Source organism: Anoplophora glabripennis, unplaced genomic scaffold (genome assembly GCF_000390285.2).
Source record: "Anoplophora glabripennis isolate ALB-LARVAE unplaced genomic scaffold, Agla_2.0 scaffold569, whole genome shotgun sequence".
In the NCBI taxonomy this organism is placed as follows: Eukaryota; Metazoa; Arthropoda; class Insecta; order Coleoptera; family Cerambycidae; genus Anoplophora; species Anoplophora glabripennis.
The window spans coordinates 108335-249903 of NW_019416666.1; the positions used below are offsets into that span (position 1 = coordinate 108335).

The following is a 141569-nucleotide window of genomic DNA, read 5'->3' on the forward strand; positions in this document are numbered from 1 at the left end:
ATCATATGAAACTACATGGATATTCGTTGATTCTTTAAAACCATTTTTATTAATACCTACATTATACATTTAAGTAAAGACAGTAACGCAAAAATCAGATATTGATAAAGAAGTGTACAAAAGAAATCCGTAAGTACGCCTGGCAACATTACCAAAGTTTTGTTTATATGTTGCTAGGATACGCGTAGGAATGCGGACCGCTGCATTTGATTCTTCCTAAAATTCTGCTGGTAGTGTATTCTCTCGACAGTTTGGAAATTTAAAACTGCTGGCTTATTCCAGTAGCGGTCTGGGGCGATAGCTATTTTGTCTGTGGTACAAGCTTTATTGGGAATCGTAATTCCGCAACAGAGACCCACGCAAATTTATATAAATACTCTAACCTGCTCCATTTCGTAATATGTATTAAAGCATTGTTACGTTAACTTTGGCGATGTAGTAACAATAAAGATATGTCCGACCAATCTCAGTGGAGTCGGGGGTGGGTTATAAAGATATAAAAACAACAATTTATATATAGTGATAAGGACGCCAAGTGATTTTCATAACCATACCTTCAAACATAATAAAATCACTAAACTGTATAGCCACAGATTTTAACAGGAAAAGAAATATATAGGTGTATCAGACTAAATTAATAAAATTCTTAGTGTATTTGAACTATTGAGGTATATTAAAAAAAATGTATATATGTATATGAAGATGTATAGGGGACGGCAGTTAAAACAGACAAAGTATATAACAAGATCAAACAGAGAAATTTGTATACTATCTAAGAACATTAATCGAGAGCTCTCAAACAAACGAGCAATGGATTTATCAAAAATATCAAACTAATGCAGGCCTTTATCTCTTTGCTATTATTAAATTTCTTACACTAACATGCTAAATTTTAATTACACTAAAACAAATATATGGAACCTCTGTTCAATAATTACAACCGAAAATTCCGAATTACCGATCGCATGACTAAATTATTAATTTACTATCTAATGACAACTATCAACATGACAAAAAAAAACCATGAGTAAGTAAGGGGTAGATGATCCCAAAACAATTCTAATACATATGGTCATATATTCATACTAAATATATTCATACTAACGTCGTTAACAACGGTGTAAAAAAATTTCCCACTATGTGGGTTGAGGTGATGTAACTCGTAGGTCTTCACCTTCTCTACGTAAATGTTTGGCTCTTTAGTATCTCGGGAGGCCAACCAATATAAAATCCGATCGGGAATATTTTGGATCTCCTCGTATATATGGCCCCGGGCACAATTTGGAATTTGTTGGAATTTTAAATATATTTCGGATCACCGAAACCCCTACTAAAATGCCTAAAAGCGTATACAAAAAGATAATTTAGAAATAGGAGTTACCAGCAGATAATAAAACCAATTGTTAATTATTTAGAACTCCCCTCTTGTGATCGACGCCCCTAATCACCAAGAGACATTGTTCTCTCAATAATACTTATAAAATATAGCCAATATGTTTCTCAGACGATATTCCAATACCTATATCAACCCCATTAATATCGTCTTAATCAAGGTACTAGCGAAACAGCCGTTATAAACGTAGAATATGCAAATTTTATTGTTCACTAGACCTCAGTCAAATACAAAGTTTTCTATCTCCCTGCGAGAGCTCGCGTACTCGCTATCTCAACCGACCGCTTTTTCCCTAGCTATAAATTCTTTTTATTTGTTGTCGTGCCTTAATTAATAATAATGATAATGTTTAATTATTAACCCCGAAATGATGTTATAGACCGGTAATTGGAAATTTAGATTGGAAAAATGTAATAGCATTAATTAATTTTTTATAATTTCCTTTTGACACCGTTCAATATCTTCTCCATCAAGTCATATAAATTTTAAATCTTTTTCTGTTTACTTTATCTCTCATAGTCCCCTTTCGAAAGAATTACATGGAAATCAAATTAGGACTTCTTACGTACCGCAAAATTATTCTTTCATAGAAAAAAAAGTATTTAAAATAGCGCCCGTTTGTAACACAATTAGATAATTATAAAATTCTTTTTACAGTATAGAATTTATTTTAAAGAAATATTTAGATCTGTTTAGTAAAGTTAAAAACGGAAAGCATAAATGTGCACTGGTTCCATGGCAGTCTTGACTTTATCCACTTTTAGGGGAAAGATGTGATCAATTGAGAAAAACGTGTCAGTAGTTTTGGTTAGTTTTATGACCGGTATATAAAAAGACAAGACGAGAGGGGTATAGATTATTTTTTATGTCGTGGACATGCTTTTGCCTTATAACAAATTTTCTGCGGACGCCCGTCTATTTTTTTACGGTTAACCAAACATTTATTTATGCACACATTTCAAAAAACTAATTTCTCCATAGTAAAATGAAAAATTGTAGTAAAAATATTTTTTTCGGAAAATTTTCCTCAATGTTTAATAAATTACTCTTTACATTCCTCATAATTTGATTAAGTAACTTTTAAGCCAGATGAGAACCGGGCACCATAAACATTGCTTATTGCTAAATAGGTTGATACTAATTATAGTTTATCTTGTTCGTTGGAGTTAGAATTACCGATATTAATTTCAATTAGAATTCTTAATACCTATAAATAAAATTTATTTTATTACCGACTAGTGGAAATTTATACACAACTCCATTTTTCGAAGTCTTAGAACGGTCCCTATTTTGAATTTAAACGTAATTATGGCTTTGAGAACGTACTATAGGCCAGGAAATATAGATTTGGACGCGACTTTTTGTTTCGGCAAGCTGAATTTATCACAATAGACGCTAAATATTATGTAAAATAACATATTAGTTTCCACAGTCATAAAAATGGGGGAGGATTGTTTACAGGGTGGTTAATTGTATAATTTTTACGTAAATTCACGTTTTTCGCTTTTCCACGACAAAACAGTAAAGTACTTTTTTTCGGCTTCAAAACACCTACAAAATTAGCCTTCAAGTGTCAAAAAATATTGACTAGATCAAAAGTTATAACAGAACAAGTTTATTTATGATTTTTGAATTAAACATTTATAAACTGCGTTATTATTACCAGAACGTTTTGACATCGCAACCTCTCATTCCTTATCACTGTCTAATAACTCACACGAAATCTGGAATCGGTAAGTTGATCAGTTTACATGTTATGGCCTTATAAACAAATTAACAAATTATTAGTCTGGACGATCCCTGACGATCTTCCACAATCGCACTGATTTTAATAATAATACATTGAAATCTATAATTTTTTTTTTAATTTCAAATTTGCAACCTGGATTTTTTTTTATTTTTTAGCCCCAGTTACAAAATGAAATACGACACACGAGCGTGATATAGTTATATACAGGATGTTTCTTAATAACGTGCTAATATTTAAGGTTATTCTTGGGTCCATTTTAAGAAAAAAACTTCATATGAACATATGTCCTAAAAGTCTTAACTTTTGAACTACAGAAAGCTAAAGTTTCATGAAAAAGCATTTTGTTTTATTATAACTTTGGCATTACCTACCCTAGATATTTTTTCAAATTTGGTACACGCCTTCTATTCATTGAGATGCATTTTCTGATGTACAAACAATTTTATTATTTTTGCCAGTGGCGTCTGTACAGGTTTTGTATTGAATATTTTTGAAGAAAAATATGTTATGCCACTACTTTTTCTTTAAGTAAAAATCATTTTTGAAATCCTCATGGCTTTCTAAAATGAAGTTACAGTAATCTACATACATTTTGGAATGGTAAAAGAAAATTGCCCTGCCGTAGCATATTTTTCTTCAAAAATATTCAATACAAAATCCGTACAGACGCCACTGGCAAAAATAATAAAATTGTTTGTACATCAGAAAATGCATCTCGATGAATAGAAGGCGTGTACCAAATTTGAAAAAATATCTACATGGGGTAATACCAAAGTTATCATAAAAAAATTTTTTTCATAATACTTTAGCACCCTGTAGTTTAAAAGCTAAGACTTTTAGGATATGAAGTTTTTTTTCTTAAAATGGACCCAAGAAAAACCTCCTTAAATATTAGCACGTTATTAAGAAACACCCTGTATTATTACATATTCGGAAAGCTTATGAAATGAGCTTTAAGTTAAAAAAATGATTGTCAAGACTCGTTGAAAAACAACGGAGTTACAGACTGTCAAATATATTATTTTCAAGCGAATTTCGCTTATTTAACGGCAGGACTATGAATATTATCGTCATTTTCTTCGGACTCGCTGTCGTTCGCTTCCCCCACCCTTCCGCCGCGCCACAGCTCGCCGAAAATCAAGCGACCCACTGACTTTTGACAATATTTCTTATGCACTTAACATACTTCCACAAATAAAATATTTTTACCTGGTTGTAGTACTCGGGTTGCCGGTTATGACAGTACATATTTATATATTTTTTGCCGCTACCAACCTAATTTGTTTAACAATAGGCCGTTAACTTTGACAGTCTGTAACTCCGTTGTTTTTCAATGAATCTTGACGATTTTTTTTTAACTTACCTAAAGCTCTTTTCATAAGCTTTCCGAATATGTAATAATATATTACTATATCACGCTCGTGCGTCGTATATTTCATTCTGCAACTAAGGCTAAAAAATAAAAAAAAATCCAGGTTGCAAATTTGAAATTAAAAAAAATGATATATTTCAATGTATTATTATGAAATTACCATGAAAAAAATCAATGCTATTGCGGAAGATCCTCGGGATCGTCCAGACTAATAATTAGTTAATTTGTTTATAAAGCCATAACTATTCAACTTACCGATTCCAGATTTCGTGTGAGTTATTAGACAGTGATAAGGAACGAAAGGATGCGATGCCAAAACGTTCTAGTAATAATAACGCAGTTTATAAAATAAATGTTTAATTCAAAAGTCAACTTTTTCTGTTTATAACTTTTGATCTAACCAATATTTTTTGAAGCTCGAGGGCTAGTTTTGCAGGTATTTTGAAGACGAAATAAAAAGTACTTAACTGTTTTCTCGTGAAAATGAACGGAAAAAAGTTATAAGCGAAAAACGTGAATTTACGTAAAAATTATACAATTAACCAGCCTGTAAACAATCTTCCCCCCATTTTTATGACTGTGGAAACTAATATGTTATTGTACATAATATTTAGCATCTATAGTGATAAATTCAGCTTTCCGAAACAAAAAGTCGCGAAATGGTCATTTCCCAACTTATTTTCCTGGCCTACTAATGTAAAGGAGAAAAGAAAAACAAATTACTTAACTTTCGAAATCTACCATAGAAATATGAACCACAGTTTTTGTTTACTGAAATCAATGTTTACATGTGTATAAAAGTTTAAAATAAACCTGTTGTTAAAATAAGTGCGTACTCCTTTTTTTCTCTCAAAATTTTTGTTATTACATAAAAAATTTCTCTAAATTCTGCTAATTAATATTTCATCAACTTTGATTAGTATATAGAGAATAACTGACCTGTATATTATTAAACTTTATTATTAATTTTATACATTATTGGTCCTTGTCTGATTCAAAGTACTCCCCTCCCCTATTTACACATTTTTCCCAGCGATGTCTCCATTTCGCAAAGTAGTCCTGGATAGCTACATTTGAAATAGTCTTTAAAGTACGTGACGAATTTTCGTTGATGTCATCACTAATTTGAAAACATCGTCCTTTCAGCACTGATTTTAATTTATAAACCCCAGAAATAAGAAAAAATCGCTAGGAGCCAGGTCTGGCGAGTAAAGAGGATGAGGGACGAAAATGATTTTTGATGCATGTTCAATTTTTCAGATCAAAATTTCATAGCATGGCCAAATGGGATACTAACCTCTTCTGCAATTTCTCTGACAGTCAATCGGCGATTTGCACGCGCCAGATCTTTGACTTTCTGAATGTGGGAGTCATCAGTTAATGTCGAAAGCTTTCCTGGTCAAGGATCATTTTCAATTGACTAACGACCACTTTGACATTGTGAAAACTGTTCGTAACATTGCATACGACAAAGAGGATCATCTCCGTAAACTTTAAAAAGTAAAACGTTTCCTTGAACAGATCTCGTATGCTATCGTTTCCAAAAAAAATGAATAAAAACAAAGTGCTGCTGATTTCTTTTAGGAAATATTCTACCGCGTTATGTTCCCATTACACTTTTATCAATGTGGTTTTTCTTAAATTTCAATTTATTATTGAAGAAATAAATATAATCCTAGCTGCACCTCAAACCAAAGTAATTTAAGTAATTTACAGCTGTTTCCACTTATTGTACCTTGAATTGGGTTACGGGGGTAAATTTACTTATGGGCGCCAGACATTGACTAATCGATTTGTTCCTGTTTCAATTTATCTATTTCCATTTCTTGAACATGTGTCATCAAGTTGAGTGAGTGACAAGGACTCCATTATTTGCAACCCACTGACTTCGGACTGCTTTCTATAAAATTGGAAACGTATTTGCCTAATGACGTTAGCATGTAATATCCTAAGTATTCGGTTTGTTTGTAGGGGAACTATTTGGGACGAGTTTACTAAAAACTTGTATGCATTAGGAGTGTTCTTATTTTTATAGTTAGTATAATTATAGTATAGTCTTTTTATTCTTTATTCTTTTTTGTATTTTAACCAGTTCTTTGCCGGGGTATAGACCAACAATAATGAAAATTTGACTAATTTTGATGGGGGAAAAGTGATATAGTTTTCACATTTTTTGAAGAAAATAATAATTAATTAATTAATATTTTTTATTTAAAACTTCTACATATTACTTATATTACTCGGTATTGTCGTATTCCAAGCCCAAAGTTGATTTCAAATTTTCGCCGATTGTTGACAACAACAAGCCAATCATATTTGCTTTCATTGGAGTATAATAAAATTTCGAATTTTCACTCTTCTAAATTAATTTGCTTTTATCTCGAAAACTGTGTTGTGTTTTTTGAATTTCAACCAGTATGCCATTTTTTGTTAACTTCGACATTTTGTACTCGAATATTGAGAAGAAGTACTTAACATTTGATTCAATCGCTTTGCTTTTTAATTATAGGAATCTCTCATTAAGATGAATCCCATTCTTAATAGAATATAGTTTAGTCTATACGGGCGTTTCTGAAATAAATGAGTGAAAATAAACAATTTTCTTTAAGCAACATGTGGTCTATATGCAGTGGCGTAACCAGAATGTAAAGTTTGGGGAGGGGGCTAAAAATTTCTTAAAATTTGCAGCAAAACGGTTTTAAAATGAAAATATTAGTTTATTAGTTATAATAGTTGTTTATATTTATAATATATTGTTTTCCTTATAGTATATAAATGGTTGTACATTTGGTACCTTAAAATAAAAGTGTAGATATAAAAAAAACTTTGTATCACATAAAAAAAGGAACTAAACATTTTCAGACTCTATCACAAAAAATATCTCAAAAATGTATCCATCATTCAAGTCTTCTCTCTCCAGTATTTGAAAATATATTTATTACTTCTTCAACATTAATGTTCACGTCGATGTGAACATTCATTAACGCCAAACCATTTAGTCGGGATTCGGAAGTTGACAACCTTAGCCAGGTTTTAAGCCGTCTTAAAGTCGAAAAACTTCTTTTTTAAAGTTGCTTTTGCAGGTAGCAACACTGCAAATTGTCCCGCAGTTATTTAAAATATCTATATTTAAGAAAATATTCCAGAATGATTTATTGATTCTACTAACCTCCCGAACCTCGAAATTTTAGAAATGGGTATGCTTAACAACTTTAATAGCTACTTAATATAAGAAAACAAATAAATAATATAACATACAACAGAAAATAGCCAAAATCAAAATGCATAACCACAAAACATGTAAAGCACAGACTACCATGTACAGATTCTCAGCTCAACACAAATTATGACAGACGATGCATTTATCATGCATTTTTTAAGTACGCGATGCGATCGCCATACCCACTGACGTAGAAAGTCAGGCAACCTGTCCCTTTAGGAATCTTGACTGATGCCGAGGTCCGTCCGTGCGCCATGCGGCCCAGCGGCTACAGCTATGATAAAAATCGCACGATAGATCTTGGGGGGGGGGGCTAAAGCCCCCAAAGCCCCACCCTGGTTACGCCACCGTCTATATGTCATACTCTCAAGGTAAAAAATTGTCAAATCAAAGAAACAGAAAATTTAGAAACCGGCCCTGTTGTATAGAAGCAACGTTTTTTGTCAGTCGAAATGTTTACTTTAAAAGACTTTTTGGAAAATTTCGAAACAAAGAGCTGAAAAATAATTAGAGTTCAGAAATGTTAGGGCGGCTATAATGTTGTACAGGGTTGGTTGTAGGTCGGGTTCTCTTTTATGTAATTTTATGCAAACAAAAATGACACAACCGTTGCTTTCTTAACTGAACTCTTGCAAGTATTTGTATAACAGTGTGAAACAAAAAGGGGCAGGGGCATTTTTCTACACTAAACGCTTCACATGAAATTTACCATAAAATATATAGGTATAGTACGTGACAATAAGTACCAGCAAAAGTTAAGAAAATAATCATTTATTTCTCATAAGGACAGTGATTGTAGAAAATAAAAAATAACAGACGTCACATAAAGGAAAAATTGTTTGTTTTTGCGACATGACCCTACCTATCTTTAGAAAAATTTTGCGCTGAATCCGAAACAGATAAAAAGAAAATTTTCTGACGTATGGATTTTCCTCACATACTCTCAATTCTCATCAAAAATTAAAAAAATCCAAACTGGCTATCCAACCTACCTATCCTTAGTAAAATTTTTCGCTGAATCCGAAATTGATAAAAATAAAAATAAATACAAATCAAACGTGGCAACCGTTATAACTAAAGTCTCCCTTTGCTCGTACACTTAACCTCACCCCCAGCTAGCATTTTCAAATTACGGTTAGCATCCTAGCATTGATGACATTTTTCATTGAAAGCTTACTGTTTTCCAAAATGTTTCAAGCTCTTAAGTAACTTTAAGCTAGGTAGGTATTTTCTAAATCCAGGTTATAACTTACTCTGGGTTGGTAGACGCCTTGACGTGGCCCCAGGGCTTGAACTCGCATTTTAATTGAATGCGAAATTAAAATGCTAAAACGTTTTAGAAAATATCTTCCGCATGCTACTAGCTTAATGTTACTTAAGAGCTTTTGAAAAATAGTAAGCTTTCACTGAAAAATTTCATCAGTGCTAGGATGCTAACCGTAATTTGTAAATGCTATCTAGAGGGCGAGGTTAAGTGTACGAGCAAAGGAAACTTAGTTCATCAATATTATATAGTTTTGGTTTTACTGACAGATTTTATAAAAGTTATAACGGTTGCCACGTCTGATTTGTATTTATTTTTATTTTTGAATAGAAACAAGTGAGATATACGGATGAGCAGGAGGGATCCCTCACGTCCAAACAATTTTTTGCAATTTTCGGATTTAGCAAATTTTACTAAAGGTAAGTTGGATGGGCAGTTTAAATTTTTGAGGGGAATTGAGTGTGTGTGGGGGAAAGTCCATAAATTTTTCTTTCTATCATTTTCGGATTCAGTGGAAAATTTTACTAAAGAGGTTGGATGACTAGCTTTTTTTTTTAATTTTTGGGGAAATTAAGGGTATGTGGTCGGGAACCCATACGTCAGAATTGTTTCATGAGTTTTCGGATTCAGCGGAAAATATTACTAAAGAAGGGTAGGTTCACGTCTCAAAAATACAGGATTTTTTTTGTCAGCCTGTGTAGTCAGACCGTTATTCTGGCCTGGCTTTCAAAATAGTAACCAAACGTCAACTCGCCTCTGATTTTTGGTCCAGTCACAGCTCTAATAGCGTTCACTGCTTGTGCATTAGATTTTTCGTTTATTAATAAATTTTTAAGCCACCACCAATGGCGAGTGTTAAAGTGTGTGTTTTCAATTGCAGTTACAATGACAAAAAAAATGACAGATATAGAGTACAGCAGCGATGATGGTATGGTACTCAGAACGAATCATCAGATTGCGATTCAGAGTAAAGCGCATTGTGTGTATTTCGGTAGAAAAACCAATTTAAAACCACTGAACACAAACATTACCAATTAAAAAAAATTATAGCAATTTATTCGATTGCACTTACACTTACGTAGCTCTGGCATAGCTTAACCTCTGAGTAAACTTCTGTTGTTTCGTTATAACAAACATATATAATATAAAGATTGGCTACGTAAAATGCTAGAACTATACTTAATCATTTATTAACAATAAAAGATAAAAAATGCCGGGCGTAACAACCACGGCAAAATTTGCACGCGCGGTGATAAATAATGTTTTTTTGAATATTTGCATTATAAACTAACAATAAACAAAATGTCAGAACTATATAGTGTGATTTATTTTTCAATTCACAATTTACTACTTCATCGATTCTGAGAGCGCTTAAGCCACCACCTAGCCTTCTGACAATATTTTTTCTATGTTTATCCATTTAAAATCTATAAGTGTACCAATTTTCATGACTATATTCGATTATTTTTTTATTGACAAAACTTCTTGCATTTAACCGCCCGACCACGCTCTCCGCCTCTAGAGCGACTTCTGACTGATGGGCTCTGGCTTTGTCAATGTGATAAGAAACATTTAACAAAAAATCACGACTATAGTCGATCTGTGCAGTCCACACGTAGCTAGCTCTTGGACTATCCATTTTCAATCGAAAGTATTTGGGATTTTACAGAAACGACTAATGATGTCATCAATTATATTTTTTTAGAAACATACCCAAATTTTTTTCCTGTTAAAGAGCTCTCTTTTTTCTAATAAACTTTTATTATAGAAACTTTTCTGTATTACTTTCCGTTTAAAAGTTATAAGCAATATCGTTCTAAAGAGTCTAAAAAAAATCACATTAATGGTGGAAGGATCAAATAGTTGTTAGAAAGTAATTGAATGTTCGTTGTTCAAAGGGCATAACTGTCAGTAAGAATAAATAAAAGGACTAAACTCTATAATTCTTTAATACAGTTAAAACAAAAGGTGATGATAACAATAACTAAACATAAAAAATGAGGCAAACGCTTTCATACTACATACATATTATAATCTATTCTCTATAAGACCTTCTTTCATTTCAAGACACATATCCACCCTTCGCCTGACTTCTTTGTGGGCTGCGTTTATTAACATTTCGCCGTTTAACTCGTTACAAACGTTTGTGATTTTTTCTTTCAAATGATTAATATCTCGCGAAGGTGTTTTGTAAACCTTATTTTTTAAAACCTCCCATAAAAAAAATTTAGGGGTGTCAGACCTGGTGACTTTCCGGGCCACTGAATAGGTCCCTTAAGCCCAATTGATTTTTCTGGGAAAGTGTTATCTAAATATTGCTGCACAAGCCTGGCCTTGTCAGGTGGAGTCCGTCGTGCTGAAACTCTAGGTTTCTCTTTAGCTGCAAAGGCACATTCTCCAGAAGTGCAGGAACATATGACTAAATAAATAAGACCCATGAAAAGGATAGGAAGAGCAGAATCATGAATGTACGAGCGCCACCTCACAATGGGCTTGGAAAACACGCTATCGTTAGCACTATTTATGTATCGAAAACTGTAATCCTAACTTGAACAGAAAAGTAATATTGTTATTAGAACCTATAGAGTTCGCTGAAAAAATTAAAAATTTGGTGATATTACATGTATTCTTTCGTGCGGAAGCTGAACAAACAGGTTGCAATCGGTAACTAGTCAATCATAATACAGCATTTTTAAAATTCTTAATCATGATTGGTTCTTTACTGTTGATTTCAATCACTTTGTTCAATACGAAAGAATACGTGTATTGAAAATTAGGTCACAAAGGGGATGTGTTCTGTGGATTAGGTTTGAGGTTATTTCTTCTCTATGTTGTATTATTCACAGATTAGAAAGTGGTTGTATTATGACTAATTAACTCGTAAGTTACCGTACTTTTGATAATAATTGTTTTCTATTTTAGACTAAAATTTAATTTAACGCAAGAAGATAATTATAATTGTTGAATCGTTCATCTGATTTGTCTTACTGCTTTTGCTTGTTTTACTTTTTAATAGAAAATGTCTGGAATGATCTCACATTACTGTTGTGCACCAAACTGCAAGAATACATATTATTTATATACCACAGATACTTCTTACAGAAATAAAAGCTTTTTCAGAGTTACTGCAGAGTGCAGACAGGAAAATGATTTGGATAGAATGTAAACCAGATTTTAACTTCATCAACGAAAAATGTTATTTTTGCGAAGACCACTTTGAATTAAAAATGTTTTAGAAATAGTAGGAAGAATAACCTCAACAAAAATGCAGTGCCAACAATATTTACTGAATCAAATAGTATATCATCACATTTAGATTCTCTTAATAGTAACGTTTACTTGAAAACTACTCTAGAGTCAGTTAAACAGTTTGTTAGTGAAACATTAGAAAATGCCGAAATTAATAAATGCCAAAAATCAATGTTAGATGATTTTCCAGAACCACCATTTAAAAAACCAAAATAGACTTATTCCAAATTGCCATCTCTAAATACCACTGCAAGTACTAGTACTGTTATTGTTATTATCTAGGTGCCGGATGAAGTAGATTCAAATACTGGTTGTGTAAGTACTTCACATAATACTTCATTTTGTCAAAACTTCACTTGTATGTCGAATAGTAGACAACAAAAAACGGATTTTTGGATTTTTTAATGAATATTAAGTTTCTTTTTAAGTAATGGTAGATACATATGTCTACGTTTCTACTGATCAGTATTTAAATTTTCGCAGAAAATAATAATCAGTAGTACATGCATCGTACTGATGAGAAGCAATATAGTTTGAAACAAACGTATCTAACAATATTTTTCATAAAGAGGGGAAAGGTAAGTATATGTCTATTTTGTATCACAGTAATCACTATTAATTACTAGGAATTATCTTCTTTTCCTATTTATAACAGAATAAATTGAAGTACATGCATTTAAAAAACAACTGCTTATGCATTTTTTAGTCATTGTTGAAAAAGTGAAAACAATAATAACCTCTTAATGGATATACCTACTAAAAAAGTCAATCTGTTATACCATTATTGTGTGTAGCTTACATGAAATTCATAAGTCATTGACTACATAATTTTGTAAAAAAATCTGGTCAATTTTTACATTAGAACTGATATTTTGTAGTCAATGAATATGAATTTTATTCCATATATAAGTTGCACTCTGAATATTATGGTATATTTAAATTTGCCGCCAAGTGCAGCGTAATAAAGCGACATCTATTGCATAGTTTTTGAACTACATTCTCAAACCAAAGACGGCTAGCACGGACACTGCAGTTTCTGTTTTGTGTTCCAGCTGCTATTTGTTCACAGGCCGGATGTAAGATGGCGCCAGTTGCGTCTGGAGCAAGTGATGCTTCCAATGAAAGAAGGAAATAAACACTTATTTAGTTACTCATATGTGCAGGAAGTTCTTTTTGTAGGAAATTTACGTAAATCAATGTATGTTCATAAAAATAAGGCCCAATTAAATGCCTACCGATGTTGAAGCACCATACATTTACTCCAAAATGGTCTTGGTTTTGGACTGGATTTACAATGTGGGGATTTTCAATGGACCAGTGGTGTTCGTTGCGCTTGTTTGGCAAACCATTACTGACAAACTGACTCGTCCGTCCAAAGAACGTACCGAAAAAGGTTCTGATCAACACTATCTACATTTACTACAATTTGAGTTATAAAATTAAATCTGTTTTCAAAGTGATGCTCAGGCAATTACTCCAAATTGTGAATTTTGTAGTCATGATACCCATAGGTCTTTAAAACTTCTCGTTGAACGGCTGATTTATCCAAATTCAATTCCTGGGTAGCCTGCCGCATAGAATTTCATGGATATTGTTCGAAATACTGTAACAATCTAGCTGTATTAACATTTTTTCTTACCCATCTGTCAATTATTTGATTTTTCCGAACATGCATCTTCATTTCGTCGCAAGGTCGCCTCCAATCTTGTAAAGGAATGAGGCGTCTGGATTCCTTTCTCGATATTCTAAGCTCTTCTTGAATTTTTTTGTAAATTAGCAACATGTCATCTTTTTCTAAATGAGAAAACATTTTGTAAGCAATAAAATTATACCTACGTTTGACTATCGTATTAAGTAATGACAAGTATTTTGTAGCATTTATGCACTTTAAACAAACGTTCAATTATTTTCCAACGACTACTTGATCCTTCCACCGCTAATGTGATTTTTAGGTGGTATTTCTTTTGAGACTATTTAGGACGATATTGCTTATAACTTTTAAATGGGAAGTAATACAGAAAAATTTCTCTAATAAAAGTTTATTAGAAAAAAGGGAGCTTTTTAACAGGAAAAAATTTGGGTATGTTTCTGGAAGAAATATAATTGATGACGTCATTAGTCGTTTCTGTCAAATCCCAAAGATAATACTTTCGATTGTGAATTTAACACCACGTGTCCCAAATTTTATTTAAATTTTTTGTAACCTTGCTGTAAGCATACTATCGAGTTTGAGACACCCTCTACAATTTTATGACAGTAAAAATATTTAAGTATGTATATATTGGGAAAAAGAATTGTCCATGACACCACAATCGCTACCCAATTTAGTTCCATTTGAAATACCCTATACATTTTTCTTCATTTTTTAAGGAATCTTTCTAGTGACATTATATTAAAGATGAAGTTACAAAGAACTGAGAAATTAAAATCCATGTAAGTGTTATGCCTTGATAGTCTTGTAATATTCTTCAAAAATAACCACAAAGGAGTCTAGGGTTTCTTCACATGTTGGTATGATCAATTCCGGTGGAAGTTGAAAACCATACACTCCCGTGTCACGAAGTTCATATGTGAGCACTATTGGAGTTTTAAAAACACCTTTAACCCAATCAGCACTAACTCCAGTGGCTTTATCTGCAAAAAGTGGTTAACCTTTATTTCTGAAACTGTTTATTTGTTACAATTATGCACCTCTACTATTATGTTGCTGACAGTGGCGGCTCGTGAAGGAGGACTCTGGGACTCCGCCCCCCCCCCAGATATTTTCAAACTGTAAACTTAAAATAATGTATTTATTAAATCAATAAAAAATCTAAATAGTATGCATTCAATATGTCATATATGTTAGGTTGGTTGCATAAAGTGGATGTACTCCGTGAACGTACCAAAGAGTTATGTCTGACCGCGCGCGCAATCCCCAGTCCATCGCGGACGGTGAAATCGTAGTCCACCGTGAAAGCATATTTTTACATATGATTGGACAAATTGGCACGTGGAGGGGTAGGCGGCGATAGGCTCGTGCGCTTTATTTTGGGACTCAATGTGGCAGTATCCCGTATCACTGCAGTGTAGTTATACGTGTTTTGTTTTTGGTTTGGCGCTTTTTAAGACATTATATTTTATAAGTTTAAGTTTAAAATGAGGGTTCGTGAAATAAAAAAACTTGTTATTAGTAATTTAAGTTTAGAGGAAAAAGTCGAATTGAAAAATAACGGACGTCCAACGCCAGTGTTGAATTTAGTTCAGGTACAGAAAGAGTGCAAAAGTAGGCCAGTTTTTAAGGAAATTACTCAAGCTTTACAAATATTAGTGACGATACCAGTGACAACAGCAGAACCAGAACGGTGTTTTTCAAAACTAAATCTGATTAAAACTTTTTTGAGAAATACTATGTGTGAAGATCGTCTAAGTGCGTTAGGAATGTTGTCCATTGAGAACTGTATGGTTAAAAATATTCCAGACTTTAACGAAAAGGTGACACAGAAGTTCAGTGCGGACAAAAGCAGGAGAATGGATTTTAATTTTAAAAAATAGGTGTGTGCATTAAACAATATAAATTGATGTTATTAAAATAGTAAATAATAAATAATTGAGGCAGTGCCTCCTCTGTAAAAATTCTCAAGAATTTTTTTATAAATATTTCTCATCTCTAAATCTACATATATACCAGCTGGGGTGGTTGATCCACTTCAGCCCCACACGTTGGAATTTTACTTCTTGTATTGTATCCAACTACTGTACCTACACACTGACAGTATTCATTTTGGTGTACCTATGTACTTGAAAAACACAATGACCTTGAAATTCCTCAAAATTTTCCGACTGCGGCGCTAAGAGGAGGGCTACCGCCCCCCTCACCCCCCGCACCTCCTCTTATATACGTTCTTTCTTCAAAACGCGCCCCCCTGTGGTTAAACCCACGGGCCGCCACTGGTTGCTGATGTCTTTTATTATTCCGTTATATAAACGGCTATTTTCTCGAAGGGGGTATACATACAGGGTGTCTCACGGTGACGGCCCATTAGAATTATTTCAGAGACTACTTCAATTTGAATGTTGAAAATTTGTGATACCGGGTTTTCGGGGATGCCCTTCTCAACTAAAATAATGGCGTCCACGTACCACTTCCGGTTATACCAGAAGTCGCCATCAACTTGTTTATTTTAAATGGAAATGGTAAATAAATAACTGGTGACAGTTTAGTTGTTTGTTTTGAAGTTTTTCTAAAAATTCCACAGCTATCCTCGCAAGAAATTACAAGATTTTAGGTGATTACACAAAAGATAGTAGATAACTTAAAAACTAGAAGAGATAGGTATAGGGAACCGTTCAAAAGAGAATAAAATTTTGTATCAGTATATAGAATTAAATATTGAAAAAAAAATGAATAAAACAATAAAAAATTTTAGTTTTATTAACAATATTTTCATTATCTGTGACAAAGAGCCTATATTTTTAAAATGACAACCTCTTTCAAACAAAAAATACTTTTTTAATATAGAATGGGATAAAAATTCAAAATATGAGAAGTAAAATTGTAAAAAATAATTTTCTATTGAAAAAAGAAACATATTTTGGAAATTAAAGTTCAATGTAAAGAATTTTAATATGTACTCCACTGGACTCATTTTCTGCCTTTAGGGAATTTTGTGTTAATCACTGACTCCCTTGTAAGTTTGGTTGCCTAGCAGTCGCAGTCACGTGGGAATAGGACGTTTATGAAGGCACTGTATAAAAATCTTAAAAACGGCGATTCAAATTAAAATATTTAGCAAAACTCAACTTTCAAAATCAATCTCTTTTGGTGCAATGGGTTATTTACTAATGTTCTTTTTGGTGTGGCAGAAATTAAATAAAAACATTAATGCAAAAATAACTTACACATAACATCATTAATCAAGCCCACCTTGTACAATGTTCCGTAACGCTCAAATAATGCATCAGCCGCTTTCAGCCCAATGTAATACTAAAACGTAAGAAATATAAAACTTAATTGAATTAATTCCTGCTTATTTCTTAATAAGCAGTACGGCACACACAAAAAAACTCGAGTGCGATGTAGTAGTAGTAACAGTAGTGCTACTCATTTTGATGCCAAATTTATAAAACACACTCTTACAATTAGTCAAAATTTGGCTCCCAATATACATGGTGGTCCGAATTTTATGCAGGAAACTTCGAGAGCAGCTAAATCTCTTTAAAATAATATGTGTTTGCCTTATAAACATTGGTGTGGAACAGCACCGTTTTAGAGATACAGGGTGTTGAAGTTGTTAAAAAAATGACTTTTTGTTTGTATCTCCGGAATCTAATAACCGATCTCAATAAAATTTGGTACAGATAATGTATGATAGTAGGTCTTACATTCCCTAAAATATGAGCTTTAAAGGTCCAACCAGTGGTGTACAACTGGACATGGGTCACCCCTTTTTTACAAAAGAGATATAAATAAAAAATCAATTTTAACAACTTCAACACCCTATATTTCTAAAACGGGGTTGTTCCAGACCAATGTTTGTAGAGCAAACAGACATTATTTTAAAGAGCTCTCAAAGTTTCCTGCATAAAATTCGGACAACCCTCTGTATACAGGCTGTTACAATTTCGCTTCTCACTACAGGGATCTCGGAAACGGTACGAAATACGAATTAGCTTAAATGGGGGCAAAGTTGCGTAATCAGGGGACCAATTTTGAAAATCCGTGTTTGTTTCATTTCAGCCTTGTTTGAGAGTTTTAATCTCCACCACCTGGTCATACATAATTCGATAAGTTGTTGCGTCAAAATTAAAACATTCTATTAAGTTCATTCTTAAAAAGGCATATGGACAACTAAAACTCCAGATGAGTATTATACTTTAAAAAATTACACTAAGTAAATGTTCAAAAACGTTTCCGTTTTGGCAAATGTTAAAAATGAAGATAAACCTAGAAAGAAATATGAGCACGGGATTAAAACTCTAATAATGTTTTATTGTAACGTGTGATGGTAATAGTTTAAATAACTAGATGGGCACAAAATGAAATATGAATTTTTTGCGTTACTTCTGGGAGGCACTATATTTTCTCAAGTTTAAAGACATAAAATTTTGATAACCGGATGACTTTTCTTTCATTTAAATTTTTTGTGAGGTCGATTTGATCAATTAGATCAAAAGTTATGACTAATTTAGTGTAGCGCGCTCGGGACCGCGCGCTCTTCGAGAGCTATACTTGGGGGACGCCCGTCTCATTTTTCGTACGTTAGAAAAAAAATTCTGCAGCCTTTAATTCGCATTTTAGAAAAAAACTTTATTAACATTTTTTATGTACAATTTCCTGTCCTTTGGAATGGCTCAGTTAATTTTTTTTAAATTATATTTTTTTATATATATTTTGCAAAAACTGTAATTTTGCAACTAATTTAGCGTACGCTCTACAGTTGGTAACTTTTTATATGTTGTTTCTGACAACTTTACAAAGCGAAAAATAAAAAGTTCTCTCTTCCAGTAATTTTCGCCAAGTCAAAATCTATCTTGACTCGACTAATAAATTCTGACTACGGTATCGTTTTCAGCTGGTAGAATTATGTCGGAAATGATATGTCAGATCTTTGGGTTTGGACTTTTTTGTGTGACTGACATTCTATAAATTAAAATGACGGACTCTAAATATTAGGAGCCAAATTCTGACTAAGTGTGTGTTTTATCGATTTATTGGTAACAAAATGAGTTACACTGCCTAAGTCGACATCTTCGCGATCGAGTTTTTTTTGTGCGCCGTATGTGTTGTTATTATTGGACAGTATAACAGTCATTGTTGATGTTTAGTTTAATATACAATATAATTAATTAATTCCTTATTTTTTAATCTGAAACAGGTATTAGAACTAAATAAAGTTACTGTTTTTTTCCACTCGTATTTCATTTTTATTTCAAATAGCATAATTTATAGGAAACTATAAATTGTACATCAGTTAAGCCATTTGTATTTCAGGAAGTATCAAACGTTGAGTGAAGCAAAATTAAACATTACCACTCTACGATCTTAGTAAGTATATTGCTGCTTTGTTACTATGTTTACATAATAGTGTTAACATGATTTTTTACATATCCCACTTTATTTCAAACAAAATTGTATTGAACTAGAAAACTGATATTACATTTTAATTTAATTATTAAATTGTTACAACATACTAGTACTCTCTGATTTATATATGATATTTTCTGCAAAATAATTTGGCATATCTGAAATACAGAGTGATCTACAAGCTCTATGACAAACTTCACAGATCGTAACTGGGCTAATTCCATTTTTTCTTATGTCCGATTCGTTTTTGTTTAGAAATTACAAGCATTTTAAAATATATAATTTTATATTTCAATCAAAGTAGCCTGATAAATAAAAATGATGGTTGCTATAAAAATAACACAGGACTACAAAAAAAAATCGACGAAAGGTCTCCTCTGCCAAACCAATCGTATTATATGTTTTTTGGGTCGCTGAAACCGAATCTGCGATTCATTTGGTCCCATCACGTCAGAGTTTTTTCTAACCTCAAAAATAGCTGAAAATGGTAGAATTCAGCAAAATCAACCCTGAAACCTGTTAAACCTTATAACCCCACATCCTTATGATCCCGACCGAGCTCGACAAGCCGTAAAATGATAACTCGCAACCGTAAAAATACATAACCTCAAAATTGGATGAGCCCAAAACACAAAAACCCAAAATAAGCAGCGAATAAACTTACACATAGGGCACAAACCTTCATTTTTTGAATAGTAAACCCTTTTAACCTAAAACCCCGAAACCCCATAACCTGAAAACACGACAAGGCCTCAATCTGAAACCTCAAAACCCCGAAGCTGAATAACCCTAAAATCCCATAACTTCAAAACCAGGGCCGGTATTAATAAGGGTGAGGGTGGCGATCACTTCGAGCGTCACACATGAGCAGCGCGACACACACTTCGAACAAAGAAGCCACTGGCCGAAACTCATAAATTTAAGCTCCCAAACCCACATACCCTGGATGAAGCTAAATCTCTAAACCCGAGTTCCCAAACCCACAAAGCCTGAGTGCAGTAAGGTCTCTAAATCTGGGCTCCCAAACCCACATACCTTGGGCACAGCAAACCCTCAAACCCAAGCTCCTAAACCCTCATACCCTAGGAGCAGTAGGATCCACTTTAGTTGCACAACAGACAGACAAATGGAACGAGTATGCTTTTACACTCAAGCTTCCGAATTCTCGTGGCAGCGAGATTTGTTCATCACACAGCAGATAAGCGAGCCAAACCAGCTTTCTTTCACACCCAAGCTCCCAAGCCCACATACTCCGGTTGGAGCGAGATCAATGTTTGTTACAAAGAGGATAAAGAAGCAAATGGAGCTTAGTATCAAACCTAACCTTGCAAACTCTAACACTCTCTTGTTTCACCTTAGGTATGAGGGTGTGGAAGCTTGGTTTCATGAGTCCCGCCAAAGGCCTGTGTGATGGAAGCGTAGATCTTGCTGCGCCCAAGATACGTTGTGCTCAGGGTATGTGGGTCAGGCCATGAAAAAGTGTTCTTCTTTTTTCAATATCACCTCAAACAAGGCGGCTGAAATTAAACAAAAGCGGATTTCCAAAATTTCGGTTTTTTCAAATATTTCGAAAACTAATCATGTTAGCCTTGATTTTTTAGAGGCATAATGTTGGTCCCCTGATTACGCAACTTTGCCCCCATTTAAGCTACTTTGTACCTCTTACCGTTTCCGAGATAAGAAAAAATGTTTGAAAATCCAGCTGTCATCTGTCAAAGTTTGTCATAGAGTTTGTATTACTATTTCTTGAAATCACGTTTACAAATTTTGAATTTTAATAAATATAATTTATTTGAAATATATTCTTCTTCTTCTGATATTGAATACGCCCGGTATGTAGAATAGATGTCCTGGCGAACCGCTGGTGTTCGGCCACCGGTTTTTGTTAAATATTTCTTATTATTTTTTTTGAAAGATATAATTTAGTAAAAGATAAAAAATTATGTTTAAACTGTCTTAGTACTATGCATAAAATTGCAGATTGTAAATCGACGAATGTCTGCAATACCTGCCATTTGCGACATCATTCATTTTTGCACTTTACTGGAACGGTAACTCCGAATCAGGATAACATAGCTTCTAGTAGTCAACCTCTGTCAACTGAACATACAACTGAAAATTTAACAACTCAAAATTTTTGTTCGACAGCAGTTAATAATTTGTCAAAAAATAATTATGCAACATTGCTTTCAACTGCAGTAGTTAATATAATATCCACTTCAGGTGAATATAAATTAGCGCGTTTTCTTATAGATAGTGGTAGTCAGGCGCATTTTATTACTACAAAATGTTGCCAAAGACTTAAATTACCTGTTCAGAAATATCGATCCTCTGTTCATGGTATAGGGGGAGCTCAAAAGATTTTAGATAGTTCAGATTTTGTTTTTCAGTCACGCTTCGATTCAAATATTCAATATGAGGTACACGCTTTAGTAATAGATAAAATTACTGATAAACTTCCGACATCAAACATATCAATTAAGTCACTAGATTATTTAAAACACTTGCAATTGGCAGATGATAAGTTTTTTAAACCGTCGGAAATTGATGGTATTATTGGAGTTGATTTGTTTTTGCATATTTTAGGTTCCAATAAAATAACCGGACCACCTAGTTTACCAATAGCCGTTCAAAGTAGCTTAGGTTATATAGTAATGGGCAATGTTCCCATTTTTGCTTCATCAGATAATCTGCAAACATTTTGTGCAATAACTGAACCCTCTTTAGAACAAATTTTGCATAGATTTTGGGAAGTAGAGGAGATACCGGCACCTGCTATTCTTAACAAAGATGACGCTGAATGCGAAAATATTTTTAGTACTACAACCAAATCGCCATGATTTCAGATATTCGCCAAATGTATCGAAATATTTGGATAAGTCCCGAGCACCGCAAATATCAGAGAATTTTATGGAGATTTTCTCCTGACGAAGATTTAGCTATATATGAATTAACAACTGTCGTATTCGGTATAACATCATCACCATTTGCAGCTTTAAGAACAGTTAAACAACTGGCTAGGGACGAAGCGCATTCTTATCCTTTAGCTGCTAAAGTTATTGATACAGATTTGTATATAGATTTTCCACTTTTATCAAAATTGTACGTACCGCGTTATATAGGAGCTTGTAATAATTCGTCCGCTACATTAATAGGCTTTGCAGATAGTTCGACTGTTGGGTACGGCGCTATGGTTTTTATAAAAATAGTAACAGGAGATGGCGATATTAAAATAAATTTATTATGTGCAAAATCCAAAGTAGCTCCTGTCAAAGCTCATACTATACCCAAACTTGAGCTTTGCGCTGCTGTGCTCTTAGCAAAACTATTAAAAACTATAATCGATACATGTTCGTCTCGTATTAAAATAGAACATATTTATGCGTTTTCAGACTCGACGGTAGTTCTGAGCTGGATTGCTAGCTCTCCGCATAGATGGAAAACTTTTGTCGCGAATAGGGTGTCTAAAATTCAATTATCTCTTCCAAACGCTATTTGGTTTCATGTTGATAGTAAAAACAATATCGCCGATTGTCTTTCTCGTGGATTAACTCCTGCGCAATTACTGGCACACTCTAGTTGGTTTTCCGGGCCTTGTTGGCTTCAACTAGACACGGACCAATGGCCAATTAAACGCATAATAGAAAATGAAACAAACACTCTTAACGAAAAAAATCTCATATGTTTTTCCTGTAATAGTTGCCGAAGATAATCAATTACGTAATCTCATGTTGAGAATGTCTTCTTGGTTAAAACTTTGTCGGATCACAGTTTACGTTCTTAGATTTGTAAGAATTTTAGAAATTAAAAAAATTATTACCGCTTCAGATTTAGAAAAGGCTGAAATAGTATTAATACGCATTGTCCAAAAAATACATTTTCTACTATTGCAAAATGAAAAAACATGTTCAAAGTCACTGCAATACTTGCATCCGTTTATCGAGAACGCTTGTATAAAAGTTGGAGGTAGATTAGAAAATGCACAAATTAGTTATCAGAAAAAACACCCTTTATTACTGCCTAAAAAAGATCATTTAGTTAATATTCTCATAGATCATTTTCATCGTTTATATTTGCATACTGGACCGCATTTGTTGTTATCGCTTATAAGGCAACGATATTGGGTACTATCCGCTAGAAATATTATTCGTAGTCGTATTAGAAAATGTAACTATTGTTTTAAATTTAAACCAAAACCTTCATTTCCGCAAATGGGAAACTTACCTACCCCTAGAGTTACAGAAGCTAAACCATTTTTAAATTGTGGGGTGGATTATGCTGGTCCTTTTTATATTACCATGACGCGGCATAGAGGTATTAAAAGTCAAAAAGCATATATATGTTTGTTCGTTTGTTTGGCAACAAAAGCAATTCACTTAGAATTAGCTTCAGATATGTCGACTGCTACATTTCTTGGATGTTTTAAGCGATTTTTAGCTCGCCGTGGGCCAGTAGTTTGTGTATATTCGGATTGCGGTACAAACTTTCTTGGAGCAAAAGCTGAGCTTGATCAAATATACAATTTATTACAATCTAGTGAATATGTAACTACTATAGGCACAGAATTAAGTTTACATAAAATTGAATGGAAATTTAACCCACCTTCTGCGCCTCATTTCGGCGGAATATGGGAGAGTAATATCAAATCAGTAAAAACGCACTTGTACAAAATTGTTGGAAATCAGATTCTTTCTTATGAAGAGTTTGTAACCGTTTTAACCCAAATAGAGGCTTTATTAAACTCAAGACCGCTATGCTGGTTAAGTAGCGATCCATCCGAGCCGATGGCACTTACACCCGCACATTTTCTGACATTAGCACCGTTGGATTCGTTTCCGGCAAATGATTATTCTGAAATTAATAAAAATTTGCTATCTCGAAAGGAACTTCTCGATCAGTTAGTGCAATCATTCTGGAAAAGATGGCGCATTGAGTATTTGACTAGTTTACAAAATCGCCAAAAATGGAACACACCCACTTGTCCTGTTACAAGAGGGACTCTAGTTTTAATTCAACAAGAAAATGTACCTCCTCTTCAATGGCCTTTAGGTATCATCGAAGAGGTTTTTCCAGGTAAAGATGGAATCATTAGAATTGCTCTTGTACGCACAAAAAATACCACTTATAAAGACCTGTAGTTAAGCTTTGTCCATTGCCTAATCAATAACAGTAGCTTAATATTTCGTTTTAGGTTTAAGTATATATTTTTTTCTCTCTTGATAGTTTCCAGTTTTTTGTTGTCGTTAAAATTAATATTTTTTTAAAACAATTATTCAAGGCCGGGGGGATGAATACACCTGGTATGTAGAATAAATATCCTGGTGAACCGCTGGTGTTCGGCCACCGATTTTTGTTAATTATTTTTTATTATTTTTTTTCCTTAGTTCGATTCAAACGCGCAGAGCGGTTGTTGTATTTTTCGGTTCGTTGGAAATAGTTAATAGTTGTTGTGTACAATTGGTTTTGTGAAGTGAACCCTTTTGAAGTCGAGTGCATTCCCTTCTTCCCTTTCCTTTTGCCATCGACTTAAAGAAACATCTATTGCGTCACATTTTGGTGAGTTTAGTTTAGTTTTTTTTTATATATATATACAGTCCACTTGGAAAGGGCTATTTGGGCCCCACCAGATATAAATCTACCACTTTTAAGAAATATGTGAAGCTGCCCGTTTCTGCAATAAAGTCAATCAATTAAATAGATTAATTTACTTACAATTCGATCATAGTTATCCAAATGCTCAAATGTGTGACCGTAAGGTATCAGTAGAACTTGTGAAAACGAATGAAAACTGATATATGCTACAAGTTCACTTCCAACAGTTTTAATAAATTCAGATAATGTCTTAGTGCAAGGTTCAGAAAAGGGTTTAGGTCCACGATACAGTTCTGAACAGGGACTGTCGCTTGAACCACCGCTCACATTCCAGAAGTTGTCCCAGTTTCTGTTAGGATCGGCACCAGTACAAAGTATATTGTGTGGAACACGAGTTTTTCGCCACATGCGATCCTAAAAACATTATGATGCTACTGTTATACTCGTAGAATTTCATTACAATTTCATTACATACATTAATAAGTGTAAAACTTTAACGAAAATTACCAACTAAATAGTGTTTCGGAAATAATTTCATCTTTTCTGTTATCATTCATCTTGTCCGCGAACTTCAGATACAAAGTGATATTTGCTCATATACAGTGTGTTCCAAAATGATGGAACAAAATTAATATTTTTTTCCAATTCAGATTTAAAAAAAGTCGCTGAAACAGGTCAATTAATAAATAGAAATTGTCACTTTTCTGCAATATTTTCTAATTTTGTTCAGCCATGTTTGGCAGACCTATAATTTTACTGACATTTTCTTTTAATTAGGACGCTCAATATTTTATAATAAAAATAGATAGCCCTTCTAAAGACATAGGACCCCGCACAAACCTTATGGAAAATGGCTTTCGGTCAAAATGGCTGAAATTGAAATATGATATAGCTCTCACCTTCCTGAGCAAAAGTTGTCATGGGCCCAAAGCGATCCTATGTGTAGGTTTAAAGATATAAAGCTTTGAAGCTAACGATTTCATAGCACGGTGCTGAATACGTATAAGTGCAGGATATATGTATGTATATGTCCCTTTCTCCGTATATACAGGGTGAGTCAGTTTTTTGTAGACAAACTTTAACAGGAGATAGAACACATGTTTTTAAAAAGAAAAGTTCCTATATGTCGTAGAAGGCTTCGTTTCCGAGATACGGGGTGTTGAATATAATTTTTTTTCCTCGAATATTCATTATAACTTATAAACGAATGCTTAGATTTTTTTCATGTTTGGGAGATAATGCCTATTAATTAAGGGGATAAAACAAGCGATAAAAATGTTCAAAAACTTGCGCAGTGGCGGAATGGAGGGGTTGCTCAACCTCTTTCTTAAACAGAACTTCTACGCCAATGACTATTTAAAAAAAAACTGTTATTTTCATTATCTACATATAGTTTAACAAAAATAATGTCCATTCTTCTGTCTCGAAATTCCTGTGCGTTTCCGAGTTATTTTGGTTTTTAGTGTTTGTTGCGGTACTAAATTAAGTAATTTATTTATTATTAATTATCGGTTAAATATTTATTCTTAAACCTACCTAAATATGGTTTGTTAAGGATTTTAAAAAGCCGAAATCTCTTATTCTTTATCTCTTTCCAATGTAGTCAAAATAAATATTTGTTATATCAAGCTATACTCAAATACAAGACTTTTATAACTTGAAATCTGATACATTACATACATACAATAATTTATTGTTCAGTTGCCAAAAAGTTTTAAGAAGTTGTTAATTAAATATTGTTATAAATTCAAAAAATTTCTCCATAAACATTTACATCAATGTTCATTCAATGTTTTTTTTTGTAATTTAGTTGCGGTACATTAGTATTTACACAGCACATAATAAATAAGGATTGTTAAAATTAGTGTACTAAATAGATTTCAACTTATAAAAGTCTTGTATTTGAGTATGGCTTGATATAACAAACATTTATTTTGACTACATTGGAAAGAGATAAAGAATAAGAGATTTCGGCTTTTTAGAATCCTTAACAAACCATATTTAGGTAGGTTTAAGAATTAAATATTTAACCGATAACTGATAATAAATAAATTACTTAATTTAGTACCGCAACAAACACTAAAAACCAAAATAACTCGGAAACGCACAGGAATTTCGAGACAGAAGAATGGACATTATTTTTGTTAAAATATATGTAGATAATGAAAATAACAGTTTTTTTAAGAAATAGTCATTGGCGTAGAAGTTCTGTTTAAGAAAGAGGTTAAGCAACCCCTCCACTCCGCCACTGCGCAAATTTTTAAACATTTTTATCGCTTGTTTTATCCCCTTAATTGAACACCCGCCACTCCGCCACTGTGCAAGTTTTTGAACATTTGTATCGCTTGTTTTATGCCCCTTAATTAATAGGCATTATCTCCCAAACAAGAAAAAAATCTAAGCATTCGTTTATAAGTGATAATGAATATTCGAGAAAAAAAAAATATATTCAACACCCCGTATCTCGGAAACGAAGCATTCTACGACATATGTTTATAGGAACTTTTCTTTTTAAAAACATGTGTTCTATCTCTTGTTAAAGTTTGTCTACAAAAAACTGACTCACCATGTATATACGGAGAAAGAGAGATATACATACACCTATCCTGCACTTCTATTCAGCACCCTGCTATGAAATCGTTAGCTTCAAAGCTCTATTATATCTTTAAACCTACACAGAGCATCGCTTTGTGCACATGACAACTTTTGCTCAGGAAGATGAGAGCTATATCATATTTCAATTTCAGCCATTTTGACCGAAAGCCATTTTCCATAAGGTTTGTGCGGGGTCCTTTAGCGATATAAGGTTATATTTACTTTTTTATCACAGTTGTCAAAAAATGGAGGAATTAAATGAAAATAATAATTTATTACTACTTTTTATTTTATTACAGCAAAAATTCAAAGTGGTGTTCAAATTATCAATTATATTTTGAATAACATTTGGTGTTATGTTTCGAACTTCTTCTCTGATACGATTTTTTAGTCCTTCGATAGTGACTGGTCTGTGGGGTTGTCAGTCAGTCAAAAAAAATCTAGTAGGGTTAAGTTAGAGGAGCGTGGTGGCCATTCAAACGACCCTCTTCTGCCTATCCATCGATTTGGGAAAACTTCATTAAGGTAATTTGTAAATTCAAGGAGAAAATGTGGAGGAGCACCATCTTGTTGGAACCAGGCATACCGTGCTCGTTAGAGTTAGGAAAAATTAATTCCAGGGCTGGAATCAGCTGGAAACGCAAAAACTCCAAATAAATGTCAGATTGCCCTCAAAGAAATAAGGTCCCAACATGCGATTTCCTACTATTCCAGCCCAGATATTCACTTTTTCCAGCCGTTTTATATGTTTTACTTGCATCTAATGCGGATTTTCTGGGCTCCAAAACCTAGTATTTTACCTATTCATGGTACTGTTTAAGCAAAAAGTTGCTTCGTCAGTGAAAATTATGCGATTCTTTAAGATGGGCTGTCTTTTAAATAAATTTCTAATTTCCTCACAAAACTGTAATCTTCTGTCTGTGTCATCTGCCCATAGTTCTTGTAAGTCGTTAACTTTATAAGGATTCCACTTTTGAGACTTCGGAGTTCTGTAAACTGAGGACTTCGACAAGTTGAAGTTGGCTAAGTTAGAACTAATGAATGAATGAGAATTTTCAGTAACGGCGAACATCACATTTTAACGGTCATTTTCGCTTGCCGTTCTTCGCATTCCTGATCCAGCTAAATCTTTTATACTTCCGGTTTCTTCAAACTTGTCGGATACCTACTTTACTTATTGTAGCTAGACCAATTCTCTGGTCTGGATACTTATGGTGAAATAAGTCACATACCTTCTGTTGACTACGGATTTATCTCCGCATTCAATCATAGTTAAAATTTAAATTCTCTATTTTTCTCTTAAACGGGCAACCATTTTTCAAAATAATTTAAGAATGAATGAACTGCAACTAAACTTCATTCACGTTATACCTATACCAGGTGAATTTTATGTGTTTGTCGATGTGTTTTTTTTTGAGATAGAAAAGCTTTAAAGTAAGTAGAAAAAGATTAATTAAAGAGTAGGTAGGTTTTTTAAAGTACGACAGAGTCTATGATTGTTTGAAATAGTCGTCAGTAAGACATAAAAGACAATTTTTACATTTTTTTGACAACTATGACAAAAAAAAGTAGGTATAACCTTATATCGCTGAATTCGTCTTTGTACTACAAAATATAGAGCGTCCTATTAAAACAAAATATCAATAATGTTATAAGTCTGTCAAACATGACTCAAAAAAATTGAAAATATAGAAGAATAGTGACAATTTCATTTCTATTTACTAATTGACCTGTTTCACCGATTTTTTAAAATTTCAACTGAAACTAATACGAATTTTGTTCCATCATTTTGGGACATACTGTATTTAAATATGTAATATAAAACCTTCATTGAATAACTAGATTTACAAGACCTAACTAAAATTTTGCATTAAAGTAAATGAGAACGAAAAAATTGTTTTAAGTCATCAAATATACAGGGTGCCCCATTAATATTGCAAGGGGAGTTTCCTTGACCAAAAATAAGAAAGAAAGTTCCTATAAACCTATGTCCGAAAATGCTTCGTTTCGGAGATACAGGGCGCTGAAATTTAGAGAAAACACAAAGTTTTTACTAATATCTGGAGAACCCTAATTCCAATTTTTTTGAAATTTGGTATTATTATATTTATAATTATTAATTTATTTTTTTTGTGTGTGATGTTAAATTATTTATGATGAGAATCTTTATTAATTTTTAGGGTGTGGGTTCTATTGTTATATTGATTATATTTTTTATTGATGTTTTATTGTGATGTTGTTTACGTTTAGTTGAGCGCCTTTAAATTTGAATATGAATTATGTTTATTAAAGGATTTTTGTAAAATAAATAAAAAATTTATCGTTTTCACAAATTTTCATCTATTCATAAATTTTGCAGATTTTCGTTTTACATATGACAGTTACTGTTGTAATTTCTAATGCTAAGTTACACAATGGTAAATCCCCCCTTATCTTAATTTTATTCTACGATAAATGCATGCTTATACCTTTTTTATTTGACATTTTCAAATAGAAAAAAATTTGTTTTTGAAATTTATATAGCGCTTTTGTTTATACGAGTGCAAATTTGCTTTATCTGTGTCGACACTTACATAAAATTATATCCCTCAACTTGAAGTAGTCGCCCTGCATTCCATGGAATGTTGCCGGGGTCCCTCGTTGAATTCGTACTCCTCACAGAAGCTGCCGAAATCCTACTGGCACAACCTTTCCCAGTGAACACACACTGTACTTGTTTTTATTTTCACTTGTTGCACTATCAATCTATCTATCAATTTGTTGTTGATGTTTCGGGTATTTGTTGTATTTAACTTAGATACTTTCGGTCAAATGTAATTTCTATAAATGTCACATTCGGTTTTCTGACAGTTCAATCAACTTTGACGTTTCTTCCACCAGTTGACTACGTAAGTACGTGAACAATTTTTGATTTTGTTGAAATAAACAATTTTCATGTGTTTTTCAGAAGCAAAACTTTCGATGTGACACCGTTAGATGAAAATGGCAAACTGGCCTCCTAAATCCCGAACAGTGGTTAAATTGATAATTGGATGTTTCTATGACAACAAATAAATTGTAATTTTGGAATTTTATTTTTACGTATTCTAGCTTTTAACTAAATTTGGGATACATGAACTGTTCATATTTGGATGTCATGCATTTTCCTGAGTCTTTTGATACTACATTTACAATTTGATGTCTAAATTACTGAAATACATCTCTTATTTACTTTTTGTATGATAGTAACTATACTGCTGTTTACTATTTTTCAATATATCTTATATTTCAAATTTTATTTATGTGATACTTTTCTTAGTATCAGTTTCCATAACTTAACATTCAAATCTCTAATTTATTCATAACATAACAGTATGTTTGTTTATAAAAACGGTAGACGTCTTCTGACGTAATTTGACTTATTTTATCTATTCCAGCAGCGTCTGGGAACTCGCTCCTGTTGATATTAATAAGTAAACATATGAGACGTCACTGCTTTTTCTTAGGTGTCACATGTTTTTCTAATTACGCGAGGACCCAAATGCAATATTAGAAGGCCGTCATCGACACCAGTTTTCACTTAATTTATGGGTCGGAATTGTGGGAGACCACTTAATAGGCCCATTTTTTTACCACCGAGGCTTACTGGAGATGTTTATCGCCGTTTTCTTGAGGATGAATTGCCCGTACTTTTGGAAGACATCCCACTGCCATTAAGGTTGCAAATATATTTGATGCACGATGGTACTCCACCCCATTTCAGTTTAGCTGAACGTAAATGTTTTAACAATATTTACCCAAACCCCTGGATAGGTCGAGGAGGCACTCAACCCTGGTCCCCGAGGTCTCCCGACTTAAATTCGTTGGATTTTTTCCTTTGGGGTCACCTCAAACATTTGGTTTATACGACTCCAGTGCAAACCATAGACGAATTAAGAAACCGCATTGTCGCATCCTGTGAAACAATTAGACACACAGCGGGAATATTTGAACGGGTTCGCCAATCAATGTGTCGTAGGATAGATGCCTGTATTAGAGTTGAAGGTGCACATTTTCAACAACTGTTGTAACGCCTGTGTATGTAAAGTATTTTTCATATCGTTGCTGTTTGTTAAATATTTTTCTGTTAATATTAATTATTTAAAAAAATTTAATTTATTTATATAATTTAGTGAGTTATTATTTCTCAACTTGTTACATTGTTTTTCCTTCAAATGTATTGTTAAAGTTGATTAGTAAATAACTAAAACATTGAATTTCTATTTCTGTTTTCTACTTCCCTTAAGAATATGCATATGAAAGGATATTAATTTTTTGCTCGAAAACGAAGCAAGACATCAAAAAAGTAAAGAAACAAAAAAATTGTATTTTTAATCGCATAATTAGAAAAACATATGACACCTAAGAAAAAGCAGTGACGTCTCATATGTTTACTTATTAATATCAACAGGAGCGAGTTCCCAGACGCCACTGGAATAGATAAAATAAGTCAAATTACGTCAGAAGACGTCTACCGTTTTTATAAACAAACATACCAAATTTCAAAAAAATCGGAATTAGGGTTCTCCAGATATTAGTAAAAACCTTGTATTTTCTCTAAATTTCAACACCCTATAGCTCCGAAACGAAGCATTTTCGGACATAGGTTTATAGGAACTTTCTTTCTTATTTTTGGTCAAGGAAACTCCCTCTGAATTTTTTCGCAATATTAATGGGACACCCTGTATAAAAGCTATAGTATCTTCTATAAATAGTTATTACAACAGTAAAACAACTGTTGCTATAATGATTGGTTCGATCATAAAATTTCGAAACCTTTTGTTCTATTGTCGCATTATTTAAAATCTAACATAACAATTAAGTATTATGTTAATGTTTATGAAACTGTAAAAATTCGATTCATTTGTAAATAATGTTTTAATAAAAACAGAACATTATTACTTTTTAGTTTTCGCAGAAATGTTTCTTTTCAAAATTGCAATTCGTATCGTCTGTTAACCACAAGAATTGAGATGATCCTGAACACATTATATGTACCTATATGCCATTAATACACGAAAATTTGAAAAATGGGCCAAAAAATTTTCAAATTGTGGTAAAAATCTGATGCTACATTTTCCGATTCCGATTCAAGCGCCATTTTGGTTTATTGGCAGTCTTCATAGATATTGAAAATAAAAAAAAATTGCTGTGTTTTTCAACTTGGTTCGTTTTCGTGGTCTCATTGATTTTTTTCAAATTCTGTGCCCACCATCTGAAAGAGAATCCCCAAAAACATACAGTCTAGTAGGTTTAACTTGATTCCTCGCCGGATACAATGATGCCTGTGGTTCAAAGATACCCTTTAATGAAATACTCTAACTCACCGTTGTGTGTGAATACTCGAAGCCATCAGGATTAAACACAGGAAAAAAATACCAGATATGATCTTCTGCTAATTTGCGCAGAGAACTATTAGTACTTGTCAATAACTGATTTAATATGTAAGTTGTTGTTGCAGACGATATCCTGAAAAATATTGTTTAAGTATAGGACTGCATATATTTAGTTATTTTAGAAAATTCAATTTAATATTAATGAGAAAAAGAATTCCTAGTAATATTTCAAGAGCCATTATATTATGACACACATTAAGCAGTTTGTTTTAAATTGTATTGAAACGCGTATACTCTTTTTTTAGAAGAAAAAAGTAAGAAAATTCTCGAGAGAATTAGGTACATAATAATTTCTACCCCACCCAGATCTTGTGCCGTTTAATCTATGTGAATGTGGCAAACAAAGGTGATGCTAAGCCCCCTGATAAATGTTCTTATAAATATGTGCAATAAAATAAGAAGTAGGTACAGGGTGATTCTCTATATTTTGACCCCCCTTCAACTTTTTTGTTTTATGAGTTATAAAAAAATGTGAAATACAAAAGTTGCACGAGTTTTTATAAATTTTTCGAAAATGATAGTAGAAAAACAAATGAAGTCCAGACAAAATGCGGATATTAACTTTGTTAATTTAAATGGAACATCCTGTATATTTTTACATATTTGTATAGAACGTTCCCTCTCGAGCATAGTCAAATAGGGTTTGTTGGGCTCATCTCTAACAATAAGCGAGATACTATTAAAAAACGAAAAGAAGGTTTTCTTATTAAGAAAATAAGACATCTTGTAATTGTTAAACCTTTTTCAGGCATTTCTGCCTTTGTCCAATTACGTAAGGATTTACAGATTTAGTTATAATATATTTTGACAGATCGGACATTGATATGGTCCAAAATGCGTATAGATATTTTAACTAAATCTCATTAATTAAGCCGTGAGAGGCCTAATTACTCATGGACAATGTTATGGTAGGCCATGACAGTGACAGGTAATGTCATGACAACATTGTTATTGTTTGATAGTTTGTATTATCTTCTACTATCATTTTCGAAAAAATCATAAAAAATCATGCAACTTTTCGTTAGTGAATGCGCAACTGGTCAATATTATTTACTTAAGATCATATTGTGAATCCGAGAGAATTTCAAATTTTCACCCAACTTTCCAGTCGAAATCACATCCCGATCAAAGTACCTAGAAACCCATGGCTCGGAAATCGTATGAATTTTCTTGCACGCAAAAAAAATCAAATCAAATAAGCAGATAGTTTTAGATAAAATTATTTGTCGCAAATACATTTCTGTTATCTCGTGTCATGCTATGTTTTTTTAATAATTACGTTTTTAGAAAGTCGTATTAGGGATTTTTTTTATTAGAAATTTGACAACACTGCGCTATTCAGCACCATTTAAAATTCAAATACCCAAAATTTCATTAATTTATGTCGTGCATGTTTTTTTATAGACCCTCAAAGTCCCAAAAACTGAAAATTTTTATTTTAGTTTGAAAATATAGGGGGCTTTTAGAAATGTAGTAAAATACAATTTAAAAAAGCTGAAATATCATTGAACTTTTTAACATGGATTTCATAGGAGGGACCCCATACCAGTGATAAATATTCCAGTTTCGGCAAAACGAATGCGTTGAACAGCAGCGAAGTAGTATAAGTTTCAAAAAACTGTCTTGAGTTTCTTAGAACAAAGCCGAGATTTTTATAAGCCTCACGTTGTATATTGTTAATATGTTCGACAAAACTAAGCTCACGTTGTCAAAGATGTATAAATTTAAATGGATAATTTCGTCTGCTCCTGTATAATCTGGGCATATTGAATATCAGTTTAAACTTGGAAATGAACATTGCCATGAGTTACTTTGATTGCCCAAATTTCATTGCTGTCATAGTAACGACGAAGTTATAATTGGAATTTGTTTTTTAAATTTTTTTCTTTGAAGGCGAATAACGCCACAACGAAGCCCGATATGAAAAAAATTATATGTAGTAGAGGAGAAGGTCCGAATATGGGCCCCTATTTTGTTTTTTATAGATTATTAACAAATTTTTTGACATATACACTTAAAAATTGGGACACACTTAGTCCAAGAACTCGTCTACAATAATGAGCGCGGCAAAGTTCCGGAAAGATAAAAAATACTGAGATATCAGTTAAAATATGAAAATTGAACAATATCTTGTATGAGGGTAGAGTGTATGAAATATGGGCCCCTATCAAAAATGATGCATAAGTTTACGTTTAAGAAAGGAAACTTTATTTTCAAGTAAAAAACTTCATATATGATTATACAAAGGAGTAATGGCAACAACAGAAATTAGAAAGAAAGAAATTATTTGCAAAAGTCACAAATGTAATTTTTTTGTTATTTACGCTATCCATAGCCTTTATCATGTCCTCGGAGTTCCATTGTTTCCTTAAATTCTTTGGTAAAAACTTTGATTTGTTACGTGGCATGGTCAATCTGGAAAAAGAACTGAATTCAAAATCAGGGGAGAATATAGGCCCTGGCCCATATTCGGACCCATAAAAGGCCCATATTACCAGCATTGCATGTCATTCAACAATAGATACCTATTATTTGTAGAGTTCAAGTGAATCAAAATATTTTCTGAACAAAACAAAGTTTGATCTTTATACAAAATATCTAGGTGAATATATACAAACATACCTAGTCACTAAAAATCGTATAAAACATAATAATAACTTACCTTCAGATAATATTCAGAACTCCAGTAACACATTCACCACCACCTGTGCACAATGTCGGTAAAACAGTGCTCAGCTAGGTAGCTGTCTTTTAAAGTATTATTCAGTGATGTCGCTAGATGTTCTAGTAGGAATAGTTATGGGGCCTATATTAAGTGCATGGCCCATATTCGGACCTTCTCTTACTACTTCTATTTTGACCTCTCCCTTCATTTTTGACATGACCTTTCCGGACACCCTGTATACAGAGTGTAAGAAGTTTGACTGCCATTACTTCATGAGATAGAGTAATCATAAATGAACAAAAAAGTTGTATATTACAGGGGAGTAAGATTAACAGTTTTCAAAATACAGCGAATATTAATAATATTGGAGAGTTTTATCACAATGTGACAACAGCGGAGTCATGTCCTACGGAGAAAATGTAAACAAATATTATTGTGAAAAATTTATTAAGCTTCAAGACAATTGTTTTACAGTTTTTAAATAAATAAAATGTATCGATTACGAAGATAGTGTTGTGATTAAATTTCAGCTCGAATTTTAGTAATTATGCATCTCTTAAAACAGAAACTTATAACTTTTAATCAAATTATGAATTTGAAAAATATGTAATTAAAGTATCCAAAGATTCACGTTATCCAAATAATAATACGTATTAAAAATAATTTAGGTACTTTCCAAAGAGCAAAATTCAGTAACTTTTAAACGCACAAAGTACAGAACAAATTTTCGATGCACGCACGACACCATCCAATCCAATTTTCGCGTACTCGCTGGAAAACGCTTCAAGAAAAGGAAATAGTGGTACGCAAAAAACAGTCCGACACGGTCCAATTCCAGATACCAACTGAATAACTGAATTGCGTATTGCTGAACAGCTTAGTATAATACCCCGTGTTACCCGCCGCGCTGTTGTCACATTGCTCGATATGAATTTTATCGAACTTTATTATAACGCTAATTATTTTTTATAATTAAGCGTAAAGAAGTTCAAAAAAGTGATAAACATTGTATTTTATGGTATTCTGTGCATGCAGTTATGTCAATATTCCTTAATTAGTCGAACTTTTGTACATCAAATTGGAGATTTTGATCATTTTTTTATCGGAATTGGTTGAGTTTATGTCCCATGTCATATAAGGTTTTTTGTTTATTTTAATGTATTCGAACGTCTGTTAAAATTAGGGCAGTCAAACTACTAACACTCTGTATAAACGTGCGATACATTAAAATCAAATGTTGCACTCTTGAAGCAAGAAATTGTTTTTTTGAGTGTGAAAAGAAATAATTATCTTTAGTATTGACTACTATTTCTAGTATAAAAGATTCATTGCCTTGTAAACACAGCCTTAATCGTCCCAAGAATATTTCCTATACAAGCTAGGGCTTGTTCGGTATGGATGAAGATTGAAGGTACGTTTCACGTAAAATTCTCCTCACCACGATTTGTTATAGCTCCAACTGACGGGTAATTTCTCGGAATTCAGCAAATCATTCTATTAGTTGTCGAACACTTCGTAGATTGAAAAATAGTATTGTACTACGTTATCTCTTTTCTTTACTCAGTCCACATTCTTCAAACACAAACTATAAATATACTTACCACTCACGAGCATGAATGTTTGACTCCACAAATACAGACTTTTTCCTTTTACTAGTACCGTATGACACTTTTACACCCAGAATTGTACGTCCTTCGTAAGTGCCATTTAACTCAATGAGGCTGACAGCGGAAGGATACAGTTTTGGAAGACTCCTGAGCCAATTATTAATCTGAAACAGTTCTGTAAATGGTAGATGATGTGACAAAATTCATACTAGTTTTAGTTGTTTTCCAATGTTAAGTTCGATTTAATTAATTTATTTATTTAATGCATGGATGGTATAGAGGGTGCTCCATTAACGGTACGGAGCGGCTGTATATATGAAACTAGACGTGCTACGATTATGGGGTAAAAAATCTATTAGACTAGGCGGTATCTGTTTTGGTTTGGGTGAATCGTATATCCACGGAGATTCTTGGCTTTTTGGCTTTCAAATATCACTAGAAATGAAAATTTTTCTATGCGCATAAAAAAACGTGGGCTTAACTTTTAGCGGCACAATATGTTAAAAAATTCGAAAAATGTCATATTTTTCTTCCTATTTAATTAAGTATCTTTTCAATTACGTTGATTTTAGGCGAAAATGGAAGAGGAAAAAAATGTTTGTAATTAAATTTTTTATAAAACATGACTAGTTACAAATCGAATGAGTTATGATTATTATGGCAAAAATCGAAAAAATCGCAAAAATGGGGTTAAAAACAATACTTTTTAGGGAATTTTTTTGGGGTATTTAAATTGGGTATATGACTTTCATACTTGGCTCAAGAAAACTTCATGTTATGTAGAATCAACACACCAAATTTCATCAAAATAGGTTCGATAGATTTTGCATAATAATTTTGCAATCCAGATTTTGAAAAAAAAATTGCAAATTTTCAAAATTTTGCACAGCAAAAACCAAAGCCCTTAGATACTTGAAAATTTAATCACATATAGAAAGTCTCTCAAGCTTTCAAACTTTTTTTGAAAAATTCGAATCCGTCAATTAGGAGAGCTCTAGCGCTTGTTTAAACATTGGTCGAATTTTTGTACTTATAAACAATTAGAATAACTTTGTGAATATTCAATTAAATCACATTTTTTAAAGCATGTTTTAAAAGTTCTTGGAAAGACGCTTCTTTAAAAAAAAACAGATTGATTGATCAATTAGTTACGTAGTTATAGCCAATAAAAGTTAACCATCATTTACACTAAATGTACGTATGTGTAAGAAATTCAAGAAAATCGTACGGGTGGTGGTGGTGGGGGAAGCAGAGAGCGCGGCCGCTTCGGCCTGCTCGAAATTAAATCGGCGAGTTCAAAACCGCGATACGCTTAAAAATTTTTAATGTCTCACCTTCTAGAGGTCCGATTTTGATGATTTTTTTAATTGTAGCGTATTTTCAAATGCCTATCGTTAATAATTATTAGTCTTTCAACAGTCCGATAATTATTTATCTTTAAACTTCCTTTACTTATCAACTTTATTTTTCTATTGTATCAAAGGTAAATGCATAAACTTATATACTGTTTATCAAAGATCAAAAACAAATTTATTTAAATATTCTGAAATTGTTTAAACAACAATTATTTTCAAAATATGACTAAAATTAGTATTATAATGAGTTATTTTCTCATTTGCTTATATTTTAAACAATAAATAATATTTGAATTATACTTTAATCAGAAAAAAAATTAATATTAAAAAAATAATTTTTATTTCATTTCAATATATTATTTCCTATTCGAAAAATACGACCTTGAAAAAAATAGATACACGTATATACCATTAGGAAGAGAATCTCTACAACCTGTATATACAGTGTTATTTTTTCTAAACCTGACAGGCCAACCTTTTTATTTGAAGTAATTGACTAGTACTTCCCAATGCAAAGTTGTAGGAAATAACTTGATTAAGAAAAATTTACAAATAATTTTTTCCGGTGTTGCCATTTAAAAAAATATCGTAGCTACTACAGAAATCTGGCAACACCGGAAAAAATTATTTGTAAATTAACAGTTATTGTAATTGTTTATAAGTACAAAAATTCAACTAATGTTTAAACAAGCGCAAATTGACGGATTCGAATATTGCAAAAAAAAGTTTGAAAGCTTGAGAGCCCTTCTACATATATGTGATTAAAATTCCATGTATCTAAGGGCTTTGGTTTTTGCTGTGCAAAATTTTGAAAATTTGCAAATTTTTTTTCAAAATTATTATGCAAAATCTGTCGAACCGATTTTGATGAAATTTGGTGTGATAATTCTACATAACATGAAGTTTTTTTGAGCAAAGTATGAAGGTTCTATACCCAATTTAAATACCCCAAAAAAATTCCCTAAAAAGTATTGTTTTTTTTTAACCCCATTTTTGCGATTTTTTCGATTTTTTCCATAATAATCATGATTCATTCGATTTGTAACTAGTCATGTTTTGTAAAAAATTTAATTACAAACATTTTTTTCCTCTTCCATTTTCGCCTAAAATCAACTATTGAAAAGATACATAATTAAATAGGAAGAAAAATATGACATTTTTCGAATTTTGCTGCCAAAAGTTAAGCCCACGTTTTTTTATGTGCATAGAAAAATTTTCTAGTGATATTTGGGAGCCAAAAAGCCAAAAATCTCCGTGGATATACGATTCACCCAAATATGGCTTTTTGAAACAGATACCTTCTGGACTATTAACAAATATGGCCAAAAGAAATTAGTTATTGTTAAAATAGTGAAGTTGTGCTAGAACATCCTCCTTTATTTAGTTTTCTAAATAACATTGACATAGTCATAGCCAAACTTAAATTGTAAAACTATACCAAGCTTGTCTTTAAAAAAGTACTTGCTACATTTCAAATTTTTTTTGATAACTGGAATATGTAATTTCTTTATTAATTCCAAATATCTGAGTATTTATAAAGATTATTGTTTCCATAACGACGAGAATGAGATTTTCGTTATAGCTATGCCCTATGAAAATAGTCTACTGAAAAATTTCTTCAAATGAAATGTGACAGCCCTTGCTACGTGCAAAATCAGTGTTATTTGTGTTGAAAAAGAACTTGTAAACAAGGAAAATGGCTTTTACGAATGTGGAAGCGTATGATATGCTGACAGTTTATTTTAAATGTTTGGAAAATGCCGTTATAGCTTCAAGATAATACGCTTTGCGTTACCCTCGTAGAATACGCCACTCGAAAGAAGTATTTCAGCGTTTAGTCAGACGCCACTATATTCTGTAAGAAGACATCGCCGTGCAAGAGCGGAAGATAATATTAATGTGTTGGCATGTAAACCCCCAAATAAGTGTTAGGGAATTAGTAAGAGTCCTGGTAATTTCATACGGAACACAAGTATTTTTTTACACAAATTACACTAATTTTGCACGAAGCAAGAGCTATCACGTATCATTTGACATAATTTTTCATTTGTCTTGTTTTCGTAGGACATAGCCTGCCTTGTTATGGAAACAATAATCTTTATAAATACTCAGATATTTGAAATTAATAAAACAAATTAAACATTGCAGTTATCAAAGAGATTTGAAAATGTAGCAAGTACATTTTTGGTATAGTTTTACAATTTAATTTTGTCTTGGACTATGTCAATGTTATTTAGAGAACTAAATAAAGGAGGATGTTTTAGCGCAACTTCACTATTTTACGAAAAACTTGAAAAAGAAAAAAGATATCGACCTCCGGTTTGTGTATTTGTTTTGGTCTACCAAGCCATGAAAAAAACCTATGTCGTTGCATTTATTTTTTTTAGTAAACGGGGAAAATTACAAAACTTTTCTGATTAGCATCGTCTACCGTTGCGCAGGAAAATAATATTTTTATTCCCACATCATAAAAATAAATTTTATTAATTTAATATGATCCATCGTTTCTTGAAATCAATTAAGGCATTTAGAAGTTATGACAATTGAAAAATTTCAAGATGGCGTCCTTTATACTGGCGTTGCTATAGTAATAAAAAAAAGTTCAAACAAAGCTAATGAAGGGTTTAACAGTGTATCTAAAAAGTGTATTTTCAAATAAGGTTATAAAGCGAAATTTCGAAACACCGACAGTTTCCTGTAACACTATTAGAATTAAAATGGAGTATGGAGAATAACTTCTGTATTCTGTTTTAATTCCTATAATATTTCAATTTTCTGCTTCTGTGTAACCCATTTTAATTTAATAATAATAAGAACTGTCAAACAATAACAATGTTGTCATGACATTACTTGTCACTATCACGGCCTACCATATAATATTGTCCATGACTCATTAGGTCTCTCACCGCAAGTAGTGATTTAAAATGCATAAACGCATTTTGGACCATATCAGTGTCAATATGTCAAAATATATTACAACTAAATCTCTTACGTAATTGGAAAAAAGGCAGAAATGCCTGAAAGACGTTTAACAATTTCAAGATATCTTATTTTCTTAATAAAATACCTTCTTTTCTTTTTTTAATAGTATCTCGCTTATTGTTAGAAATGGACCCATCAAACCCTGTACTTATGATGCTCGACAGGGAACGTTCTATCCAAATAAGTAAAAATATATAGGGTATTCCATTTAAATTAAAAAGTTAACATCCGCGGCCATTTTGTTTGAACTTCATTTGTTTTTCAACTATCATTTTCGAAAAATTCGTAAAAAATCGTGCAACTTTTATATTTCACATTTTTTTATAACTCTTAAAACAAAAAATTAATGGGGGGGGGCAAAATATAGTACATGCACTTTCTCTTTATGTAAGACAGAACCTCCATCTTCAACTACATGGAGCACCTATGCATGATGCGGTAATAGTAAATCATTGGTAAATCAGTGGCCATCAAGAGCTCCAGACTTGACGCCTCTTGGTTTCTTTTTATGGGGAACTTTGAAAAATAAAGTGTTTTAAACAAGACCCAGAAGATTTATGTAACAGAATTAGACAAATAACACCATCAGTTCAGAAGAATTATTAAAAATAAGAGAGACGAATTGAACAGTGGACTAATAGAAAACGGTACCTAATTTTTAAATTTTATTTTGTTGTGAATGTCATTTATGGTATAACAAAAAAATATATATAATTTGGTTGCCTTATTGTGAGCCCCATGTATGAGTGAAATGAATGAAGCTGCATGGAAAAATTAACCAAAATTATGAGAAAATACCTTTAAAATATTTTGCCCTGTTAATACATTACACTGGAATGAGTGAAATTTTTCGAAATTTGCACCTATTTTTGTAACACCCTGTAAAACTATAATAATGAAACTATCTATTTTTTTCTTAAAAAAATGCCTAATATGATTTTTAATTTTTGAGGGTCTTTTCTTAATGATAGTAGGCCGTAGAAAAGATCACATGTCAAAAAATATAATATCAAAAAGTAGGTCTTTTTGAGAAAAAGAATTTTAGAAATCGGCGACTTCCGACTTAAGTGAAACACACTGTATTATATTTATTTTATGTTACGTATATCTGAATATATCTATTAGGAAGTTCGATAATTATTAAAAATAAAAACAATAATACTGATACGTATTTTATTTCCTACACATTTGGCCACTTGTGAAAAAAGTAGAAAAGTTAATTGAATTCTTGATTAGTATCAGTTATTTTTTACGAAGATAGTTTTGTCTAACCAAAAATTTCACACAAGGCAGACAAATACAAAAAACGCATCACTATACAGGGTGTAAATAAATAAGTGTGCAAAAATTCAGGGAGTGATTCCCTGTCGAAAATTTAGGTGGGTCTTTTATATAAAAAAATCTCATTTGAACATCGCCTGTGAAGATACAACCGCTAAAAGAGCGTGCCAAAAAACGGAGTTTTTAATTTTTTTTCTGATCTATCAAATAAGTGACAAATGAAATTATATAGACATTTTCTGCTGCCGAGAAGACACTTAGTAAACAATTTGTGTCGATTTTCCCCAACGGTTGTAAGGGGTAGATGCCACCCCTAAGACTTCTTTCATATGTAACTTTTTTTCTTATTATTACTTTACTATTTAAAAATCCTTTTTAGATAGCCTGATTCATTCTAAACAAAAAAGGTATATTGAATTTTTTTTATAAAATTAACGGTTTCTGAGAAAAAAAAATATTTAAAATCAATTACACGGTAGAAACTTTATCGAACTGTAATTTATGTAATAAGCGACTGTCACATTGACATTTTGTAATGACAACTTAATGGTTATACTTAATTCCTGTTTTAGATTTCAAAGTTACCCTAACTAACTAATTTTAGCACTAATATATTTTCCCAGCGGAATAATTAAATTTTGATTACTGACATTTTCTTTCGTAGGATGCTTTATTTCTCGAGATATTTGAAACTTTCATTTTTAAAAATACACCCTTCATATTGATTTGTATTTGTGGCTCTTTCAGTGTGAGATTTTTGTTTGGCAAAACTATTTTTAGTCTTGGGAACCAAGAAAAAAATAGGGTAAAACCTCCGAATACTTCCGGATAGATCCGATTTTTAAGAAAATTTGGAATTAAGCTTATTTCACCCTGTACATGAAAAGTTACATTTGCTTGATATGCGCTTCTTATTTTTATGGGATGAAAACCACTCCTTATGCAAAAAACTGAATAAATATAAAAATAGGTGTTATACAGGGTGTCCCTGAAAAAGATGGACAACGCTTGACCACAGGTTCCTTGGATGAAAATAAAACTATTTAGCCTAACTTACCTATATACAAAAGTGCACGCCTACTGAGATATAGCCTTCTAAATATAGAATAGATAACCTAGTTTTTGTCAAATAATTTGAAATCTATTTTTCATAGAAACTTCAAATTTGATACACTTATTTTTTTATGTAAGGGCAAGGTAAATATAGAATTTGGTGAGAATACATATACAGGATGTTCTCTTTCTAATGCCACTAGCTATCCCGTAACTTTTTTGTGTGTGCGCCAATGACGACAGAATTTAAATTTAAAAAATAAGCATTAATTTAGAAGATTTTTTTGCTCTTACAAAATTTTGATATCGTTTATGGATTTCGAGTAAAATTGACATTTTTTATACATTAAATATAGGCAAAAATTCCGATTTGTAAAAAATAATTTATAACTGCAGCCTCAAAACAGGAAATAATAGTGAAAAAACGTCACATTAAAAAAATAACTACACATTTTTAGTATTAGTATTATCAATCAATAAAATAAAAATCAACACTAATATTTTAAATAAACAGTATCAACTAATAATGTAAGAAAGTCAACATTAACATTTTAAATAAACCTAAATTGATATTTGTAATCACATTAAAATAATATTACAGTAAATGCTCAGTTACTTCCTTGTTCTTAAACGCAAGCATTAATTCTTCGAAAATGAAAATGAATTTTATCCAATAATTGTGCATTACCTCTCATAACACTAATTTCATGTTGTATTCTTTCCCATTATTCGTTTTCTGTATTTACTGAAATGTTACAAACTGTGGTCCGCAACACTCCCCAAAGGAAATAATTACATGGGTTTAGGTCCGGGGATCGAGGTGGCCATTTTAAAGAGGCATTATTTCCTATACCTATCCACCTGTTGGTATAGTAACCTGTAATAACTGGTCTTTTAATACTCTATTAACGGAACTTTTTGAAAACCAACCTCTGCCGCTAAACGCCTTTTATTTACCCGAGGAATTTCTTCGACCCTTTCCAAAATTTGTTCCTCCAGCTGAATAGTTTCGGCCGTACATTATCCAAGATTTAATGTTACAGTTAAAAGTTGTGATTTGGAATTCTTCGATTAGGAAAACTCAGCATATGTTCGAACAGTAGCACAACAATCTTTTTCACAATAACCCAAAATTAATAACATATCATTTTGTTCAGCAAAAGTATAAATTGCAATAAAAAACAAAGTAAAATTAAAATCACACTAAAATTAAATCACAGCTAGCTTGACACTGAACCTTTTAATTATTGTTATGAATTTGTTTCTTTGTTATATGGCACCTCGTACTAGACTATTCTATTTATCTTAAACTAATTTTATATTATTATTTTATATTATTTAATGTGTAAAAATGCCAATTTTACTCGAAATCCATAAACGATATCCAAATTTTGTAAGAGACAAAAAATCTTCTAAAATAGTGCTTATTTTTAAAAATTCTGTCGCCATTGATGTACACACAAAAAAGTTTATAAGAAAAACAGTTTTCAAATTATTTGAAAAAACTAGGTTATCTGTTCTATATTTAGAAGGCTATATATATATCAGTAGGCGTGCATTTTTGTATATAGGTAAGTTAGGCTAAATAGTCTTATTTTCATCCAAGGAACCTGTGGTCAGGCGTAGTCCATCCTTTTCAGGGACACCCTGTATAGGATAAAATCATATCTTAATATATAGAATTACTTTATATTGTGGTATGTATTATGTGTGTATGTGTGTATTTAAGATATTTTTATAAAGTTGCAACCCTTAAAAACCACCCTTAATGATAAAAATAGAAAATTAATAGTTTCTTTAACCTTAAAATATTTTTATAGCGCATATATACAGCGTGGTAAAAAAGTTCTGCATAAAATTCATATTTTCGTTAAACATTTTTTTTTTTTCGAAAAACGGTGAGACCCATCGATTTTTATTTGATCCAGGGCACCTTGTTATGTGGAAAAAAATTTTTTTCGATAATCCACTTACGGCAGCGATGACATATTTTTTTTTTTTTTAAATGACAACGCAAATTTTTTTCGTTCGAAATTGATGACAGTGATAATTATCTAAACAACGGTGTGAAAATTTCGATGTCTTACATAACAATTTTTTTTAGAAAAATGCACCTTAAGTTCTTATAAGTGATAATTGTCTACTTACACTATTAATGGCTCCGAAAAGGACAAAGTTGACAAAATTACATTTCAAACGAGTAAAATTACACTAATGTTTGTGTAAGTCTAGCGAAATTGTTCGAATTGCCCACCCTGTACCATTTGGCATTGTCCTAAGCGTGTGTAAACGCCGTCTACACTTCGTTCAAGCATTCCCGGGTCGATTTGATTTATTTCAAAACGAATACGGTTTTTAAGTTCTTCCAAATCACCTGGTCTGTTTGTGTACACACGCGATTTCAAATAGCCCCACAAAAAAAAGTCTAGAGGTGTTAAATCAGGCGAACGCGGAGGCCACTCGATTGTTCCGCGTCGCCCGATCCACCGGCCAGTAAACGTGTTATTCAAGTACTCCCGTACTTGCACTCCATAATGGGGCGGTGCACCATCCTGCTGAAACCAAATTCTTTCCTCAGGAATATCAGGATCCTCGTTGTTCGGGAATAACTCTGCTAAGCTTGGGACCAAATCGAACCGCAGGAAATCCAAATAGCGAGCAGCAGTTAAATTTTCCTCGAAAAAATACGGGCCTAAAATACGACGCCCTATTATTCCCGCCCAAACGTTCACCTTTCGGGGGTGCTGATGATCTACTTCTTGCACCCAGTGCGGGTTTTCCTGAGACCAATACCGGCAGTTATGTCGATGCACCGATCCATTAAGATAAAAAGTAGCCTCGTCAGAAAAAATTATGTTCTTGAGGAAGTCGGGGTCTCCGTTACATCGATGCATTAAATCTTCACAAAAGTGGAGACGGCGGTCTGGGTCGTCCTCAGTCAATGCATGTATCAAGTGACCCTTATAGGGGTGAAATTTCTCTTTTTTGAGAAAGTTCACCACAGTTACATGTGAAATATCATTGTTCAATGCAATCGACCTTGTACTAGAATGAGGGTTGTCCTGGAGCTCCACCAGGATATTCAATCTAGTTTCATCATCTACTCTAGGACGACCCGCACGAGGAGCATCTTTCACACTACCAGTTTCCTCAAACCTTGCCAGTACCCTACTAACCGTAGATTGCGTAATTGGTGGTCTGTCAGGGTACGTTGCATTAAATAATTGGCAAGCTTCTTGATGGGTTCGTAACTTATCGCCGAAACCAATCATCCTCAAAATATCAATTCTTTCGCGTTCACTAAGTTTTGCCATTTCGAATTAAACGATTTCACCAAAGAATGTTAAATCGGTACTGATTTTTAGTCTTCAATATTTCAGGTAATCTACTCCTTTCAAGTAAACATTTCTTTGGATCTTTTTTTTTTGGGGAATTTATCGGCAAACTCGAAGACAAAAAGTCGACCTTAATTTGCTACATACTATTTGGATTTTGTGCGGTTGAACTTGGTTCTAAATTTTGCAGTTTAATCAGGATCCTGACAATATCTGATGAATAATTCCGCAAATATTACATAACACCAGTTGCAACTTAAGTTATCTGAAATGCTTTCTGCCGAATCAATTTTTTTCTAAGGCATTTGATCCGTGAACAGCAAATTATTGCATTCAGGAACTTAAGGTGCATTTTTCTAAAGAAAAATTGTTATGTAAGACATCGAAATTTTCACACCGTTGTTTAGATAATTATCACTATCATCAATTTCGAACGAAAAAAGTATGCGTTGTCATTTAAAAAAAAATTATGTCATCGCTGCCGTAAGTGGATTATCAAAAAAAAAATTTACCACATAACAAGGTGCCCTGGATCAAATAAAAATCGACGGGTCTCACTCGTTTTTCGAAAAAAAATTTTAATGAAAATATGAATTTTATGCAGAACTTTTTTACCTCGCTGTATATAGAAATATTTTCAATAGTTTATGGTATTATAAATAATTTATTACAATATTTCAACCACTAACAAACTACCCACAATAACAAAATATTAAAAAAAAATAGTTTTTAACAATTTGAAATGATTTGATAGTACAAACTAGATAAATTAATTATTTTACCTGTTTATAATACAACTTATAATTTATCGCATTGTTTTAAACTCTTAAAAACTACCCCCAATGACAAACTATACAAAAAATTGTTTTTAAATTATTTAAAATGAATTACCTGTAATATCCTCCTATGGTGTTTCTGGGTTTCTTAAAAATTACCCTTCATTATACAAATAAAAACAATTTTATACATTTTAAGTTGATAAGTAGAATTATTAAAAGATTAAAGGGAAAAAGTGAAGGTATTCTATGTACATAGAATGCTCCAAAGTTGTGGATAACCGAAATATTGATATGCTCCGAAAATTGAAGCGGTAAGGTACCGTTGGTTGTTTAACGATAACTTCCTTACTTTTAAAGCTATTAAGACGATCCAAAAACGATTTTACAGAAAATTTCCACAGCTAAAAGCACTGTAAAAATGATTATTTTTTAATGCATTATTTTTTAGATATTTGAGGTTAAAAGGTTTGAAAATCATGACCTTCGCCCTCAACTGCAAACCTCTAGCAGCGACATCTCTGTTAATTTTTATCCTACACAAATAAAGAAGAAAGAAATATTCTGTGCAAAAAAATTTAAACTTTTATACTCTTGAATATTTTCCGTATCTTTTTTATTTTTAAAGTTATTTGCAAAAATATGTAATTCTTTTGGAATTAAATTTATTTTTCAATCAAAACGTAAAATTTTCAAAAATATGCATTCTAAACCGCTGAAACTTGTATAATATATTGTTAGAACATAAAAAATGTAAATTGTAGAAGGATTACATTTAATTTTAAATCTCGTGAAAAATTCAGTAATTTTTATACTGATTTTTTTTTCCAAAAAAGCGAATTAAGTTTTATTTTGATCATATATCTGTTAAATTTTATGTTAATGACTTAAAGTCAGTTCATTTTAAAGATTTTTTTAAAGTACTTTAAAAAATATATTTTTTTAGTTATTTTACGCCAAATGCTTCCAATTTAGTTTCTGGCGGACATGAAATTTCCCCAACCAGCCGTATTTCAGCACCTATTGCAGATGCATAAATGAAAGAAAACTCAATCTTTTTCTTTTTAAGCTTAATTTTCTTCGTGATGTTTTTTTTCATAGAATGTCTATTTTCCGAATTATTCGAGGAAAACTACTGGAAAACGTCTTTTTTAATAAAAAAAAAACATTTTCAATCGCCAATAACTAAAATATTAACTTATCGAAAAGTATTCATAAAATTCTTTTTGTTTAAAATTGATTGCGTTATCGCTTCCTGGGGTTATTTTCAATATTTTATTTTTGACCCCTTAGAAGGGGTGGCTTCCACACCATTCGGAGGGGAAACCCTTTATTCCCTGGACTGTTTCTGAAGAGTAACCCTTGACCAATCCCACAGAGGTTTATTTCACTAATTTTTAAAATATTTTTCACAGATGGCCAAATATCCAACAAATAAAGAAAAAAATGCTGGTTCTTCTTTAAGAAGAAAACTAAGGAAATATTCTAGTTATTTAATTCATGTATTAAAATTACATGCTTACCTCGTCGAGGGTATTATAACGAGTCCATCCAAATCCATTTCGAGTTCGCGGCCTTTCCTCTGCATCGATTCGTTCTTGGACGTTATCAGCCATCACCTTCGAAGGCATTCCCATACTTTCTGCGATATGCTGCAGTTCACTTACCTTGTTTGGGGACACCATAATCTCAACTGGTTTCCCCACAGGTCCCGTGGCACTCCAAAAATTATATTCTGGTGAATCTGCTTGCTCAAACTCTCGCAAAGCCTCAACCGCCTGGGGACTACTTGGAGTGACACGAAATAGTTTGTAATTGTCGTACCGGACTTTATAAGAAAAGCAACTAGGTACAGCCAGATACGAAAGAAATATTAGAAATGATTTTATTTCAATGGAAGCCATTTAAAGAAAGCAGCAAATTGTTTCAAGTAGTTGCGCTGTGTGTGTTACACATAACAACTGATTTAAATATCAGTAATATTAAGAAACGTTTTCAGTGAAAAATATTGCCCAACGTCGTGCAAATATAATCATTGTTCGTTAATAATGAACCATTAACATTCCTCGACCACATGGCTGCAATCAAGATTATGGAATGTAATTTTTAATCAGTTGTTAGTGCTGATTTATAAAATTCCGGTGTAGCAGGTAACTAATATAAACATACATTTTCAGAGAGTCAGGTACTTATTAACGGAGAGCGGACAATTAGTGTCTTTAACCTTGAACATAGATATGCCATTCATAAACATAGATACATTATCCATGACGCAGTGGCGTGTCGAGTACGTATTGGGAATATACGTGATAATTCACGAAAATTCCACGGTACATATATTTTTAGGCTTTATAAAATATTTAGGAAATCAGGAATTGTATAACTACATATTTATTAAATAAAGTTCAGTTAAAAATAGTGTCGTTTTTTTAATTGGAAATTAGGAGTTAATGTAACGAATACCCTCAGGTGACGCACAAGAATAGTCCAACTCACGCTCCATTCATAACAGGGCTGCAATTTGAATTCTGACCAATAGGAATTCGATAAACGCTACCGATGTCAACGGATGGACTAGAGATGGGCTCGAGTGTCATTTCATTTCTTTAGAACTAAATTAACTTAATTATTTTCTCGTTGTTTTACCAGTTCACATGATTTATGGATTTTAAATAAAGGATACAAATCTTCGCGAGGATAATACGATATATTTGCTATACATAATAATTATATTTTGCATAGTTTACACTCAATACATTATTGATCACGTACGCATATCCACCCGAATTTGACCTAATATTCGGGTTAAAGACACACATTGTCCGCTCTCTACTTATTAAAGTACTGGTACACGTATATGAATTAAAATCAATAGATAAACAACAGTGAAACAATTAAAAAATTTTAACAAGCTTTTGAGGGATTTGATGAAGACATTTATTTGATTTTATTATATTTAAAATGATTATCAAAGTTGTTATAAGCAGTAGTAGTAGGTGGGCCCTTTATGCCTACCCCACCGTCCCATCACCTGTCCACTCTCTGCCTCTGACCCTCCTCGAACCTACCCGATGCCCTAATGAACGCCAGGATTTTCACCTCAACCCCTTGCAGCTCTTCAACACCAAAAATTGTATGTCTTAACCTTCCAAAGGCTGCACAGTGCCCCAGAAGGTGGACAGGGGGTGTCCTCTCCTACTCCACATTTCGGGCATAAAGGGTGCTCCTCAATTCCTATTAAGTCCACAATGGCTTGTCAGGACCCCCACCATTTGGTTTAGGGCTTTTTGACTGAGGCTCAGTAGCCATCTCGTCTTATATATTATGTTTGTTAAGTCCATATATAAAACTATGGGCCTGCTTACATCCTCTGTTTCTCCTCCAGTTTTGATCTAAAGTTTGAGTCCATTTATTCAGGGCCCCGTTAATGCTACCTCGTGTGATTCCGAGGATTGGTTCAGGTCCCAGGCCAGGTCCCCTAGATCCAAGACGAGCCAGTTGATCAGCCCTCTCGTTATCAGGAATACTCATATGGCCCGAAACCCAAACCAACCTCTCTTCGTCTGGCCAATGACTCTAGAGCGTCTCCACATTCCTGAACAAGGGCAGGCCTTGTCCTCGGAAAGCTAACCACCCTGAGCGCGGCCTAACTGTCAGAGCAGATAAAAAATCTTCTCCTCTATACAGTTCTTTACCTCCTCCTTGCTTGCCACAATCAAGCTAGCGAAAACCTCAGCTAAATGACTGTGGCATACATACCCAGTGAAAACTTTCCTGGATACCACTGCCTTCCAGATAAATTCCTGTCCCTGAAAACTCGTCTCGAGATCCATTAGTATAGCATACTAGGGATCCCGGGGGGGACATATCACCTTCCTGCTTTCACTACTCTCTCGAGGGGAAGGATATGACATACTTGCTTCCTAACCTAAGTCGGTCCTCTGCTTCCGTGACCCTCATGTGTGGATATTGGGATATCCCTCTCCACCCTGAAGGCACGGAAGCGTGACACTCAGTGCGTCCTTTCCCTCTCCAACTGCCCGAGTCCCTTATCCTTAGGTATGTCGCCACTTCCTCACATTGCCTCTGTATACCTAAGCAGGCAGTCTTTGGATTTTCGATATTTTCCTGGCTATCGTCACCACACTCAGCCACCAGACCAAGGCCCCATGCTGCACTCGGCCTGACCACCGCCGTATACACCCAGTGAAACACCCTTGGATTGAATTCCAAATTTTTGCTACCTTCCTTAACTACCAGAGAGTTGCCACTGATTTCCGGGTAATCCTTTCAACCTGTGTCCCCCAAGACAGTTTACTATTCAGGATTTCCCCCAGGTATTTGACTTCTTCTTGTAAATAAGAGCATCTCAGTCTTCTTTGTATTGACTAAGAGCCCCATCACCTCACACCACCTCTCTATAATCCTACAAGCTCCCTCAATTCTGTCGCACACCACGTCCAAAAACAGGCCAGCCACTAGAATCACTCCATCATCAGCATAAGCCTGAGCGTCTCTATATCCCTAAGTTGTTATAAAGCCCAATTTGTAGTTTATTATTTTTTGTAATATTAACAGGGGGAAATGGAATAACAATATTCTCAGCATGCCTGGTATAGTTTTGATGTACGTTGCAGGGTTTAACAAAATCTCCAACATTTTTATGAATAAGAAGTAAAGATTCATATGTAAATAGACATGGAAGTGGTAAAATCCTAATTTTTTTAAATACATTGCCACTAGAAGTAGTTCTAGGTACACCAGCAATGAGACGAACCGCAGCCTTCTGCAGAATGAAAGCTTTTTCGGAACTATAGAATTACTCCAATGAACTAAGGAGTAATACACCATTCTCAGTACACTGATATCAACTGAACGTCGCCACTGTCTCGACAGGAATATTTGTGTAGAGAGTTTTGAACATAGACTATCAACATGTGCTGTCCAGTTTAGGCTAGAAGTAACACCCAAATACTTAGTATCCGATTTGGTATGGATTTTACTAGAAGTAAAGTTTTTGTGTTGACTTTTGGAAACATTTAGCTTTAATTTTTTTTCTGAAAACCAAGTTTCCACCCCGATTATACTACCCGAACTCATATCTGTACTAGCACGAGACAGCAGTGTTGTGCCAAAAGAGGATAGACGTACTATTAGGAATATTGACCGGTAAGTCGTTGATGTATATCAGGAAAAGCACAGGACGTAGTACTGACCCTTGAAGTACACCGTTACGTATAGGAAGTAAGGTAAATTATGTGCTATTTATACTGACATTTTGCAGCCTGCCTGTTAAATAAGATTGAATGATTATAATTCATTATTACCAATGCGGTAATATTCAAGTTTTGCAAGTAAAATGTCGACATTAACGCTATCAAAGCCTTTCGAAAGATCACAAAAAACCATCAACGACTGTTAGAAGAACTTTGATGGTAGAAAAGCTCTTTCTGAAAGCAAATTTTAAAGGTGACAATATAGATTTAACTTCCAAATAAGCAAATAGTTATTCAACAAGAATTTCAAATATTTTTTAAACAAATTGGAACTACAGGATGTCTCACGATGACGGCCCATCAGAATTATTTTAGAGATTACTTCGATTTGAATTTTGAAAATTTGGGATAGGTACCGGGTTTTCGGACATGCCCTTCCCAACTAAAATAATGGCGTCCACGTACTACTTCCGGTTATACCAGAAGTCGCCATCAACTTGCTTATTTTAGATGGAACACCCTATATCTTATTGCAATTTTGGATTCTACGTGTTATTTTAGGTGGACTTTTATGAAGTTTCCCTATTCCTAAAATTAACCGTTTTCGAGATATTTAATTTTTTTCAAATAAATCGAGATAAACAGTGACTAGCTTCAAACCATGTGTACGAGGGTGGTCTGAAAAGTTTCAGATCTCAACATGAAGATGGCAGCACTCGTAAATAAAAGCTAATGAATTTCGTTGTTCATCTGTTGACAGTTACTCAGCAAAGTTTCAGCCATTTTGGACGCGCAGTTGTTATGTAACTGTCGTTTAAGTGAGTTGGTGTGAGTCTCTATGAAAATGGACAAAATCGAGTATCGAGCAGTCATTAAATCTTTGTTTTTGAAAGGTAATAATAAATCAAAGATGAGTTGGATTCTGTGTATGGGGACTCTGCACATCATTTACCACAGTGAAATTTTGGGCAGCTGAATTTAAACGTAGCCGTAAGAGCTTGGGAGACGATGAACGTTCGGGACGTCCAAAAACTGCAACTACCGACGAAGACATCGCCAAAGTTCACCAAATGGTGCTAGACGACCGCCGAATTAAAGTGAGAGAGATAGCAGAGGTTATGAACATGTCAAAAGAACGTGTTTGTCACATATTAAATCAACATTTAAACATGAGAAAACTGTCCGCGCGTTGGGTGCCGCGTTTGCTCACGTTAGACCAAAAACGTGTTCCAATGAACATTTCCAACGCTCTGTTGGCGCAGTTTAGGCGCAATAAATCCGAGTTTTGGCGCCGATTAATTACTGTAGATGAAACTTGGATACACCATTATAGGCCTGAAACAAAAATACAGTCCAAACAGTGGACTGCAAAGGGGGAACCGGCTCTAAAAAAAGCAAAATCTGTTTTTTTCTGGCTGGGAAAGTGATGGCGACTGTTTTTTGGGATAGTCATGGAGTTATTTTAATCGATTATCTTCAAAAAGAAAAAACCATTACAAGAGCATACTACGCATCATTACTTGACAAGCTGAAGGCAGAACTTGCGGAAAAACGGCCACATTTGCAGAAAAAGAAAATCCTTCTTCACCAAGACAACGCACCGTCTCACACCTCAGCGGTTGCCATGGCGAAAATCCACGAATTACGGTTTGAACTGCTTAACCATCCGCCTTACTCACCAGATCTAGCCCCAAGCTACTTCTTTTTGTTCCCTCATCTAAAAATTGCTCTCGGAGGACAGAGATTTTTGTCAAATGAAGAGGCAATCACCTTCGTGAACAATTATTTTGCAGAGAAAAACGCCGAGTACTATTTGGACGGGTTACAGATACGGGAGTATCGCTGGGAGAAGTGTGTAGAGTTACAAGGAGACCATGTTGAAAAATAAAAAAAAAATCTGAATTAATGTCTTGTTTCTTTGTTAGGTCGGAAACTTTTCAGACCACCCTCGTATTTTATAGTAAGAAAGATAAAGCAACAATATTTATAGGGGGATAGCTAGACCCCTAAGCTTCCCATCCATACTTTCAAAGTGGCTTAATTGCATACGGGGTGTTAGAAATTTAATACCGAGTTTGGTTAACTTCAAACCTTCATAAGTCATTCTTTTAAATGGAACACCCTGTATGTTTTTCTATATAATGATACACAATTTTATTTTCTTTCGAACGGTCTCAGGGTTCCTTGTACCTATCTCTTCTAGTTATCCACTATTTTTTGTGTAATCACCCAAAATCTAATTTCTTGCAAGGATAGCTGTGGAATTTTTAGCAAAACTTCAAAACAAACAACGAAACTGTCAATTTGTTGTAAGTTTCTTGCAGTGACAGTTTAATTTAGTGTTTATAAGAAATGGAAAACAATACATATTCAAATGCTGATATTTTAAATGTATTATTAATTCACGGACGTTGCAATGGGATTATAAGCAGAACATGTAGTTTTTAATGAGACATATCTAAATTTGCCACCAATGAGTAGAAAAAAGTTAAGAAGAATTTTAGCAAATCAACTAGAGTATGGTCAAATTTGTGCAGAAAGAATTTTACCAAAACCAATAACTTCAAATGAAGATAATGTAATAAATGTGCTAGCCTATTTTAATTTTCATCCAGAATCCTCAACTCGTGCCGCAGAGTATGATTTAGGTATTTCACGAGCGTCCATTTACAGGATGCTAAGAACTAATGATATGCATCCATACAAATTTAAGCTACTTTCTGCTCTTCATCCGGGTGACGCCGTGCAACGTGGACAATTTTGTGAAACGATATTAGTGCGATACCAAGAAGATCCACAATTTTTGCAACATATTGTATGGACAGACGAGTCAAAATTTACGAGAGAAGGTATTTTTAATAGACATAATACTCATTTGTGGTCATCTGAAAATGCTCATGTTAACCGGGAAAGAAACTTTCAAAATAAATTTAGCGTAAATGTTTTTTGTCTAATTAAAGATAACCAAATTTCTTGCCGACAGATATCTCAATATTTTGCAAACGGTTGTGGCAGATTTTCTAGATGATATACTTTTAGACCAACTAAGGAAGTGTTGGTATCAATTAGACGGGGCTTCACCTCACTGTCACAATCAAATCATTCAACAGCTGAAATGTTTGAAGATAGATGGATGAGGACCGTGGAATTGGCCAGTGAGGTCTCCCGATCTCACTCCATTAGATTTTTGTGTTTGGGGAGTAATAAAGCAAAAAGTTTATTCTACACCTGTTGCTTTAAAAGAGGATTTGATTGCTCGAATACGAAGAACGTTCCATGAATTGCCTGCAGCTGAAATAGCAAATACGGTGACTGATGGTGTTATCTCTAGAATCCACAAGTGCTTAGCTGTTAATGGGGGTCATATTGAACACTTTTGACTTTTTATAGTAATTTTTTTTATCTTAGTGCATTATTATAATCAACATACATAATTAAAATTGTGTATTACTATGTATGAAGTTGATTTTTTAGAATTCTTAACTTTATTCTGCTCATTGGTGGAAAATTGGGATGTCTCATTAAAAACTGTAAATGTTCTGCTTAGAATCCCATTGCAACGTCTGTGAATAAATAATAATAAATAACTGATGACAGTTTGTTTCGAAGTTCTGCTAAAAATTCCACAGCTATCCTCGCAAGAAATTACATGATTTTAGGTGATTATACAAAATATAGTAGATAACTTAAAAACTAGTAGAGATAGGTATGGGGAACCCTGATACGGTTCGAAAGAAAATAAAATTGTGTATCAATAATATAGAAAAACATACAGGGTGTTCCATAAAAAAAACGACTTATGAAGGTTTGAAGTTAACTAAACTCGACATTAAATTTCTAGCACCCTGTATACAATTAAGCCACTTTGAAAGTATGGATGAGCTATCCCCCCTATAAATATTGTTGCTTTATCTTTCTTACTATAAAATATACATGGTTTGAAGCTAGTCACTGTGTCTCTCCATTATTTTTTTTTTAATTAAATATCTCGAAACGGTTAATTTTAGGAATAGGGAAACTTCATAAAAGTCCACCTAAAATAACATGCAGAATACGTAATTGCAATAATATATAGGGTGTTCCATTTAAAATAAGCAAGTTGATGGCGACTTCCGGTATAACCAGAAGTGGTATGTGGACGCCATTATTTTAAAAAAAAATCAAATAGAAGTAGTGTCTGAAATAATTCTAATGGGCCATCACCTTGTACACAGGAAGATCAGGCCATGTACTTAAATAATTTATTAAATAGCAGTGTCAATGAGTGTCACAAAAAAATCTAGTGATGTTTTTATTATGCAACTACTTAAGCCATAATAATCAAGACAAATTTTGTTTTTCAGATGTAGAATGGTGTGTTTAACATCAGATTCAAAATAAAAATAAAACCAAAGGAGCACTTATGTTTAAGTTTCATTTAGTTTATTAAGCTCAATGTACAAAATACAACAGCATTTTATAAGTACATCTATCTACCTATTTTTTATTTTTAACCCGACATTTCTTGTAACATAAAAATTAAATTTATGATTTGATTGCCTTGTAATATTCTTGAAAAATAGCTACAAATGAGTCAAATGTTTCTTCACAAGTTGGTATGATTTGTTGTGGTGGAAGCAGAAAACCATACCTTCCCTTATCACGAAGTTCATATGTGTACACTAAGGGCGTTTTGAAAATACCTTTAACCCACTCGATACTACCTCCAGCTGCTATGTCTGCAACAAATGGACATTTATTTGTGGAATTAGGTAATTTTACCATTATTGTAATCTACGTTACAGCTTTGTCACAATTGTACAATTCATTGATTTTGTTTCCCTAACAATCATTATCCCTTTATGAAAATAAAAATTTGTTTTTTTTTTATATCGTATATATTAATCATATAATATAAATGCATTATTTATTGATGTATTAAAGTGTTTAGTACTGGTACCAATACTGCTGAAAGGAGTGTCCAATTTCGGCCCTTAACTATAGACCGACCTTTTTACGGCCACAAATTATTATATCCAGAAGAATGAAGATTATACACAAAACACGTCACTGCTTCACTGTTTCATCCTCCTCATTCTACAGTCTAATATGACTTCCTCATTTAACTTAATATGCTAAATTTGTTTATTAATTTAAAATAGAAAAAAGTAACTTACACATAATATCGTAGATTGTGCCCACCCTGTACCGCGTTCCATAACGCTGAGCTAATACTTCAACAGCTTTTAATCCAATGTCGTACTAGAAACAGAAACTAGAAAACTAGAAAAATTGCATTCAAGAACTTTTTTATTTTAATGAGAAACAAAACAAATACAATTAAATAATCATAAAAACTTCTTTAACTTATCCTCAGAATTCAAACTTCCTGGTACTCTTAGCATCTATTTTATTTTTAAAGGAATACTTGAAACACTGTAGAAAAAGTTTATCTTATATGATCATTCAAGCAAAGACCGAGTATAAGTATTAAAAACACAGGCCAACAAGGAAAAAATTCCAGAGATCAGACACTACGTTTCCGAAGGCATTTGGCGCGCTGAATCCGAATCTGGCTTCAGAATTGATCCATCACCCTAGGTTTCCGAGATATTCTAACCTAAAAGTGCAAAAAACACGTATTTTTGCTATTTTCAAGGTTATGTAACTTGGCGAAAAAATTTTTTTTCTCAAAACTGAAAATATCATTGGAAACTACTATCTTTCCCCTTCAAAACGCATTTTTTTATTTGTAAAAAGCTTTATTTTTCGCGGAGATATCGTCGATTAAAGATGATCAGTATAGCTTCCTTATTAAACCATGGCTATAACACAATATCACTAAGCGCTACGAGCCTTAGAGGGCTCGCAGCGCTTAGTGTTATTGGGTAATAGGGCTTGAAGTTAACCTTCCTGACGATTAGGGCTCACAGCGCTTAGTGTTGTGGGGTTATAGGGCTTGGGATTAACCTTCCAGACATATAGGGCTTGGGGTTAACCTTCCTGACGATTAGGGCTCGCAGCGCTTAGTGTTATTGGGTTATAGGGCTTGAAGTTAACCTTCCTGACGATGAGGGCTCGCTCCGCTTAGTGTTGTGGGGTTATAGGGCTTGGGGTTAACGTTCCTAACAATTAGGGCTAGCAGCGCTCAGTGTTATGGGGTTAGCCATGATGTAATAATATAGCCATACTGGTCATCTTAAATTGACGATATCTCCGCGAAAAATAGAGCTTTTTCCAAATAAAAAAATGCGTTTTGAAGGGGAAAGATAGTCGTTTCCAATGATGTTTTCAGTTTTAAGAAAAAAATTTTTTTCGCCAAGTTACATAACCTTGAATATAGCAAAAGTACGTGTTTTTTGCACTTTTAGGTTAGAATATCTCGGAAACCTAGGGTGATGGATCAATTCTGAGGCCAGATTCGGATTCAGCGCGCCAAATGCCTTCGGAAGCGTAGTGACTGATCTCTGGAATTTTTTTTTTGAAATTATAACACTAATTATACAATGAATGAATAAGGTAAAGCGAGGAAAATATTGTATCATTTTTATAAGAGAAAAAATATTTTTCTTTAGGAAGTAACATTGACATTACGATAAATATCCAGGATTCCTTTCGTCAGCATAATAAAATAAATAAAGGTGTAGAGACTTTCCTAAAACTAATTAATTAATTAGTTAATTGCTTTATAATCCTCCGAAGATTAGGTCTTTGAAACATAGTTTTCAATAAATATAATAAAAAAATATTCAGGAAAGAAAGAAAAACATCAACAACTGTCAACAGAAATGGAAAGAATTTGGAATCAAAAACGAATTCATGCCATTCCGATAATAATTGATATAACTACTACAAGTTGTGGAAAAACAAACAGTCATTTTACATGCATATAACACGATCTTTTCCACGAAATTGAAAAGTAGCATTTCAGCAAATTACTATTAATAATGCTGACAATATCGAATATCTGAATTTGAAAAATTTAAAGGTATTGAAGGTTTCTTCTTAATCGTAGAATAAAGTCTAGCACGAGAACAACAAGGGTGGGTCAAAGACTCCTAGCTAAGGCTTAAGAAGTGCAATATAATAGGCCAGGAAATATAGAGTTGGACGCGACTTTTTGTTTGGGCAAGCTGAATTTATCGCTATAGATGCTAAATATTATGTACAATAACATATTAGTTTCCACAGTCATAAAAATGGGAGGAAGATTGTTTACAGGCTGGTTAATTATATAATTTTTACGTAAACTCACGCTTTTCGCTTATAACGTTTTTCCACGAGAAAACAGTAAAGTACTTCAAAGGATCTACAAAACTAGCCCTCGAGTGTTAAAAAAATATTAATTAGATCAAAATTTATAAACAGAAGAATTTTATTTATGACTTTTTATTTAAACATTTATAAACTCCGTTATTATTACCAGAACGTTTTGGTATCGCGTCCTCTCATTCCTTATCACTGTCTAATAACTCACACGAAATCTGGAATCGGTAAGTTGAATAGTTTACAAGTTATGGCCTTATAAACAAATTAACTAATTATTAGTATGGACGATCCCGAGTATCTGCCACAATCGCACTGATTTTTTTCATGGTAGATTTCATAATAATACATTGAAATCTATCATTTATTTTTTAAATTTCAAATTTGCAACCTGGAAATCTTTTTTATTTTTTAGCCTTAATTGCAAAATGAAATATAAGACTCATGCGCGTGATATAGTTATATTATTATTACATATTCGGAAAGCTTATGAAAAGAGCTTTAAGTTAAAAAAAATCGTCAAGATTCGTTGAAAAACAACGGATTTACAGACTGTCAAATATATTATTTTCAAGCCGAATTTCGCTTTTTTATCGGCAGAACTATGAATATTATCGTCATTTTCTTCGGACTTGCTGTCGTTCGCTTCCCCCACCCTTCCGCCGCGCCACGGCTCGCCGAAAAATAAAGAGAGCCTCTGACTTTTGACAATATTTCTTATGCACTTAACATACTTCCACAAATAAAATGTTTATATCTGGGAAAGTACTCGGGTTGCCGGTTATGACAGTATTTTTTTGCCGCTACCAACTTAATTTGTTTAATAATAGGCCGTCAACTTTGACAGTCTGTAACTCCGTTGTTTTTCACCGAATCTTGATGATTTTTCTTATAACTTAAAGCTCTTTTCATAAGCTTTCCGATAATATATAACTATATCACGTTCGTGCGCCGTATATTTAATTTTTCAACTAAGGCTAAAAAATAAAAAAAATTCCAGGTTGCAAATTTGAAATAAAAAAAAATGATAGATTTCAACGTATTATCATGAAATCAATTTAGATTTCGTGTGAGTTATTAGTGATAAGGAATGAGAGGATGCGATGCCAAAACGTTCTGGTAAATAACGCAGTTTATAAATGTTTAATTCAAAAGTCATAAATAAAATTCTTCTGTTTATAACTTTTGATCTAATCAATATTTTTTGACGTTCGAGGGCTAGTTTTGTAGGTCTTTTGAAGACGAAAAAATTACTTTACTGTTTTCTGGTAGAAATGAACGGAAGAAGGTTATAAGCGAAAAACCTGAATTTACGTAAAAATTATAAGTACAATTAACCACCCTGTAAACAATCTTCCCCCCATTTTTATGACTGTGGAAACTAATGTGTTATTGTACATAATATTTAGCATCTCTAGTGATAAATTCAGCTTGCCGAAACAAAAAGTCGCGAAATGGTAATTTCTCAGCTCCTTTTCCTGGCCTAAAATCTGGAACTGCGATCAGGAGCATGAGCCATATTATACAGGGTGATCCATTAACGGTATCGAGCGGCTGTATATAGGAAACTAGCCGTGTTACGATTTTGGAGTAAAAAATCTAGTAACAAATACGGCCAAAAGAAATTGTTATAAAATATTTTCAAATTTGTAACTTCACCGCTAGGGAGCGCAAACTGCTATAGTGTTACGGAAAATTGTCGATTTTTCGAAATTTCAACTATATAACCTAAGTTGAAAATTCTCTTTTTAGATACACTGTTATACCCTTCACATGTTTTGTTTAAACTTCTTTTTGTTAGTACCATAGCAACGCCTATATGAAGGACGTCATCTTGAAATTTTTAAATGGTCATAACTTCTAAATACCTTAATCGATTTCAATAAATGATGGCTCAGTTTAAGGAACTATTAATGAAATTTATATTTATGATTATGGGAATAAAAATATTATTTTCCTGCGCAACGGTAGACGACGCTAATGAGAAAAGTTTTGTAATTGTCTCCGTTTACTAAAAAATTTAAATGCAACGATATAGTTTTTTTCATGGCTTGATAGACCTTTTGTTAAGGAAAACAAATACACAACACACACCGGAGGTCAATATCTTTTTTTGTTTTCAAGTTACTGCTAAAGTAGTGAAGTTGTGCTAGAACATCCTCCTTTATTTAGTTTTCTAAATAACATTGACATAGTCCAAGTTAAAATTAAATTGTTAAACTATACCAAAAAAGTACTTGCTATTTTTTAATTTTTTTTTTTTTGATAACTGCAATGTTTCATTTTTTATTAATTGCAAATATCTGAATATTTATAATTATTGGTACCATAACGATATATCCTATGAAAATAGAACAATTATGTCAAATGATATGTGACAGCTCTAGCTTCGTGCAAAATTAGTGTCATTCATGTGAGAAAAGTACTTGTATTCCATATGAAATTCCCAGGTCTCTAATTCTACACTTATTTGGCGATTTACATGGACACAAGCTAACATATTAATAAAATTATCTTCCGTTCTTGCACGGCGATGTCTTCTTACAGAATGTAGTGGCGTCGGATAAACTCTGAAATACTTTTCTGGAGTAACAAAGCTATAATGGCATTTTCAAAAAACGTTTTCCTTGTTCAGAAGTACACTTCCAACACAAATAACACGTCACATTTCGTTTGGCATAATTTTTCAGTTGTTTATTTTCATAGGGCATAGCCTGCCTCGTTATGGAAACAATAAACGTTATAAATATCTACTCACATATTTGGAATTAATAAAAAAATGAAATATTGTACTTAGATATTAAAAAAAAAATTAAAAATAGTTCTTTTTAAGGACAAGATTGGTATAGTTTTACAATTAATTACAATTTAATTTTGACTTGAACTATGTCAATATTATTTAGAGAATTAAATAAAGGAGGATGTTCTAGCATAACTTCACTATTTTAGCAATAACTTGAAAACGAAAAAAGATATCGATCTCCGGTTTGTGTATTTGTTTTTCTTAGTGAATGGTCCATCAGGCCATGAAACAAACTATATCGTTGCATTTAATTTTTTTAGTAAACGTAGACAATTACAGAACTTTTCTCATTAGCGTCGTCTACCGTTGCGCAGGAAAATAATATTTTTATTCTCATATCATAAATATAAATTTTATTAATAGTTCTGTAAAATGAGCCATCGTTTACCGAAATCGATTAAGGCATTTAGAAGTTATGACAATTTAAAAATTTCAAGATGGCGTCCTTCATACTGAGGCTGCTATGGTAATAACAAAAGAGAAGTTCACACAAAACTTGTGAAGGGTTTAACAGTGTATCTAAAAAGTGTATTTTCAACTTAGTTTATATAAGCGAAATTTCGAAAAACCGACAGTTTTCTGTAACACTATACCCATTGCGCCCTCTAACGGTGAAGTTACAGGCTTAAAAATATTTTATAGCAATTTCTTTTGGCCGTATTTGTTAATAGATTTTTCACCCCATAATCGTAGCATGTCTGGTTCCTATACAGGGTGTTTCAGTTCGAGTGAATCAAACTTTAACCACAAATAGAACTCAGTAAATTTACATAAGTGCATAATTTACTGTAAATTCACAAATTTTTGTAGGTCAGTGGCGTAGAAATGGGTAGTAAATTGTTTTTTTTACTCCAACTTCTACACCAATGATCTAATATAATCATTTGAGATTCATTTTTAGATTTCGTGGACCATTCTACATAAAAAAGGTATACTTGTTGAAAATCGGTATAGTGTGTCGTTTTACCGAAAATCTCAGTTGAATGGGAGACTGTTCTTCTGATAAAATATTTAGTTTCGTAAAGATAGGAAATAAATTAACCTTAGAATTCAAAACAATATTAAATAATGTCTCTACATCGGCAAAACGACTAGTAAATTTTAAGTATAATGCCTTGTGTATTATTTATTGCATATGTAATGTGGTGAATTCCTTCTCTGAGCTCATTTTTTTATTGCGCCGCAATGCGGTGGACAATATGTTCAATGGCATCTACTCTAATATTATAGGTATCCCTGCTCATTCAACGTTCCGTTTGTTTCAAACAGATATTATTCCTTTAAAAAATTACACCTACATATTAATTTTAAATCAGTGTTGTGCGTCCATTACAGTATCCGTACACAATGATTGCCATAAATAAACAACTAAGCAATAATAGACTTATTTGTTATCAGGAACTGTCATTTTATTCATCATTCAACTGAGACTTTCGGTAAAACGATACACTATACCGATTTTCAACAAGTATACCTTTTTTATGTAGAATTATCCACGGAATCTAAAAATGAATGCCAAATTATTATTAGGTCATTGGCGTAGAAGTTGAGGTAAAAAATCTCGCTTTACTACCCATTCCTACGCCACTGACCTACTAATTTTACAGTAAATTATGCACATGTGCAAATGTTAACACCACACCAAATTTGAATCAATTTGTTATAAGCATATCAAATATTTCGTAAATAATGTGGTTTAAAAAACCGACCAATACGGCCCTGTATAGTGAAAACGGTGAGACTTAGACCCTTGCTTTATAAAGCAATTCTGAATTATTTATTAAGTTCTATTTATGGTTAAAGTTTGATTCACTCGAACTGAAACACCCTGTATACAGCCGCTCGATACCGTTAATGGATCACCCTGTATATTTTATATTAACTGTAACTTACCGTAAGGTCATAATTATCTAAATGCTGTGGAGTGTGGCCGTAAGGTATCAACAGAACTTGCGCAAAAGAATGAAAACTGATATATGCTACAAGTTCACTTCCAACAGTTTTAATAAATTCCGATAAGGTCTTAGTGCAAGGTTCAGAAAAGGGTTTAGGTCCACGATACAGTTCTGAACAGGGATTATCGCTTGAAGCACCTCTCACATTCCAAGAGTAGTCCCAGTTTCTATTAGGATCGGCTCCAACGCAAAATCTACTATATCGGACGCGCGTTTTTCGCCACATACGATCCTAAAATCATATTATAAACGTTAATAGTATTGATATGAGTACGGGGTGCTCTACAATCTCTATGACAAACTTTGAGAGATGGTAACCGAGTTAATTTCAAACATTTTTTCTTATACGTACATAGGTCCGATTCGTTTTTGTTTAGAAGTTAGAAGCATTTTAAAAATATAATTTCGCATTTCAATCAAAGTAGCCCGATACATAACAATAATTATTATTTGTGTCTTTTTTTGGTACTTATTGCGTTTGATACTTAGCGTAAGCTACATTTTGATATACACCATTCTATGTTTGATCACAAGAAATGTGTAGTTTTTCAGAAAAAAATTGACATAGAAAGACAAACATTTAAACATGTAAAATAGCAGTTACCTTCATTGGTCAATATGTTTCATTTTAAAGTAGGTCATAAAAATATTCAGTGTTTAAGAAATAAGGTGGAGATGTTGGAAACTTTTTTGGATATGCATGACTTAGATGTCATATGTCTGTCTGAAACATGGTTAAAAGAAGAAGAATTAGATTTACTACATATTGAAAATTTCTTTATTCTCAGTAGTTATTCGAGAATAAAATATAAAATTGGTGGTGTTATGATATTATGTAAGAATAAATATACTACTGGCTTCAAATCAATAGATTGTACTCGCTATAGTACTGAAAAAGTTTTTGAAGTCTGCGGTGTCCAATTGAAGCTAAATTCTTCTACTACAGTTAAAATTGTGTGCATATATCCTAGGTCGGCCGATGATAAAGTGGATCATAAATTATTTATACAAAAACTAACAGATTTTCTTGAAAATTTTATTTCTAGAGAAAAACATGAAAATATTATAATTTGTGACGATTTTAACATAGATTTTTTAAATAATACACGTGAAAACATGAGCTATGTGATATTATGCAATCATACGGCTTTACATTTCAAATTAATGAACCTACTAGACGCACTGATAAATTTGCCTCAGGAGTCGACTATGTATACACGCTGTTTAATGATAATTTTCAAGATAATAGTATTTCTGTATGTTTCGATGGTCTGTCTGATCATTCTTTGTTAAAATTGACACTAATGTAGTATCAAATAAACCAATACATTCCCGTAATTTTTGTAAAGAGAACTATCACAGACTTTATAGCTGGGTAAAATCTGAATCGTGGTCAAATGTATATGAAGCATCTACGGTTGATGAAGCTTTTCAGAATTTTATTGGTATCCTTAAATATTATATAGATATATCTTTTCCATTAAAAAAGAAGGTAAATACACATTTAACGAGAAAAGGCTGGATTACGAGAGGTATTAAAGTTTCTGGAGAAAAACTAAAAGAACTTTATAAAACAATGATACATACTGAAAATATTAGGGATAAAGAATATTACAAAAAATATAAAAAAGTGTATACAAAAGTCATACTAGCAGCTAAAAAAATGTATAACGATAAAAAACTTAAAACATCTAATAACAAAGGCAAAACGGCGTGAAATATTATTAATAACACCTTGGGTAAGAGTGATAAACAAACAGTATCAGAAATTAAATTTAATACTGAAGTAGTTCGTGATGCTTATATTATTGCTAACATATTCAATGAATATTTTGTCAGTATTTCACAAAAATATGTGAACCATGACCAAACAAAAATGAACAGAAATTTTTTTGTAAATAAAAACTATCCTACAATGTTTATACAACCTGTGTCGACAACTTGTGCCTTTAATGCCATTATGTCACTTAAGGGGTCAATGTCGAGTGGTTTTGATGAAATATCCTCAAATATTTTGCGACATATTTCAGAATTTATTATACAACCTCTTACTTATTTAATAAATATGTCATTGGAGATGGCGATATCTCCGGATATTTTTAAGACTGCTCGTGTTGTTCCTTTATATAAGAAAGATGATACACGCTTAACCGAAAATTATAGACCAATTTCATTACTTAGTTCAGTTTCTAAAATTCTTGAGCGATGTATCTTTGTCCAAATATATGGGTACATGTCTGATCACAATATATTAATGGAATCCCAGCATGGGTTCCGAAAAAAGAAGGGTACACATATCGCTTTGCTTATGAATCTTGTTTATAGGAATATAGATAACAATAAAACAACTTGCGCACTTTTTATAAGACAAACTCTCTTTATATGGTCTTCGCGGAAAAGTGGGTGATTGGATAAGCTCATATTTACATGATAGGAAACAATGTGTGGACATTGATGGGAACAGATCGGAAAATTTGAACGTATGTGTTGGAGTTCCACAAGGATCAATTCTTGGTCCTTTATTATTCTTAGTATTTACAAACGATATTGTTGATGTAGTTCACAAAACAGAAAATCTAATTATTTATGCGGATGATAACACCTACCTTTCAGTCGGAGATGATATGGATGAGGCAATGGAGAACATGCAAAGTATAGTAAATAAATTTTCTCGTTGGTTCAAAGATAATAAGCTTCATCTAAATACATCAAAGACTATGTTTATCCATTTCACTTCTAGATATTTAAATAAACGCTATTTATTACGCGATGTTAATAAGTCCATAGCACACAACTAAGTTTCTTGGAGTACATATTGACAATGCATCAAACTGGAAATTTCATATTGATTTTGTGTGTCATAAATTATCATTTTTATGTTTTGCCCTATATCGTCTTCGAGATATAACCAGTAGAGAGATTATTATTACTATTCTCAATTTGAGTCCAGATTGCGTTATGGTATAGTTTTTTGGGGATTGCGGAATAACTTGGATAGGGTTTTCAAACTGCAAAAAAGAGCTGTTCGATGCATTGTTGGCATCTCTAACAGAACATCGTGTCATGATTATTTTAATTTTTTAAAAATATTACCGTTATATATATACTTGAAGTTATTATTTACGTTCGACTAAATATGAATGAATTTCCGGTAAACAATGATTTCCACAATTATAATACCCGAAATGGTTTTTCACTTCACTCATATAATAAACTTCCCGTAAAACTTAAAGAAATCCAAAACTTTTTCAAATTTAAAAACCAGTTAAAACAATTTTTAATGGAAAATTCATTTTATTCTGTATCCGAATATTTAATGCTTAATACTTTTTCTGCATATTGATTGCACAGCTGCATGACGCTGTGATAGTTCTTAATTTTTCTTTATTTATCTTAATTTTTCTTTATTTATCTTTAGTTTGCTTTACTTTGTATTCTTTATATTATATTCTCCATTTTGCAGTCTTCGTCTTCTGGTCATTATCCGTGTTATTTGTATTATGATTTATTTGTATTTTTAATTTTACTATTATAGTTGACTTGTGATATGTGTTTTATGTTCTATCTGATTTTATATTATGTAACGCACCTACACACTTAAATTTTGCAATTTTGACAGTTTCCCATACTATCTTGTATAGTCCGTTGGAATAAAATTATTATTATTATTTTATTATTATTATTATACTATTTTTTTGTTAAAGTGATAAATAAAAAATTCATTTATTTACAACTGAAGAGTATGCAGATCATAGACCTTATAAACTACTGGACTCGCCCAACTGTCATTTTACCTATATAAACGGCAATCGCTCAGACGTGTGCGAGAGAGATGGAGCTAGTAAGGGCATAAGCTTCATTCACAGAATTTCGACTGCAACGCGCTACATTTAATTCAACCAATCATCTAGCTATACTCGATTCGTTACCCTTTTTTTCTGTTGGGCCGTATTCAAAGACTTTATAAAAATAATATAGACTAAAAGACAAAAAATTTTCATTTTTTCCAGTAGTGTAAGTATGTAAAAGGGTTTATTATATTACTGTCCTAATTACAGTACAATATTTGAATTGTTTTAGCTATAATATTCCAAATAGTTTTTATAATGCCTTCTTTATGTATTTCTCCATTTATTTTCCTCATATCGTAAGCTCGATCGGTTAACATTACTGCAAGCTCTTCTGACGTAGTTGTTTCAAATATTTCATATTTTCTTTCTTTGCAGAACTGCATAAATTGAAACTATGTCGATGCTTTCTTCGTTCAACATATTTGAAGAGAATTTTTGCTGGAGCACATTATAAGCCCATTTCAGTTAAAACTTTTTCTTTATATTCGGTTTGATGTTAAAATGACATTTTATTTTGAGGATTGGGGAAATAATTTAATCTAATTTGTTGTCATCAGAGACAACTCTACTTGGTCAGTATTTTCAGAAAGATGCAAAAAATATAAACATGTTGGTACCGTCATAACTTCTTTCCTACCTACGAAACATGTCCACACAGTCTTTGGTGCATCATTTCATAGACTGCGAGAAGAAGGCAATCCCCTCTAGTTCAGTTGGTAGAGGTTCGGCCTGTGTCAAACCTTGATAACCCGGAAATAACTACACGGCCTACTTTAAATAATTTTGCACCGCATAGAACCAGAGCAATACGAAATTTGTGCAAAACCGTACTTATCTTATCAACTTCGACGTCACCTGTTACATGATTGTTGTATAATAATGAAAAAGTAATATTAACGGTCGGTAGAAGAAAGCGCAAAAAAGCAAACGCCTGGGTGGGGCATTCTGGAAGGAAGTCTAAATAGTTGAAGATAGGCAGTTGAAGTGAGAACAGTGTGCATATATGTAGCAAGACGATCGGCGGGCAGTGTGACAAAGTAGTGTAAAATTAAGTGTTTAACCGGTATTAGTTAGCAGGTGATATTCTTTAAGTACTTTGTTGTTAATTGTTCTATGTAATCTTATGATTGTGATGATTATAGATGTTTCATGATAATAATTCTTTGTAAGTTTAGCTTCCATTGCTTTATGCTCACGGGCATATATTTTTCCAAGGTAAAATTGTTATAATTATACTTAAAGATTGCCCATTATTTATTTCAAGTTAAAAATATACAGGGTGGACCACCAGTAACGCCTCGGTAGCTAGTAACCAAACGGCAAATGTTACAGAAACCTGTATAGGTGGGTATGTGTAAGTTGATTACGGCTACATTTTAAAAATATTTTGATATATACAGGGTGTCCAGGAAAAGCGTACCATATCAAAGTTATGTTTTTTTAAATGGAACACCCTGTATTTTACTGCATTTTTGAAAGCACCTTAAAAAAATAGGTGAACTTTATTAAAGGTTCTGCATACCTAGGACTTATAGTTTGTGAGATATTTCAATTTTAGTGAAAATGCAAGCATAGCGTAGAAATTTAATATTTGCAATAAAAAAATTATTTTAAGGAAGCAGCTTTGGAGGGTCTATTTTAGATACTTGAAGTTGTAAATTGTTATATTTGTCGTCTCTTAGTATTATACAGTGTGTTCAAAAAACTGCTGAATACTTCTCTCAAATTTAAACAGCAATAACTTGGTTATTTTAAATGGAACACCCAGTATATTTTTGCTTTGGGAGTTGGGAAATTTAAAACTCTTTCAAACCGTGTATAGGTTTCCTATACCTATCTCTAACGGTATTGGAGATATTTGTGCCGTTTCGTTTTTTATCGATTTTTTTTTGTAAAATGTGTCCACGTGCCTTTATCGAGGTCTTTACTGAACTGGTTTAGGTTCTTTTTGATGACGTCTCTTTAAATATAAGGAGAAAAATGTGAATGCAATTAGATGGCGCACCTGCACATTTTTCATATTCAATGAGAAATTGTATAAATCGATAATTAAGTAATAAATGAGTAGGTAAGAATGGTCCATGTCAGTGGCTACCACAGATGTCCAAACCTCTCGTAATGGACTTCTTTGTTTCGGGCTGTATAAAAATATATCTTGTACACAGTGTTCCACCTACTACTTGCGATGATGTGAAGAAAGGAATTAGATATGTATTTGCCACAATCACCCCAAATATTCTAAGGAATGTGAGAATATCATTTGAAGATAAAAAAAGATTCAAGATAATGGTTATCAATTCGAACATCTATTAAAATATTCTTTGTTTCTTCTAAAAGTAACATTTTCTTTAATACATATTTTTCATGTTCATAAATAATTTACTTACTACAAACATATTTAAACAAAATTAATAACTTTTTATAATTATTCTGCTTATGAAATAATATTTTTTATTAGAAAACTTTTTTGAATATTTTTATGATAACGATAAAAGAAACTTTTACTTTTAGAAAAAACAAAGAAAAATTTTATTTGATGCTCGAATTGATAACCATTCTCCAGAATACAGCATCTTATTCTATCTTCAAATAGTATTCTCACGCAAATGCATCTCTAATCCTTCCCTCCAATATCATCGCAAGTAATAGGTGGAACATTGTATACAAGGTTTTTTTATAGCTCGCAACAAAGACGTCCATTACGGTGAGGTCTGGACACCTACGTGGCCACTGACATGCACCATTCCTACTAATCCTTTTATTACTAAATTTTCGATTTAAATAATTACTCACTGAATATGAAAAATTTGCAGGTGCCCCATCCAATGCATCATTTTACTCAATATATTTAAAGGGACGTCATCAAGAAGAACCCAAACCAATTCAGTAAAGACACTCGATAAAGACACGTGGATACATCTTACAAAAAAATCGATAAAAAAACGAAACGGCACAAATATCTCCAATACCGTTAGAGATAGGTATAGGGAACCTATACACAGTTTGAAAGAGTTTTAAATTTCCCAACTCCCAAAGTAAAAATATACTGGGTGTTCCATTTAAAATAACCAAGTTATTGCTGTTTAAAGTTGAGAGAAGTATTCAGCAGTTTTTTGAACACCCTGTATAATACTAAGTGACGACAAATATAACAATTTATAACTTCAAGGATCTAAAATAGACCCTCCAAAGCTGCTTCCTTAAAATTATTTTTTTATTGCTAATATTAAATTTCTACGCTATGCCTGCATTTTCACTAAAATTGAAATATCTCACAAACTGTAAGTCCTAGGTATGCAGAACCTTTAATAAAGTTCACCTATTTTTATACGGTGCTTTCAAAAATGCAGTAAAATATAGGGTGTTCCATTTAAAAAAACATAACTTTGATATGATACGGTTTTCCTGGACATCCTGTATATATCAAAATATTTTTAAAATGTAGCCGTAATCAACCTACACATACCCACCGAAACAGGTTTCTGTAACATTTGCCGTTTTGTCACTAGTGACCGAGGCGTTACTGGTGGCCCACCCTATATATGTATTGTCCTGATTGCCAGCCATTACAATAACGACTTCTTTGTTTCTCATCTAACTTGTTTTTGTTATGATTACGTTGTTCGAAAAACATAATAATAATTCTGTGTATGTTTAGCCTTCATTGTCTTACGCTCAGGGGCGTATATTTTTCTAAGATAAAATTGTTACAATTATTATTATAGATTGCTCATTATTTATTACATGTTAAAATATGTATATTGTCATGACTGCCCAGATATTGCATTAACGACCTCTTTGTTTCACATTTAACTTGTTTTATCATGATTAGGTTGTTCTTTGATTTCTTGTGCTCACTTTATGTCATACGTCTATACGAGCCTTGTTGAATTTACTAACATTTTCGCCCGTGCGGAACGAATCTGGATTAAGCTCGATTGCCTCCCGTATGGGACTCCAGTGTTATGAAGGATCTTCCGAAATCTCAACTATAGCTGGATTGCCTCCCGTATGGGACTCCAGTACCTTCCGGCTCTGCCGGCTAACTAACACCAAACCTCTTCAGTTTTACTTGGAAGTGTGTATGACTAATATGAGGTAACAGATGACATTTAGTGACACATTAAATGAGACAGGTCTTATTTATCATTAGCAAAGGTTCTTAATTTATGCCTTTGGTTAGCGGTTGTTTTGTATTTATATTTGGGTGGTAAGAGCAACGATCGTGGGTTTCTCTGCCATGCTCTTTCCCCACAGGAGCTCTAGGTGAGCCTGGCACTCTCATTTTATGTTAAATGGTTGTTAATGTTTTTGTTGTTCTTTATATTTGTCACATGTTTAATTTGAAGACTGTTTTAATAAAGTTAGATGTATTTTCTCTGCTTTTGTTTTATATAATTAAATCATACATCCCCTCTACAAAGTTAGTAGCCAGCGCCTTCCGGTCAATTAAAAATAGATACACACAACGTAGGTAGTCCTTATGATGATCACATATTTTTGGCCACAATTACGTTTATTTTTTATCGAACCTAGGGTTGTTATATTACAAATTATTTAATTAATGGGTTTGATTTGCGGATTGGTAATGGAGGAAATATTCAATGGCCTTCAAATAGCCCAGACCTTACCGCCTTGGACAGTTTTCTGTGGGGTTACTTAAAAAACGAGGTTTTTAAGAAAACTAGTGTAAACTTAGATGAATTAAAACATAAAGTTGATCAATGTATACAAAATTTAAGTGAATTTGATTCCCATTTCATACTAAACGCAGTTCTGAAAATTAAAGAGGATTGTACGAAGTGCATCAGTAATAATGGCGGTCACATTGAACATCTGTGACCATTTGTGTTTTAGTTGGTTTTTATTAATTAAGTATTAAAATTCTGTTAAAGTTAAGACTTGTTAAAGTTAAGAATGATTTTTATTATTATCATAAAAAAAACGGATAACTTCAAATTTTTCGTTCTCACTAAATATTACTTCTTTGTTAAAATATGTTGTTACAGGAAATAAATTAATGATTATAAATAAACTTCTGTCAAACTCATTTGTTTGTTCCGTTCCGCGTGCCATAGCCACTACGATCCGTCAGACATAAATTTCCCTCCTGTTTTTTTCAAAAATAGTTTTAAATTGAAATATGTCGAAAAGTCCTGAATCAAACAGTAACATATTATACATTTTTGAAGAGACAAATTTAACGAAGCTAAATTTCTTTAATTTAGTGATTTTTATTATTCAGTTGTTTTTTCTAATACTGTATTATAAAAATAAATATAATAAATAATAAAAAAAGTAAAAATGTTTGTATTAAAAACTTTTTTGTAATTTCATTAATATACTCACAATAAGTTGTCAGATTATAGTGACTAACAAGCGTTACATGCTGCAAATGCAACGATTAGAATTTTGTGGCTGCAACATGCACAAAATGATAAATTCATTTCGCTTGTCATGTGGTCTGATGAAGCGTCTTAGATCAAAACGATTTCAGCAACATTTCAGTGTCAACGTTTAGAGTAGCATTTTCAACAATAATTTACTGCCTATACATGTTTTAAATGATCGTTTAAATGCAGATCTGTATAGAAGTTTCTTGGAAAACAACCTTTCTGATTTCATTGATGACGTAAGGCTTAACATTGTTCAAAATATGTGATATCAGCACAATGGTGCACCACCACATAAAGAGAGACAAGTAACTGCTTGGTTAAATGATAATTTACTAAATAAATGGATTGGTCGGCAAAGTTCAATAGCATGGCTACCGCGTTCCCCAGATCTAAATCCTTTTATTTATGGGGACATATGAAGTCTACCATGTTGAAATCACTACTCGTCAGCAGTTACTTGAAAGAATTCAGGATTCAGTTAACCATATAAGGAATTATCCAAATCTCATCCGTCAAGTAACGGAATCTTTAGTTCGCAGACTATTTTGATTGAAACATGAAATTATATTTTTTTAAATGCTTAAAACTTCTAAACAATCGGACCTTTGTTCGTAAAAGAAGAAATGTTTTAAATTAACCAAGCTACCATATGTCTAAGTTTGTCACAGAGCTTGTAGAGCACCCTGTATTTAGCTGCTTAGCTGAAATATGTAAAGGCATTCTCGGAAAATGTAATCATTGTCTATTTAATTGAATTACCTAAAAATATGAAGTTATACACCACCGTGGTATGTTTATTCTATGTTAAACGCAATGTTAAAAATAATTGCGAAGGTTTCTGAAACGTGCTTAGGCTTGTATCTAAATATCTTTCGTATACCTAGATTTCTGGTATCGAAGAACATTCACCATGTGGTAAGATACAATGTTTCTAAAAAGAAACATTATTTTAATTTGTTTGAATAAGATGAATGCCTTTGACATAGCGTAAAAGAACTTATTTCTTCTCAGAAATTCACGTCAAAGTGGGATTGTCTTGTATATATTTTTCATGTAACTCACCCTTGTCTGTGAGTAAACAAAGCCATCAGGATTAACCACAGGGAAAAAATACCAGATATGTTCTTCTGCTAACTTGCGCACAGAACTATTAGTACTTGTCAATATCTCATTCAATATGTATGTTGTTGTTGCAGACGATATCCTGAAAAATAATATTTCTGGGTATAACCGCTAAAATCTCATTATTGTTACAGAAAACAGAACGAATGGAAACATAGATTCAAAAAATTTTAGTATCTGTTACATACTCATTTAATAATTCTAAGCTATATTTAAATGTTTATTCCAACCACTTCTAAATTTACTCGGGGTTACTGTATATTGTACCACATCAAAACATGGATTGGTAATGTCAACCTAATTTTTGAAGAAGTTGTAGTCCAAAAAGATCAAGGTCATCTTTTTTTTAAATATGCAGCCATATTAAATATTTTTTGTGATTCAGCTAACTTACCTCTATTCAACTGGATATGGTTCCTCAAAACAGCATTTAGAGGTATTGGTATTTTAATGAAACATTTAATAGAGGTAAAATAAATCAGAAAAAAATAATATAACTTCAAATTTAGCAGAAGGTTCATGTTTAATTAGTTTAGATTACCGCCAAATTCAGTCAGGATATTGCAATAAGTAGCCATTTTGCAGTAGGTACCTAAATAAAATGATGTTACATAAAATACCAGTGCTTTCCCAAAATGTCTACCAACGGAAAAAGAATAGCAAAAAAATACCGTTTCTGGTATACTAGCACCCTTTTTACTTTAAGTAAGAAACAAGCCTATGATCTTTGATTAAATTTAATTAAAAACTCGCCTAAGCTAATAGTCCAGGCGATAGAGCAGTAAAAGTAGGCTTTAGCGTTTGTGTTTGAAGTCATCTGTTTTGTTATACAGAAAAATCCCAAATATTATGTAGAATAAATTTGTCTATTCCAAAAAAACCATTGCTAAATTCAGGGGAACAACAAACATACAAAAAAAACGAAGAATTACCAGTTTTTCGACATATTTTTACCTGTAACATTGAAAGTAAGCCCTATATAAAAAAGTCATTCTTTATTTTTTGATTATTTTCTATAAAATTGCAACAACTGTGAACCAAAAAAGTTTAATTTTGCATTAACAGTCGGCGAAAATAGTAGAAAATCATATGTATATTTGGAGCAATTTTTAAAATAAGTAAATATTTATATTTATTTTTTAAACTCAAAATTCCTGCAACAATTATTTATTTTATTGATTTTTGATGACATATTCGTATTCCTCTCATTCTGCTACATCAATTTAAAAAAAATCGTCTTGATAAGTGCTACTGTTCCCGAGAAAAGTATGTACCTGTAGTTAGCTATAAAAACATATATTTTTCTTTTTTCGACTTCACGATTACGTAATCTACACAGTAGAATGCTGTCGTATTTGGCTAAAAAGCAAGGGGTTACGACATAGTTTTTATATGTGCAAGATTTTGTCGATTGCATAGAAAATTCCCTGAGCAATAAATAATTGTTTATACAGGGTGTCCCGGAAATGGTGGGCAATCTCTCGGATGTGGATAGATAATGAGAAAATAATGGCACAAGTTCATATACAATTTTATCCTCCGGGCTCACCCTGTAGAGTTATTAGCTCTTGAAGTTGAGAATTAAAAATGTTTTTTTTTGCTGCAACTTTCGTATTTTTCAATAAATTTTGAAAATTTTTTGGCTGGATGTATAATTTTTGAAGTTGCTTTGGATGATAATATGAAATCCTCGATAATAATTATGGGGGCCCGGGGGCAAAGCACCCCCCACCAAAATTTCTAGAAAAAAAATTTTGTTCCACTATACCCCAAATTTTCCATCATTTTATAAAAATTTATGGTATTTTACGTAAAAAAGGTATACTTGTTGAATATCCATAAAATATAATTTTGTATAATTTTTAACGTGTACTGACAGTTTCTAAAGTGTGATTTTATAACAGTGGTCTTAAAGGTAAATCACATGACTTACTTTTAACACTAGTGCTAAAAATAATTCACTTTTAACACTAGTATCATAAAATGAAATTGACTGACAGCATGCGTTAAAATTATACCTTAATGACGTTTGTAGAAAAACAAGTTTAGAGACAACGGTACTGTTTAATTTGAGACATTTTATTTAACAGAAACACAGGTTTAATCGTAGTTGGCTTTTACATATCAGAATAAAGGACAAATAATTTGCAATAGCAGTGTTCCAAATTATGAGAATTTGGACTTAACTAAACTAACTAAACGAAAAGTGCATGACAATCAAAATTTTGTAACTAATATAATTCATAATAAATTCTCAATATTAGTTCCACCTTCTCTTATACAAATACGAGCTCGTTTAACAGAAGACTGTTGCACTCTCCATAACATTTCAGGATTTTGTCGTATTTCATTTGCACAATAAAAAATCCTTTCTTCTAATTCTTCTCTAGTGGTTACAGGTGTGGAATAAACAAGATTTTTCAAGTGCCCCCAAAAGAAAAAGTCAAGTGGGTTCATATCTGGAGTTCGGGCAGGCCAATGAATAGGTCCACCGCGACCTATCCAGCGATTAGGATATACCTCGTTTAAATGGTCCCTTACTGCAGCACTAAAGTGAGGCGGCGCCCCATCGTGCATGAATATCAGTGCATTTCTGGTTTCAAGATCAACATCTTCTAACAGTTGTGGTAATTGATGCACAAGGAAATCTAGGTAACGTTGACCATTCAGTCTAGGGGGTAACACAAATGGACCCAATAAGTAAGGACCAATAATTCCACTCCAAACATTAACATAAAATTGTCTTTGGTGCCTAGTTTCAATAATAGCGTGTGGGTTCTCATCAGACCAATAATGTAAATTATGGGAGTTAATAACTCCATTCCTCCCAAAACTTGCTTCGTCAGTATACAGAATTAATCTCGTAAACATAGGATTTTGCTCATGTCTCTGAAGAAACCATTGAGAAAACTGTACTCTTGCACGAAAATCATCAGGATTAAGAGCATGCACTTTTTGGATATGGTAAGGGTGAAGAAGCTGTTCTCTAAGGATTCTTGCAACAGTGGTCTTTGGAACATTGGTAAAAGAAGATAATGACCTAATGCTAACTGTTGGATGAGCAGCAACTTCGTCCAGTATATTTTCCTCTACTTCAACTGTACGTGCTGTTCGCGGGGCACCCCTGTTTGCAGTAACAGGAGCAAACTGACCTAAAGACATTAAAATTTATTTAATATCCATTTTGTTTAATAATAGTAATCGTATTTTACCAGTTTCTCTTAATCTTTGATCAATACGTTCGAAAGTTTTGCGATCCGGAATCCTTCTATTAGGATAAGAATGCTGATAAAATCTTCTTGCTGCCGAAGCATTACAAAGAGCCCGCCCGTACATTAAATGCATATCAGCATATTCTTCATTGGAATACTCCATATTTTATAACAAATTATGAGTTATGAGATGAGTCTTAGATTTAAAACTACGTATTTGACAAGTTTGACAATTTAATTGACTTTGGCATACTCTGACATGTCAAAGCCATACCACGATTAAATCTGTATTTCAATTAAATAAAATGTCTCAAATTAAATGGTACCTTCCTCTTTAAACGGGTTTATCTCAAAAAATATCTATTTTATGGATATTCAACAAGTATACCTTTTTTACGTAAAATACCATAAATGTTTATAAAATGATGGAAAATTTGGGGTATAGTGAAACAAACATTTTTTTTCTAGAAATTTTGGTGGGGGGTGCTTTGCCCCCGGGCCCCCATAATTATTATCGAGGATTTCATATTATCATCCAAAGCAGCTTCAAAAATAATAGATCCAGCCAAAAAATTTTCAAAACTTATTAAAAAATACAAAAGTTACTGCAAAAAAAAACATTTTTAATTCTCAACTTCAAGAGCTAATAACTCTACAGGGTGAGCCCGGAGGAAAAAAAATTATATGAACTTGTGACATTATTTTCTCATTATCTATCCATATCCGAGAGATTGCCCACAATTTCCGGGACACCCTGTATAGTAAAATGTTAAAAAATAAAAGTGTAAAAATAGGTAATTTTAGTATTCATCATTGTTTATTATGACAACAAGTATCTCTAAAAAATTGTGTGCCCTTTTTAAATCTTAATTTAACCCACGGTACGCGATAAACTTTCTAAAATTTTCTTAATTAACAATTCTGTCAATCGAAAACCTCGCTGCCGATCGTTCCAAAATTTGAAGAATTGACATGTTTTTCTATTTGTTTACAAAGTTTCATCAATATTTATAAATATTTGCTTACTTGTTTTAAAAATTGCTTCAAATATATATTTATGATTTTCTATTTTTCGTCCATTGTTAATGCAAAATTAATCTTATACTACTCCACCTTCTCTGAATACAAAATAATGCTAATATTATAAAGACATCTTACCATTCGCGAGCGTGAATGTTCGACTCCACGAATACAGATTTTTTATCTTTACTGGAACCATACGAAACTTTTACACCCACAATTGGGCGTCCTTCGTAAGTACCATTCAGTTCAATAAGGCTTACTATAGAAGGATACTGTTCTGGTAGACTCTTGATCCAATTATTGATCTGAAACCATAATACATTTTTTTTTTTGGTTCTGTTATAACGTTGTGGAACAATTAGCTGAGGATACTGAATTTACTAATAATATATTATTTACTAACGAAGCTGGTTTTACGAGAAATGGTATTACAGCATGGCCACTTAATTAATTGCAGAAAGAATTATCAAAAATTTTATTTTTAATAACACTTTATTTGAGATTAATAGCGATTTCCTCCTAAACTGTTACATTCATCGACTTGAATTAAGTATAATATTTTTTCTGATATGATTTTTCTTTTCAGTAATGTTTAAATTTCTGTGATGTCTAGCACGAGAAAAAAGTTATGAACAAAACATACTTTGAGTTCTAGATAAAGTTCCTTTTAGCGGCGCATAATGAAACTTTTCTCAGCCTGGTCTAATAGAGCTTCATTTACTTTGTGGGTGTGCCAAATGAGAGACTAATAGAAATTGAATTAAATAAGTTATTTAAATAGAAATATAAAAAAAAACTTTGACAAGCTGTAACTTGCAAACAATTGACAATTCGAAAAAAATTTTCATTACATACTGTTACTATCTTAATCCGTAGAATTACCTCCCGGAGTTTCCTGACGGACTTTCAGAACACCCTGTATATTATAAATAGGCTTAGTGCGGCACGGAGTTTAACAGGACCTTAGTCAGATTTCGAATGAAAATATTAATATGTTTACACAAAATATGTCGCAACATAGTACTATTACCAAAGAGCAAGGCTAAGTAGAGGATAAAATATCTATATAAATTTAAATTACACCACCCACTTCCCTTGAGACCTTGAGACAAGACTTCCGTGGCATATTGGAAGGAGTTAAAACATATTACATACTACGTGCTTTTCTAAGTGTTCTTTAGTGAAACGGCGACGTTTATCACTTAATATTAACTTGTGCAGGGAAAATGATCGTTCAACGTCTACTGTTGACAACGGACAGTATGAGAAATTGTTGAAGCATAAACTATACAGGGTGTTTCACGGTGACGGCCCGTTAGAATTATTTCAGAAATTACTTCGATTTGAATTTTGAAAATTTGGGATATCGGGTTTTCGGGCATGCCCTTCTCAACTAAACGTACACTTCCGGTTATACAGGAAGTCGCCATCAAAATGCTTATTTTAAATTCAACACCCTATACTTTTATGAAGTTTTCCTATTCCTAAAATTAACCGTTCTCGAGATATTTAATTTTTTTCAAAAAAATCGAGAAAAACAGTGACTAGAGCTTCAAACCGTCTGTATTTTATAGTAAGAAAGATAAAACAATGATATGTATAGCTAGACCCCTAAGCATCCCTTCCATACTTTCAAAGTGGCTTAATTGCATACAGGGTGCTAGAAATTTAATGGCGAGTTTAGTTAACTTCAAACCTTCATAAGTCGGTTTTCTAAATGGAACATCCTGTATGTTTTTCTATATTCTGATACACAATTTTATTCTCTTTCGAACGGTATCAGGGTTCTCTATACCTATCTCTTCTAGTTTTTAAGTTATCTACTATTTTTTGTTTAATCACCTAAAATCATGTAATTTCTTGCGAGGATAGCTGTGGAATTTTTAGCAAAACTTCAAAATAAACAACTAAACTGTCACCAGTTATTTATTATTACTTATTCACAGACGTTGCAACGGAATTCTAAGCAGGACATTTACAGTTTTTAATTAGACATATCCCAATTTTCCACCAATGAGCAGAATAATGTTAAGAAGAATTCTAAAAAAACAACTTCATACATAGTAATACACAATTTTAATTATGTATGTTGATAATAATAATGCACTAAGATAAAATAAATGACTTTAAAAAGTCATAAATATTCAATATGACTCCCATTAACATCTAAGCACTTGTGGATTCTAGAGATAACACCATCAGTCACCGCTTTTGCTATTTCAGCTGCAGGCAATTGATGGAACGCTCTTCGTATTCGAGCAATGAAATTCTCTTTTGAAGCAACGGGTGTAGAATAAAGTTTTTGCTTTATTACTCCCCAAACATAAAAGTCTAATGGAGTGAGGTCGGGAGACCTCACTGTCCAATTCCACGGTCCTAGGCATCTCATCCATCTATCTTCAAACATTTCAGTCAGCTGTTGATCGATTTGATTGTGACAGTGAGGTGGAGCCCCGTCTAATTGATACCAACACTTCCTTAGTTGGCTTAAAGGTATATCATCTAGAAAATCTGCCACAACCGTTTATTACAAAATGTTGAGATATCTGTCGGCATTTAAATTTTTTTCGTAGATGTGGTAACAAATTTGGTTATCTTTAATTAGACAAAAAACATTTACGCTAAATTTATTTTGAAAGTTTCTTTCCCGGATAACATGAGGATTTTCAGATGACCACAAATGAGTATTATATCTATTAAAAATACCTTCTCTCGTAAATTTTGACTCGTCTGTCCATATAATATGTTGCAAAAATTGTGGATCTTCTTGGTATCGCACTAACACCGTTTCACAAAATTGTACGCGTTGCACGGCCTCACCCGGATGAAGAGTAGCTTAAATTTGTATGGTTGCATATAATTAGTTCTTAGCAACCTGTGAATGGACGCTCGTGAAATGCCTAAATCATACTCTGCGGCACGAGTTGAGGATTCTGGATGAACATTAAAATAGGCTAGCATATTTATTATATTATCTTCATTTAAAGTTATTGGTTTTGGTAAAATTCTATCTGCACAAATTCGACCATACTCTGGTTGATTTGCTAAAATTCTTCTTAACTTTTTCTGCTCATTGGTGTCAAATTTGGATATGTCTCATTAAAAACTACATGTTCTGCTTATAATCCCATTGCAACGTCCGTGAATGAATAATACATTTAAATATGTATTGTTTTCCATTTCTTATGAAAACTAAATTAAACTGTCACTGCAAGAGACTAACAACAAATTGACAATTTAGTTGTTTCTTTTGAAGTTTTGCTAAAAATTCCACAGCTATCCTCGCAAGAAATTACATGATTTTAGGCGACTACACAAAAAATAGTAGATAACTTAAAAACTAGAAGAGATAGGTATAGGGAACCCTGATACCGTTCGAAAGAGAATAAAATTGTCTATCAGAATATAGAAAAACATACAGGGTGTTCTATTTAAAAAGGTCATAAAAGTCCATCTATAATAACACGTAGAATCCAAAATTGCAATAATATATAGGGTGTTCCATTTAAAATAAGCAAGTTGATGGCGACTTCCGGTATAACCGGAAGTGGTACGTGGACGCCAATATTTTAGTCGAGAAGGGCATTCCCGAAAACCCGGAATCCCAAATTTTCAAAATTATAATCGAAGTAGTCTCTGAAATATTTCTAATGGGCCGTCACCGTGAGACACCCTGTATATTAATATATTTGCTTGCAACTCCTGATATTTACCAGATAAAACTTTACATATGTTTTCCAAAATGGTGCATCCTGGATTGTTGTAAACCCGACCGACATATCTTAGTCTTACCGTACTTTCATGATAGATTTTTCGGTTCATATATTTTTGTAAAAACGTACGGAACTTGGAGTTCTCTAGTTTGTTTAATGGAATATTGCTTGAAAGAAAGGCGCCTGTAAGTTCATTGAAAAATACAGTCTTCAGCGCTGTACGAGGCATGGCTCTTCAAATGTCTTGTCACTTCAGTTTCGTAACAAGAATTTATAATGCGTTCACACACAGTACAAAACCGGTCATTTCCTTCGTGATCACCGTCAAATCACATTTGAAACAATTCCCATCTATTTCTTTTCTCTTTTAGCATTTTACTTCAATTTTTCCCCCAACTAATAGTTGTTAATATAAATTATGTTACTATTTATAAACAGTTCCGTAAATAACTGAACAGTTCAAAACACGAGTCAGCTGTGAAGGCCACCGACCCCCGCGCAGGCTCTGTTAGACTCTGCACGTGTACTAAGCCTAATTATAACCTGCTAGTATTAGTGCTGCCAATATACAGTGCAATATTCACTAAAAATTAAAGATTCCCAGGATCAAATTAGGACTATTAAGCAATATTCTGAGAATCATTTTTAATAACAGCTAAAAACAAATATGTGAAATGAAAGTTTTTAATTAAAATTATAAATATGCTTACCTCATCAAGCGTATTATAACGAGTCCATCCAAATCCTTTTTGAGTTCGTGGGCTTCTCTCTGCATCGATTAGTTTTTGAACGTTATCTATAATCATCGCTGAACTCATTTCTCTTCTTTTTACTATATCCTGCAACTCATCTGCCCTATCGGGGGAGACCATAATCTCCACTGGTTGTCCTACAGGTCCTGTATGACTCCAAAAATCAAATCCTAGTGAAGCTGATCGCTCAAGTTCTCGCAAAGCCTCAACCGCCTGGAGAGTACTTGGAGTGACATTCAATAGTTTGTAATTGTCATAACGAACTTCAGAAGAAAAAGAACTTCGCACAATAAAACAAGAGAAAAATATTAAATAAAAATTCATTTTTATGAATACCGTGCAGAAGAGTATAGCGCAAAATATAAGTAGCTACACATCGCTACGTTATATTTATTTGATTTGACGCCTCACTGAAAATAAATATCCGTAACATTTGATTGAACACGAACAATCGAAAATTAACATTCGTTGGGGAGACATGCTTTTAATCTAGATTACACGATTTTATTTTTTATCAATAATTGTTACTTGCCTATTCAATCAAATTTCAATTAATCTCAAATCAAAAATTAATAGAGATGATGCCGGCACAAATTTGTAGACGAGCGGTTCACCCCTAAATAAAAGGCATGAACCGACTAAATTTTTAAAACAAAAACCTGCAGCATGAAACCTTTTTTATTTTATAAAGGGCATTTTTCTGATAATTTACACATTTTTTTATATTTTTCAGCGTGGTCAGTCACTAATGATAGATCCGTACATAAATAATACTTCTAGTTCTGCACGAACGGTTATCAACCTCTACCGCGCAGACGTCAGCCGATGTGACATAGCCGGCTGAAAGCTATGCCAATCCTGCTCCAGTCGCCATCTTGAATTGTGGAGCAGAATCGGCACAGCTATTCTACTATTGTTATAAACAAAAAAGTTGTAAAAAAAAATTACTCGCCGAATGGATTTGAAAACAGTCTTTTATTGTAAAATGGACCAAAATAAACACTTTTTGTTCTTCGTTTCCGATATATTTACAATTTAATATGAGAAAAGTGACGAAATCGACAAACTTTCGGAATTTTTTTCTCAAAAACTACTGAACAAATTTTAATTTTAAAAGCATAATAATCGGCAGATTTTCTACTTTGAGATATATATTTTTTAGTATGGGTCAATCATTTTATTGGTCTAAAGCGAGCAAAAAAGTATTTTAAAGAAAATTACACTTCAAATTAAAATTTACTTTTTACAGTATCTTGGAGTAGATTATATTTACAATAAACATTATTATGATTTTTTTTAAATCGATATACCAGGTGTAACAGGATCATGGTACACCCCCCGTATCTCCGTTAGTTTTAAAGGTAATTGATTGAAATTTGGGATATTCCATATACATAATAAGCGGCACTTTTTGATCAACAGATGATATTTTTTCCACTTCCGGTTTCGCCGGAAGTGATACCAACTTTCGATTTTCAAATGGAATACCCTGTATATTATTACATATCTGAAATCTGCATAATTTTTTGAATCCTATGATACCACATAAGTGACATTTCAAACGTCAACATTTTTTATAATTTAATTTTTAGTTTTCCATTTAAGTGTACCATGATGGTTCCGATTTATTCCAATTGACCCGTCTAATGCTGGAAAAATCGAAATCCCGTCAAAAATACTAAATTGCGGTCGGCATAAAGGTTTCTAGCCGCAACGGCATTTTTTCTACATTCCCCATAAATAATTAACATGTCCACTTTCTCATCCCTTGTATAAATGTGCGGCATTTTGAACAAAAATAACAACAAATGTAAAGACTTTTCCAATACACAATAAAAACACCGATAAACCAACAAAATTTATTTGACAGTCTGAAGGAATAATTTCATTGTTTTCAAAGCCACCTTAGTTTCTTAGCATTAAATTAGAACAAAATAATTGTATTTTCTTATTTTCTTTTAGCTGTAATTTTGATTGTATTTATCGCACATTTTATTACCAGGTATGAATTAATTCCTTATTAATAGTACTAATAAATGGTACCACGGTACCAATATGGTTCCATTTGAAAAAATTGAGTTTTACCCCAAAATCGATTACGATGAACTTTATTTGCTCATAAAAAACGCAATTTAGTATTTTTGACGGGATTTCGATTTTTCCAGCATTAGACGGGTCAATTGGAATAAATCGGAACCATCATGGCACACTTAAATGGAAAACTAAAAATTAAATTATAAAAAATTTTGACGTTTGAAATGTCACTTATGTGGTATCATTGGATTCAGAAAATTATGCAGATTTCAGAAATGTAATAATATACAGGGTATTCCATTTGAAAATCGAAAGTTGGTATCACTTCCGGCGAAACCGGAAGTGGAAAAAAAATCATTTGTAGATCAAAAAGTGCCGCTTATTATGTATATGGAATATCCCAAATTTCAATCAATTACCTTTAAAACTAACGGAGATACGGGGGGTGTACCATGATCCTGTTACACCTGNTTTGGTTTTGTAGCCGGAGTAAGGTTTTTGCAAGTAATTAGTAAAATTTAAATATTCGATTTTTGGTTTTATAAATGGCTAAAATTGACTTGAAAGTTATACCAAAACTAAACTAAATAAGCTTTTTAAATCGTAAAATTAACCTAATAATAATAATTGACCTAGCGGTCTCGAAAAATAAAAAAGTTATTGGATAATTTATTGTATAGGATAATTATTTTATTTTTATTTTACAAAAATATTAAGAGCAATAAAAGTATATTAATTTATTTTTTATTTAATTTTTAAATAATAAGTTTTTAGTTATTTTCGACAAGTTCTGAGTTGAAATTATCGTTTCATCATCAATTGCGGATGGAACATTCTGACATTCATCTGAGCACGCGCAGACTGCACAGCATTCCAGGTTCGATGACAGTTACAATTTTCCATTACATGAACAAAAATATTTTTGAAGCATATCTAACGCAGTTTCTCCTTCGAAATAATTAAAACTCAAACAACCATTTTCGATTTTCCATCCATGTGCCAATGGATCAAGAGTTACAATTTAACTATTTGTAGACTGTTTTTTTACTCGCTTTAGGCGATAATAAAATAATTGACCTATACCAAAAAAATATATCTTAAAGTAGAAGATCTGCCAATTATTATGCTTTTTTTAGAATTAAACTCTGTTTAGTAATTTTTGGGAAAAAAATTCCGAAAATTTGTCGATTTCGTCACTTTTTTCACATTGAATTGTAAATATCTCTGAAACTAAGCATTTTTCGAATTTTTGTCAAAGGATAAAATGTGTTTATTTTGGTCCATTTTACAATAAAAAACTTTTCAAAGCCATTCGGAGAAATATTTTTTTTACAACTTTTTTGTTTATAACAATTTACTGACTACGCCGAAAAATATAAAAAATATATGTAAATTATCAGAAAAATACACTTTATAAAATAAAAAAAGTTCTATTGAAATTGACAGTTCACGTTTATATTAAACATTACAATGAAATATTTCCAAGAAGTTATCATTATTTTCATTGTAAATTTCTTATGTTCTTTGGCAGTGACTTAGCTGAATAATTTCTTCAATACGAGTATAAGTGAACTGCAGGCGTTGATCTTTGTCCACACTGATGCTACAGCTTTAGAAGCAAAATTACAGGAAATATTTGTCCTTGAATGTTTACAACATAATTTCAGAATATGCTTTTCGTTAGCTTTACTTCAGATAGATATTAATTACTACAACTTATCTATGGCATTACTTGTTTAGCGATATTTGGTATTAATGGGCATATTTATACAGTTTGTCCTCAGATGAGGTACCGCACTTTCGTAAACTTTTTCTTTGTTGATTTTTCGAGAAAAATTTATTTTTCATAAAAAGTTCTGTTTATCTTGAGAAGCCATGGGCAGTAATCAAATATGTAATAAAACATACAGGGCGTTCAAAAAATTTTCCTTAAGCAAAGCGCCTTTAATTTTTGTTTTCTTTATAAATTGTATTTAACAAAGTTGTTCGAAGACAACACAAGAAATGCTTAAATACGGCGTTTAGTCAAAACAGAAAAATATGTAATCACATACATACAGGATGTCTCACGGTAACTGCCCATTAAAATTATTTCAGAGACTACTTCAATTTGAATTTAGAAAATTTGGGATTCCGGATTTTCGGGCATGCCCTTCTCAGCTAAAATAATGGCGTCCACGTACCACTTCCGGTTATACCGGAAGTCGCTATCAACTTGCTTATTTTAAATGGAACACCCTATTTATTATTGCAATTTTGGATTCTACGAGTTATTTTAGGTGGACTTTTATAAAGTTTCCCTACTCCTAAAATTAACCGTTTTCGAGATATTTAATTTTTTTTTCAAAAAAATGGAGAGAAACAGTTACTAGCTTCAAACCATGTGTATTTTATACTAAGATAAAGCAACAATATTTATAGGGGGGATAGCTAGACCCCTAAGCTTCCCATCCATACTTTCCAAGTGGCTTAATTGCATACAGGGTGCTAGAAATTTAATGCCGAGTTTAGTTAACTTCAAACCTTCATAGGTCGGTTTTTTTAAATGGAACACACTGTTTGCTTTTCTATATTCTGATACACAATTTTTTTCTCTTTCGAACGGTATCAGGGTTCCCTATACCTATCTCTTCTAGTTTTTAAATTATCTACTACTATATATATATATATATATATATATATATATGAACTTGCTAAGTGCCCTGGGAGCAGAGATAGAATTTTTTTTTAAATCTCACGCCTTTAATTATTAACTTTTTGTGGTGCCGTTATCAGCAATGTTTAAAGGGAGAATTGAAGTTTCTTAAAAAAAATCGTGATGGTACTAGCATTAAAACAACATCCCTGAATCCACCGCCAAACGCGAGATGAAATTGCGGCTATGGACCGGAGCTCGCGGCTCGGTGGTGGGGGGATCTTCAAATCCAAACAAAGTGAAATTTTTTCCATTTTCTCCGCAACTACTGCTTAGAATTTCATCATTTTTTTTTAATTTGGGGTAGCTCGTCGAATTATTAACTTTTACCTTCACGATTTAAAGCAAAGNAAATCTCACGCCTTTAATTATTAACTTTTTGTGGTGCCGTTTTCAGCAATGTTTAAAGGGAGAATTGAAGTTTCTTAAAAAAAATCGTGATGTTACTAGCATTAAAACAACATCCCTGAATCCACCGCCAAACGCGAGATGAAATTGCGGCTATGGACCGGAGCTCGCGGCTCGGTCGTGGGGGGAGAGAGATGAGATGCTGCCTTTATTTCACTTGGTTTGGATTTGAAGACGCGCGCCAAGTTTTCAGCAGCTCGAAGGCAGCATTTCATCTCTCTCCCCCCACCACCGAGCCGCGAGCTCCGGTCCATAGCCGCAATTTCATCTCGTATTTGGCGGTGGATCCAGGGATGTTGTTTTAATGCTAGTAACATCACGATTTTTTTTAAGAAACTTCAATTCTCCTTTAAACATTGCTGAAAACGGCACCACAAAAAGTTAATAATTAAAGGCGTGAGATTTAAAAGAAAATCCTATCGCTGCTCCCAGGGCACTTAGCAAGTTCATTTTTCTTTGTAAATTCGTCAAAAAAATCAAGCTTTAAGAAAATATTGACAAACAATAACGATCGCGTTTACAACGGGAGCTATTCCATTTATTAATTAAGCCATTTATAGCAATTAGTTTGGAGCGATATTTAAACAATTTAAATTGAAAAAATGATCAGGTAAACGGGTCTGCATGAAACTAGAACACTTCACGAAAAGAACGAGCCCTTGCTGAATGCTGCGCGACACCCCCAATCGATAGAAATTATTTTAAAAAAAAGTCCCATTTTTAATAACAATTGCTATTACATAAAAAGTTTTCAATATTTTTCTTCCAAATTTGAACCGTAATTTTATCCCTTCGAAACGCTTAGTTTACACAATGGTAGAAATTGATATTTTGCAAATTGTTAAAGCTATTAAATAATTAACAAATGGCTTGTTTTAGTGGTTTTTTTTGCAATAACTCAATAACTAATTATTCGATTTTGACAAGCGACCAATTAAAGGGCTTTTTAGCGCCGATATCTTATAGAAATTACATTGTTTTAAATGCAGAAGTTCTATATTAAAAATTAATAAAACCCGTTTTTTCACCTGGTTTTTGCTTATAAAAAATTAACGCTGACTTTTTTTTTTGCGGCACGAACCAGAATCTGATTCACCAACACGATCCACACCTTTTTATCATGGAATATTCTTACCGTCAGTTTTTGTGGGTGATCCTACTGTAATGCCTGTACTATAATTAAAATTGTGTATTACTATGTATGAAGTTGATTTTTTAGAATTCTTCTTAAATTTATTCTGCTCGTTGGTGGAAAATTGGGATATGTCTCATTAAAAACTGTACATGTTCTGCTTATAATCCCATTACAACGTCCGTGAATGCATAATAAATTTTAAATATCAGCATTTGAATATGTATTGTTTTCCATTTCTTATAAACACTAAATTAAACTGTCACTGCAAGGGAGTAGCAACAAATTGACAGTTTAATTGTTTGTTTTGAAGTTTTGTTAAAAATTCCACAGCTATCCTCGCAAGAAATTACATGATATTAGGTGATTACATAAAAAATAGTAGATAACTTAAAAACTAGATGGGATAGGTATAGGGAACCCTGATACCGTTCGAAAGAGAATAAAATTGTGTATCAAGATATAGAAAAACATACAGGGTGTTCCATTAAAAAAAAACTATTTATGAAGGTTTGAAGTTAACTAAACTCGGCATTAAATTTCTAGCGCCCTGTATGAAATTAAGCCACTTTCATATTATGGATGGGAAGCTTAGAAGTCTAGCTATACCCTCTATAAATATCGTTGCTTTATCTTTCTTACTATAAAATATACTGTTTCTCTCCATTTTTTTTTTGAAAAAAATTAAATATTTCGAAAACGGTTAATTTTAGGAATAGGGAAACTTCATAAAAGTCCACCTAAGATAACACGTAGAATCCAAAATTGCAATAATAGGTATACTTATAGGGTGTTCCATTTAAAATAAGCAAGTTGATGGCGACTTCCGGTATAACCGGAAGTGGTACGTGACGCCATTATTTTAGTTGAGAAGGGCATGCCCGAAAACCCAGTATCCCGAATTTTCAAAATTCAAATCGAGGTAGCCTCTGAAATAATTTTAATGGGCCGTCACCGTGAGACACCCTGTATTATTTGACGAAAATTTAAAAAATTAAAAAGTATATAGTATACATAGGAAGATAGACCATATTTATTTGTTAAAAATAAAATGAAACAAAATTCAATCACATTGACATGTATTTAAGTCAATGCTAGACCCATTATATTATTATCGGTCATTAACTTTAAACTACATTATTTGTCTCATATGCTTCGTATTCCTTAAATATAGTTATGAAAGAATCCAAAGTTTCCTCAGATGTTGGTATGATTTGTTCTGGTGGAAGTAGAAAGCCATGCACGCCTAAATCCCGAAGTTCGTAAGTGTAAACTATTGGCGTTCCATATTTGCCTTTAACCCAATCAGGACTGCTTCCAGCAGCTGGATCTAAAAAAATATTTATACTTAAAACCCTGCTCAACAAAATTCTAGAATATTGTGAATTAGGTAGTCTACACATCTAAAGATAACAACGCATTGTTTTGACGTCACTTGCTTGAATAATAAAATAATTGTTATAAAAATCAAGAAATATGTTTCCTGCAGATATATTACATGCAAAAAAATACGTCAGGTGATCTCTTGATTGCTGTCCATGCATTGCCACCTTTACAGACACATTTATGTGGGACGAATTAACTTACATATAGTTTCGTAAACAGTTCCAACCCTGTATTGAGTACCAAACCGTTGAGCTAGGGCTTCTGCGGATTTTAGGCCAATCTGGTACTAAAACATTAAAATATATGCGTATATTTTTACGTATTCGAATTAGTTATTTATGTACCAAAAGAGATACAAGTCGCCTAAGGGCAAAATTGTCCTAGTATCTCCCGTGGTGCATACAACGTTTTATTTTTTACTTAGACGTCTCATTTTATATTTATTTTCAATTTAATAATTAAATGTTAATGAGAATGAAAACAGTTTTTCAGTATGTTTTATCCAAGATGTATATGACATCCACAAAATTGTTGATTTTGATAGTTTCATGTTTGATTCTGAGGAGAGAAATTCACAGATAAGAGATTTATAGAATTGAAAAGGCAGAATGGATAATATTCCAGCAATAGTTGCTACTAGAGCCAATAAAGTCAATGAAGAATTACTACCTAAGAAATCTAAATTACTTTAAAGAATATAAATAATTTAAGACTTGGACAAGCAGAAATTCAGTGACAACTGTTAGTGAAACTATATTAATGGTATATTTCCAAGAACTGGTGTGTATTACCTATTTATATATCTTTTAGTCAGAATCATTCAGCCCTAACACATTGTAGAAAAAGTACTCAATGTTGAAAACCACATTATAGTGTGCAGAAAAATGAATATAGAAGAATATCGTCGATAAGAGGCTAATTTGAAGCAAATATCGAAAGGATAAGAAATTGACAAGAGAGGATATTTTGAAATTTATTAGAGAAGCATCAAGTCATACATATCTTTTGGAAACGGTAATATAGGAAATAGTTGGCTATATTATTGCAAATGCTTAATAGGTTTTTGTTATTGTAGATTGTTCTAGTAATGGGTGTTTTTGGAGGATTAAGAAGAGATGAGTTGGTGAAGCTCTCGTTAGATGATATAGATGACAAAGGAATCGTTGTTGTAGTAAAAATTAACGATACTAAAACTGGAGTACCAAAATATTTTACTATTGTCGAAGAAAATGAAATGCGCGCTCTCCAATTGTATCAACAGTGTATATCTTCGAGACCAAAAGAAATTAAAGAACGGCAGTTTTTTCTGACATATCGGAATAGTCGATGTAGTGCGCAACCAGTCTTAGGCAAAAATACCTTCGATAGCATACCGTCCAGGATTGCAAAATTTCTCGGCTATGCAGATGCTAAGATGTACAAGGTAATTTTTTTTATCTTTTTCCGTTTTTTATTTTTCAATTCCGCAAAAATAATTTAATTTTGACGAAACTTGGTGAAAGTATACCTTTCTCTGTCTTAAACAACCACAATTTTTTTTAAATAAAAAATTAAGGAGTTTCCGAGATATTCATTTTTCCGGTTCGTAACACTTTTTTTCACACAAAAATTTTGCTTAGAAAAATTATCGTTCGGAATTCTGCCAGTGTTCATTTTTTTCGTTTTGACATATGCTTTTTGGTAAAATAAAAAAAAAATTATAAAAAAATCTGTAATCACAGTTCAAAAATTTAAAAAAAAACCAAAAAATTACTCTTGCAACGATGAATTTCTCAGTAATTGCTGATAATTTGTTTAAATTTAAAAAAAAATGAATTGTACGGAAAAAAATACAAAAGAAACTGTGTTTCATTATTTGACCCGAAACTTTATTTTTGTATAATATTGCTAAGTCGAATAATTTTGTTTACCGAGAAGGATCACACTGCTAATTTGTAATACAATCAAGTAAAATAGTTACATTAAAAAGCCTTTCGAAAATTTTGAGGTTATGTAAATAGTGTCATCTACAGTAGTTGTAGATTTTTGCATGATCTATAACTTTTGTATTGGATATTTTTTTTGACGTCAACTTTCACCGGAAATCGCAATAATACTATTCTTCACATTTTTTCAACCCCGCAAATCAACCCTCCACCACCCCCGCTCACGCATTCATTTCTTTTACGTTTATTATAAGCCCCTTTACCCAAATAAACTTTCCACACAGTTGAATAAATCGAAAATAATTCAGAGTGTTCGTTGTTTGACACTTTCGTACTATTTGAATGTCCTTGATCATTTTCTGTGGGGCCTCCTTAAAAATAGTTTTTATTGATTGAACCTTACAAAAACTAAAAACAAACATAGACAAATGTAATGGGGACCTACATGATGAGAACTACGAGGACTATATCATATTTAATTAAAAAATTCTATGCCAATGATTTTTCCTGATCATTGATGATTGATGAGTTTTTAAAAATATATTCATAAATACTTTTTTAAACGAATAATTTTATACATATTTAAAATTCAGTCAACTGTATCATACGCGTCTTCCTTAGAAATAATTTTAGCAATTAAATGAACTTATTTAATTTCCAAAATACCCAAAGTGTTGTCTAAAGTGATCCAAAGGACAACATCCTGAAGTTATGGCATTCTGTATGGTGTTGCAAATCAAAATAACATTCCACAACTTTTTCTATTCAAGGTGTCCCGCATAAGAACCGACACAGGGCAGGTGCATGTAAATGTGTCCAAAATATTGTAATTTAACCAAACTTACCTATATACAAATTTGCACCCCTGAGGAGTTATTAGCCCCCAAAGTGGGGCCCAAAATTTCGAAAAAAATTAATATCTCTGCAACACTTTACCGCAGAAGAACCAAATTTGGTATATGATTTAGGTTTATGACTGGTCTTTTTTGACTATGATTTAAAGTTAATTGAAGCACTACAAGGTGTTCATTGGGTATGACTCACCCCTAAAATTGTACCGAACTTTTTTTTCATTGACCAAATTGTAAAATAGTAAAATTAGTTCACAGCAGAATTTAATTTAAAATTTTTTTTTACTCTTGTTAAATTTTAAAAAACTTTATGGTTTTCAAGAAAAACCGTATTAACTGACACAAGATTTTAACAGTGTTTATTAGAAAATAATCGAAAAGTCAGTAGTAGGCTTTATCTTTCAAATTTGACAACTTGCCAAATAAATTTTACTTCACTTCTCTCCTCATTCTAGAAAAAGAAAACAAGTACCTAGGAAGTTTTTAAATAAGCGAATATTGTATTAAGTAAAAAATAGAAATAAATAATAAAAATAATAATTGAAAGCATCGGGATAGATACAATTATTTTAAAGAATGTTAAGTACAATACAATGCAGTTTGAAAAAATATGTAATAATAATTAAAACTAAAGGAATTGTTCAAAATGGACACCATTTTCCCTGATACATAAATTTATTCTTCGCCGAATATTGAAGTTTACTCTGTCAAACAAATTATGATCGTTTCTTATAACGTTACATTTATTTGTAATATGATTCCACAAATTTTCTCGGGATTCAACTGGCGAATAATAAACAAAATCCTTCAATGTTCCCCAAAGGAAATAATCACATTTGTTGAGGTCTGGTGATCGTGGTGGCCAATTTTGAGGACAATTATTTCCTCGTCCTATCCATTTATTTGGAAACTTAAGGTTCAAAAAAATCTCTAACAGTAGCACCAAAATAAGGCGGTGCTGCATCATGCATAAACCACAGCTCCAGTCTAAGTTGCAACGGCAAATCTTCCATTAGATCAGGGAGGGTATTTTGTAGAAATTCCAATTAATTTTTATCATTTAGTCGAAATAACTGGTCCAATCAAATAACGATCAATAATACCAGCCTGAATATTTACCTTAAACTTTAAAATATCGAGGAGTTATTGCATAAGTCATAGTCACATCGGCATATTCATGAAAGTTATGAACATTTTTAATTCCTCGGCTAGTAAAACAATCCTCATCAGTAAAAAGAATTTTCTTGTGAAAATTAATATGCTGATGCAAAACAAACTCACAAAACGTCACTCGTCGATCCAAATCTTGAGGCAACAACTCTGGCACTTTTTGGACACGATATGGAAGCAGTAAATTACGTTTAAGAATTCGGTTTACAGAAGTTCTTGATAACCCAGTCTGTCGAGATAAACGTCTAGTACATACTTGAGTTAATCTTCAATTGTTTGCAAAATAATTCCTTGTACCCCTATTAAATTAGGACGTTCTCGGATGTTGCCGAAAAACTTTCCTGTCTCTCGAGCTCTTCTTTCAACATTAGAAAATGTTTCTCTATGAGGAACCACACGATTAGGAAATCTCCTATGATATTCTTCCACACTTCTAGTTTCCTTCGCAGAAACCCAGCACAAGTAGCATATCAACTTGTTCCCTAAGTGTAAATTTTTCAGTCATTTTCAACAACAATCAGAGGCAATTGTTGAAATAAAATAATTTTATTAATAACTGACAAATTGGAAAGATAAATTCATTGCCTACTACTGACTTGTACTGATTATTTTCTAATGAACACTGTTAAAATATTGTGTCAGTTAGTACGGTTTTTCTTGAAAACCATACGTTTTTTAAAATTTAACAAGAGTAAAAAAAATTTAAATTAAATTCTGCTGTGAATTAATATTACTATTTTACAATTCGGTCAATGAAAAAAAAGTTCTGAAATTGTAGTGCTTCAAATAACTTTAAAACATAGTCAAAGAAGACCAGTAACCTAAATCATGTACCAAATTTGGTTCTTCTACGGTAAAGTGTTGCAGTGATATTAATTTTTTTCGAAATTTAGGGCCCCACTTTGGGGGCTAATAACTCCTCAGGGTGTAACTTTGTATATACAGGGATGGCCAGAAGTACGGAATAAAATTCATATCTTTTGAATGAGTCAATTTTTTTTAAAACGCCGAAACACGTTAACTGATTTTGATATTTCGGTTATATAATAATTAATTTTTCTTCAACCCCCTAACCCCCAGCTACCCCTACTTTTTTTTCAAATGGAAACATAAGGCATAAGGGCTCGTTGAAAAGCTTATAGAAAACCGAATCCAGCCATACCAAATAAACAAGTTTTATTTTTCCAATAACAAGTTTTTTTTCATCTAGAAATTGAAACAACTAGATAATTTACAAAAATAAACTCAATGTTGCAAATGCTGAAAATGTCCTCCATTCACTATTTGGCATTCTCCAAGATGATAGTAACAGCTGTCCACAGCATTCTGAATGACTTCAGCTGGTAAATTATGCATCTCCGCCCTAATCTTATTCTTTAAATTCTCAATATTATCCGGTCTGTCCTGGTAGACTCTTTCTTTCAAATATCCCCAAAGAAAATAATCCAGGGGTGTTAAGTCGGGGGACCTTGGCGGCCATTCAGCTATACCCCGTCTACCAATCCAGCGATTTGGAAACATTTCATCTAAGTATCTTCGATCATCAATACCAAAATGTGGGGGAGCGCCATCTTGTTGGAACCAAATTCTTTCATTCCGTATATCTAGATCAATTTCATGAGGGAAAATCACAGCTAGAGCAGGTATCAGGTCAAATGTTAGGAAATCCAGGTAGCGTGCGGCAGTAAGATTTTCTTCAAAATGAATGGGCCCAGGATTCTATTGTCGATGATACCTGCCCATACATTAACTTTCTGTGGATGCTGCGTGTGCGATTCACATGTCCAGTGTGGATTTTCCTTGGACTAAAAGCGATAGCTGTGCCTGTTCACCACTCCATTTAAATAAAACGTAGCTTCATCCGAAAAAAGTACGTCTCGTTGAAAACCATTATTGTCGTCACAGCGTCTTATAATTTCCTCACAAGATTGTAATCGCCTATTATAATCGTCTTCCAGTAGCTCTTGGACAAGACATACCTTATAGGGGTGGTATTTCTCTTGTTTCAGAAACATTCGAATTGCAGTTCGAGAAGCATTGTGATTGCGTGCCAATGAAACAGTTGAAGTATGAGGATTTTCAACAAGTTCTAATGCAATGTCTAATTTATTTTCTTCATTCAAAGCACGTGCCCGTCCAGTTTTGGGCAAAGTCTGTACTGTACCGTGTTCCTCAAATTTGTGAAATATTTTACTAATTGGCAGAGATTGGCCTTGCGAGATTTGATTTTCGGGGTATTTCGCATTAAATAAATCGCGCACTTCAGCCTGACTTCTTATTTTGTCTCCACATCCAAGCAATATCAAGATTTCGATACGTTGCCTTTCCGACAATATCATTGCAATTCAGTATATAATTTGATTTTGACACTATTGTGTTACTATTGTAACGTTTCGAACTCCAATTTACAACTAAAGTGAAAAATTAACCAGAAAGCCTGGCAAGTAAGTGGTGCCAAAAAAACGCAACATAAAAAATATATCTTTTTTGCTTTAGCAGTGATAGGTACAGTTTCAAATTCTTTATTTTATTCTGTGTAAATTCATGTAGGATAACACTGAAGATAATTAAATTTTATTTCATTTGTTAAGGAGGTGTTTTATACAACCCTAAAAACCTTGCTATTGAAAAAATTAAACTTGTTTATTTGGTATGGCTGGATTCGGTTTTCTATAATATAAGTTTTTCAACGAGCCCCCTCATGCCTTATGTTTCCACTTGAATAAAAAGTAGGGGTAGCTGGGGGTTAAGGGGTAGAAGAAAAATTAATTAGTATACAACCGAAATATGGGGAAGAATCAAATCAATCAGTTAACGCGTTTCGGCATTTAAAAAAAAATTAACTCATTGAAAAGATATGAAATTTATTCCGTACTTCTGGCCATCCCTGTAGGTAAGTTTGGTTAAATTACAATATTTTGGACACCCCTACATGCACCTGCCCTGTGTCAGTTCTTATGCGGGACACCCTGTATAGCACATCAGTGTAATTAAGAAATTACAAAGATGATTACTACTTACTATTTTATCATAGTTGCCTATATGTTCATGTGTATAACCAAACGGTATCAGCAAAAGTTGCGAAAAGGAATGGAAACTGATGTACGCCAGGAGTTGATCTGCAATGCCGTCGATGTACTCGGACATAACTCTACAGCTGGGCTCTGAGAAGGGTTCCGGACCGCGGTAGATTTCTGTGCAAGGACTGTTGCTTGTACCAGCAACGCCCCAATGGTAATCCCAGTTTCTGTTAGGGTCGGCACCAATACAGAGGACACTGTGGGGGACACGTGTCTTTCTCCACATACGATCCTAGAATCATTAGGAAAATGTTAATATTTGCTACAAAGTCTTCATAAATATTTACAAGACACCTGACCGCTCAGTTTAGGCAACCCAACATCGCAGGGTTGGTACTGGTAACGAAAAATCCCGAAATCTTGGCGTCACCAATGTTAATGACTTGTTTACAATGAACAATGACAAACCGTTAATTCTACGCTAGAGATAATGCGATCACTGCTTGGTTGAATAATAGCTCTGTTCGCGGAGCCTGTCAAATTAGTACGGGATCAGTCAGAAGCAATCGTTTAGCTACCTCTTTTATGCTATGCTTGTAGGAAATAGCATAGAAAGTAGCTGGACGGCTGCTTCTGAGTGATCCCGGATTAATTTGACAGGCTCCGCGAACAGAGCTAATATCTCGTGAAAAATACACCAGTCACAGCAGATGAAACATAATGTTGCGTTTTAATGCGATCTTGATCGTGTTGCTTTGATAATCACAGCCACACAAAAAAAAAGTTCTCCGAACTTTTCATGCGACATATGTTATCCGTAGTATTTTTGCCTCCTGATCACGAATCCGGTGTTAGAATTGAGTTATCACATCACAGTAATTTTCGAACTTCAAAAAACAGTTCAAAAATAGCAAAAATTCACGAAAAAGAGCGCCCCGAAAAAACCCCTGATGCGATTTTCGGCTCGTTTACGCGAAGTTTACAGGAAAACTCCCGGAGATGACGTCCATGTCCGGGTTCCGGTGCACCAAGTGTGCGGGGGGGTGCTCTCCGACGCAAGATCCGAAAAACCTCCAGACGTCAAGTCTCGTTTCATTTAAGAGTGAAATTCAGGAGAAGCCTCGGAGATGACGTTCATCATCAATTCTAAGCTCCAGATCGGCGATGGACCAATTCGAAAGTCATATTCGGGATCAGCGACCTCGAAACCCCCCAGGACCGTGATTTGAGTCCATTCCAGGCATTATTAACCGAGTTATGAATTTTTTGACTTTAAAAAATGCATTTTGCCGGATGCATTTTGCACTGCACAAATGCGATTTGGCCGAAAAACATAATACAAAGTTGATACATTTTTTCCACATAATTTTAGAAAACGAATTCAAAAACCCATCTTGATACGACTTGATCGAAAAATTTCGGAGATTTCGGCTCTTTTTGTGCTTTATTTCCTGGACTATTAAAAAACCAACTGAAAACACTTTTACTTAAATGACATGACAAGCACTAATCATTCGATTATTTATTCGAATAAAGAAATTTATAACATTAGTCATTATTTTAATAATTGATCGAAATTTATTGTTGCTTGAATCTGATGAAAAGCATTATTTATTCTTTCTTCAAACTGCTCAGGTGTATTAATTTCTTGACTGTATACCATAAAGTACCATGCCGTTTACATAAATGCATGTGCCCAATTTCAAAGTATTCCACTTACTAGTTTTTAAAATATTTAAAACAATTTAAAATATTTTGAAAAGTTAACACTATCTTTTTAACGAAGCGTCCTAGATAAACTTTATAGGAAATATTCCCCTTAAAATTCACCAAAGAGGTTTCATTTTTGATCACCATTTCTGAATCACCCTGTATAATAACAAGTGACAGTAATTTTATTTTTGCAACTCATGGGCAGGGGTGAAAAAAGATAAAATAAAGGGGTTTTTCAATATAACTCAAAAGGGGTAGGAGCTAGAAAAAAAAGTTTCCTATAAAAATTGTAGAGCATAAAGTTCTACATAAAATTGACCAATGACTTTTCCTTGTACTATTAAAATTAACAGAGTTAGGGAGACTAGAAGTTAAGGGATGATTTCAGACATTTAAAAAATCATAAGCAGAAAAATATTTTATAAATCTTTTTTAAATCTACTCTAAAAAATGTAAACTATCTTTTCAGAGAAATATATATTTTTTAATTTTTAATAAAAAAGTTATACCTAACAATTTCATAAAGCGGACAAAATTTCGAAAGCAACTGTTCATTATTTTAAATAATCAATCGAATGGCATAGAAAAAAATGGTTTTATTGTTAAACCATAAAAAATAACGATTAAAAAATTGAAATTGTTATAACTCTTTTATTAAAAATTAAAAATATATCTATTTCTCTGAAAACAAAGTTTACATTTTTTAGAGTAGATTGAAAAAAATTATAAAATTAATTCATTTTTCTACTTGTTATGATTTTTAAATTTCTGAAATCATTCCTTACTTCAAGCCTCCCTAATTCTGTTACTTACAATAGTACAAGAAAAAGTCTATAGATCATTTTTATGTAAAAAATTTTTCTAGCTTTTGCCCCTTTTGAGTTATTTTGAAAAAACCCTTTATTTTATCTTTAAAAAATTACTGTCACTTATTGTTATTATACAAATGCCTCAAACTATCTTATACAAAAAATTCAAGCTGACGAAAATTGCGATTTAAAGACCCATTTAATTGGACTATAACGGAAGTTAAGGGGTAATTTGCTTATTTTTTAAAAGGTCGAGAACATTTATTTATTTAATGTTAGTTTGTCTTTTTCTTTTAAAAGTTAGTTAAGGTTTTCTGTTTTACCTTATCCTATAATTGGAACTTTGTCCCGTTGGATATTGTAACTTCTAAATAAATAAATAAATAAAATTTATTTATTTATTAAGCCTTCCGAATACGTGGTTAAAATGAATGACATTATGACTGAATCACCCTGTATATTTCTCTAAAATAGAATACACTATGTTTTTGCGGGTCAATTGAAGCCTCTGTGGGTTCTATATTCAACTTTAAATTTGTATGTAGCTCGAAAGCAGCGTTGCCAAATTATGATTTTTTTTTAAACTTAGTCAAAAATATTATTTTTTTTAACTATTACATCTCCGCCACTGTTTATTAATTTTCCTTATAAATCTACATACAATCTAATGTTAACCTACTTTATCCTAAATTATCTTCAGTTTTCGATTTAATTATACAGGGTGTCTAAAATATTTGTTCAAGTTTCTCTATTTTCAAATACAACACCCTGTATATTATTTTGTCGTTAAAAAGTTGAAAGTGTACTCTTTTAGAAAATATTATGTTTGCCATATCTATCTCACTGCTATTTTGAAATATTAAAGTTTTTCATTAACTTTACACAGAAGATGGAAAAAATCGTATGTTACATGCATAGCAGTGTTATTAATTATTTTTGTAATTATGTGATATTAGGTGACAAAATCCCACGTCTGCGTCTTATTCCTTCTAACCCATTGCTTTCTATCTCGATCTCGCGCACTCTCAAAATCAGACTTATCTGTACCCTTAGGAATATGACTCACCGTAGTGTGTGAAAATTGAAATCCGTCAGGATTAAACACAGGGAAGAAGTACCAGACATGTTTTCGTGCCAATTCGCTTATAGTAGTATTGGTGCTTGTCAGTAACTCGTTCAATATGTAAGTTGTAGTTGCAGATGTGATCCTAAAAGTAAATATTGCTTATTACTATTGTAAAGTTCATTTAGCTGGAAAATTTTGCGGAAGTTTTAATGTCCTGCTATTTTCCGTATTTTGGACTACTCATTTCAAATTTCTCATTTGCCACCTCGTATCTTTGCCTCCGGTGCCACCATCTAATAAATTGGGAAAAAAATACATTTTTTAAGATATCTCGTTACCGGTTGCTTTTACAGCAAAAATAGTTATGTAACAAATTAAAGACCAGAAAATTTTCTACAAAATAGATGCTAACCATTTTTTTCATAAAACCGAACCGTTTTGGATAGGAGACTAGCAAAGGTCGCATTTTAGTCCAGGCGGTATCTGTCTTACAAAGGGTGTACTTGGGTAAAACGCATATGATCGGAGATTTTTGCTTTAACGGCTTCTAAATAACATCAGAAATGATAATTTTTTTATGCAAATAAAAAAAACGTGGGCTTAATTGTTATTACAAAAAAGTATAAAAAAATAACAAAAAAAATCATTTTTTTCTTGGATTTCTCGTCGACAACTTAGCAACTATTCATTTTAGACAAAAATAGAAGAGGAAAAAAAGTTTTGTAATTAAACTTTGAATAAGATAGAGTTAGTTGCAATTCGAAAAAATAATTATTGTTGTAGCAAAATAGGAAAAATCATTTAAAAAATTGCAAAAATTGCTAGTTTATTTGTCAATTTTTTTCAGACACTTGAATATTACCTAGGATCTTCATACTTTTCCCAATTAAACTTCTTAGTGCATAGAATCATCACACCAAATTTCATCCAATTCGGTTCGATAGTTTTTACATAATAATTAATTTTTTTTATTTTTTTTAAATTAAAAAATTTTCAAAATCAAATTTCTAAAAATCTAAAGCCTTTGATATTTGAAAATTTCACCACAAAAAGAAGAGCTCAAGCTTTAAAATGCATTTTGAAAAATTCAAATCGGACAATTAGGAGAGCCGTGGTGATTGTTTAAACGCAATTTTCACGCTTATAAACAATTGCAATAATTTAATGTTCTTTTCAAATTTTAAGTAATACTAGTAAGTTTGTTTAAATATTATAAAATTGTTTAAACAATAATTATTTAAATAAACAACTGAAAATTGGTATTAATTTTTAGTTGTACGATAAATTTCTAAAAATCTTTCAAAAAAAATTAATTGTGAATAATTATAATTTTAATTTTTTCGTTTACTTTTAAAATATTTATCTAAAATTTATTTTTTATTTATATAAAAAAATATAAGAGTCTTTTGGATACTTAATTAATACCAACAACATGGTGCAACATGCAAAAATTTTGGTCGTGAAAATTAACATAGTAAATAAATAAACATAATAAATTAATCATTTTTTAAAGTAACTGTTTATCGGCATGTCAAAAGTCCAATAATTAATAATAAAATGTAGTTGAAAATATGATAATTGAATTTTTTAGTTGCGAGACATCGATTTAAAAAAAAATCATCGAAATTGGTCCATTAGACGCTGAGATAAGTGAAATTTTTCCGAGTGTCGCAATTTTGAACTCGAGAATTCAGATCGGAGTAGCTGTGTGTTTGCTCCCCCCACCACTGATACCTCATTGATTTCACGCGGTCTTGAATATCTTTGAGTGACATTTTAAATGGGACGCCCGTGATTGCAAATTTTGAAAATTTATATCTGGAAAGTACTCGGAATAACAAACCTATTGGTTCAAAAAACAGCCCTTATAGTTTTGCTGTAAATAAGGGTTAACTTTAACGGGCTATAACTCCGAAAATAATGGGCGGATCATCAGGTTTTTTTTTAAATACTCGCCTTTCCGAGTACTTTCAAACCATATTTTAAAATAAAAAAAAATTTGAAAAAACATTAAATTATTGCAATTGTTTATAAGCGTGAAAATTGCGAAAATGTTTAAACAATCACCACGGCTCACCTAATCGTCCGATTTGAATTTTTCAAAAAGCATTTTAAAGCTTGAGAGCTCTTCTTTTTGTGGTGAAATTTTCAAGTATTCAAAGGCTTTAGATTTTTAGAAATTTGATTTTGAAAATTCTTTAATTTAAAAAAAATAAAAAAATTATACAATTATTATAAAAACTATCGAACCGAATTGGATGAAATTTGGTGTGATGATTCTATACACTAAGAAGTTTAATTGGAAAAAGTATGAAGATCCTAGGTATTATTCAAGTGTCTGAAAGAAATTTACAAATAAACTAGCATTTTTTGCAATTTTTTAAATGATTTTTCCGATTTTAGCAACAACTCTATCTTGATCAAAATTTAATAACAAAACTTTTTTTCCTCTTCCATTTTTGTCTAAAACGAATAGTTGCTAAGTTGTCGACGAGAAATGCAAGAAAAACATGTTTTTTTTTGTTATTTTTTATACTTTTTTGCATTAACAATTAAGCCCACGTTTTTTTATTTGCATAGAAATATTATCATTTCTGATGTTATTTAGAAGCCGTTAAAGCAAAAATCTCTGATCATATGCGTTTTACCCAACCCGAAACAAGTACCGCCTGGACTATTTAACGTGCAATGAAAAGTAATACCTATTTCCACATCACCAGTATAGTATAAGGCGCGTTTTTTACTATGGTCTCCCCAGTAGGCCTAATCCACACATTAATTGATAAATGAAAATTACAATAACTTCGCTTTGATACCCCTGAGGGACCAGCTTTAGCGATGTTTTTGATAGTTGAAGGCAACGAAGTCTCAGAGTCGTGTGGGATCAATAATTCTTCTGGCACACTAACTTCTTCTCTACTTTCTGTATCGATTTCATTACACAGTGCTTTTAAGATCGTATCAGTGTCTTCATCGTCATCACTATGATCTGAATAATGTTGATTCAATTGTTTATTTTCCTAGCAGTAGTATTAGTGAAGTTTTTGATATTCATGCTCCTATTAAAACAGCTAGATCCACCACATTACATGCCCCTTGACTCACTGATAACTTAAAATATATGATCAAGTTAAAGAAAATAGCTTATTTAAAGTATAAACGCTCTAAATCTGAACCAGCTTGGGGTGAATATAAGGTCCTTAGAAATTTTGTCAACAGATCTGTGACGTTTGAAAAAAAAATAGCATTCTTAAATCATAAATTGACTATCCGATGACTATCTTAACTTTTTTGCATCCCCTTTGTCTCACCCTTCGCTGATAATAGTACTCTTATTTCGGATAGCTATATTAGCAAGTCTTATGGTGAATCAGATAATAAGTTTGTATTTACTGATATTACTGTGGATAAAATTGACAAAATCATTGGTAATCTTAGATGTTCTGCTTAGAACTGTGATGGTATTGATTTAAAAATGATATCTCTTGTTACTCCATATTTAAGCAATCATATTACTTTTATGATAAACAAATGCCTCGCGGCTGGAGTTTTTCCTTCTGCGTGGAAAGATGCTAACATTATACCTGTCGCGAAAATTAATAACCCCACAAATATTTCAAACTTTCGTCCCATTTGTATCCTTCCTACCTTATCAAAAATCTTGGAAAAAGTAGTTTCTGAACAAGTAAGCAACTATTGTAATAAAGCCAATATACTGCCCGATACTCAGTCGGGCTTTCGAGCTCAATACAGTACTTGTACTGCTCTGCTTAAAGTTGCAGATGATCTTATAAGTGATATCTATAAAAATAAATGTGCCTGTCTTATTCTTCTTGATTTTAGTAAAGCATTCGACACTTTGAATCATACAATCTCTGTATTAAGTTAAAATATTTCGGTTTTAGTGACATTACTTTCTTTAAAAGTTATCTATTGAACAGACGTCAGAGGGTTACTCTGAACACTGGCACATCCAGATTTAATTTTATCTCTACTGGAGTTCTCCAGGGCAGTGTTCTGCGTCCTATTCTCTTTTCTATCTATACCGCTGATTTTTGTAGTTATCTCCGTTATTGTCAGTCCCATCAGTATAAAGATGACACTCAATTATATTTTTCTTTTTGTCTTTCTGACATCTCTTCAACTGTGGCCCTAATCAGTACTGATCTAAACTCTATCTCCGAGGTATCTTTGGCTCATAATCTTATTTTAAATTAATCCAAAACTCAAATGTTAATTTTTGGAAATAAAAGGAACGACAATGAAGATAATCCAGATTTTACTATTATTTTCAATGGAATTTATTGTTCTAACTGATAACTGCAAAAATCTTGGGTTGTGGGTAGACAATTCTCTTAGATTTACCAAGCATGTCAACTATCTTACTCAGAAATCTTTTGGCAAGCTGAAAGTCATTTACATTGATAAAGATCTTCTTAATACTGAAATTAAATTGAAAATCTGTGATTCGCTTATATTACACCGCCGCACAAAAAAAAGTAGTCAGTCTGTACTTTTCATGCGACTTATGTTATCAGTTATATTTTTGCCTCTTGACCACGAATCCGGTGTCAGAATTGAGCTATCACATCACACGAATTTCCTAACCTCAAAAAACAGGTCAAAAATAGCAAAATTTCACGAAACAGTGGTAGGAAAACTAGAAAAATTCTTTTTTTCTATATTCAAATGTTCATTTATATAGTTATAACCCCGTCGAATGTGAATGAGTGGTTAGAATTGATGGTTCTTTTTCTAACCTCAAAAAAACGGGTCAATTAAGGTCAGAAATCACGAATTTTAAAAAAATAACAAATTCACGCCAAATTTGGTATACGGGGGTTTTCGAGATCGCTGATCACGGATCCGAGGTCAATTTTGCAAAATTCAAGATGGCGGATCCAAGATGGCCGACCAAATTTTCAAAAAATAACAAATTCGCATCAAATTTGGTTTAAGAGGGTTTTCGAAGTCACTGATCACGAATTCGAGATTAGATTTACAAAATTCAACCTGCGAATATATCTTTTACAGAAAAAAAAATATATATAGCCGAAAAAAAGTAGATTAATACATGATTGGGTACTCAGGTTATAAAGTAAAATATTACAAAATACGTTTCGCAATTCTGACCTCGAATACGTAATCAGCGACTCCTAAAACCCCCGGATACCAAATTTGCTGCGATTCTGTTATTATTTGAAATTTGGTCGGCCATTTTGGATCCACCATCTTGAATTTTACAAAATTGACTTCGGATTCGTAGGCAGCGACCCCGAAAACCCCCGTATACCAAATTTGCTGCGATTCTGATATTTTTTGAAAATTTGGTCGGCCATCTTGGATCCGCCATCTTGAGTTTTGCAAAATTGACCTCGGATCCATGATCAGCGACCCAGAAAACCCCCGTATACCAAATATGGCGCGAATCTGTTATTGTTTGAAAATCCGTGATATCTGACTTTAATTGATCAGTTTTTTTGAGGTTAGAAAAAAAACCATTAATGCTGACCGCGGATTCACGTTGGGCGGGGTCTTAACTATATAAATAAACATTTAAATATCGAAAAAAAAATTTGTATTTTTGCTAGCATTTTTTCATGAATTTTTGCTATTTTTTACCTGTTTTTTGAGGTTAGGAAATTCCTGTGATGTGATAGCTCAATTCTGACACCGGATTCGTGATCAGGAGGCAAAAATACTGCAGATAACATATGTCGCATGAAAAGTACAGACTACGTTTCTTTTTTTGTGTCGCAAAAATTCGAAGTGGTTTGACCACAGTGCTAGATTTTGGATCCAGTTGTCCTGTTTGACTTTTAAGTTATTATTATATCATAAACCTGAATATTTAACCTCAAAGCTCATTACGAATTTTGATGTGCATCATTTGCCCACGCGTAACCGTTGTAACTTTTGTGTTCCAAAGCATGGGACTGCTCTGTTTTACCAGTCATTTTCTTACATGCTATAAAAAAATATAATTCTTTGCTTAATGATGTCAGGTCCAGCAAGTCTATTTATAGCTTTAAAAAAAGTCTTAAAATCTGTATTAGTTACTTATTGTATCAGTTGGTTGTATTATTTTTATTATTAATGGATTAATTTTTGTCGTAATATGAGATGAGTGTATTTGGGTTTGTTATGTGTTTAAATAATTGTTTTTGTTTCTATTTTATGTTTGCTACTTTATTTGCTATAGCGTATGTTTGTAATGCTTTCTTACATCCTTTCTTACATTTACAAGAAATTAATTTAAGAAGAACTTCTGTATCAGGGCTTGGAGAGTAGTCAGAGGGGCGAGACCATTTTTGTCTTTCTTCCATCACCATTGATCTGCAAGTTTTCGATACCAATCCATTGCTGTACCTGATGATACGTTCGAAACGAATGTTGTCTTGCTGCTGCATCTGTAGGAGGCGATGTCAAATTTATTCCTGTACGCTGATTTTGTGAAGCATTGGTGTCTATAAGTATTCAGGGGCATAAATTCCTTTTTATTATAGCCATAAAGTCTGAGAAGAAAGTATTTTCCAACTTTAGCTACATTTTCTTTGTCAGCACCTTTTTCTTTAAATACTTAAACTTCGTTAAGAATAGGGTTTTGTGCAACATATTAAGAAATTTGAGCTTGCCTTGATTGAAAAGAGACGACGTCGTCAACTGTTGCATCCCAGTGGTAGGCTTAACACATTAAATGCGTATTGTTTTACAAGTTACCTACTTGGTAAACTTTGTAATTCTCATACGTGGAAACAGTTAGTTTTATGAAAAAAGTTAAAGAGACCCATTTTGTAGAGAAAATTGTGTAGTTTAATTTAATATAGAATAATTTTTATTACAAAATCAACCAGAAACAAGATATACACAAAAATTGGTTTAAGGTTACATTTTTCTTTGAATAGCGGCGCCAGCGGCAAAAATACGAGGTAGCAAAATTAAAAATCGAAAAAAACAGTTCAAAATACATTCCAGATAAATTCACGTGGTTACTGGACTATATTGGAAATTGGTTAAATTACTATTATTATATCCACTTATGAAAATAACGGACAATATTTATAAAACAATGTTTCCAAAGGAGTAACAGCTCCATAAAAATGAGATACAGTCTAAAAAATATGTAGTATGTTCAATTAATGGTCTTTTACGTCATAACCTTACCCTTGATCAAAGAACAAATTTCGCTGTGGTATCAATGACGTCGATATCAATCATGAATTAACTTTTCGTAAAATTTTAGAGCATTGCAAGGTTAAGCCTATTTTATATTAAAGTTACCATTTTATTCCTCTCAAAAAGCTGATTGGTATATTCAATGGCACCAGATTTACAAAACTTATCAAACTTGAGAATCTTTCGCCTCCAGAGAAGACTTTATTAAAGAATTAAATGTGTTATGGATACTCCCAACTATTCGGTTATTATCAACCAATTTCTATACAAATTTCACGTCCAGTGACATCGAATTGTTCATTTAGGTTGCCTCAGGGTGATTCACGATTTATGTTATATTGGGTGGGTCATTTATCTTGAGACAAAATAATATCTCGGTTGGACTCGATGATTTCGAAAAAAGTTTAAGACAAAAATTGTAGGGCACTGAGGGTGCAATTGAAAGCTCGATATTACGACTTTCGGGCTAGACCGGAAGCTGATCTTTTTAAATGGAAACCAATTTTTTACCACGGATTTCGATTGAAAAACGAAAAGAAAATACTTTTAGTTCATATTATTTTTTCGATTTAACCTATATTTTGGCCATAAAATGGTCACAAAAAACAAAAAACAAAACAAGAATCATGAGACAACAGAGTACCTTGTTGGGACCATTTTTTTTAAGTTTCATGCAAAAGTTGTAGGGTAAAATGACCTTGACCTTCACTTTGAAGATCAAATTCAAAATTTTAAATGGGACCCTCTTTTTTGACCTCGGAATTTACAAGAGCTGGAAATTTTACAATAAGATATGAACTTAACCTCAAGAACAGGATCAGATATCAAGGTCATTTTAAGCACCCCAAAGGGAATAAAAAACTACTACGTCCACGTCGTTATTCCTGGGTAGTGTTAAAAGTAGTTAATAATTATACAGATTTTCGACCTTAAAATGACCTTGATATCTGATATTGTTCTTGAGGTTAAATTCATATCTTGTTGTAAAACTTCCCGCTCTTGTAATTTCCGAGGTCAAAAAAGAGGGACCCATTTAAAATTTTAAATTTGATCTGCAAACGACCTTGAAGTTAGGGTCCAGGTCATGTCAAGTTAGCCCCCTTTTCACCCTATAACTTTTGTATGAAACGTTATTTTTTTAAAGTGGTCCCAACAAGGTCCTCCGTTGTCTCAAGATTCTTGTTCTTTTTTGTTTTTTATTGCCATTTTATGGCCAAATCGGTGTTTCCATTTAAAAAAATCAACTTCCGATTTAAAAACACCACTTCCAGTCTAAACCGTAATATGGACCTTTGAATGGCCCACTCGATGCCCTACAATTTTTGTCCGAAACTTTTTTCGAAATAATCGAGTCCAACCGAAATATTATTTTATGTCAAGATAAATGCCCCACCCGGTATATTCTTGAAAATTGTACTGGCTGTAATTTTGAAAAAGTTGTCAAAGATAAAGGTAAATACTTGTATCAAAATAAGGATAACAGAAAGCCCTATATTCTACAGTGAATTTCACAAAAAAAATAGAAAATAATTTGAAAATATCGATATTCAGGAAAAAAATTGGACACTATATACAACATTTGGTAAGGAAGATATCTAACTAAGTATTCTCTTAAAGATTCATGAAAAAGAAGTACCTGAAACATGAAGTTTTAAAATATGGACGGTTGTTAACGTCTATGATATTTAAAAAAAATCATACAAGGCATTTCCACAAAGTAAGAATACTGAGACTCTGATGCTCTGTGGTTTTTGTTTTCAACAACGCTGCTTTCAAGGACAAAGTGTTGAGAGAAAAACGGGTGCTCATTTTTCTCAGTCAGTTGAGAACTGTTGTTGTAGTGGCATGTTGAAATGAGTGCCGCTATTCCAAATCCCGCCAGCTGCGAGGTGAGAAGCGTAACCCGGTTTATTCTGCAAAGGAAAAGGTGCCTTTCCAGATTTTTAACGAAATCAAAACTGTTCATGGAGATGGTGTGATGAATTGAATTGTAATAATGTGTGTCGTAAGTATAAAGCTGGCAGAACGAATGTTCGAGAGGAACAAAGAAGTGGGCTCACTCATGGGTGATCAAATGGTGAACGAGATGAACGCAGTGCATCCAGATCTCTTCTGCATGAATGTTAATGAAGCGAGTATGCTTGTTGCACGACAATGCACGCCAAGGCCACTAAGCAACGCTTGGAACATCATCAACCACCCCGCTCACAGCCCTGACCTGGCACCTTCTGATTTTCATCTTTTCTCGCCTCTGAAGCTGTTTAGAAGTGGAAAAAGGTTTTCTTCCGGCGATGAGGTCCACAGCGATGTGAAACGCCCCTTCGATTTTTTAAAAATTGAGTACGTTTATGTTGTGGATATGCCTCGCAGCTTAAAAACCGAGTATTTAAGGTTAACATACATTTTTGCAATGCCCTATATACAAACCACTATTTTTAAAATGAGCTTCCTTCAACTCTTTGGCGAATGAAATATTTTGTCTGACCAAGGATAAAACTATGATGAAAAAAGCGACTAAATGAACAACGCCCTACATAATATTCTTTGATTCTTACCATTCACGAGCATGGATAGTTGACTCCACAAATACGGATTGAGATACGTTGCTGGTAGGATACTGCACTTTTACGCCCAGAATTGTGCGCCCTTCGTAGGTGGCGTTCACTTCAATTAGTGTCACTACTTCAGGGTATGTATCTCTTAAATTCACAAGCCATTCGTTGATCTAAAATAGACAATGAAATTGAAATGCATATCTTCCTTTAACAATTGCCATAAACACCAAAACTTGTAAATTACTGTGGGTACCGAAACCGTAAATAACAGCAAATTTTCAATATAAATGGGGTTACATAACCCGTAAATTACATAAATTCAGTTTTTTCTATCTCGGTATATTGCTAAAAACTGCACTTAAAACATATGTATATTATTAGAATCATGAATCCATAAACAATTTAAATAGCCTTTATTGATAAAAAAATTGTTTGTAATCAAATAAAATAAAATTTCACAATATTAGATACCTTTTGCATATCTAGATTTTTGATATCGAATAGAGTACAAGCAAATCGGAAATTTTCAAGGGGTCATTTGACCCAGCATGAATTACTTATAAATCAATACTACTACATATAACAATAACTTTAGAAATTATGCCGTCAATTCTTGTTGGTACAGGTGAGTACACAGGTAAGCTAAACCTGTCCACCATGGGGGGTGGTTTTCGGCAAAACATATTTGTATGGCATTTCTATAGGTATATAGGTTATAAAAAAAAATGAACCTCAACCTAATGCCGTACAAAAATTGTAATACCAGAAGCCAGGAAAAGTTTTGATTTTCTGAAAATTTTGTCCCGGTTTTTGGTGATTTACTACAGTACGGCATTTTTACTGTAAGTTTCCGATTGATACGTAGATAACTTTTTTAGTGACGCCGTACGTATCTGCTGATACAGGGGTTAGAAATGCAGGGCGCAACCCTCTATTTTAGCCCCCATTGTTTCAAGTCATTGAAAAATGTATGGCATCGATTCCACATGATTATTTAACTCTCCAAATAATTCTTAGCAACTATGCCGTATGAAAATTATGGTTAATGCAAAAGTTTATAAACAATTACTTCTATTTTGGAATTGAGTTTAATTTTTTTCGTGTACGGCAACCACTTTTTTGATAACATATAACCAAAAACTATCGTACTAAATCATGACCGGTTATAATTAAAGGTACAAATTAAAAATTCGAATTAAAAAACAAATAAATTTATTGTGAAAATTTACAATATTTTGAAAATTCCTTGTTATAAACTATAAATGTTATATTCAAAATATTATGGCTGTAATTGACTTTTGATAAGTAAAAAAATATAAAAACCAATGCCGTACTTTTTTAACTAGTGGATTTTACATAGCTGATAATATTTTTCATTAAATTTTTACTACATTTTTAGGTCATTAATAACTATACGGCATTTACAAAATTTACAAATAATGAAAATTGCAATGCCGTACATATTTGTTGGAACAATTCTCCGAAACTGTATAACCCCAAAATGAGTTTTATTCTAATTTCAAGACAAAAATTTATACTGTAGAAATTATGATGGCATTGTCTTTAAGTTAAAAAAAATGTGTATAGAGAATCGAGAAAATATTTTGAGAAATTTAGAAATTTAATGACGTGCAAGAAAGTATTATTTTTAAATAAATATAATAATAAACAATTAATTTTAACTCAATATTCATGAGAATTTCTATATAAATACTTACATTTAAAACAGTGATATAATATATGTTTTTAAGTAACAGTACCCTCGCATTTGCATATTTGCAACTTCTGTTACAATTTATTTATGCAAAAATTGTGATGAAGCTATTGACATACAATATATGTCTAAAATTAGTAAAAATAATTTAGAAGTGGATTTGTTACAAAAACAACTTTAATATTGTTGGATATAAACATTAATAAAACCACATACAAATTTACACGCCGAAAAGAAAAAAAAGACAGAGAAAGAAGATATTTCGATGGCCAGCTAGAATCTCGAAATGGTTATTTTAATTTTAAAATAAAAATAATTCCAAAGTTTTTAAAAATATTCGAATGCAGAGTTTTTTATCGATTATTTAATAATTTTTTGGATTTTAAAAAAATTTTACTTATGTACTTGTGAAAAAAAAATTAATATACATATAAGCTTTTCAAATTTCTAAAATTAATAATTTTTATATCGACCTATGGTTTTTAACGGCATATTACTTAAAAATTATTTTACATCTTAAATAACATTTTAGCAACAATGCCGACCATTTTTCAATGATCGGAAACCATAAGGGTCAGAATATAGGGGTTTGCATCCGGGGTTTCTCACTCCTGTATCGACAAATATGTACGGCATTACTGACAAATATTTCTATATGATATTGTAAGTTTTATTCTAGAAAGGCCGTACAGTACTAAATAATTTGTATTAAGGAGAAAATAGTAATAAAAATAAAATCAATTCTTGCAAGTAATACTTATTTGCAAAAATACATTTCAATCCATTTAGAACCATTTTTTTTTGTATGGCATTTTGTTTTTGTTGATTACTTATTGTTGTCAGTATTAACAAAATATATTAATGCCGTACAAAAATTTTTAACCGTGAAATCCTACTTTTCAGAGGGAAATTAATTTTCCTATAGTAAGCACATGTTTCATGAAAAATGTACGGCATGTCCAAAAATGTCATTATTTTATAAATCAGAATTAAAATCAGTGAATTTAATGTTGGTTCAAATCACTCCCCATGCGCTACTTATAAATAGAGAGTTGCACCCTGTATTCCTAACCCCTGTATCAGCAAGTACGTATGGCGTCGCTTAAAAATTTGTCTATGTATCGATCCGAAACTTGCAGTATAAATGCCGTACTGTAATAAATTATCAAAACCCTGGCTTCCGGTATTGCTATCTTTGTACGGTAAAGAAAAGAAAACCTAGAGAAATATAAGCAGTTAAGAAGCGAGAAAGTGTAAAAAGATTCAAGTTGGAGAAATCAAGAATTTAAAAATACCAATTGGAAAAATAAGCTATCCAAGAAATACGAGACAAGCGGAGCACCAACAAACAAGGTCCAGGAAGACAGAAAGAACGCGGAATAGCAGTAGCAGGTTCCAGAGGCCAGTAGGAAAAGCAGGAAAACGGAAGATCAGTAGCAGGATCCAGGAGAGCAGTAAGAAAACCGCATATCAGTAGCAGAGGAAAAGATCAATAAAACAAAGTAAAGGAGAGAAATCAGTCGACACATCATTATCGATTATACGTATAAAAAAAGGTACCTGTTATAATAAAAACAAAAGTCGTATACGAAATTTGATACAGATTTTCAAAAGTAAAAAGTTAATATAAAAAAGTTTAGCAAGTCACTAATTCTATATTAAACAAATTTATTTAATCATATCATACATACTCAAAATTGGCCAATCTTTGTAGAATTAAATATTAATATTAGAGAAAAGTAACCAGTGTTAAACAAGAAGTTATAAGATAAAACGTCAGTGTCTTAATATATGCAACCAGTCCTACATGAAATTTAATTTAACGATCGTATCAATATAACCTCTTGTTTAAGGTTTTGTAAATAGTGTGAAATACTTCAAAATATTGACTATAGTGTTTAAGAGTTTATATTGACAAATTTTGACATATAGATAACAAAACAATAATAAATTCATTTATTAATAACCCTTTTGTCTTTATAGCTGTGATTGTGTGTGGTTTCTTGCTAAAGCATATAGTGAATAGAACCGACTACTGAGAGAGAATCTAGAGCTAGGTAGGGCGAAGATATACAACCACCAATACACCAACTACAACACACAATACACCAATACAACCAAATTGATATCACAACAATCAAATTTTATATTGGCGCTAACATATACTATCGTACACACACATAATCATAAGAATATATATATATAAACAATAAGGGCCGGTGTACGTAAATAAACAAAGTTTCATATAAGTGCACTATGCACTGTGTATGAACAAAATCAAGTAAATCAAAATCAGTAAGTAGTATCTTACTAGTAAAATCTAATAATCAAGTAATATTAAATATATATACCTAATAATTCAAAAAGATGTGAATTTTACAATAATAAAGTTAGGACGATAACATTTATAGGGGACATAACTAAAACTCTAAGTTTCCCTGCCATAATTTCAAAATAACTTAATTTCATACAAGGTAGTAGAAATTCAATGCCGAATTTAGTCAACATTAAACCATCTTAACTTATTTTTTTAAATGGAACACCCTGTATATTTTTGCGCAACCTGATGAACAATTTTGTTCTCTTTGGAATGGTATAATGGTTCCCTATACCTATCTCTTCTGGTTTTTAAAGTATTTATTGTTTTTCGTGCAGTCAACGGATATTGCATAATTTCAACTCAAATAAACATTCACTGTGTGTGTTAAATTGACAACAATAAACTGGTGACAGATTAGGTGCTTGTTTTGAAGTTCCACTAAAAATTCCACAACCATCCCCGAAAGAAATTATGCGATATCCGTTGACTGCACGAAAAACAGTAAATACCTTAAAAACCAGAAGAAATAGGTATAGGGAACCATTATAGCATTCGAAAGAGAACAAAATTGTTCATCAAGTTGCGCAAAAATATGGGGGTTCGCTTTAAAAAAAAATAAGTTGAGATGGTTTAAAGTTGACCAAATTCGGCATTTTTATACCACCTTGTACGAAACCAAGTCATTTTGAAGTTATGGCAGGGAAGCTTAGAGTTTTATATATAAATGTTATCGCTCTAACTTTATTATTGTAAAATACACATCTTTTTGAATTAGGCAGTGCTTTTTTAATTTTTTTTTGAAAAAATTAAATATATATAAAGTGGTTAACTTTAAGAATAGGAAACCTTTATGAAAGTCCACCTAAAAAACACGTAGAATCCAAAATTGCAATAATATATAGGGTGCTCCATTTAAAATAAGCAAGTCGATGGCAACTTTCGGTATAACCGGAAGTGGTACGTGGACGCCATTACTTTAGTTGAGAAGGGCATGTCTGAAAACACTATTGCCCAAATTTTCAAAATCAAAATCGAAGTAGTCTCTGAAATACGTCTAATGTCTCTTTACTGTGGGAAACCCTGTATATTAGCATATACAGGGTGTCCCCAAATTTCACCGACAACGTTTGCCTGCACATTCAGGACGATAAATAAAAACGATCTACGAAAAAATGTTAAATAAATTTTTTTTGGTTTTTGACTCAAAGTTGTCAAAAATAAAACTAATTTAATTAATAACTTCATAGCCCTTTTGCCGATCGCATTAAAATTTGGCACATTTATTTGTACTATTATTAAAGTTTTAGTCAAAACGATATACTGAGTGATAGTCTTCTCCGGTTACTTCTCCCTTTTAGAGGTCAAAACAGTGATCGTATTTTTTTTTAAACGGACAGCAACATTGAAAATGTCGTTTGATTAAAAAAAAAACATTGTCTTTTAAGAAAATCGCCTACAGAAAGCCATTCTAGAGAAAAATGATGTTATTTGCAGGTCTGTATGTTTCAGTAGGCGATGAAAACAAGATGTTGATTGCTGTCCCTATCAGGTAATGTCATTGTTGTCGTGTTTCTTTAGGATTCACATCACAGCACACAAGCAAATTATGAAAATTTACAACTCCGTTCCTTGTAAAACTAGATTTATCGGTAGAAAACTTTTTTTGAAGCAAATTATTATCTATTATGTCCAAAGAAGTTGCTTTTTTAAATTTTTGTGAACATTAGTTTTACATAGATTTAATTGTCTTGACACACTGCGGATACTTCATAATTTGCATGTGTGGAGTGATGAAAATCCTAAAAAAACACGACAATAATGACACTACCTGATAGCCACAGCCATCAACATCTTGTTTTCATCGCCTACCGAACTCAAAATTTTAAATCCGTGACACTGAAGAACGGCTTTCTGCAGGCGATTTTCTCAAGGGGCTACATTTTTTTAAAATGAAACGGCCATTTCAACGTTGCTGTCAGTTTTATAAAAATACGACCACTGTAAAAGTTTTCACCGCTAAAAGAAAAATTTGACCGGAGAAAACTATCACCCAGTATATCGATTTGACTGAAGCTTTAAGAAACAATACACCATAATAGTCCAAATAAATGTGACAAATTTTAACGCGATCGGTAAAAGGGTTATAAAGTTATTAATTAAATTAGTTTTATTTTTAACAACTTCGAAGGCCTGTAACTCAAAAACCAAGAAGTTTTTATTTAACTGTTTTTTCGTAGATCGTATTTATTTATCGTCGTGAATATGCTGTCAAACGCTGTCGGTGAAATTTGCGGATACTCTGTATAATAATAACATAAAAATTATATTAAAAAACGAGTATTTGAGAAATCTAAAATTTGCGACCAAGCTTGAGTAAACGGTCGTAATATTCGATTAGGTTCGGCTAAAACTTTGGAAAAGGAAAATAATACAGTTAAAAAATTGTTAAAAAAGACCTCGATTATTTTGTTGATGGCGAAGGATGTGTGCCAAATTATTCTATGAACTTGAATCCTTACTAACTACAGATTCTAAAAGATGAAGTAAATAATAATATAATAAACTTCATATGATAATTCTAGTTATGGGAACAGACAAAAGCAAAAATATTTAAACTGTCAAAGCAACTAAAACGAAAAGTCAAAAAAAGTTCAGAAGTTCAGTTCGTACTATATTTTGTATTTGTCTGCTTTTTGCAAGTGTTTATTTCACTAGTTTTTAAATTTTTTCATAGGTGTCAAAATACCCAAAAAATAAAGAGGAAAAAAATTATTTGTATTTTAATATTTCTTAATTTTGAAAATGACCGTAGATAAGTTTCAAGGAATGTAAAGTTTATACCTCACTGAGAGTGTGATAACGCTCCCAGCCAAATCCAGTGTCATAAGTCGCCGGACGCTCCTCAGCATCGATATAGTCCTGGACGTTCTCCATCATCACCTCTGCATCGATTCCCACCCTCTCCGCTAAATGGTGCACCTCAGATATCTTGTAAGGGGGCACCATAATCTGAACAGGTATTCCTACGGGTCCTACGGAGCTCCAGAAATTATATTCCGAGAAATCACCTTGTTCCAACTCGACCAGTGCTTGTACCGCCTCAGCAGTCCTCGGAGTGAATTTGTACAATTTGTAACCATCATATCTCACTTTCTCGGAAAGACAGCTGTGAACAACCAGACACAACAGGAATGCTACTATAAACTTCATTTTGCTTTGCTATGGATTAGATCCCATTTAGCAGGAAATGGATCTGGCCGAATGGCCCTGAGGGTAATATTTATATGTTCTGTTTATCAGCTCATGAAATATCTGCCATATAGATATCGCAGACGTTAAGACAGGCATCAATTATGTGTATACATGTATCGTGTGTTTTAGTAAAGGTATATAAATCATAGATATCAAGGGATTTGTAAGAAATTCTTTTTCACATGCTAAATGTAGATGATATATGGCCAACGCTATGTGTACCTAAGTGACATTGGAATCTTTATAGTTTACTTTCACGAAAATTAGTATCATCTAACGAAAGAATAACATTAAGTAGAGAAGAAGAAGGAAGAGGAATGATAGACCAACGAGAACTGTGCATCAAATAGTTAAAATACTTAAGATCCTATTTCTGTAATAAAGAATAGGGTTTTAGGACAAATAGATTAAAATAGCACACCTCTAACCTGTCGACGCAGGAACAGTTATTAATATTCAATTCAATAGAACAGAAGGACATAAATTGGTCATCCAAACCGCTTCATGGTAGACACTACAGGGTGTTTTTAAATAAAGTAGCAAAAATGGTACCAGTGAATGTAGAGCCAAAAATAAGAGGAATGAAGTAAAATACATGATAGTTGCACCCCTGAGGCGATATACCCTCTTAAAGGAGGGGATTGAAATTCACATTTTAATTTTTTTCTTTAACATGAGGAATGCTAGAGACACGAAACTTGGTATGAGCATCCTACTAACAAAGAGACAACTTTTCAATATTTTTTTTCAATCATTGGCGTATTTTATAAAGGAGTGAAACAGTCAACCCCATTGGAATATTTTATTAGAAATTTTTTATACGAAGCAAATTATTTATTTAAAAATATTTATCGGGGACAATGATTTATTGCGCAACTTTTTTACCTCTTTTAATTTTTCGATAAAACCGATAGTTTTCTAGTAAAAAAATTAGATGCGTCATCGTTTACTAACGGGGTAATTGCGAAAATTTGTAAAAGTAAAGTAGGCGGATGTCATAATAAATAAATTTTTATTTATCATATTAATAAATTGACAGTTTCTGTCAATAAGCTGGTAATTTAATAATAAGATTATAAGAATAATTTGCTGTTAATTAATGAAAAGTGTTTAATAACTATGGGACATGTATTAGGTAAAGTTATTTATCTAAAATAAAATTTAATACAAACGAAAAACGAGAAATGCAAAATTAAATTTAAAGAATATTCTCGAAATAATTTCCATTTTGCTGCAAGCAAAACCTAATACGTCTGTTGAAGTTATAACGCACTCGCACAAACATTCTTGGTTATTGCGAAGGCCATCTGCTGCCTGAAATATTCTTAAGCGTATTTCTTCTGAGGAGTAGCATAAACAATACTTCTTATGTGTCCTCACAAAACGAAATCCATAGGCGTTAGGTCAGGTGAATGTGCAGGCCAACAAACACTGGCATCACAACCACGAGCAATCCAGCAATTCGGGTAATTTAAATTTAACCATTCTCTAACGGCAAGTGTACTATGTGGAGGCGCCCCATCGTGCATATACCACAATCACCTGACGTGTAGCGAGGAGTACATCCTCAAGTAATGTTGGAAGATTTTCGTTCAAAAATCTAAGATACTCGGCCACTCCAAGCCTGTGTGGAAGAATAAAAGGACCTACGAGAGTATTTCCTACAATTCCCATTCAAACGTTTAAACTGAAATTATGTTGACATCTTGAAATAAATATTTCATGGGTATTTTCTCCCGACCATGAATGAACATTATGAAGGTTTATTGCACCTACTCTAGGAAAATTTGCTTCATCGGTGAAAAATATATTCATTAGGAAATTTAAGTCATGCCTGGAAATATTAATGTACCATAGACAAATATCCACGCGGTTAGGTAAGTCAGGGTCATTCAATCATTTCACGGGTTGATGGTGAAAAGGGTATAAAAGATTTTCATGAGCTACATTCCACATAAGATTGTGAGAAACTTGCAGTTGCCTGGGCGCATGTCTTGTGCTTGTACCACAGTCTTGTTCTAGATGTTCCAGTCTCCACGCCTTCTTCCGGCACCCTACGATTGGGCTGAATTTTACCAGTTTCGGGAAGCCTTCTTTCCACCGAGGCCAATGTTTGTCTATGAGGAATCGGTCGGTTTGGATATCTTTGGTGGTATAATCTTACTGCAGCGTTACTATTTTTTCTGAATTCGAAAAGCACTTGGAGCATGTCGACATATTCTTCATTGATATAAATATTATTTGCCATAATTACCTATTCTGATAATAAATTAATCAATTGACACTAGTTATTGGTTGACAGAAAGAAAGTGTCAATTTATTGATATGATAAATAACAATATATTTGTTATGACATCCGCCTACTTTATTTTTACAAATTTTCGCGATTATCCCTTTAGTAAACGATGACGCATCTAATTTTTTTACTAGAAAACTATCGGTTTTATCGAAAAATTATGAGAGGTAAAAAAGTTGCGCAATAAATCAGTCTTCCCAATAAATATTTTTAAATAAATAATTTGCTTCATATACAAAATTTCTAATAAAATATTCCAATAGGATTGACTGTTTCACTCCTTTATAAAATACGCCAATGATCGAACAAATATTGAAAAGTTGTCTCTTTGTTAATAGGATGCTCATAGCAAGTTTCGTGTCTCTAGCGTTCCTGATGTTAAAGAAAAAAATGAAAATGTGAATTTCAATCCCCTCCTTTAAGAGGGTATATCGCCTCAGGGGTGCAACTTTCATATAAGGTGTTTTTTACTTCAATACAAATTCACAAATTGCATTTATAATTTGCCAAAACTGATTTGAGACCGAGGGAGATTATCCCTTTTTGTCCTGCCTCATCGCTGTAGGCCTGAGAAGCCTCGTGAAGGTGGGCCCCATCCGACGTCGACCCAGACCACAAGCGTCGCCAGTGTAGGCGCTTTGCGGGACCTCTCCTTTTCCTGGCTGATCCCCAACGGCAGAGAGCCTCTTCTAGCGCTCTTCTCGTCTTCTCGCTTCTTTCTTCGCCGGCTTGTCTAACCCCCCGGGGGATAGATGGCGCTGCGGACAAGTGTGGCGGTGCCCCTCGCACCCTGGGGGTGTGTTTTTGGGGTAGCGTTGTGGCAAAGGATACACGCGGCCATCGAGACAAATGACTCGTTGGCCTGATGTGGGCAAGAGTATGTTAGAGTAGCGCGGTATCGTAAGGACAGGTTTTCTCTCTTCTTGCAAAATTGGTCCTGGCTCTTCCTGAAATTTAAAGAGTTGGTGTCTAAGTCGTTTGTGTTTGTCTGTCTGTCTGTCGCCTTGGGTATATAGTCAACGACTTGCCTGATAGGGGGATTGTCGTGTTTCGCGGCCGTGTCAAAGTGCTTTTCAGCGTTTATTCTTATTGTCTGAGTGGCGTTGGTGTACCTATTGTAAGTCGCGTGGAATGTCTTCTTACGTACCACGGCGAGGCGGTGGCCGAGCGTATGGTTATGTTCTTCACAGCCTGGATTGACTTTAAATGACTTTTTGCCGCGTGTCCCCACGCCGCGCGCCGCGGAAGCGTAAGTTAGCTGTTATTGAAGCATCACCTTGATAAGCGTTCGCTTATTCCTTAAACTAAGAGTGTTGCTATCCTTGAGTAAGGGATAGAGCTTAATCCTGGTGATCCTCGCCCGCGCCACCGTTTCCACGATGTGCGATTTCCACGTAAGTCGCTGATCCATCGTCACGCCAGGTATCGCGTCTGTCGTGCCCAAGAGACTCCTGGGACAGTATCAGTATGTCAAGGTCGTGGGAGATTCTGCGTTTCGTGAAGAGAATCGCGGTGCTTTTGTCGGTGTTAATTTTAACTCTCCACCTACATACATCAAAGAGTACCAAATCAGAAAAAGTATATTATTTTGTAACATATGTTTAACGGTTGTCACTGACAAATTGTGATACTGGAGGGGTAAATTATTAATAACATAAGAAGCTAAATACGAAAATGAATTTTTAAATTTTTCAGTTTTATGGGAAGGAATACACGCTTTGCTACTCAGTGATCTCAAATTTTTAGTATGTGTTTCAGATCTCCATTTTATTTTATCGCATAGATATGTACACTGAAAGAAATGGGCTTATTAAACTGTTTATCTAGAATAATGTGTATAGCGCATATTAAAACTTTTATAACTAATATACAACTTTTATTAAAAAAAAGTCATCTCCATACTCATTATTCAATCAGTTTAACTGGAAGGTGCTTAATACAAGGTTATAATGAATTACTTATACATTATTAGGTGTTGTAGACTTTATATTCCAGTTGTATAGTAGGGAAGATTTGTTGTATAAAGACCAGTATCCGAATTTGTATATAACAATTGTATTAACAGAATTATTCGTTCTTATACTGAATATGTTTCCATTTTTGTATAACGCGTCTTATAATGGTTAAGTGATCGTCACCTCTCGGTACAAAACCGGTTATGATCGTTGTTAAGTTATATTCATAGTCTTGTAATAATAATCATATGTCAGACCCGAGAGCGAAGTGCGCCGACTCAATAAGAAACCTGGCTATTCCAGCCGCTGATTTAGCGTTCGCCGCACGAGCTCATCCCTTCTATCCTTCTCAGTGTTGTTCCAGCTATTACAATTGCACTAGATCTATTACATTTGAGAAAATTCTATTACCCTATTACTAAGTTGTCAAAATCTATTACACTATTAGGCTTTTTTTCGCGATTGAATATTGGTGAATATCTGACTTGTAGTTACTATTTCTATCTCTTTTGATCTTAGTTGTCACATGGACTTCACTTGCAATTCTTGCAAAAAAGCCTATTGAATTTTTAGTGAGGAAATTCTGGAGATGAAAAACCACAGAATCTTTATAAATTTATTTCAACCAAAGAAAACAAAAATACATATGGTTCCCTTGAAGAAACAATAACACTAAAATAAAATATAATTATAACAAAACGAAACTTTACTCTATAAAAACAAACTTTTGTTAAAAAATAAAATGATATAGGTTAAATCACAGAGTAAACTAAAGTTTAAAGATGTGAAAACGGTACCTACATTTCAGTCGATGAACAAATCCTATTACAGTTTTCTGTCAATCTATTACGATATTCTATAGTTTCTATTACAAATTATTTAAGCTCTGGAACAACACTGATCCTTCTAAGATTTCATTCAGTAGCATGCTATGCATGAAGCAGAACGGTACTCGACTATCTTATATAGTCCATTTTTTATTGTCCATACATGTTCAATCATTGTCAAAATAAACACACAAAACCACAACGTCTTTATTATATTTACTCAAGAAGAGAAAATACAACAATCGTAAAATTTCCGACAGTCCGCTATGCATCGACTTACACACGTCTAGTTTGATGAAAATGGACAGTATATGCACATGTTTTGTGGGATACATGATCATATCGCGTTGTGTGAAATGGAAAATTATTATGTAAGTATCTAACTGTTTTATGGCTTGTAATTGTTTTGTTTTTTCAAATGTAAATCTTGTCTAAATCTTAAAAATTATTATTTTGTAGGTCCTATTAGAAATCGCTGATGTTAAGTTTTACATAAGATGGAGAAACAGAAGGTTAACGGCGGTGACAAAGAAGAGCATGGGTATAAAGTCAATCAACCAGAGGAAATAAAATTAGATGGAAAAAAGTTCAACCTTTCAGGGGATTCTTCATTCTTAAGGTGGAAGAGTTATTGTGCAAATTCTCATGTAATACAAGAAAATACGGGTGCATCGTTGGTAAGAAAATAAACTGGACAGTTTTGGGAGCGATTTGTCATCATTTTTAATGCTTAAAAGTATGTTTTATATATGTTTATATTAGAACCTTAGCTTGTAATTACAGTTATCCAATAAAATTTCTGAAAACTTATTGTCATATGTTTTTAACTCATACAGAGTATACAACAGTTTAATACATTTATTATTATAAAACTTATAACCAGTACTAGATGTTCTAATAACGTGGAACACTTTAATAACAGTTATTGCTATTATTTCGTAAAGGGTATAAAAAACGTTGTATTTATACAATAATTTAATAAAGAATAAGGTTTATAGTCACTATACAACTGTGCTAGCAATACGCGTTTTATATCCAATATTCACCTGTTTAACTGTCACATACAGTATACAATGGTCTTATAATGGTATATAGAATTCTAGTAAAGAATAAAACGCATTTCTTTCAGTGTAGGTTTGTTATTCTTTAAAAGGTTAAGTATAAAACTGGCAAAGTGAATAAGTCTCCTAACAGACATGCTCAACAAATTGAATGAACGTAAATATGGAGTTATGTGACTAAACTGGGGGACATTCGCAATAAAATGGACGCAACAATTCTGTATTTTTTGCAAACGGTGTTTATTTTCTTGAGAAAGGCAAGGGTCATATACAACATCAGAGATAAGACTAAAGATTCGGTAAGTAAAATTTTGGTCTGAGGATTTAGATACTTTTTAAAGCATTGCAACTGTTTTAACGATAGAAAAGCTTTCTTACAGATAACGGTTACATGATTCGAAAAAGTCAACGATGAATCAAAAGTCAGACCAAGATTTTTAACAACATTGACTGCAGGAATATTTTCATTGTTAATTAAAGCGGGAATGTTATCTAGACCTCGCAATTGAGTTGATGATCCAAATAGAATGTTTTGACTTTTATTAGGATTAACTAATAAAGTATTTTTTATGGTCCAGTCATGAATTAATTGTAAGTCACTATTAATAACTGCTGTGGTAATATTTAAATTAGAAGGCTTAAAACTATAAAGGAGTTGTATATCGTCAGCGTACATATTTAGTTTACAATTCAAAGGAATTCTCGACAAATCTGCTGTAAACATGTTAGACAAAAGTGGTCCTAATATAGATCCCTTAGGAACACCAGAATCAACCGATCTATAAGGTGATGTTAGTATCGAGGAATCTGTATTTAATCTAGTATATTGTTCTCTACCGTGTAAGTACTTACAAAACCAGCCCAATATATTGCTAGAAATACTATAATAATGAAGTTTAGCAATAAGGCAATTGATGTCAATTGAGTCAAATGCCTTAGTCATATCAAGTAAAGTTAGAGACGAAATCAGAGAATTGTCGATAGCTGTCAAAATGTCATCAGTTATATTAGCCAATAAATTTGAAGAACTAATTCCCTTCTGAAAACCTGATTGATTTATAGGAATTATTGAATTTTCAAAACAATATTTAAACAATTGATCAAAAATAACATATTCGGCAATCTTGAGAGGAACAGAGAGCGTACTAATTGGACGCAGATATTTCAACTGTTTTGGATTTTTCTTTTTTGGTAATGGTCTAATACAAGAAACTTTCCATTGTTGCCGTAACTGACCAATCTCTAATGAAAAATTTATTATGTGTGTAAGTGGGGCCGATACCCATTTAACCGACAACTGAAGCATTTTGCCAGAAATACCATCTGAACCCATTTTATGAGATTTTTGTTTCATTCATCTTGAATTTTATTATTATCTGAAGGTGTGTACGTAAAATGTAAATTGTTCTTATATTTAGAATTATAAAGGTAATAGATATAGTGTAGAGATGTGGGAATAGGACGGTGCCGTGGGGGACGCCCGCTTCCATGGGTTGGACTGTGGAGAAGGTGTCTTGGATTTAAATACGGAATTTTCAGTGATGGAGGTACGACTTGATGAGTTTGGTAAAGGATATGGGATATTGGTTTGTGAGTATTTTCATCAGTAGGCCTTCATGCTAAACCGTATCGAAGGCCTTTGCCACATCTATGAAGACAGCTTCAGTGAACTGTCTCCTGTTGAAAGCCGCCGTGATGTTCTCTGTGAGGGGCAGGATTTGGAATTCGGTGGAGCGTTTGGGGCGAAAAACGAACTGTTCGTCAGGAATGACTTGCAATTCTTTGGAGTGACTTTTTAGGATAGGAATGTGTTGTCTTTGTTGGGTTTGGGGAACTACTACCTAATGTTTAGTATACAGCACAATAAAGTAGCTGGAATTATATATCAGTCATTCCAATACCAACTGCATAAAGACACATATTCATAATATACATACCTATACATTAGAAGAAATATTAGAAAACAAATATAAAATTTGTAAGGATCTGACTAAACGCAGGGAAAATATCACTTATATAATTGGTATAGCAGTGTCATCCGATCAAAATATAATAAAAAGAATACTTAAAAAAGAAAGAAACATATCAGAATTGGCAATAGCAATAAAATAGAGAAACAAAAACGAGAGCGTGTCATTCCGTTCATTACTACCTAATTACAAATTACACTCGTTGAATAAACATCTCTAGCAACTCAATTTAGATCAGAATATTCGTACCACTAAGCAAAAAGCAATCGTTCCTCGTAAATGTTATATAACATGATATTTTTTAAATCAAATATAAACTTCTGATGGTCTTGATTTTGGCCCGTTCACCGGGAGGATACACCAGAGAAAACTGTGAAAGAAATAATCATAATTGTGTTTTATTTATAGAAAAAAAATTAAGTACATGATAAAATGTACTTTAATTTAATGTTGACCCTGTATGTGAGTTAGCCATAATTGATTGAAACATAATTGCATTTTAATACACAACAAACTGTCTAATAAACAAATGGATGTATAATCCTCAGACTTTAGATAAATACCTATAAACCTTTGTATACTTAGTACTTGAATAAGTCTGAATTAATATAGTCTACCGTTTTATGCGTATAACTTATTATCGATATACACTGCGTCTGAAAATGATGGAACAAAATTCATATTTTATTTTAAAAAATCGTGGAAACAGGTCAATTAAAAAATAGAAATTGTCAGTTTTCTCTCAGCGCTATAAGGTTATACCTACTGGTTTTTCATAGTTGTCAAGAAATGGAGGAATTAAATGAAAACAATAATTTAGTATCTACTACTTTTTATTTTATTACAGCAATAATGTTCAAAGTGGCCCCCATTAACCATTGCACAATGGCCAATGCGGTGTTCAAAGTTATCAATTACATTTTGAATAACATTTGGTGTTATGTTTCGAACTTCTTCTCTGATACGATTTTTTAGTCCTTCGATAGTGTCTGGTCTGTTCACATACACTTTGCTTTCTAGCTAACCCCACAAAAATCTAGTGGGGTTAAGTCAGGGGACCGTGATGGCCATTCAAACGGCCCTCTTCTGCCTATACATCGATTTGGGAAAACTTAAGGTCATGTCATTTCTTACATCGGGGCGAAAATGTAGAGGGGAACCATCTTGTTGGAACCAGACATCACCAGCAGACATATCGTGATCATTAGGGTTAGGAAAAATTAATTCCAGGGCTGGAATCGACTGAAAACGCAAAAAATCCAAATAAATGTCGTCTGTTAGATTGCCTTCAAAGAAGTAAGGTCTCAGTATTCGATTTCCTACTACTCCAGCCCAAACATTTACTTTTTCCAACCGTTGTCTATATTTTTCTTGAATCCAATGCGGATTTTCTGGGCTCCAAAACCTAGTATGTTACCTGTTCACGGTTCCATTTATGCAAAAAGTGGCTTTATCAGTGAAAATTATGTGATTTTTTAAATTGGGTTGTCTCAAATAAATTTCTAATTTCCTCGCAAAACTGTAATCTTCTGTCTCTATGTCTGCCCATAGTTCTTGTAAGACGTTAACTATGTAAGGATGCCACTGTTGAGATTTCTGAGTTCTGTGAATTGAGTATTTCTACAAGTTGAAGTTGGCTGCGATAGATCTAATGGATGAGTGATTTTCAATAACGACGAGCATCACATTTTGATGGTCATTATCGCTTACCGTTGTTCGCCTTCCTGATCCAGGTAAACGTTTTATACTTCTGGTTTCTTCAAACTTTTTGGATACTTTACTTAGCTCGAATAGTTCTCTGGTATGGATACTCATGGTGAAATAAGTCACATACCTCCTGTTGACTACAGATTTTATCTCCGCATCCAATCATAATTAAAATTTCAATTCTTTGGTTTGCGCTTAAACAGGCACCCATTTTTCAAAATAATTTAACAACGAATGAATTGGAACTAAAAAGATTCACGTTTTATCTAAGGTATTCTGCTGAATTTTATTTGTTTGTCAATGTGCTTTTTTGGGAAAAAATGCTTTAAAGTAAGAAGAAAAAGAGTATGTACGTTATTTAAAGTACAGAAGAGACCATGATTGTATTAGTTACCTAAAGATGTATTAAAAATTTAATGAAAAATATTATCAACTAAACATTTTAAGTTTATAACAAGGAATTTTCAAAATATTGTAAATGTTCAAAATTTATTTATTTGTTTTTTAATTCGAATTTTTAATTTGTACCATTAATTGTAACCGGCCACAATTTACTACGATAGTTTTTGGTTATATTTTATCAAAAAAGTGGTTGCCGTACAGGAATTAATGATGTTATCGAAAAAAATATAACTCAACTCCAAAATACAAGTAATTGTTTATAAACATTTGCATTAACCATAATTTTCAGACGACATAGTTGCTAAGAATTATTTGGAGAGTTAAATAATCATGTGGAATCGATACCGTACATTTTTCAATTACTTGAAACAATGGGGGCTAAGATAGAGGGTTGCGCCTTGCATTTCTAACCCCTGCATCAGCAGATACGTACGGCGTCACTAAAAAAGTTATCTACGTATCAATCCGAAACTTACGCCGTGCTGTAGTAAATCACCAAAAACCGGTCCAAAATTTTCCTGGCTTCCCATATTACTATTAGGCCGAGGTTCATTTTTTTTATATATAACCTATATACTTTAGAAACGCCGTACAAAAATGTTTTTCCGGACCCCCCCCCCCCCCTTTGGTGGATTCTTGACGGCATAGTTTCTAAAGTTACTGTTATATCTGGTAGTATTGATTTATAATAATTCATGTTGGTCAAATGACCCCTTGAAATTTTCCGATTTGCTTGTAGTCTAATATTACGCTATATGTAACATCATTACCATGTCTTTACGTCTAAAACAACATTGAAAATTATTTTTGGTACATCCAGGATCTAAATAATAAAACTGTGATTCGATATTTATTAAAAATAAAATATGTTACACAATATTTCTTCTTTTGAACACTCTTAACATAATGCGCAATTACACTTCACTTCCAATAAATATATTAACTCATTTTAAGATATATTTATGACACAATATAAACTTTATTTAGGTATTGATATCATCGCATAATCTGTATAAACTGTAAAGATTAAATTTTTAAACAATTCGTGAATTATTTCTGTAGGGTAATTAAATTAATATTTATTATTTTGTAGTTAAAAAAGAAACAATATTTTTTACTTGGTACGCCGGGCAAGTTCTACTTACTTTAACAGTATGTAGTTTATGAACATGTAATACTTATATAAATGTAATTGTATTTTTTCTCGAAAATAGTGCAAAGTATATGTTAAACACAATGCTTACTGGCATGAAGCACTGCTTTGTACCTGCTGACAGAGGGCGACCAACTAACCTATAGTCTAAATAAATTTTCTAACTAATGATATTGTGAAAAACAACTACTCATGTCACATGCGACGTACTGATAGAATAAGAATAAGTTCGAAATTGATCTATGTCTCGCGATTCTGCTGACGAATGCTCTTAGCTTTTTACTAGCTATTGTGAGTGTAATTCAATTCTAGAGGGATATGAACCCCGCAGAGTAGTTGTTTTTCACAATATCATTAATTAATATAATGATGTATGAATGTCACATATAGACTAGGCGGTATCTATTTTGGTTTAGCTGAATCGTATATCCACGGAAATTTTTGGATTTTTGGCTTTCAAATATCACTAGAAATTAAATTTTTTCTATGCGCATAAAAAAAACGTGGGCTTAACTTTTGGCATCACAATGTGTTAAAAAAATTTGAAAAATGTATTTTTCTTCCTATTTAATTATGTATCTTTTCAAGAGTTGATTTTAGGCGAAAATGGAAGGGGAAAAAAATGTTTGTAATTAAATTTTTTACAAAATATAACTAGTTACAAATCGAATGAATCTTGATTATTATTGTAAAAATCGAAAAAATGGCCAAAAATGATGTTAAAAAACATTACTTCTTAGGGAATTTTCTTCTTCTTTAAATTGGGTATAGGACCTTCATACTTGGCTCAAGAAAACTTCATGTTATGTAGAATCATCTCACCAAATTTCATCAAAATCGGTTCGATAGATTTTGCATAATAATTTTGCAATCCAGATTAAAAAAAAATATTTGCAAATTTTCAAAATTTTGCACAGCAAAACCCAAGGCCCTTAGATCCTTGAAAATTTAACCACATATAGAAGGGCTGTCAATTAGGAGAGCTCTGGCGCTTGTTTAAACATTGGTCGAAATTTTGTACTTAGAAACAATTAGAATAACTTTGTGAATATTCAATCAAATTAAATTTTTTAAAGCATGTTTTTAAAGTTATTGGAAAGACTCTTCTCTTAAAAAAACAGATCGATTGGTCAATTAGTTACGTAGTTATAGCCGATCAAAGTTAACCGTCATTTACACTAATTGTACTGGGACATCCGGGCTAATTTTTCGAAAAGTACCTTTGGTATTCCGAGTACTTACCAGGTCTAAGTTTGCAATACTTTTCATCATTGGCAACCTACTTTAAAACGGGTTTAAAGTTACTTGTGCAAGCGAGAAATTCAAGAAAATCGTACGGGTGGTGGTGGGAGGGAAGCAAAGAGCGCGGCCGCTTCGGCCTGCTCGAAATTGAATCGACGAGTTCAAAACCGCGACGCGCTTAAAAATTTTTAATATTTCAGCTTCTAGAGGTCCGATTTTGATAATTTTTTTAAATCGATGTCTCGCAATTAAAAAAAAACAATTGGCGTATTTTCAATTGTCTATCGTTAATAATTATTGGTCTTTCAACAGTCCGATAATTATTTATCTTTAAACTTCTTTTAATTATCAACATTACTTTTTTATTGTTTCAAAGGTAAGTGCATCCTTATATTTATCAAAGATCAAAAACAAATTTATTTAAATATTCTAAAAATTTTTTAAACAACAATTATTTTCAAAATATGTCGAAAATTAGTTATATAATGAGTTGAGAAATTTTATAATTTCTCATTTGTTTATATTTTAAACAATAAACAATATTTTAATTATACTTTGATCACGGCTATAACTACGTAAATAATTGACCAATCGATCTGTTTTTTTTAAAGAAGCGTCTTTCCAATATCTTTTAAAACCTACTTTAAAAAGTTAAAGTTATTCAATTGTTTATAAGTACAAAAATTCGACCAATGTTTAAATAAGTGCCAGAGCTCTCCTAATTGACGGATTCGAATTTTTCAAAAAGCATTTGAAAGCTTTAGAGCCCTTCTATATATGATTAAATTTTCAAGTATCTAGGGCCTTGGTTTTTGCTGCGGAAAATTTTGAAAATTTGCAAATTTTTCTTCAAAATCTAGATTGCAAAATTGTTATGCAAAATCTATCGAACCGGTTTTGATGAAATGTAGTGTGATGATTCTACATATCATGAAGTTCTCTTGAGCCAAGTATGAAGGGCCTATTCCGAATTTAAAGACCCCAAAAAAATCCCTAAAAAAAAATGTTTTTAACCCCATTTTTGGCGATTTTTTCGATTTTTACAATAATAGTCATGATTCGTTCGATTTGTAACTAGTCATATTTTGTAAAAAATTTAATTACAAACATGTTCTTCCTCTTCCATTTTCGCCTAAAATCAACTCTTGAAAAGATACATAATTAAATGGGAAGAAAAATATGACATTTTTCGAATTAAAAAGTTAAGCAAATGTTTTTTTATGCGCATAGAAAAATTTTCATTTCTACTGATATTTGAAAGCCAAAAAGCCAAAAATCTCCGTGGATATACGATTCACCCAAATATGGACTTTTTGAAACAGATACCGTCTCGACTAATAATTTTTTCACCTTGTTTAAATTTTCTTAAAATATTTCATAATTATTTTATAATATATAACGAATAGCTGTTAATGGTATTACCTATTATTTAACTTGTCAGGTGGGATCAATTATTTCCGTTGATTACTACCAATTAAGGATATGTTTGTTCAAATATGTCACTCAATAATATTTGACGTTTAAGATAACAAACGATAAAACAAACAATAATTATTTGAAATCTATTTAGGTTAGACTTGGAACTAGACAATCTTTTAATAAGATTTTTATTTACGTTAATATTAGTTTGAAAAAATGTGGTATTAACTTATTTTATTATTTTTATAAATTGAATTGCTTCCCAAACTTTATTGCTGATTTTATCACTATGTCTTTAATAATTTAATAATTAATTAACTTGATTTCAACCTGTAGAAAAAAATACTTCAATTGAATTTTCATGATAAGTTTATTTGTTAAATTTATTTGTGTTATTTTTTAAATATTAATCCAGTTGCAAGAAGCTTGAATATTACTGTCTGCTCCTTTCGTATTCATCGAGGATAGTCACCAAAGAATCCAATGTTTCCAATGCAGAGGGAATAATTTGCGCAGCAGGAAGGAGAAAACCAAAACTGCCTCGGTCACGGAGCTCATAGGTGTAAGCAATTGGAGTCCCGAAAGTACCTTTCACCCAGTCCATACTGCCTCCACTAGCGATATCTGCAAAAATTACCTTTGCTTATAAATCTTAGGTAACATACAGGGTGTTTCAGTTCGATAAGTAATTAAGAATTGCCTTATAAACCAAGGCTCTATGTCTTACCGTTTTCGCTCTACAGGGCCGTATTGGTCGGTTTTTTACATCATATTATTTATGATATCTCTGGTATGGTTGTAACAATTTGATTCAAATCTGGTATGATGTTAATACTTACGAATGTCTATAATTTACTGCAAAATTTACAAATTTTTTGTAGGTCAGTGGCGTAGAAACGGGTAGGGTAGCGGGATTTTTTTGCCCCAACTTCTACGCCAATGACCTAATACTTATTTGGGGTAAATTTTTAGATTCCTTGGACAATTTGGCATAATACTTGTTTGAAATCGGTAAAGTGTCTCGTTCTGCCGAAAATCTCAATAATGTGGGAGGCCGTTCTTCTGATAAAGCATTTAGTTTCGTAATGATAGCAAATACATTTCAAAGTAATATTACTTTAATATTATGTATTAAATTAAAATGGAACGTTTCATGTAAAAATGTTAACAGCAAACAATGAAATATTCTTTTTCTTATTGCTGTATCTTAGATGCTAATAATAGGTAATAGTTTGTAGGTACGGTTTTTACAATTTTAAGTAATAATACAAAACGGTAAATAACAACATAACAAATAACACTAACATAAAACAATATTAAATAACATGTTCAAAATGACCCCCATTGGCTCTTATACATGCTCTGCATCGCCGAACCAACGACTGATAGACATCAAACATAATCCCTTCTGTATTATTTATTGCATCTGCAGCATCGTGGATTCTTTCTCTGAGATCATTTTCATCTTGCGCGACAGTGCGGTAAACAAGCTGTTTTATATGACCCCATACAAAAAAATCAATTGGATTAAGGTCTGGGGATCGCGGTGGCCAATGTATTGGTCCTCTATTTCCTATCCACCTATGTCCATAGTTTTCCGTTAACCATGCACTAACATCTCTTGCATTGTGCGGAGGTGCACCATCCTGTTGGAAATAAACGTATTGTCTTTCATTTAATGGCACCTCGTCTAGAATTTCATGTGTGGAATTCTGTAGCAATTCTAAATATCTTTGCCCATTCAGTATACCATTTATTTCAAAAAGAAATAATTTGTTTCGAAAAATTACTCCCCACATATTAATCTTAAATCTGCGCTGAAAGGCCCTTCTTCTTGTTAAATGGGGATTTTGTAATGACCATTGATGTAAGTTTCTAAAATTATTCAGTCCATTTTTAGGAAAAAGGCTTTCATCGCTCCAAATAATATTTTGTAAAAAGAGTGGATCTTCCGTCAAATTTTGGAGGATCCAGTTGCAAAATTGTAATCGTTGAAGGTTGTCACCTTCTTGTAAATGTTGCACTTGCTGGTAATGATATGGATGTAGCAGCTCTTGATGAAGGACCCTCCATACAGATACGTGGGGTATCTGTAATTCGCGTCCGATTTGTCTCACACTCAATTCAGGAGTATCAACTACCCGTTCGATAATATTTTCCTCGTACTGTTGAATATTACGATATCCTCTACCTTCTTGATTTTTTCTTACTTGCACAGAACCTGTTTGTCGCAGTCTTCTAAAGGTTCTTATAAATACGCCAAAAGAGGGATGACGCCGACGATTTGGAAACATTCTCCGATATTCTCTTTCTGCTTCTCGAGCACGACCATGACAATATCCGTACACAAAAATCATATCAGCGTATTCTTCACTTGAATATTCATCCATATTTTGACAAATGGTAAGTACTGTTGCAAATCTTTATAATTAAATAACAATTCCTGATGACAGATAATGTCATTATTGTTATGTTTTGCATAGCAATCTTTGTGAATACATACTCCCAAAGCGCAGACTTACAATATGAGCCTCACATCAATTGTCAATGAGGGGTGTAATTTTTTTAAACAAATTATATCTAATTTGACATAAATGAAACGTTAAATTAGCAAAAATACTTATAATAGTTTCAGAATAGCATAAATGAAATGTAAAGGAGGTATCATTGAATGTGTACCGCACTGTAGTGCAACATAAAACAGAGCTCAGAAAGGAAACTCACCACACTATAAATGCTATAAAAATAATACACGAAGTGTAGAGACGTATTGTTTAATATTGTTTTCAACCGTAATTTAATAACTGCTAAACTGAACTAAACTTGATTCCTTATCAGAAGAACGGCCTCCCACATTATTGAGATTTTCGGCAGAACGAGACACTTTACCGATTTCAAACAAGTATTATGCCAAATTGTCCAAGGAATCTAAAAATTTACCCCAAATAAGTATTAGGTCATTGGCGTAGAAGTTGGGGCAAAAAAATCCCGCTACCCTACCCGTTTCTACGCCACTGACCTACAAAAAATTTGTAAATTTTGCAGTAAATTATAGACATTCGTAAGTATTAACATCATACCAGATTTGAATCAAATTGTTACAACCATACCAGAGATATCATAAATAATATGATGTAAAAAACCGACCAATACGGCCCTGTAGAGCGAAAACGGTGAGACATAGAACCTTGGTATATAAGGCAATTCTTAATTACTTATCGAATTCTATCTGTGGTTAAAATTTGATTCACTCGAACTGAAACACCCTGTATAATTGCCAAAAACACATTTTGGATAAAAGCTTAGAAATATGTAATTCTTGTACCAGCGTGTATAGTTTTTCCGATTTCAGTTGAAGAACCAACAACTTGAGAGTATGTACCAGGCTCGGTCGCTACGCAGCAACTCGGCATTGAAATATTTGAAAAACTTGTTCTCATATTTATTTAGCCATATACCGGTCTGGTCGAATTAAACGTTTAGGTGGTAGAAATGCGGTTGAAGAATGCATGTGCGGGCAAACAGCGGTCACCCACAGTTGCTCTGATTGGCTGCGTCATAAATTTCAGTTGTCAACAAGTCGAATGGCAGTGTACTGCAGCAATGCGGAATTTTGTGTGATTCAGATAATTTTAATTTATTATAGGCGCCATTCCATTAAGAGAAATAAGTGGGATATTTTGTTTACTAATATTATTACAACATGGCATTTTGGAGACCTTTTGAAACGGAACAAAACGAAATTTACCATCAATATAATCAAATTGTTTGAGGACATAAATAATTAAAATATGTTGTTGGTCAAACAAACATATAATAGAAATTTTCTACACATTATATACAAATTATTATAATTTTTTACCTTTAGCAGAAAACTTTTTTAGAGACGCCTATGATTCTCATTAAAGTTTATTGCTCTGTTTTTTTATAGGTGTTCAACTGACTTCGGAAAGACTATACCAAAGTGTACCAGCGACGTTGCAAGAAACTTTCAGGGCTGATTCCTCACCAAATCCAAAAAAAAAACAAAGGAATAACGTCCTTTCCTTTTAAATAAATGCAATGTATGTAAAATTTAAACTTGTTCTAATTTTTTTTAATGCTTCTAAAAACTTTTTGTCAAATGAGTATTTTTCAAAAACGTAATAGTTTCAGAGATATCGGGCTCTTCAGTAGATGAGACCTAAACTCTCGCGTATTTTAGACACAATTGAACAATAACTATCCAAGTCAATTGAACAATTTTTATAAGGAATTGTGAAACAAAAATATGTATTTCTGTAAAATATGGCAAGAATTTTGTTTTAAACACCTACATTCAATAACAACGACAACAGCAGCAGCGGCAACTACAACTACTACAGCTGCTACTACAACTACTACTACGGCAACAACAACTATAACAACAACAACAACAACAACAACAACAACAACAACAACAACAACAACAACAACAACAACAACAACAACAACAACAGAAGCGGCAGCACTAGCAAGATCAATAACAGCAATAACAACAATGTCTAATCTAAGACAAAGACGCTGATAACGCTCTTAAATCTTGTTACTTGAACTGATTTGCTTAGCCAACAGTATGCGTAAGGAGGATAAAGAGCGTTCTGTCGAGTTAGAAAGGAATGCTTTGACTACAACAGATAAGGAATCTCTGACAACTTAGTAAGGAATACTCCGATCATAGATTAGAGTAGTCTGCTTTAGTTGTTACTGTTGCTGCTGTTGCTGTTGTACATGTATGAAAGTTTTAATGTCAATAAACTTGTTTAAATACTGTGACAAATTATCTAGCAACAGTGGAAGTTTTATAACATGTGGAAAACAATCTTCAATTAGAAATAGTTCAGAGGCAACTAACATATCAATTACGTAATGTCATAGGATACTGTCCAGAAACAAATTCCATCCATACAAGGCACATATTGTTCACCATTTACGACCCGAAGATTAAACAATTTGTTGGACTGACGAAAGTCGATTTGATAGTAATGGTCTCGTCAATAAACACAACTGTCATTATTGGTCCGACAATAATCCGAGATGGGCAAAAGAAACTGGCAATCAAAATAAATTTGGAATAAATGTGTGGTATGGCATATTAGATGGATATCTCATTGGTCCTCTTTTCTTTGATTGACAATAAACTGGTACACGGTATTTAAATTTTTTTGATTTTACATTTTAACATTTAACATTTTAAATTTATTTGACGATATTCCTGTGGCAACAAGACGCGATATGTGGTGGCAACAAGACGGTGCCCCTGCTCATAATGCACAAGTAGTTACAGAAAACTTGAACAGATCCTACTCTGGATGATGGGTTGGTACAAATGGGCCAATTAAATGGCCAGCAAGGGCGCCAGATCTCACTCCTCCTGATTTTTCTGATTTTTTTCAATGGGGGCATTAAAATATATGGTATATACTGAACCAAGACAGACAATAAATAAAATTTATGCTAGCTGTGAGGCAATTACCCGTCGTTCTTTACTTTCTTCTTGCGATCAGGAACTAAGACGACGCTTTGAAATATATATTAGCGAAAATGGAAATGTTTTTTAACACGCTTTTTAATTTGCATATTTTATTTCCCTATTCCTTAAAAACCTATTTAAATTGACTTGGATAATAATAATTATTGTTCCATTGTATGAGGTAATAATTCGAAACTCTAAAATACGCATGAGTTTGGGACTCGTCGACTGAAAAGGCCGATATCCCTGAAACTATTAAGTTTTTGAAAAATAGTCATTTGACAAAAATTGTTTAGAATTGAACAAAGCATCGGATAAAGCTTGATACAAAGTTCCTGCCAACGAAAAATTTCTTTCGACTTCAACGCCATCTCCAATCTGCTATGAAAAAAATCAAGTTGCACTCCTTGACGAAGCCATCTAGGCCAAGAAATATAGAGTTGGGACCGACTCTTTGTCTCGGCAAGCTGAATTTATCACTATTGATGATATTGATGGTATTGATGATATTATGTACAATAACATACTAGTTTCCACAGTCATAAAAATAAGGGGAAGATTGTATAATTTTTACGTAAATTCACGTTTTCCGCTTATAACTTTTTTCCGTTCATTTCCACGAGAAAACAGTAAAGTACTTTTTTTCGTCTTCAAAAGACCTACAAAACTAACCCTCGAGCGTCAAAAATTATTGATTAGATCAAAAGTTATAAACAGAAGAAATGTATATATGACTTTTGAATTAAACATTTATAAAGTTCGTTATTATTACCAGAACGTTTTGGCATCGCATCTTCTCATTTCTTATCACTGTCTAATAACTCACAAGAAATCTGGAATCGGTAAATTGAATAGTTTAGAAGTTATGGCCTTATAAACAAATTAACTAATTATTAGTCTGGACGATTCCGAGCATCTTCCACAATCACAATGATTTTTTTCATGATAGATTTCATAATAATACATTGAAATCTATATTTTTTTTTAATTTCAATTTTGCAACCTGGATTTTTTTTTATTTTTAGCCGTAGTTGCAAAATGAAATATACGACGCACGAGCGTGATATAGTTATATATTATTACATATTCGGAAAGCTTATGAAAAGAGCTTTAAGTTAAAAAAAAATCGTCAAGATTCGTTGAAAAACAACGGAGTTACAGACTGTCAAATATATTATTTTCAAGCGAATTTCGCTTATTTAACGGCAGGACTATAAATATTATCGTCATTTTCTTCGGACTCGCTGTCGTTCGCTTCCCCCACCCTTCCGCCGCGCCACGGCTCGCCGAAAATCAAGCGACCCACTAACTTTTGACAATATTTCTTATGCACTTAATATACTTCCACAAATAAAATATTTTTATCTAGCAAAGTACTCTGGACGATTCTTTTTTTAACTTAAAGCTCTTTCATAAACTTTCCGAATATGTAATAATATACAACTATACTACGCGCGTGCGTCGTATTTTGCAACTAAGGCTAAAAAAGAAAAAAAATTTCCAGGTTGCAAATTTGACATTAAAAAAAATGATAGATTTCAACGTATTATTATGAAATCTACCATGAAAAAAAACAGTGCGACTGTGGAAGATCCTCGGGATCGTTCAGACTAATAATAAAATTAGTTAATTTGTTTATTTTAACTTGTAAACTATTCAACTTACCGCTTCCAGATTTCGTATGAGTTATTAGACAATGATAAGGAATGAGAGGATGCGATGCCAAAACGTTCTGGTAATAATAACGCAGTTTATAAATCTTTAATTCAAAAATCATAAACAAATTTCTTCTGTTTATAATTTTTGATCTAATCAATATTTTTTGACGCTCGATAGCTAGTTTTGTAGGTCTTTTCATGGAAATGAAAGAAAAAAAGTTATAAGCGAAAAACGTGAATTTACGTAAAAATTATACAATTAACCACCCTGTAAACAATTTTCCCACCATTTTTATGACTGTGGAAACTAATATATTATTGTACATAATATTTAGCATTTATAGTGATAAATTCAGTTTGCAGAAACAAAAAGTCGCGAAATGGCCATTTCCCAGCTTATTTTCCTGGCTTACATCGATGAGCTCTATCATCTGTTTTTTTTTTTTTTTCAAAATCAAAATATCTTTCCGTTGCCGAGATCTGAGGCTGAGGATTTTTATGTGGAACACCCGATATATTATTTGCAGTCGACTGGTTTGACGTTAAATTCACTATTGAGGACTTTTCAAGAGATAAGTTAAGGGCCCCATATTCTTTAAATAGTGTTTTCCGCAAAGACAAATAATTTCAAACATTTAATAACTGAATAATCTAAAGCTTATCAAATAATAGCAATGTTATGTCATGCCACCTGAGTATTTTCAAAGACGCCGCAGTAAAACGAATAAACAGGTGCAAAAAACGATCAAACCATTAAGGTACTGAAATCTACGAAAATACTAACTTTTTTATATACAATTCCACATGTAAATATTCTTATAACATTTACTTGCTTAGTCCTACATATAAAATTGTTTACTTTTATTTATAAGTACGTGAAAATAATTCTTAAAATGTGGGGTTAG

At 32.7% G+C, this 141569-nt stretch overlaps 4 protein-coding genes across 4 annotated transcripts in view; all 4 read right to left on the minus strand.

Moving 5' to 3' along the window:
* Positions 1-14457: 14457 nt before the first annotated feature.
* LOC108912313 (zinc carboxypeptidase-like) lies at positions 14458-49873 on the minus strand. Its single transcript, XM_018717523.2, has 6 exons — positions 49493-49873; positions 37182-37351; positions 32847-32988; positions 25027-25320; positions 17130-17214; positions 14458-14882 (listed from the first exon to the last, which is right to left on the minus strand). The coding sequence occupies exons 1-6, from the start codon at positions 49871-49873 to the stop codon at positions 14689-14691; spliced, it is 1266 nt and encodes a 421-aa protein (XP_018573039.2). The 3' UTR covers positions 14458-14688.
* A 7799-nt stretch (positions 49874-57672) lies between these two features.
* LOC108912312 (zinc carboxypeptidase-like) lies at positions 57673-84656 on the minus strand. Its single transcript, XM_018717522.1, has 6 exons — positions 84216-84656; positions 79928-80097; positions 75498-75639; positions 65127-65420; positions 58342-58426; positions 57673-57903 (listed from the first exon to the last, which is right to left on the minus strand). Exons 1-6 carry the CDS (start codon positions 84579-84581, stop codon positions 57710-57712), a joined length of 1251 nt encoding a protein of 416 aa, XP_018573038.1. The 5' UTR covers positions 84582-84656; the 3' UTR covers positions 57673-57709.
* Positions 84657-91532: 6876 nt separating this feature from the next.
* LOC108912311 (zinc carboxypeptidase) lies at positions 91533-119487 on the minus strand. Its single transcript, XM_018717520.1, has 6 exons — positions 119073-119487; positions 112198-112367; positions 102467-102608; positions 98880-99170; positions 92114-92198; positions 91533-91856 (listed from the first exon to the last, which is right to left on the minus strand). Exons 1-6 carry the CDS (start codon positions 119439-119441, stop codon positions 91654-91656), a joined length of 1260 nt encoding a protein of 419 aa, XP_018573036.1. The 5' UTR covers positions 119442-119487; the 3' UTR covers positions 91533-91653.
* A 14379-nt stretch (positions 119488-133866) lies between these two features.
* The window catches only part of LOC108912307 (zinc carboxypeptidase), a 26760-nt gene continuing 19057 nt past the window's right edge, over positions 133867-141569 (minus strand). The window contains exon 7 of the mRNA XM_018717517.1: positions 133867-134139. Coding sequence (XP_018573033.1) covers positions 133949-134139 — 191 coding nt within the window. The 3' untranslated portion in view covers positions 133867-133948. The remainder of the gene's footprint in view (positions 134140-141569) is intronic.

Excerpts from the sequence above, each read along its gene's own strand:
- LOC108912313 (XM_018717523.2), bottom strand. The coding sequence starts at position 49,873 with ATGGCTTCCATTGAAATAAAATCATTTCTAATATTTCTTTCGTATCTG. Across the intron at positions 37,352-49,492 it reads GTTATAATACCCTCGACGAG|ATTAATAATTGGCTCAGGAG; the intron begins GTAAGCATGTAA and ends GAACTGTTTCAG. Across the intron at positions 14,883-17,129 it reads CTTGATTAATGATGTTATGT|ATAAAGCCACTGGAGTTAGT; the intron begins GTAAGTTATTTT and ends CACTTTTTGCAG.
- LOC108912312 (XM_018717522.1), bottom strand. The coding sequence starts at position 84,581 with ATGAATTTTTATTTAATATTTTTCTCTTGTTTTATTGTGCGAAGTTCT. Across the intron at positions 65,421-75,497 it reads TTGTTTACTCACAGACAAGG|GATCGTATGTGGCGAAAAAC; the intron begins GTGAGTTACATG and ends ATATGATTTTAG. Across the intron at positions 57,904-58,341 it reads CACAATCTACGATATTATGT|ACATAGCAGCTGGAGGTAGT; the intron begins GTAAGTTACTTT and ends CATTTGTTGCAG.
- LOC108912311 (XM_018717520.1), bottom strand. The coding sequence starts at position 119,441 with ATGAAGTTTATAGTAGCATTCCTGTTGTGTCTGGTTGTTCACAGCTGT. Across the intron at positions 112,368-119,072 it reads GTTATCACACTCTCAGTGAG|ATCAACGAATGGCTTGTGAA; the intron begins GTATAAACTTTA and ends TGTCTATTTTAG. Across the intron at positions 92,199-98,879 it reads TAGGCAACTATGATAAAATA|TACCAGATTGGCCTAAAATC; the intron begins GTAAGTAGTAAT and ends TTAATGTTTTAG.